Genomic DNA, 144,179 nt, shown 5'->3' with positions numbered 1-144,179 from the left:
CTTTATGGCAACACCTGACCTGTTACAAAAGCATGGTCCATTTGGATTCAGTGACTTTAATGCCTGTAAATCTTTCTATTGCTCATAGAGTTACTCTGCATGGGTTAAATCACCTTGGTTATAGAGATTTGATATGGACTGACCATGTGAAGCATCTTCAGCAGTTCAGTGCCAAGTGGATGATCCCCAAATCCCTTCTTGGTAAAAAATAATTGATGTGATTATTATTTTCCATCTAAGAGCTAGGAGAGCAAGCAATGGAACAACAAAAATATTTAAATAATGTTTCTAATTTAGTAAAACATTTTTCTCTTATAATTACACTGTATGCCAGTGTTCTTTTCCATGAAAATATTTCTGTATCTTTAAGTACAGGTCTGAGATAAAGAGTAAATATGAAAAAAGTGCTGAGCATGGACTCGAGGATCATCAAATGATTAGACCAGAAATGACCTAAATTGTCCATTTTGTTCTGGACATTTAGTAATATAGACAAATACTCAACTCTCAATTAATCTGAACAGAGAGAAATTCACAAATAACCCAAAGTCAAAGTTGAAATAAACTATGCACCATTTTCTACTGCTTCCCAGCTCCCTTCCACTGACTTAGAAGCAGAAGATCCCAAAGGTTTGGCTCACGTTTTCCTAAAGCCACCATCCCTGCTCTGGTCATCTGGGGAAAGGAGAAGGAACTCTAGTGAGTAACAATGGCAATAAGTAATAAATAATTATTGCCTAAATTCTGAGTCCTGCTTCATTATTCCCTTAAGTAGGAGTTCGATTACTCAATCCCATTGTAACTGAGAAGTACTTGTATCCTAATCTCTAAGGTCCTCCAGGAAGTAGAATTGCATATCTCCTCTTATCGATCAGCTCCAGAGGTAATTAGCCAAGGAAATCATTTAAAAAAATTAGTACATTGATTAATTTCCTTAGGAATTAAGAAAAATAATTTCCTAAGAAGTCATTTATCATTAAAATGGAGGGTATTAAGTAACTAGTACTTTTTACATCAGTGATACAACTCCTCCCAAAGCAAAAAGGGAAAGTTTAGAATTCTAGAAAGGTCTTATAGACCATGAAGTTCAAACTTTGACTTTGTCACTTACAGATAAGGAAATTCATTGCAATCAACATTAATTTTCTCATCTATTGAATGAAGGGATCCAAATGATTTGACCTCAATTACTAGGTTAGTTACTAGGGTGGAAAAAAACCAACAACTAAAATTCCTATCTAAGGCACTTTCTACTACCACATGCTACATTAGAACTAATCAGTCATTGTCTTCTAAAACCACTTTTCCCACCCCCGAAGTCAATGATATTCCACATTAGAATTCCAGGATACAGCTTTTAGAACATTGGGCTGGAGCTGAGAAGGAAAGTTGCTGGCATTGTGGCTATTCTTTTGTGGTTTACAGGCAATCCAAACAACAGTTGTGTGCTGTTATATTTCAGTTCTCAAAGACTGGTGGGATCCCATGTTATGGTATGCTTAAAATAAAAACAGAAAGACCTCCTTTCTGAGGCTGTGGGATGACATGCAGTTTTGTGCCACTTCATCAGAACTTGGGTCTTTTGACCAGAGCGTTTATTACAAAGTGCAGTAAAGCACAACACAACCACAAGAGAAACATTAGAGCTCTTTCTCCATTGTGAATTAGTCTGAGGAGATTTTCCTTCAGAAATCATGTGTCTGCTTCCGTGCTCACTATGCCCTGAGCTCTGTCTCACTGAATTAATTTCCCATAGGCTTCTGCAAAGAAAAACCCCACTGAGTTGGGAACCAGGGAAGCACACACTGTATAGCATTTTCTATTGAATGTCCACCCTGACCCTTCTCTGGAATGCAACTATATTATCAAGTTATCTTTAGGAGCAAGTGTTGTGTTGGCAGAGATGTACACAGATTTATTCCCAGTGAGTTTTAAGTGTGGGACAGGATATGCAAAGGAAGACCTATTTTGGTGACTGGGAAAAAACTGAGCAAGTCTAATATTTTGAAGCTAGAAAAATTGAAATAAAGGAATTGACTGTATGTGGAGTTAACTCATATACACACAGAAGGCTTCTGCTTTCCAATCCGTTCCTGTCCCAGTTTATTGGTTTCATGATGCCTTACCTCACATCTCTGTTCTTTTTCTGTGATCCTGAGAGAGTTAAGGATTAAAAAGGATTTCAATCTGCCTTCTTTATTTTTAACCTTTATTTTTCCCTTATTCTTAAAAAAAAAAAAAAAAGGAAAGAAAGAAAGAAATGTTTCACTTGGCTGGAACTTCTATTACATAGTTGCCTGAGGCCGGCTTGGAGCTAGAAAGTTGAAAAATAAATCAAAGCAAGCTGTGCTTTTGTGTTTCTAAATTATTAAACATTTACATTTAATTGGTCAAACAGTGTCTTTTTCCTAAATGTATATACCCTTGATTGAGCAGCAGAGTTTGATGTCAGTAATTTGAAGGATACCTCATTCTATCAGAAGGTATGTTTGGGGCCCAATCTGGCTAAACTTTGCTGATGGGATAGAAAACTTAAGTACAGGGGTGGACTTTTTAAAAAACTTATACCCCTAGAGTATATAAACAATGTAAACTAGCAAAGCAAAGAAAATGATGTGTTTATGATGCTAATTACTGAACTTCACCAGCTCAGTCCAAGATATATTAAAAAGTTGCTTAGACTGGCAATGAACCTAGTTCAATTGTTAATATTTAGCCTTATTTCCCCCCAAAAGATCAGAGTACCAACCCTGAAGGAAGAGGCCAGAAAATCTGAATAATGTTATAAAGTGAAACAAGAATAAAAGAATGCTCAAGGTAATTTCTACTCTTACTTTTTTTGGGTTGAAAAAAGTTTATGAAGCGTTCAGAGATGACAGATCTGTAACCAAAAGAGAAATGGACTATAGTGCACTCTAATTTCTATGTGAGTTGTAGGTGATAATACTTAAGGGTACAATGGAAAATGTTAATTATCTCCTCTGGAAGAAAAATCATTTAGATTTGCTACTTCCTTGTTGCCATTTTCCAAAAATTTTTTGTGAATATTCTACAATTTGCATACTTTGCAGATTGGGAAATATAGTGGTTATCCACAATAGTTAATGAGAACAACCCAAGATTTCCATTTTTTCCATAGTGTTTCAAAACCTCTAGGCTAAGTCATCCTCTCTTTGACGTATCTTTAAACATTACACCTAGTATCAGATTATTCCATCACATAGCATTTTGTTAAAATATACTGAAACAAGTATATAATATGATATTTCCTGTGGTACAATATTCCCACCTTGCAAATGTCCCCACTAGAGACCACTCATAATCACATTATGCCTGAGTGGTGATTGAGGGAATGTCTAATAGATTAACTTTCCCATTCTCCTGCATAGTCAGCTCTTCCCAGGCTCCCATTAATGGTTGCTTTTAACCGGATTTCTCTTGAATGATAAGATAAAAGGGCCAGGAATAAGAAAAGTTGTAAATAGATAACCACTGCGCTGCTTTATGTCCCAGTATTAATCTGGGGCATTGAAGAAGAAAGAGTTACATGGGATAGAAGTAATTCTTTGGGTCTTTATTTTTTGTCCTGAAGCCCCAAAACCAGTCTGCCCAATTTGTTCTGAAGAATATGTTCAGGCTTCAGAAATCACAGATTCCAATATCCCACACTCTTACCTCTACCTCCTGACCTTCTTCTTTTCAAAGGATCTTTACCCCTGCCCCCCACCGAGACCTCCCTCTCTTCAGTTCCTCATCTCACCTCACCCAAGTGTGAGTGTTCCCTCACTAGTAGCTTTCCAGCTTGGTCTGAACCTCATGATTGATCCTCTCTACCTTCTCACTAGCCCCTCAGTTTACCTACAATCTATCTTTCTGTTACCCATTCTACATACTCCCTGACCCTGGACAAAAGACAAGAAATAATCCACTTTTTCTCCTACTCTATTGAGGATACTGAGCTCTAAATTGAACAACACTAATAAAATCAGACTTCTGGGCTTTGACTTCACAAGCCACTTGTGCCTCCTGTCTGCCCTTCTATCAGCTAATGTAAGTTTCCCTTCAGTTTCATGCAATGGCTCTTCTCAATGTAAACCATGACTTTCCTTCTGCCATTAAATTCACAAGCTATCTTTTTGTCCTCACACATCTTCTCAAGGTCACCTTCTACTCAGAGTATGCTCAAAGCATTCAGTGATTTGAGTGCTTTTTAATTTTTTTCTCATTCTGAATTTTCCATCCTATCTACAAATTTATTTACTACCAGTCCATTTTTACCTTCTTTCCTCTGGTCTAACTCCTCCCTACTCATCCTTCCACATGTTTTTGTTGGGGTCCATAATAATGTTATCACCAAATTTAACAGTCTTACTAGATCCCTCTACTTTATATAACACTGATGATGTTATTCTTTTTAAAATGTTCTCCAAGATACACTACTTTATTTTCTCCAAGATATACTATTTGTTTTCTAAGACACACTATTTTCTTACTTCTACCCCCATTTCTATGAGTGAATCTCTTTCTTTAATGTATTCTTAATTTTGGATTCTTTTTTCAGATCCCTGCCAAAATCATAGACAAAAAGTATCTAAAATTGATGCATCTTTTGTATTTTAAACTATCATCAGTATAGTTTGACTTCCAAATCTGTATTTTGAACTCAACTTTCTCCCCTTCTTAAGATTTTCACTAGCTGGCTGGACCCAATTATTATTTTTTGAGACAACCTAAATCCAGTACTTCCTAAAAGTAATCTCTTTTCACTGCATTCTTTCCTCAAGCACTTCTACATAACCCAATATGCACTGGCTATACAAGCAGCCATCCTAAATCAAGCTTTAAGTCTGATGTATCTTTTAGCTCCCTCCTCCCTCACTGTTTATACCACACTCTTAACTTAGTCATGGATTACAACTCTCTTCTTCAGCCACAGTTTCATTGCCAGGCATCAGGCTGCCATCATAACCCACTCAGAGACGCAAGAGATGCCTACATACTCTCTCTGCTACATATTTTATCCCTTCGTTTTCATTCTCCACAAAGTTTCTAATCACTCTTCTTAGATGAAGACTGATTACATCATTTTCTTGTTTAACACCCTTCAGTGACTGCCTACAGAATAATGCCTAGGCATTGTAGAAGTTACTTCTTCATGATCTAACCCTTGCCTACCTCTGCAGCTATGAATGTCAGAAACCCTGACCTCAAACTTGCTGCTACTGTAGTGACATGGAATGGATGGTATTTTTCACATTCTTAAAACTGTTTCTGTCTTTGCTGCTTTCACTCACATGATATATTTTTCCTTTTTTTTTTTTTTTAAATGGAAACTTTGTAAGGAGTATATCCAGTAGAAACTGTATTGTGAAAGATTTCCATAAACAGTGGGAGTTAGAGGTAAATACCCTCTGATAATCTCTTCCTTTTTTGTCCTCTAGGATCCAATTACATACCCACCCTCTATTATTATTTTTCTATAAAATGAAGCTATTCAGCACAAGTTTGTCCATCATTCTTATGAGAATAATTTCCTATAGTGGATATATATATATATAGTGACACATAATTTTGGCATACACTGAATTTAATACTGATTGAGAAGTTATAATCTCAAGTCCAGATATTTCAGGACCTGTGGGAAGATGCTAAAAATCACAAGAAGCAAGGAGAGAAAAGAAACTGACAGACTCCCCAAGACAAATGTCCTTGCTATAGCTGAAGACAGCATATGTCACTAGTTCCTCCCTATCTCCTAATGCTGGCGCACTTTCTCATTACCATGTTGTGAATTTTAACAGTGTTGGATGGATCCTGAAATAAGGATATAATGCCAAAAAATGGCAATGAGAGAGTTTAGAGGTTGTTTGTAAAATCTTGGTCTAAAATGTATTCCTTTGAATCAGATTTGGGTGTTGTGAAGAGCTGTTGTCACTTTAGGCTCATTTGGGTAGGTATTGTCTTGTTAAAGGCAGGAAACAGCAAGCAGCAGCCTTTGTTTTTATTAAGCTTCTCCTATGTCTCATAGAAACCATAACTGCAGAAAGTCCAACATCTTTTGCCTAAAATTTTCCACCTCATTCCCTATATCATTGCCACTTGTGCCTGCCTTACACCTTCTCAGCCTCACCCTTGATTTCAGCCATGTTATGGCAAAGAACTCCGTGAACATTTTGTCTAATGAGATACACAGGACTGACACCTCAGGTGCCTATGTTCCCTGTTCAGGGCTTCTCACTGTATCAGCACAGGACATAAAAGACTGCTCTGGATGAATTTGCAGTCCACAAGCTCAGGAGTATTAGCAACCTGTTGAGGAACCCTCAACCAATGTGGGTCAGGAAGTGACAGATAACAAATGTTCTATGTTACTCCTCAGGAGAATAATCCTGAAAAGCATCTACACACTCCTTAGGGATCCAGCCCCAGCAACTCATGGACATGGTTTATGACATTTGAGCACATAACAGTAGTGCATGTGCCTGACAAAAAAAGAGTGACAGGGACTCCTACTAAGAATCAGGTTGGTGCCTTGTTGGCAAAACAGGAACAGTGGAAAAAATCACATAAAAGAAAACTATTAGCCACCCCATCTGTCAGTACGCTGCATCCCTTCCTTATAATCAAAGGAGGAAAACTGCAGTGAAACACGTTATGTCCACAGAAATGCAAATAAGATGAGCACACAACCAGTAATCACAATATATCTGTGGGAAAACTACTAAGTAATAGAGTTAATACAGAAAACCAAATTAAACTTTAGAAAATGTATAAAGGGAGCCAGCTTCCCCCCCAGAGAGGTTCAGGAAGATTTTGTATCCACCAAATACTCAAATAGAGATCTACACAATTTAAAAACTGATTAGTTTAAAAGAATATTCTAGAGATCAGATAAACAGAAAAATGAACAAAGACGAATTAGTGAGCTAAGAATCAAACTAAGGAATTCTCCCTAAATGAATTCCAAAGGAATAAACTGACAGAAAGCATAGAAGAAAGGATAAGACATAACAGACACATCTCTAGAAATTCCAGAGGCAGTTCCAGAGGAAGACGGCCCAGAGAACAAAGGGTGGTACATAATATAAATTTAAAAAAAAAAAAAAAAGAGGAAAATGTGTGAGAACTGAAAAGCTTAGTGTAAGACTGAATGTGACTGCTTCAGTGCCATGCAAAGTAGATTAAAAATAAATCAAATAGAATACTCCAACTTTCGTACACACAGAAGTAAAATATCAAAACATCAAGGAAAATCTCTAAATGTAGAAGAGAAGAAAATATAACATACTAGTTAAAAAATAATAAGTATTAATTTTCCTTGATGACAAAAGGATTGTGGCTACTGGAAGATTGTCCTTATATTTTAGAGAAGTATGCTGAATGATTAAAGGTGAAATCCCATGACGGCCAAACTGACTTTCAAATGGTTAAGCAAAAGAGCATACACACATGTAGAGAGGGGGATACCAAACAAATGTGGGTAAACCCTCATGTAGGTGACAAGTACATGGGTATTCCTTATACTATTCTTTTGACTTTCCTCTTTGTTTGAACAGTTTTTTAAACTATAAAGTTGGGGAAAAGTTCTCAGGATCTTGTTGACTGTCAATTAACCAAAAATTACCTCTAAACAACCAGGTGTCAGATTGAAATCAGACATCTCACTAGTAACACTCAATACAAGGGGATAATGGAATGGTATCTTCTAAGTTCTGAGAAAAATACCTTTTGACTTTCACAGTCAGCCAATCTATTATTCAAATATGAAGGCAAACTGTATTCCAATAATATTAAAGCTAATTAATGGAAGATGAAGTCAAATTAAGTATGAAATACATGGAGTCAGTAAACTATTCACCTAATCTCCCCCCTGCCCAATTCCCCAAAAATAACATTAAAGAGAAAAAAAAACTGCCAAATACAAAGAAAATATGGGAAGGGGGACAGAAACAGAGGGGAAATTTCCAATCAATTTCTAGAAAACAACATGTATAGATTTAATGAGACTGAGGAAGCTCCGATCACAAACCTGGATAGTGCATGCAGAGTGACAGTTTACTTTCTAGGACTGAGAGGGGGTTAGGACTAGGAGAATCAAAGTACAGATGAAAGTAGTAAGAAGGCAAAGGGCAAAACTGAATTTCTGTAGACACTACAAAATTTGCGTGCAGTAAACTTCTCCACCCTCCTTCCTGAGCTTTATATTGAGCTAAGCTCCTCCCATTTCCCCACCTTAGGCAAGAGATTGGCATTTTTTTTCTTTGCAGAACTTAGTAGTCCTTGGGATATACCTCTACCAGTGGTTTTTGTAGAACAAGAAAAACAGCCAATGAGTGAGAAGTCATCAAGCTAAACCACATGTGGCTTTCGATCGACTTATCAGAGTCTCACTATGAAATATTCATGGGAATGAAATTGTATGAGGCATTTGAGAAAGGGCTCCAATACAAAAGAAAGAGAGCACAATAGGGGGGGAAACAACCTTGGAGTTCTTTAAAGGTTTTCTTCAAAGCATTATTTTTAATTACTATCCTCAGAGCCATTAGAGCAGATAGTCTATAAAACAAGAGAATGCTATGGAAAATGAACAACTGGAAAACACAGCTCTTGGAACTATTTAAAGGACAATGCAAGGATTGAAAGATAAAAACTAGGGAAATCTCTCAAAAAGCATGACCAAAACTCAGTGATGAGTGGGAAAATGTGATAAAAAAAAATCAATTCAAGAGACCTAATATCTTATTAATAACAAGTTTATAAAAAGAGAAAAATGAAAGGGATAACAGTTTTTTAAAGATTTTATTTATTTATTTGTCAGAGAGAGAGCATGAGAAAAAAGACAAGCAGGGGGAGTGGCAGGCAGAGGGAGAAGCCAACTCCCTCCTGAGCAGCTAGCCCCATGTGGGACTTGATTCAGGATCCTGAAATCATGACCTGAGCGAAAGGTTCTACCTTTTAACCAACTGAGCCACCCAGGTGTCCTGAAAGGGATAAAATTTTAACACACTAATGCAACCAAATTTCCTGAGGAAATTTTCCCTAATCAAAATGGCCCACAAATTGTCTAGCATGACAGGTGGCCTTTTATTTACTTAATATTTTATATTCAATTAATATGTTAGTAGATATAAAGAAATTATTAAGTAAATTTGTTAGAACTTATGAAATAAATAAATTTGAATAACTGCTTAACAAATGTGTCTTCTAAAACTGAAAATTATATTATAGTTTTGAACATCGAAAAAATTCAGAAAATGAATCTTTCATAGTTAACCAACTAAAACCTCTAGGCCACATCCAATTTGCAGGAATTTCCATACAGCCCGGAGCTAAGAAGGGTTTTTACATTTTTAGATAGACACACAAAACAAAATAATGAAGAATATATGACAGAAACCATATGTGGCCCACAAAACCTAAAATGTTTGCTACCTTGGTTTGCTAACCACCTACACTAAGCATAATAACAAAAAGTTATATTCTGTCCCTCCATAATGCTAGTTCTCCTCCAGAACATGAAAGAGATTCTATAACACTCCATCACTAAGAAACTGAGAAATAGGGGTATCTTAGATTCATGGAATGTCTAAACAGTTTCTGCCAAGTGGTACCTTACATCACAGGGAGTCCTAGAACAAAGGGTTTCATGCTGGGTTTCTTAGTTACATGAGAAACCACCTAGGGCTGTCCAATGTCCAGGAGCAGTGTAGATGTCAGTGAGGGACTAGAGAGAATACACTTAACTAAAGACAATCACATTAAAAACACCAAAAATGACCAATCAATAGATCCTATTTGTATAGACTAGTTTGATTTGTACTAAAGTCATTGCTATATGGATAACTGTCATATTCTAGAATTTCTGATGCTTCTGAACTTTATTTTTATAATTTTCATAGATAGCTAAGAACAAAATTTTTACTTATACTGAGGCAACCTTCTCTTTTCACATATTTATGAATTTCTTGGCTTAATATACTTCAGGTCAAAGATTTTCGTGAGATCCAGTAAGAAAAAAGTCTTTTTTTTTTTTTATTTTTTTTTTAATAATTTTTTTTTAAATATTTTATTTATTTACTTGAGAGAGAGACAGTGAGAGAGAACATGAACGAGGAGAAGGTCAGAGAGAGAAGCAGACTCCCCATGGAGCTGGGAGTCCAATGCGGGACTCGATCCCGGGACTCCAGGACCATGACCTGAGCCGAAGGCAGTCGTCCAACCAACTGAGCCACCCAGGCGTCCCAAGAAAAAAGTCTTAATGCAAAAGGAAATGTGGCTTTGGGCTGAGATTATAATGACCTAATGCAATAGACCAGTTCCCCAGATGACCTCCAATAATGCCTGCCTCCTGGTAGTCCTACTCGGTTTAATGCCCTCTCCTGGAATGAAGGCTGGATCTCTGACTTGTGTCTAGTGAGTAGAATACTTTTATTGATTAGGTCTCAAAAATGAAGACTTCTGTCTTGCTAGCAGACTCTCTTGCTGGCTTTAACAACTTTGGCCAACAGCCAGCAGTGAACAAAGAGGCCTTTAGTACAATAGCCAGTGAGGAACTGAACTCCGTGGGCAACCACCAAAATAACCTCAAGTGGGCCTGCCCCACATGAATGTGGAGATAGCTGCAAAAAAGACCCTGGTTACAGCCTTGTGAAAATCCCTGAGCCAGAGGACCCAGATAATCTAGGCCCAGATTCCTCCTGATCAATAGAGCTTATAAGATAATCAGCACGTTCTGTTTTACATCTTTAAGATTTGGTGTGATTTGTTACACAGCAATAGATGACTAAAATACATTATCACAGGAAGAAAATGTTTTCCATGTTGTTCCAGAGTCAGTTTGTGTTTCTGCCAGCATCTCAAAACAGTGACTATTCCACAGAACTTAGGAGGAACTGTGCCTATACCAAGTCTTTAGTTAAGCTAAATTCTGCATCCAGACATTTCTTCCTTTTTGACTTACTCATTTTTCTTACTATAACCCACATATCTAAGATTAAAAAAAAATAAGAGTCAGCTTTATTCTCAGTAGAAATTCATTTGTCTTTTTGAGAAATGGTTTAGTACTTTGCCAGATCCCCTTACCAAATAACAGATCCTGTGATAACTAGAAATATTTATTTTAGAATACTTGGCTACTCTTTAAATAAATAAGTAGATAGTATTATCAAGTAATATTCATTCAAAACATTTTAATATTGAAAAATATTCAGTAATTTTTATTTTTCATCTGAAAGAGAGATAATATTATTTTATTCTTTTCTTCTGTTTTAAAAGATGAAAGCTCACAGTATGAGACTTTTCACATGTTTTTGCTTTTTAGATCATATTTATGTCTGTTTCATATCCTTTAAAATGATATCTTACCTTATTTAATGAGCTCAAAGTTGATTAAAATTTTTATTTAATGATATGATTCTGCAATTTACTGCAAAATAATGTGTGTGGTGGAGGGAGAAGAAGAATGGCTCGGGAGCTACATTAGAAAACACTAGCCATGAGTTGATGGTTGTTGAAACTGCTGGTGGATACATTCTACTATTCTTTCTACTTTTGTACACATGTGTAATTTTCCATATGTATGAGAAACTTCTATATAAATACTTCATCTCCCCCATGTACTATGTGAATTTTTTTTCTATAAAGCCACATGCTTCTTTCAAGTTTCTTGCTACACCACCCAGCAACAAGAACATGTTGAACATTTTCTATTTCTTTTTTTAAATTAAATTAATTTTATTCAATTTTTACTCAAGTATAATTAATAAACAGTATTCAAGTATAATTAATATGTTAACTTTAGGGGTACAATATAATCACTCAGCCCTTCCATGTATTACTCAGTACTCATCACGATAAATATATTCTTTTATTTATTTATTTATTTTCAGCATAACAGTATTCATTGTTTTTTCACCACACCCAGTGCTCCAGGCAATCCGTGCCCTCTATAGTACCCACCACCTGGTTTCCCCAACCTCCCACCCCCCGCTGCTTCAAACCCCTCAGATTGTTTTTCAGAGTCCATAGTCTCTCATGGTTCACCTCCCCTTCCAGTTTTCCCCAACTCCCTTCTCCTCTCCATCTCCCCATGTCCTCCATGTGATTTGTTATGCTCCACAAATAAGTGAAACCATATGATAATTGACTCTCTCTGCTTGACTTATTTCACTCAGCATAATCTCTTTTAGTCCCATCCATGTTGATACAAAAGTTGGGTATTCATCCTTTCTGATGGAGGCATAATACTCCATAGTGTATATGGACCACATCTTCCTTATCCATTTGTCCGTTGAAGGGCGTCTTGGTTCTTTCCACAGTTTGGCAACCGTGGCCATTGCTGCTAGGAACACTGGGGTACAGATGGCCCTTCTTTTCACTACATCTGTATCTTTGGGGTAAATACCCAGGAGTGCAATTGCAGGGTCATAGTGAAGTTCCATTTTTAATTTCTTAAGGAATCTCCACACTGTTCTCCAAAGTGGCTGCACCAACTTGCATTCTCACCCAACAGTGTAAGAGAGTTCCCCTTTCTCCACATCATCTCCAACACACGTTGTTTCCTGTCTTGCTAATTTTGGTCATTCTCACTGGTGTAAGATAGTATCTCAATGTGGTTTTAATTTGAATCTCCCTGATGGCTAGTGATGATGAACATTTTTTCATGTGTCTGATAGCCATTTGTATGTCTTCATTGGAGAAGTGTCTGTTCATATCTTCTGCCCATTTTTTGATATGATTATCTGTCTTGTGTGTGTTGAGTTTGAGGAGTTCTTTATAGATCCTGGATATCAACCTTTTGTCTGTACTGTTATTTGCAAATACCTTCTCCCATTCTGTGGGTTCCCTCTTTGTTTTGTTGACTGTTTCCTTTGCTGTGCAGAAGCTTTTGATTTTGATGAAGTCCCAAAAGTTTATTTTCACTTTTGTTGAACATTTTCTATTTCTTTTTTTTTTTAATTTTGTATTTTTTATAAACATATATTTTTATCCCCAGGGGTACAGGTTTATGAATCACCAGGTTTACACACTTCACAGGACTCACCAAAGCACATACCCTCCCCAATGTCCATAATCCCACCCCCTTCTCCCAACCTCCCTCCCCCCAGCAACCCTCAGTTTGTTTTGTGAGATTAAGAGTCACTTATGGTTTGTCTCCCTCCTAATTCCATCTTGTTTCATTGATTCTTCTTCTACCCACTTAAGCCCCCATGTTACATCACCACTTCCTCATATCAGGGAGATCATATGATAGTTGTCTTTCTCTGCTTTACTTATTTCACTAAGCATGATACGCTCTAGTTCCATCCATGTTGTCGCAAATGGCAAGATTTCATTTCTTTTGATGGCTGCATAGTATTCCATTGTGTATATATACCACATCTTCTTGATCCATTCATCTGTTGATGGACATCTAGGTTCTTTCCATAGTTTAGCCAAAATATAGACAAACTTTCCATAGTTTAGCCAAACTGTGGACATTTTCACTGAGATCCTGCTTAGGGTGGTATTAGAAAATTATAAAGCTGAATAGTTTGATTTAATATTGGTTAAAATTATAGTCAACACAAGAAACCACTAGTTTTCAAAATAGTTAAAAGAAAGCTCTGAAACAATGATAGGAGGATCTGTAAAATTCAAAGAGTGGGCAAGGTACTGAGAGAAGCTGGAAAATATTTAAGCCCCATTATTCTGTATTCTGACATAAAATTTTGACTTTGCTCTTCCAAGAAATTTTCCTATGGTTTGCTTCTGTATAACAAAAGACCAGAATACAATGATGTTTGTTTTTGTGGGACACTGTATTGTCATTGTTCATTTGCTATAGTTAAACTTACTCATTCCCCTTGTAGAATTCAACCCACTGCCTGTGATGTCACTGTTGTTGCTATAATCAACCCAACCACCAATACAAAAGCAGTGTAGATTCTCTAGAAGTTAAAATAAGCATTGGTAAACTTTTTTTCTTTATTGCAAATATTATGGCAGATTTGTTTTTAAAATACAACATAAGGTCTCCAACTTTCATCTCCATTTGGTTACTGAGTTAGCTGTCCTAATAAATTATCTGGGTTTGGATCTTGGTCTGCTTTATACTCTAGGGCCATGGGAAAACCTCTTTGCTTTTCCTGGTCTGCTTCTCAGTCAGTAAAATGTAAACCCAGGCCTTGATCTAAAGATAGTTATATGGTATATGGCATAAAAATCATAGCAAGTTCTCAAAAAAAGATCAATTTCTCCCTTCATATAAGATGCAAGTTAACTTTCCTTTTCTCTCTATAGAAACTTTTCTTTTAAACAAATAATAACTGTTTCATAAGGAATTACTTATGATTTTCATTTAGTTGAAAGATGCTGGTTAGACAATTCAGTATGATTATATTATTATTACAGAAGATGAGACAGACGGGAAACTTTATGGGTATGAATCTGATAAATCATTATCCTCAAACTTAGAAAGGATTTAAGGTATCAACTAGACACTCCTTACTTAAAAAATGTGTCTAGTCAGTGAAAGAGTTATTTCTAAATACATATTATATTATTTGTAAGTTGAGTGCTCTATTTTTTTTTCTTAGTGATATTTCCCTATATCTGCTCAACGTTTCCAGACTTTTCTGATCATGAGCTCTCCTCAATTAAAAACCAATGTTCAGATCCCCACCCCTGGAGAGGCTGATACATTGGAGCTAGGGCAGCAATCCTGTATATTTAACTGTTGTCCCAGTTGGTTCTTAGGCAAATATAGGACAGAGTGTATCAGTTGATCTTCTCATTTTGCTGATGGGGGGAAAATGTGTGTGTGCAAGCCAACCATTAAAATTACATTTTTCCAAGTTGTAGCATGCTTAAACTCAATCACTGATTCCTCAGAGTTAACAATGGGTTAGCAGCCTGCAGGGCTGAAAAGTTAATTACAATGAAGATTGAGAAGATGATTTGGCCTCACAGTCTTTTTGAGCCAGGGTTAGATTTCAGAGTTAATATGTATGTTTTCCAAGCAGTTCCCCTCCTCAGTGCTGTCTTGATGGTACACTGAGGATCTCTCTTCCTCCTTCCTACCCTCCTTTTCTCCTTCCATCTTTCCTTCCATCCATCTACCCAACCATCCACCAAACATCAATGTAGAAATAAAGACTCAAAGAAGCTGCCTTATCTGTTTGGGCTGCTATAACAAAATACCATAGACTGGGTGGCTTATAAACAAGAGAAATTTATTTTTCTGGAGGCCAGGAAGTCCAAGATCAAGTCTCCAGCAGATTTGATCCTGGTGAGGGTCTGCTTCCTGATAGGCAGCTGTCTTTTCACTGTAACCTCATATGATATAAGGGGCTAGGGAGTCTCTTTTGTAAGGGTACTACTCCCATCCATGAGGGCTCCACCCTCATGATGTAAATCCCTCCCAAAGTCTTTACCATCACATTGGGCATTAGGTTTCAATATGAATTTTGTGTGTGTGTGGGGGGGTAAATAAAATTCAGTCTGTACCAGAAGCCTTTGGCTTCAGTGTCATAGTAAGGTTGAGAGATATGCTTGCCAAGTTCAGATCAACATAGGAGGAAAAGAGAGGAAGACGGGAAAACAAAAAGGGATGGGGAAGGATTGGCATGCACAGAGAAACAGAATATATATTCTCTGTCAAGTAATTTTGTTCCTCCCCTCCATTCAGTATCACATTTATGCACTGATTATAGTCTGATTGCCCTTTATAATAATAATATTTGTGTGTAAATGCCATATTTGTGTTTTGCCAAAATGCTAGAAAGCCCTAAAGGACAGGGCATCCCCCATCACTATATCTGCCAAGTTACTTAGTAGTTGACCTGGCACATAAAAGATGGTCTCATGTTTTTGCAAACTTTAAAGGGCTACATACAGTGGTTCACATCATTAAATGTACAATAAATTGTTAATGATTATCTGTGCCTACCTGGCTTCCAGCTTCCACAATCCCCTCTCTCCTCCTGACCCCAATATTATGGTACTAGAATAAATTCTCACCTTGGCCACAATGCCTTCTCTCTTTTGTTAATAGACTGGTTTGCCAGTGATCTTTGATCTCACTTTTGTTCTGACCTAATTCTTAGGACTGGACTTCAGTCTTATATTTTGTTCTCAAGAACATTTCTATGTAACTTGACATTTATTGTAACTACTTCTCTAGTGCCTCTAGGACTGGGCTTAGTCTTTGTCACAGGTTGAGCTATGGTACCCTATAAAGATATGTTGAAGTCATAACCCCCAAACCTCAAATATGTTACCTGGAAATAGGATTGTTTCAGATATAAGTGGTTATGATGAGGTATTACTGAAGTAGGATGGGCCTCTAATCCAAAACTATTAGTGCCCTAAGGAAAGAAAGATGTCTGAAGACAGTTATATAAGGAGAGTGCCATGTGATGACAGAGGCCAGGACTGAAGTGACACAGTTGTGAGCCAAGGAGCATCAAGTATTGTGGCAGCCACCAGAAACTAAGAAAAGGCAAAGAAAGATATTCCCTAAAGCTGGCAGCCTGAGCAAAGTCCTACTGACAATTTGATTTCAGATTCTTAACCTCCAGAACTGTGACATAATGTATATTTCTGTTGTTTTAAGCCACTCAGCTTGTGGTACTTGGATGGGGAGCCCTAAGAAACTAATGCAGTCTTGTTGCTAGTTTCTTTGTAGACATTACAGACAAGTGCTGAGCATCAGCAGTCATTATGCCTACCCCATATATAAACATTAGAACACCTACAACTAAGGAAATCTGGGTGAGAAACTTATATTTTTAGGAATACTCATTAGATATCTGCTGGTCAAATGATCTTTTCTTCAATTTCCCGAATGATTCTGTTCTTCAAGTATGTCACAAATTCCATGGAGGGGTTGGTCTAATTGTAAGTCCTACAAAATATTAAAATAATGTTCTGATACATGAATAAAAAAATAAGAAAGAGAGAAGTTGCTTATTTGAAGATTGACTAAAGGATACCATTCTCACTATAAAAGCTGACCACAGGAGCACCTGGGTGGCTCAGTTGGTTAAGCATCCAACTCTTGATTTGATCCCAGGTGACAACCTTTGAGTGATGACATGGAGCCCTGTGTTGGGCTATGTGCTGAACATGAAGGCTGCTTAAGATTCTCTCTCTCTCTCTACCCCTGTTCACACTCTAAATAAATAAATAAATAATAAACAATTAAAATAAAAGCTGACCACATTCTAGAGTTGAAACACTACTCAGAAACTTTGAAAAGTGGAAGCTCAAGAAACACAGATGCATGTATATTAAACTTCAGGCAGATAGACTAGTAGAATATCAACTCCCATCAACAAATTTTCTTAGGTGAATTATAGGTAAATTGTGGATGTACTAGTAGTCATGTTTGAGAAAAGATATATGGGTAGGGAGAGTTAATTGAAAAAGGGAGGATGATGATATTGTGATAGGTGGATATTTGAAAGCCTGAGAAATGTTAAAAACTTGGAGGTTAAAACAAAATGGAATAGAGAACTAGAAAGTATCTAGCATATAATGATCAAGATTTATTGGAAAAGATGGTCAGTCAGAGCATATGTATGACCTCTCTCCTCTCCAATGGCATTTAAAAATACCCCAAAATGTGTGTGTGTGTGTGTGTGTGTGTGTGTGTGTGTGTGTGTGTGTGTTTAGCAGGGGAGAGAGAGCATAGCCAGCATTATTAGTATAAGAAGTTGATAAGGAATGCCAGCCCCAGATAACAGGCATTGGCTAACAGCTGCCCTTAATATAGAAGAATATATATCACAGGATATCAAGAATATATATCACACACAGTGCCAATCAGACCAGATTGGAATAAACAAATAAACAGAAATGCTCTTGGGTTCCAAAAACATACTATAGTTATGAAGGGCAAAGGGTGGAGGCAACATTTGAAAGACTGAGAGGGACTCAGACCAACTGCCTTGGATGGTGAAGGGAAAATTCAGGGACTATTTGGTAGTAAAGTCAGATGCAGTAGAGGCTTTCCTGAGTAGTAGGTAATGTGGGTAGCAGTCTGCAGAAGTGCCCTGAGTGTCTCTAGTTGACCCACTGCCAAGCACCTTGTTGAAGTCAGATGCCAGGAAACATTTTCTAAGCATTTACTAAGAACAGCAGGCCATGGACAATGCAGCAATTCCTTTGAGGTATGGTGTTCCCAGGTGACCAGGGTATATGGCTAATATATTGAAGAGCTTCTTGTTAAGTTAAGCATGGGACTGAGTAAATGTGTAGTAACACCATAAAATAGGCCATCACCAGTGGTAGAACATGGACTATCTTCCTCAAAGGACAAGGCTTCTCTACACTAGTAAAAAGGTCTGTGGACACTGGGCCTAGATTTGGCAAGGCAGCTTCACCAAACAGGAAATGGATGGTTTGAAAAGGGCAAGCACTAACAGATGCATCAATGCTCCAGGTCTCTTTCTTACTTGTCTAGGCAGTGCTGGAGAACTAAGAGAATGCCTAAGATAGCATCAAAATGAAAAATGAGAATCCAGAAAGAAACCACTCATATGAGAAAACCAGACCAGGATAGAAAACTCATTTAAGAATGAATAATGAAGGTGGCATCTCAATGTGGTTTTGATTTGAATTTCCCTGATGGCTAATGATGTTGAACATTTTTCATATGTCTGTTGTTTATCTTCTTTGTTTGTCTTTTGGAGAAATGTCTGTTCATGTCTTCTGCTCATTTTTTGACTTGATAATTTGTTTTTTGGGTGTTGAGTTTAAGAAGTTCTTTATAGATCTTGGATACCAGCCACTCATCTGTAGTGTCATTTGCAAATATATTCTCCCATTTTGTGGGCTGCATTTTAGTTTTATTGACTGTTTCCTTTGCTATGCAGAAGTTTTTATCTTGATGAAGTCCCAAAAGTTCATTTTTACATTTGTTTCCCTTGCCTTTGGAGATGTATCCTGAAAAAAACTGCTGTGGCTGATGTCGAAGAGGTTACTGCCTATGCTATCCTCTAGGATTTTGATGGATTTCTGTCTCCCATTGAAGTCTTCCAACAATTTAGAGTTTTTATTTAGAGTTTTATTTATACACAATTTATCTTTGTGTATGGTGTAAGAGAATGGTTGAGTTTCATTCTTCTGTATATAGCTATCCAATTTTCCTAGCACCATCTATTTCCATTGGATCTTTTTTCCTGCTTTATCAAAGATTAGTTGACCATAGAGTTGAACACCTTACACTGGTTAGAATGGCAGACACTGACAAGGCAGGAAATAACAAATGTTGGAGAGGATGTGGAAAAGAGAGCCCTCTTACACTGTTGGTGGTAATGAAAATTGGTACAGCCACTTTGGAAAACAGTATGGAGGTTCCTTAAAAAGTTAAAAATAAAGCTACCCTATGACTCAGCATTTGTATTTACCCCAAAGTGAAAAGAAGGGGCACATGTACCCCAATGTTCATAGCAGCAATGTCCACAACAGCCAAACTGTGGAAGGAGTGGAGATGCCTTTCAACAGATGAATGGATAAAGATGTGATCCATATACACAATGGAATATTACTCAGCCATAAGAAAGGATGAATACCCAATTTCTACATTGACATGGATGGAACTTCAGGAGATTATGCTAAGTGAAATAGGTCAAGTAGAGAAAGACAATTATCATATGGTTTCACTTATATGTGGAATATAAGGAATAGTATAGAGGACATTAGGGAAGGAAGGGAAAAATGAAGGATGGTAAATCAGAGAGGGAGATGAACCATGAGAGACTATGGGAAACAAACTGAGGGATTCAGAGGGGAGGAGAGTGGGGGAATGGGTTAGCTTGGTGTTGCATATTAAGGAGGGCACGTATTACACAAAGCATTATATGCAAACAATGAATCATGGAACACTACATCAAAAACTAATGTTGTACTATATTGTGACTAACATAACATCATAAGAAAAAGAAAAACAAAACAAAACAAAACAAAAGGAATAAGTAATGAGAAAAAGTAGCCTATGGAAAAGGTTTTGTGGCTTAAAGAATACCTAAGAAAGGACATATAAATGACTAAAGAAAACAAAATTTTAAGGAGTATTTAAACTCTTTCACAGGAATTACAAAGCTTTTTGTGACTTAGTACTGTATATTTCTCTTATCTTACCTTTTGCTATACTCAAACTCTTCTGGAATTCTATCCCCTGCCTTGTAATAAGCATCCCTCGTATTCCATACTGGGATAGTGTCAGAGAAGACCCAGTGGGGAGTTAGACCCTCATCAGTTGTGAATACAACTGAAATGAATGAAATTTGGAATGAAAAAGATAAAAGTCTTAGCAAAGAAACAGAAGATAAAAAGGAGTGGAGACTTTTTATAACTGAAAACCACAATAATGAATGGACTCAACAACTATCAATTTTCAATGACATATAGAGAAAAGAGACTGAAGAAAAAATAGATAATTACAATACTGTGGGACAAGATCTTACATTGCTGTAGTCATAATCCTGAAAGATGAGGAAAAATGTATGGAGCTGAAAAAATGAAGATATAATGACTGAAAGCTTCCTAAGTTAGGGAAAATACATTTTCCTTACAGATATAAGAGCTGAGGAGATCCCAAAGAGAATGAATCAAAAGAAGTCTATACCAAGATATGATATAGTCAAACTTATAAAAGCTAAAAACAAAGAAAAAGTCTTGAAAGCAGTGAGAGAGAAGTGATCCTTCACTCTTGGGGAAAAACAATTCCAATGATGGCATATTTCTCATCAAAAACCAAGGAGGCCAGGAGGAAAAGACACAACTTTTTTCAAGAGCTGACAGAAAATAACTCAATCTAAAATCCTATATCCACAGACAACATCCCCTTCAACAATGAAGAGAACATTAAAACATCATCATATTGGATTATAACCCTATCACAATTTAAGTAAATGCATTTTCACAATAAAAAAATTATCATATGAGGGAAAACTAGAATTTGTTGCCAGCAGAATTATCCTCAAAGAATGGCTAAAGAAAGCCATCAAAACAGAAAGGAAATGATAAAAGGATAAACTTTGGAACATGAGAAGGGGAAAAAGAATAAACAAAAATATTTGTAAATACAATAGACTTTCCTTATCCTTCTGATTTTTCTAAATGATTTTTGTTGGTGTAATTAAACTATAACACAATGTGGTTATAAATGCATATAGAGCAAAGATTTAATGTAATTATATGATAAATGGAGAGAGTAAAGGAATGTAAAGAGAAATAACTTTTATACTTCACTTAAAGTGATAAAATGGTGACACCAATGATTGTAATAAGTTCTGTACAAATATAAAGAAATGCCTGGATAAACCACTATAAAAGCTATAGAAAGAGATATACCCCAAAGTACTCTAAATAAATCAAAATGGAATCCTTAGGAATGTTCAAGTAACTCACAAGAAGTCAGGAAAAAGAAAACAGAAAAACAAATAAACAACAACAACAAAACCCCATAAGACAAGAAAAAAATTACAAACTTAAGCCTTAACATCAGCAATTGCATTAAATGTAAATAGTCTAAATATGTTAACCAAAAGGCAGAGATTGGCAGAGTGGACTGAAAAACACGTCCCAACTATATGCTTTCTACAAGGAACTCACTTCAGGTATTAGGATATAGGCAGGTTGAAAGTAAGATGATGAAAAAGATATAATATCCAAATCTAAATGGAGTAAAAGTAGAAGAAAAATTAAAAGTAGAAGAAAAACTGGCTGTATTAAGTAGACCTCAAAGCAAAGAAAATTAACAGAGATGGAGAGAAACGTTTACAATGATAAAGGATCAATCTGCCAAAGAGACACAGCATTCCTAAATGTGGATACACCAAAACCTGATAGAGCTGAAGTGAGAAATACATAAATCACAATAATTATCTGAGACTTCAACATCAGTCTCTCAATCATGATAGAGTCAGTAGGTAAAAAAAAAAAAAAAAAAATCAGCAAGGATAAAGAATAACTCATCAACACCATCAACTAACACTATCTAATCAACACTTATAGAATACTTGAATTCAAAAATATCATAATACATATTCTCTTCAAGTGCACAGGAATCATGGATCAAGATAGATCACAGACTATAAAATGAATCTCGACAAATGTGAAAGAACTAAAATGAAAAAGAGTGTGCTCTCTGACCATATTAGAATCAATAATAGGAAATCTTCAAAGCCTTGAAAACTAAAGAACCCTTCTAAAAAATTCATAGATAAAAGAGGGAGTCTCAAGGGAAACTAAAAAAAATCATTTAATTGAATGAAATGTAAATGCAGCATATCAAAAATTGGGGGACATAAATTAAGCAATGCTGAAAAGAAATTTTACAGCATTAAATACACACTAGAATAAAATAAAAAGTCTCAAATCAATAATCAAAGCTTCTACTTCAGGAAAATAGGAAAAGAAGAGAAAAATGAAGCCAAATCAAGCAGAAGGAAGGAAATAATAAAGATAAGAGCAGAAACCAATGGAATTGAAAACAGAAAAACAATAGAAAACACCAATGAAAGAAGAAATGGTTCTTTTAAAATGTCTCTAAAATTGGTAAACTTCAACAAGACTGATAAATAGGGAAATGATACAAATTATCCATATCAGAATATCTCTATACACTTTCAGGAGAATAAAAGGATAATAAAGAAATACTACAAACAGGGCTTGCACGGGTGGCTCCATGGATTAAAGTCTCTGCCTTTGGCTTGGGTCATAATACCAGGGTCCTGGGATCAAGCCCCACATCAGGCTCTCTGCTCAGTGGGGAGCCTGCTTCCTCCCCTCTCACTCTCTGCCTGCTTCTCTGCCAACTTGTGATTTCTGTCTGTCAAAAAAAAAAAAAAAAAAGAAAAGAAAAGAAAGAAAAAGAAAAAAGAAAGAAAGAAATACTACAAACAAACGCTATGCTCATAAACTGAACAATTTAAATATTATAGACCTATTCATTGGAAAAGCAAATTACCACAACTCAGCCAGAATGAAATAGTTTGAATAGTCCTATAACTATTAAAGAAATAGAGTGTATATCTTTTTTTTAAAGATTTTATCTACTTATTTGACAGACAGAGATCACAAGTAGGCAGAGAGGCAGGCAGAGAGAGAGGAGGAAGCAGTCTCCCCGCCAAGCAGAGAGCCCGATGGGGGGCTCAATCCCAGGAGCCTGGTATTATGACCCAAGCCAAAGACAGAGGCTTTAACCCCCTGAGCCACCCAGGCGCCCCTAGAATGTATTTCTTAAAGAAATATCTAGATCCAGATGATTTCTCTGGAGAATTATAAAACTACACTAAGTAAGATGCTGTGTTATTTGTATAAAAACTGACATATAGATCAATGGAGTAGAATAAGAGTTCCAAAAATAGACCCACATACATAGAGCCAATTGATTTTCAACAAAGATGTCAGAACAATTCAATGTGGAGAGGATAATTCTTTCAATAAATGGTGTTGGAATATTTGTATATCCACAAATAGAAGAGCCTCAATCTATAAAATTTCTAGAGAAAAACATAGTAGAAAATCTTACTGAACCAGGGTTAGGCAAAGATTTCTTCAATATGAATACAAAATACACAAACAATTAAAAAATAGGTAAATTAGACATTATTAACTAAGAAACTTTGTCTCTTCAAAAGGCAGTCTTAAGAAAAGTGAAAAGGCAAACCACAGACTTGAAGAAATTATTTGCAATATCTATATACTTTTTATATTATTATTTTTTAAAAATTAATTTTTATTTATTTTTAGCATAACAGTATTCATTACTTTTTCACCACAACCAGTGCTCCATGCAATCTGTGCCCTCTATAATACCCACCACCTGGTACCCCACCTCCCACCCCCCCACCACTTCAAACCCCTCAGATTGTTTTTTAGAGTCCATAGTCTTTCATGGTTCACCTCCCCTTCCAATTTCCCCCAACACCCTTCTCCTCTCTAATTCCCCATGTCCTCCATGTTATTTGTTATGCTCCACAAATAAGTGAAACCATATGATAATTGACTCTCTCTACTTGATTTATTTCACTCAGCATAATCTCTTCCAGTCCCATCCATGTTGTTACAAAAGTTGGGTATTCATTCTTTCTGATGGAGGCATAATACCCCATAGTGTATATGGACCATATCTTCCTTATCCATTCGTCCATTGAAGGGCATCTTGGTTCTTTCCACAGTTTGGCGACCATGGCCATTGATGCTAGGAACACTGGGGTACAGATGGCCCTTCTTTTCACTACATCTGTATCTTTGGGGTAAATACCCAGGAGTGCAATTGCAGGGTCATAGGGAAGCTCTACTTTTAATTTCTTGAGTAATCTCCACAATGTTCTCCAAAGTGGCTGCACTAACTTGCATTCCCACCAACAGTGGAAGAGGGTTCCCCTTTCTCCACATCCCTCCAACACATGTTGTTTCCTGTCATGTTAATTTTGGCCATTCTAACTGGTGTAAGGTGATATCTCAATGTGGTTTTAATTTGAATCTCCCTGATGGCTAGTGATGATGAACATTTTTTCATGTGTCTGATAGCCATTTGTATGTCTTCATTGGAGAAGTCTCTGTTCATATCTTCTGCCCATTTTTTGATATGATTGTCTGTTTTGGGTGTGTTGAGTTTGAAACAATTTGTGGAAACCAATGAGAATAAAACACTTCGTTCCAAAACCTAAGGTGATCCTAAGGGGGAAATACATAGCCATCCAAGCCTCCCTCAAAAAAATTGAAAAATCCAGAACACAGCAGCTGTCTCTACACCTTAAAGAACTGGAGAATCAACAACAAATCAAACCAACTCCACACATAAGAAGGGAAATCATCAAGATTAGAGCTGAGATCAATGAGGTAGAAACCAGAGATACAGTAGAACGTATCAATGAAACTAGAAGCTGGTTTTTTGAAAGAATCAATAAGATTGATAAACCATTGGCCACACTAATACAAAAGAAAAGAGAAAAAGCCCAAATTAATAAAATTATGAATGAAAAGGGAGAGATCACAACTAACACCAAGGAAGTAGAAACAATCATCAGAAGTTATTATCAACAGTTATATGCCAATAAGCTAAGCAACCTAGATGAAATGGATGCATTCCTGGAAAACTATAAGCTCCCAAAATTGAACCAGGAAGAAATTGACAACTTGAATAGACTGATATCTATAATCTATATCTATAATTCCCTGGGGAATTATACCAAACTTTCAAAGGAGAAATAACACCTATACTCCTGAAGCTGTTTCAAAAAATTGAAGCAGAAGGGAAACTTCCAGACTCTTTCTATGAAGCCAGCATTACCCTGATCCCCAAACCAGGCAAAGACCCTACCAAAAAGGAGAATTGCAGACCAATATCACTGATGAATATGGATATTAAGGTTATCAACAAGATCCTAGCAAACAGGATCCAATAGCACATTAAAAAGACTATCCACCATGACCAGGTGGGACTCATCCCTGGGCTACAAGGATGGTTCAACATTCGCAAATCAATCAATGTGATAGAACAAATTAATAAGAGAGAAGAACCACATGGTCCTCTCAATCGATGCAGAAAAAGCATTTGACAAAATCCAGCATCCGTTCCTGATTAAAACGCTTCAAAGTATAGGGATAGAGGGAACATTCCTGAACTTCATAAAATCTATCTATGAAAGACCCACAGCAAATATCCTCCTCAATGGGAAAAAGCTTGCAGCCTTCCCATTGAGATCAGGAACATGACAAGGATGCTCACTCTCACCACTCTTGTTCAACATAGTATTAGAAGTCCTAGCAACAGCAATCAGACAACAAAGAGAAATTAAAGGTATCCAAATGAAGAAGTCAAACTCTCTCTCTTTGCAGATGACATGATTCTTTAAATGGAAAACCCAAAAGACTCCACCCCAAAACTACTAGAACTCATACAGCAATTCAGCAACGTGGCAGGATACAAAGTCAATGTACAGAAATCAGTGGCTTTCTTATACACTAACAGTGCAAATACAGAAAGGGAAATTAGAGAATTGATTCCATCTACTATAGCACCAAGAACAGTAAGATACCTGGGAATAAACCTAACCAAAGAGGTAAAGGATCTGTACTTGAGGAACTACAGAGCACTCATGAAGAAATTGAAGACACAAAAAGATGGAAGACCATTGCATGCGCTTGGATCAGAAGAATAAACATTGTTAAAATGTCTATACTGCCTAGAGAAATTTATACTTTTAATGCCATCCCAATCAAAATTCCACCAGTATTCTTCAAAGAGCTGGAGCAAATAATCCTAAAATTTGTATGGAATCAGAAGAGACTCCGAATCGCTAAGGAAATGTTGAAAAACAAAAATAAAACTGGGGTCATCATGTTACCTGATTTCAAGCTTTACTACAAAGCTGTGATCACCAAGACAGCATGGTACTGGCATAAAAACAGACACATAGACCAGTGGAACAGAGTAGAGAGCCCAGATATGGACCCTCAACTCCATGGGCAAATAATCTTTGACAAAGCAGGAAAAAATATACAGTGGAAAAAAGACAGTCTCTTCAATAAATGGTGCTGGGAAAACTGGGCATCTCTATGTAGAGGAATGAAACTCGACTATTCTCTTACACCATACACAAAGATAAACTCAAAATGGATAAAAGACCTCAACGTCAGACAGGAATCCATCAGAACTCTAGAGGAGAACATAGGCAGTAATCTCTTCGATATCAGCCACAGCAACGTTTTTCAAGATATGTCTCCAAAGGCAAAGGAATCAGAAGCGAAAATGAACTTTTGGGACTTCATCAAGATCGAAAGCTTCTGCACAGCAAAGGAAGCAGTCAACAAAACAAAGAGGCAACCCATGGAATGGGAGAAGATATTTGCAAATGACAGTACAGACTAAAGGTTGATATCCAGGATCTATAAAGAACTCCTCTAACTCAACACTCACAAAATAGATAATCATATCAAAAAAAATGGACAGAAGATATGAACAGACACTTCTCCAATGAAGACATACAAATGGCTATCAGACACATGAAAAAATGTTCATCATCGCTAGCCATCAGGGAGATTCAAATAAAACCACATTGAGATACCACGTTACACTAGTGGGAATGGCCAAAATTAGCAAGACAGGAAACAACATGTGTTGGAGAGCATGTGGAGAAAGGGAAGCCCTCTTACACTATTGGTGAGAATGCAAGTTGGTGCAGCCACTTTGGAGAACAGTTTGGAGATTCTTCAAGAAATTAGAAATAGAACTTCCCTATGACCCTGCAATTGCACTCCTGGGTATTTACCCCAAAGATACATATATAGTGAAAAGAAGAGCCATCTGTACCCCAGTGTTCCTAGCAGCAATGGCCATGGTCGCCAAACTGTGGAAAGAACCAAGATGCCCTTCAATGGACGAATGGATAAGGAAGATATGGCCCATATACACTATGGAGTATTATGCCTCCATCAGAAAGGATGAATACCCAACTTTTGTAACAACATGGATGGGACTGGAAGAGATTATGCTGAGATAAATAAATCAAGCAGAGAGAGTCAATTATCATATGGTTTCACTTATTTGTGGAGCATAACAAATAACATGGAGGACATGGGGAGATGGAGAGGAGAAGAGAGTTGAGGGAAATTGGAAGGGGATGTGAACCATGAGAAATTATGGACTCTTGAAAAGTAACCTGAGGGGTTCGAAGCGGTGGGGGTGGGAGGTTGGGAGAACCAGGTGGTAGGTATTAAGGAGGGCACATATTGTATGGAGCCCTGGGTGTGGTGTAAAAACAATGAATACTGTTATGCTGAAAAGAAATAAAAAAATTTTTTTCAAAGCAAAAGACAAATGCAAAACAATTAAAAAAACCTTCTGTCTCCCCAAAGGAGAGGAAAACATTTGTTTGCATCTAAATTAAAATTCAACAAAAATGCCAGGTCACCATTGACTCGTTTATTTTTTTTCTTTTTGGCGAACACATAGCTTAAAGGTATGTAAGATGGTTTTTCTTAAAAATTCTTCAGTATATATGCTTCCTATGATATTTTTTAGCTATTATTTAAAAGTGAAACAAAATGTATGGTTCAGATAAATATTTAAACAATTAAATCTTTAAAAATGGCAAAAAAAAAAAAAAAAGCCTCCTATGGTTCGTCTCCCTCCCAATGCCTTCTAGTTTCATTTCTTCTTTTCCTATTCCCCAAATCCCCCACATTGCATCTCTACTTCCTCATATCAGAGAGATCATATGATAGTTGTCTCTCAATTATAAACCATCTCATTTTTAAAAATATATTCATTTAATTGTATCCATTTACCTATAAACTCCATTTAACTGCATCTCATAAACTTTAATATAGTACTTTCACAGGTGTTCTTTTATGATTATTGTATTATGATATCTCTTTACATTTTTATGTTTCAAATGCAGGGTGTTAAAGGAAATTTTCCTTTTAAACAATCTTAAATTTATTTTTAATTTTATTGTATTACAGTCAAAGGTCATAATTTATATGCTAATGATTCTTTGGCCAGATACCAGCAATGCTTTGCAGCTTTTCTAAATATTCCTTGTACACATTAAAGTAATATATTTTATGTAGTTTTGGGGAGTAATCTTTATATACACATTTATGTAAATATACCAAATCAAGCAGCTAATTCTGTTATTTAAGTGTACTGTATCCGTTCTAATTTTTGTTCACTATCTCTTATCATTTTATGATAGGTACATGTAAGCATTCTCCACTATAATTGTGGATGTATACTCTTTCCCTTTAGTTCCATTTTTGCCTTATATATTTTTACCATGATAAGATATATAACATAAAATTTACAATTTTCATGATTTCTAAGAGTACAATTCAGTGTCATTAGTTAAATTCACAGTATTATGTAACCATCTCTGCTATTTCCAAATCTTTTTCATTAGTCCAAACAGAAAGTCCATAACCATTAAACAACAACTCCCCTTTACTCCTCCCATGGCTCTGATCATGAGTAATCTACTCTCTGTCTCCATTGGTGTGTCTCTTTTGGATATCTACATGGAATCATATGTCCTTTTGCATCTGGTTATTTTACATAGCATAACACCTTAAAGGTCTATCCATCATAGCTTGTGTCAGAACTTTGTTCCTTTTTATTTTCAGTGGGTATTCAAAACCCACTGATTTTAAAGGTTTTGTCAAAACATTCTGATTAGTGATTTTGTTGTCTGTCTTTAGCTATTTTCTGTGTTTTAGAATTTAGTTTGCAGCTTCATTTGGAGTAGAAAGGTTTCTCTCTCAGTCTCAGTCTTTTTGTCTCAGGTGTATAGTTGACTTCAGTAGAATCATATGGCTTCCCAGTCTAGAACCAAATCTGTGTTATATAATGAGGGATTAATGCTCATGTTCTTCTGTGACATGGACATAAAGCAGATCAATATCTGAGACAGTGGGTGGTTGGGTTCCATTCTTGTTTATGAGGCTGTTAAGGTGTCTTCCTGTTTCCTTAGGCCATAGCTCCTTCTTTTTTTTTTTTTTCTTCTCAGTATGATTTTTTAAAGTTTTTTTTTATTTTTATTTTATTAACATATAATGTATTATTTGCCTCAAAGGTACAGGTCTGTGAATTATTAGTCTTACACAATTCACAGAACTCATCATAGCAATACCTTCTCCAATGTGCATCACCTAGCCACCCTGTCCCTAGCCTCACCACCCCCCAGGAACCCTCCATTTGCTTCCTGAGATTAAGAGTTTCTTATGGTTTGTCTCCTTCCCCTGTCCTATCTTGTTTCATTTTTCCCCCTCCCTTCCACCCCATGACCCCCCACCCTGCCTGCCTTTCAAATTCCTTATATTAGAGAGATCATATAATAATTGTCTTCCTCTGATTGACTTATTTTGCTTAGCATAATACCCTCTAGTTCCATCCACATCACTGAAAATGGCAAGATTTGGGGTTTTTTTTATGGCTGCATAATATATATATATATATATATATATATATATATATATACAAACAAACATACACACACATATATATATGTGATATATATACAAATGTATATATATCACATCTTCTTTATCCATTCATCTGTTGGTGGACATCCAGGTTCATTTTATAGTTTATTGTGGACATTGCTGCTATAAATAATCTGATGCATATGCCCTTTGGATCACTACATTTGTATCTTTAGGGTAAATACCCAGTAGTGCAATTGCTGGGTTGTAGGGTAGCTCTATTTTCAACTTTTTGAGGAACCTCCATACTGTTTTCCAGAGTGTAGACCATAGCTTCTGAGAGGAGAAGGGAGTTGGGAGAAATTGGAAGGGGAGGTGATCCATGAGAGGCTATGGACTCTGAAAAACAATCTGAGGTTTTGAAGGGGGGGGGGTGGGAGGTTGGGGGATCCAGGTGGTGGGTATTGGAGAGGGCACGGATTGCATGGAGCACTGGGTGTGGTGCAAAAAACAATGAATACTGTTACGCTGAAAAAAAAAAAAAAAGGAAAAGAAAAGAAAAGAAAAGAATTACCAAATTAAAAAAAAAAAAAAAAAAAAAAAAGCTGTAGCCAGATGGTGTGTTGGTCAGCCATGGTTTGATGGTTGTTTTGATTTGTTTTTTTTTTTTTCCCTTCTCATTGTGCTTTCATGACCAAGGAAAGTCTACTGCAGTCCCTGGCATTGAGTCATGAGTCTACCTCTCAAATTTCTTGTCTTGGATGGATCTGTTTCTGGTGTGTTACCTTACATAGCTGAAACTCCCAGACTCTGCTTCCACACCCAGAGCTCAGCAGGCCTGTAGATTCAACCCTGCTGACCACTTGCAATTTTTTTTTCAATTTCTGATCAAGAGAGATGTTTATCTTGTTTTCAATATCAACTGTGTCTTTTTATATTTTATCTTCCCCTGCCTCAAATCGATAAAGTTTCTATAATTCTTTTTCCCCTTTATTAATTTGGAAGCTGTAGGTTGTATTTCTATTCCTTAATGCCTTTCATTAAGCTTAAAATAATACAGAGAAATAAAACATTCTAACAATGAAGTGTATGAAAATATATTAATTTTGTTTAAAGAACAATTATAAAATGTCCACATCTTTACCTATACCAAGGCCAAAAAAAAATGTATCATCATCCCTAGAATCTATTTATGGTACCCTCCTGGATTATTCTCCTTCCCTTGTTTTTAGTGATAATCAATGTACAGGAATTTATATTAACTCCTTATTTCCTGACTCTTACTGCTTTCTTCCTATGTATGTTTTATCCTTTAGCAAAACTAAGTTTTGTCTATTTTTGAAGACAATGTAGGTGAACTGCTTATTTTCCTATTTGCTTCTTCTGCTCACTAGTTTTGTGTTGGGAGATTATTTTATTGAGGTCTAGTGTACACAGAATCTTCAACTTTTTAAAAAAAATTTACAACTTTTAAGTGCATATTTGATTACTTTGACAAATATAGTCATCATCATAATATGGAACATTTCTGTCACCTCCAAAGTTTCCTTATGCCCTTTCTCCATCCCCTAGCTCCTGGCAACTGCTGAATTGCTTTCTATTACTGTAATTTTCTCTTTTAGAATTTCTTGAAAATGGAATGATACTGTAAGTACTACTTTTTATTTGGTTTCTTTCATAGCATAATGCTTTTAACATGAATCCACATTGTTTCATGTATCCATAGTTTGTCCCTTTTTATTTATTATGCAGTGTTATATTATATAGATATATAAAGGCTTGTTTGGTTATTTGTGTTTCCCATTTGATGTTTATTAAAAATGCTATAAGCATCTGTGCAGGTTTCTGCAGGAACACAAATTTTTATTTTCTGAGGGCAAATACCTAGAGTGGGTTGCTGGGCTATATGGTCACTGTATGTATGACTTTATAAGAGATTTCCAAACTTTGAAAATGACTTCTCATCAGCAATCTGTGAAAGTTCAGTTGCTCAATGTACAAGAATTTATACTAATTGTGTATTTTCAACACTTGATAGTCAGGTATTTTTATTTGAGCCATGATAATATGAAATACTGATTTCTCATTGTGGTTTTATTTGCATTTTCACAGTGGCTAAAGACACTGAACTTTTTTTTAGGTGATCATTAGCAACCCCTAGACCTTATTTTCTAAAGTATCTTCTTAAATATTTTACTCAATTTTTAGTTGTGTTGGTTGATTTATTGCTGAGTTATAAGAGACCAGTAGATATTGTGGAAGGAAATTCTTTGTTGAATATAGGTATTGCAGAGTTCATTATAGATCCTGGATATCAACCTTTAGTCTGTACTGTCATTTGCAAATATCTTCTCCCATTCCATGGGTTGCCTCTTTGTTTTGTTGACTGCTTCCTTTGCTGTGCAGAAGCTTTTGATCTTGATGAAGTCCCAAAAGTTCATTTTCGCTTCTGATTCCTTTGCCTTTGGAGACATATCTTGAAAAACGTTGCTGTGGCTGATATCGAAGAGATTACTGCCTATGTTCTCCTCTAGAGTTCTGATGGATTCCTGTCTGACGTTGAGGTCTTTTATCCATTTTGAGTTTATCTTTGTGTATGGTGTAAGAGAATAGTCGAGTTTCATTCCTCTACATAGAGATGCCCAGTTTTCCCAGCACCATTTATTGAAGAGACTGTCTTTTTTCCACTGTATATTTTTTCCTGCTTTGTCAAAGATTATTTGCCCATGGAGTTGAGGGTCCATATCTGGGCTCTCTACTCTGTTCCACTGGTCTATGTGTCTGTTTTTATGCCAGTACCATGCTGTCTTGGTGATCACAGCTTTGTAGTAAAGCTTGAAATCAGGTAACATGATGACCCCAGTTTTATTTTTGTTTTTCAACATTTCCTTAGCGATTCGGAGTCTCTTCTGATTCCATACAAATTTTAGGATTATTTGCTCCAGCTCTTTGAAGAATACTGGTGGAATTTTGATTGGGATGGCATTAAAAGTATAAATTTCTCTAGGCAGTATAGACATTTTAACAATGTTTATTCTTCTGATCCAAGCGCATGCAATGGTCTTCCATCTTTTTGTGTCTTCAATTTCTTCATGAGTGCTCTGTAGTTCCTCAAGTACAGATCCTTTACCTCTTTGGTTAGGTTTATTCCCAGGTATCTTACTGTTCTTGGTGCTATAGTAGATGGAATCAATTCTCTAATTTCCCTTTCTGTATTTGCACTGTTAGTGTATAAGAAAGCCACTGATTTCTGTACATTGACTTTGTATCCTGCCACGTTGCTGAATTGCTGTATGAGTTCTAGTAGTTTTGGGGTGGAGTCTTTTGGGTTTTCCATTTAAAGAATCATGTCATCTGCAAAGAGAGAGAGTTTGACTTCTTCATTTGGATACCTTTAATTTCTCTTTGTTGTCTGATTGCTGTTGCTAGGACTTCTAATACTATGTTGAACAAGAGTGGTGAGAGTGAGCATCCTTGTCATGTTCCTGATCTCAATGGGAAGGCTGCAAGCTTTTTCCCATTGAGGAGGATATTTGCTGTGGGTCTTTCATAGATAGATTTTATGAAGTTCAGGAATGTTCCCTCTATCCCTATACTTTGAAGCGTTTTAATCAGGAACGGATGCTGGATTTTGTCAAATGCTTTTTCTGCATCGATTGAGAGGACCATGTGGTTCTTCTCTCTTATTAATTTGTTCTATCACATTGATTGATTTGCGAATGTTGAACCATCCTTGTAGCCCAGGGATGAGTCCCACCTGGTCATGGTGGATAGTCTTTTTAATGTGCTATTGGATCCTGTTTGCTAGGATCTTGTTGATAACCTTAATATCCATATTCATCAGTGATATTGGTCTGCAATTCTCCTTTTTGGTAGGGTCTTTGCCTGGTTTGGGGATCAGGGTAATGCTGGCTTCATAGAAAGAGTCTGGAAGTTTCCCTTCTGCTTCAATTTTTTGAAACAGCTTCAGGAGTATAGGTGTTATTTCTCCTTTGAAAGTTTGGTATAATTCCCCAGGGAATTATAGATATAGATTATAGATATCAGTCTATTCAAGTTGTCAATTTCTTCCTGGTTCAATTTTGGGAGCTTATAGTTTTCCAGGAATGCATCCATTTCATCTAGGTTGCTTAGCTTATTGGCATATAACTGTTGATAATAACTTCTGATGATTGTTTCTACTTCCTTGGTGTTAGTTGTGATCTCTCCCTTTTCATTCATAATTTTATTAATTTGGGCTTTTTCTCTTTTCTTTTGTATTAGTGTGGCCAATGGTTTATCAATCTTATTGATTCTTTCAAAAAACCAGCTTCTAGTTTCATTGATACGTTCTACTGTATCTCTGGTTTCTACCTCATTGATCTCAGCTCTAATCTTGATGATTTCCCTTCTTATGTGTGGAGTTGGTTTGATTTGTTGTTGATTCTCCAGTTCTTTAAGGTGTAGAGACAGCTGCTGTGTTCTGGATTTTTCAATTTTTTTGAGGGAGGCTTGGATGGCTATGTATTTCCCCCTTAGGATCACCTTTGCTGTATCCCATAGGTTTTGGACTGAAGTGTCTTCATTCTCATTAGTTTCCATGAATTGTTTCAGTTCTTTGATCTCCTGGTTGATCCAAGCATTCTTAAGCTAGGTGGTCTTTAGCTTCCAGGTGTTTGAGTTCCTTCCAAACTTTTCCTTGTGATTGAGCTCCAGTTTCAAAGCATTGTGATCTGAGAATGTGCAAGGAATAATCTCAGTCTTTTGGTATCTGTTTGAGTCCTGATTTGTGACCCAATATGTGGTCTATTCTGGAGAAGAGTCGATGTGCACTTGAGAAGAATGAGTATTCTGTTGTTTTAGGGTGAAACGTTCTGTATATATCTATGAGGTCCATCCAGTCCAATGTCTCATTCAATGCTCTTATTTCTTTATTGATTTTCTGCTTCGGTGATTTGTCTATTACTGAGAGAGGCATGTTAAGATCTCCTACTATTAGTGTATTCATATCAATATGACTCTTTATCTTGATTAATAGTTTTCTTATGTATGCCCCCAATATGGGGCATACGTATTTACAATTGTTAGATCATCTTGGTGGATAGTCCCTTTAAGGATTATGTAGTGTCCTTTGTATCTCTGACTACAGTCTTTAGTTTAAAATCTAATTTATCTGATATGAGAATTGCTACCTTGACCTTCTTTTGAGCCCACTGGCATTAAAGATGCTTCTCCTTCCCTTCACTTTCAGTCTGGGTGTATCTTTAGGTTCAAAATGGGTCTCTTGTAGACCACATATGGATTGGTCCTGTCGTTTTTTCCAATCTGCTACCCTGTACCGTTTTATGGGCGCATTTAGGCCATTCACATTGAGAGTGATTATTGATAGATACGTTTTTATTGACATCGTGTTACCTTTGAAGTCTTTCTTTCTGTAGATTGTCTCTATATTTCTGTTCAATGATATTTTTAGGAGTTTTCCTCTTTTATAGAACCCTCCTTAATATTTCCTGCAGTGTTGGCTTGGTCGTGGCATAGTCTTTTAAGCCTTGCCAGTCTTGGAAATTCTTTATCTCTCCATCCATTTTGAATGTCAGTCTTTCTGGAGAAAGTATTCTTGGCTGCATGTTCTTCTCATTTAGTGCCCTGAATATATCTTGCCAGCCCTTTCTGGCTTGCCAGGTCTCTCTGGACAGGTTTGATGTTATTCTGATGGGCTTTCCTCTGTACATAAGGAACTTCTTTGTCCTAGCTGCTTTCAAGAGGGTCTGCCTACAATTATAATTCTTCATTCTTACTATTAGGTGTCTTGAGGACTTTTGAGAATCTATAATCTTGGGGGGAAACCGTTCTGCCTCTAGTACATGAACGCTGGTTCCATTCACGTTATTGGGAAAATTTTCATGGACAGCTTGTTCCACTATATCTTCTAGACTTCTTTCTTTCTCCTCCCCTTCTGGGCTTCCAATTATTCTGAAGTTGGAATGTTTCATGGCATCATTTATTTTCCTGATTCTGTTTTCGTGGCTTCTAAGTTGTTTGTTCCAGGCTTCCTCTTGATCCTTTCTCTCTATGTGTTTGTCCTCCAGATCACTAGTTCTATCTTCTGTCTCAGTTACCCTAGCTTTGAGAGAATTTAGATTAGATTGGAACTCATTGAGAGCATTTTGAACATCATCCCTCATGGCTTTCAGTTCTGCCCTAACATTGTGAACATCATTCCTGGTGGCTTTCAGTTCTGCCCTAATCAATTCCATTTCATCATCCATGGCTTTCTCCAACCTAGCTATTGCCTGGATTATTTTTAGCCTGAATTCCCTTTCTGAAATATTGTCTATGTCAGTAACCATTAGCTCTGTTGCAGAAGACCCATCCTCTGTATTTTCTTCTGTTGGGGATTCCTATTCTTAGTTATTTTGGTGAGAGATGACTGAATGGATATAACTGGATGTATAGACTATGGTGCAGTCAAGGTGCACACTGGAACGCTTCTGAGCAATCAGGATTCCCCACCCAAATGAGAGAAAAAAGAAAAAAAAAAAGAAAAAGAGAGAGAGAGAGAGAGAGAGAGAGGAAAAAAAGGGAAGATGAAAGAGAAGGCTCAGCCCAAATGGGCCCCTAGGTAAGATTTATGAAGTATACTAACAGAAACAGACAAACAAAAAGACTGATAAAAGTATATGACAAGAGAAAAAAAAAAATATATATATATATGCAAAAAAAGGAAAGAAACTCATCAAAAAAACCCCAAGTATAAGATTTATATACTATAAGGACAAACACAAATACACAGAAACACTGGCAGAAAAAAAAGATGGGAGAGTGGTTAAAATTCTCAGTGTGGGTGAGGAAGGTTATTTTGATTCTTCCTGGATGTATCTTGATATCTTTTTAAAGGACTCAACTTTCCTTAGATAAAGGGAGATTAAAAATTCATTTACCTAGGGGCGCCTGGGTGGCTCAGTGGGTTAAAGCCTGTGCCTTCAGCTCAGGTCATGATCCTGGGGTCCTGGGATCGAGCCCCACATTGCCCTCTCTGCTCAGTGGGGAGCCTACTTCCTCCTATCTCTCTGCCTGCCTCTCTGCCTACTTGTGATCTCTGTCTGTCATATAAATACTTAAAAAATATTGGTTTACCTATAGGGGTAGCATTACCTTGAAGTTTAACTCTATATGAATATTAGAAAATAAAAATTAAAAAGAGTAAGCTAGACTAAATTAAACTAAAATTTAAAAAAATTAAAAAATAGAAAAGCAAAAGAAAAACATGGGTGTATGTATCAAAAAGTTTAGGTTAGAAGGTTATTATGGAATTTGATGTACTGGGCATCTCACTGTGATGGTAAATAGGTTAAGAAATTATGTATATAAAAAAAAAAAGAACCAGAATAGTGGGAAAGGGTTAAAAATAAAAGTTGTATCTATGAAGTAGTGGTGGTTGTTCTCTTGTCATCATTTTTTTTTCTTTCCTGGTTGGTTTTCTTGGGGAGGGGCGTGCCACATGGGTTTTCAGTCAATGATGTTCCCTGAGTTAAGTCCTCCCACCCCCCTCAAGGGAGAGGGCTCTGAGGAAACTGGTTTTTTCAGGCTTCTGTTCTCTGGAGCGTTTTATGTTCATTTGTTTTCTCTCGCCTTGACTGCTTTTGATGGTTTTTGGAGGTTTAGAGGAAAGCAAACTGCACCCCGACCTCCCTCTCAGAGAGAATCCTCAGTCTGCTCCCCTGTGAGTGTTGCCCCCCTCAGCTGCTGGCAGAGCAGGTTCCCAGTCACGGTCCCTGGGGATGCAGGATCTCCTGCTCATACCCAAAACCGTGGCAGCAGCGGCTGTCTGGGCAGCTGAAGACCGCCAGAGAGGTTCCAAGCAGTGATTGCACACTGAGATTTTCCCACTGGCCCAGGCTGGGAGTGTCTGGTCTTTCCAGGTCTAAGAGCACCGGGCTGGCACCTGCCCGTACCTCTCCCAGGGGAAGGTGTGGGGCATGCGCGTCTCAGGCTCTGATAGCATGGCGAGGCATTCTGCTGTCTGGCGAGGCTCCCAGCTGTTCTTGGGAGCCAGACCCCACGTGTTCTCTGGTACGCTGGCGGCTCAAGGACCAAGACATGATTTTTCCACCACACTCTCTCTGGCTCAGCGCCAGGGGAGGCTGTCCTGGGTCTAGGGACTTACCCCTGTCCCTAACTGCCCCAATTCCCACAGTTTTCCCCCACGATCCTTTGCTCTTTTTGAGTACTTTAAACCAAACCCCAAGTTAATACTGGTCCCCAGATGCAGGGCACTCTCATATTGGGGTACTACTTTCCAATCGGTCGCCTCTGGTGGCTCTCTCCCCCTTTTATCTTCTGATATCAGTCCAACGTTCCTGCTCCGCTTTACCTGCCCACTGGCATCTTCTGCCCCTGTAGAGATCCAGACGTGTATAATTCTGATTTCAGGCTGATTTCATGGTGATTGGAGTTCTTTGGTAGGTAATTAGCTCCATTTAGGGTACAGGTTGAAATGGCGCCTCCTCCTACTTCCCCACCATCTTGTCCCTTCTCATAAAAGACTCTTAATCTCACAAAACAAACTAAGGATTGCTGGGGGGAGGGGGTTGGGAGAGGGTTGTGGGGTTATGGACATTGTGGAAGGTATGTGCTATGGTGAGTCCTGTGAAGTGCGTAAACCTAGCGATTCACAGACCTGTACCCCTGGGGCTAATAATACAGTATATGTTTATAAAAAAATAAATAAAAATTATTTAAAAAACTAGAAAAGGAACAAGAATAATACAAAGAGGATAATAAACTTGAAAGAAAAATAAGTGAAAGTGAAAATTTTAAAAAAAGAATTCACATTGCCTTTGTTTGTTTCAGGTGTAGGATTTAGTGGTTCATCACTTACATACAACATCCAGTGCTCATCACACGTGCCCTCCTTAATACCCATCATCCATTTAACCTACCCACCCCACACCTCCCCTAAGCGACTCTTAATTTGTTTTCTATAGTTGAGAGTCTGTTTTATGGGGGCACCTGGGTGGCTCAGATGGTTAAGCATCTCCCTCTGGCTCAGGCCATGATCTCCAGATCCTAGAATTGAGCCCCACATCAGGCTCCCAGGTGAACGGGAGTCCACTTCTCCCTCTCCACCTATTTGTGCTCTTTTGTCTCTTTCTCAAATGAATAAATAAAATCTTAAAAAAAAGAGAGTCTGTTTTATGGTTTGCCTCTTTTCTCCCCCCATATGCGCCTGTTTCGTTTCTTAAATTCCAAATTTGAGTGAAATCATATGGCATTAATTTTCTCTACCTGACTTATTTGGTTTATCATAATACTCTTTAGCTCCACCTGTGTCATTGCAAATGGCAAGATTTCATTCTTCTTTATAGTTAAGTAATAGTCCAGTGGGGTGATGTGTGTGTGTGTGTGTGTGTGTGTGTGTACCACATCTTCTTTATCCATTCAGCAGTTGATGGACATTTGGGCTCTTTCTACAATTTGGCTATTGTTGATAATTCTACTATAAATATCAGAGTTTGTGTAACCTTTGAAGCAGTATTTTTGTGTCCTTCTGGTAAATACCTATCACTGCAATTGCTGGGTCATAAAGTAGTTCTATTTTTAGCTTTTTGAGGAACTTTCATAATGTTTTCCAGAGTGGCTGCACCAGTTTGCATTCCCACCAACAGAGTAGCAGGGTTCCCCTTTCTATCCTTGCCAACATCTGTTGTTTTCCCTGTTGTCAATTCTAGCTATTCTGATCAGTGTGAGGTTATATCTCACTGTACTTTTGATTTCTATTTCCCTGATGATGAGTGATGTTGAGTATCTTCCCATGTCATATTGGCTTTTAACAGTATGCTAGTTAAAACAATAATAATAGTAAATATGTGATGCAAGAATTGAGAAATAAGAGCCAAAACTCTTTCTATTTTAGATACTATTATTGGCTACATAGAAAATTCAAGAAAATTTACAGATAAACCCTTAGACTCAATAACAGCGGTTAGTGATTTTGCTGGATACAAAGAAAAAAATCTATTGGACATATATATGTCCAATTATATATTAGGGTTTTCTACTACTATTAGGGTTATAGAAAAAATATTTCATTTATAAGAGTGGCCAAAACTTATGGGTGCCCTGAAAGAAATCGAATGGTTTTTTACAAAGAAAACCACAAAGTGCTTTTGAAGGATGGAAAAGAAAATCTAAATTAAGAGGAAAAAGTAACAAACTCCAAAACCTGGAAACTTCTCTAGAAATTCTCATGGATGACATTAGGAGAAGTAGAAGGAAAGTGAATTGGGGGAAATTGGAGGGTGATACAAAGCATGAGAGACTGTGGACTCTGAGAAACAAACTGAGGATTTTGGAAGGGAGAGGGGTGGGGGGATGGGTGAGCCTGGTGGTGGATATTAAGGAGGGCACGGTTATTGCATGGAGCACAGGGTATGGTGCATAATTAATGAATCTTGGAACACTGGAAAAATAAGATTAAAATTTTTAAAAAAGGAAAAGAAAATGTTCCAACATAATAAAAGAAGAGATTCTCTTCATATAAATCTACAAATTAAATATAAGCATAAAGTCGCATCAGACTTTTCCATGGAAACTGACAAATAACCAAAGCTCTCAAAGACAAATTTGAAGAACAGGAAGAGAAACATGTTATAAATCAATAGTATTTGAGATTGTCTAGTATTAGCTCAGGGATAGATAAATGAAGCAAATAAAACAGAAGTGAGCAGTAGACTCAAAATAGCCCTTCTCTCACATATATATGGAAAACATGAATGACAAATATGTGCAAATGGATTGACCATTCAAAAAAGGGGAGGGTCCAGCTGATTATGAATACAGAAAGAAATTACACTACTAGCTAACATAATACAGAGAATAAATTCCAGTTGAAAAAATACCTAATTGCGAAAGGAAAACTAATGTTTTAGGAAAAAAAGATAACATATTTATGACAGTATTGATATTGATAATTTTTATTTACATTGCAAGACTTGTGATAAAAAATAAAAACTATAAGATAAAATGACAGTCTACTGACATCTTCTAGCTCTTATTGTAGTGAAGCTTTTGAACAGGTGGCCTTTGAAATTGCCAAGAAAGAAGAGCAGAGAGATGACAGAAGTGCACTGCTTTTAGCTGGTTTGGAAGTAACATGTACTTCCACTTCCACTCCATTAGTCATGATTAGTCCCAACTTCACTGCAAGGGATCATGGGAAATGTAGGGGTGCACTTGAACCTGGGTTGTAGGGGTGACTAATACCTGGCTCCTCTATAAGTTTTTGATCTATGGTCTCCATATTTTATTTAATCAAACACTTATTAATTTTCTATTGTTGCTGTACCAAATTACCAAAAGCTCAATGCCTCAGAACACCCCAAATTTATTACATTGCACTTCTGGAGGTCAGAAGACCGAAGGGGATTTCATTGTTCTAAAAACAAAGATATTGGCAGAGCCATATTACACTGGAGTCTCTATGGGAGAATCAATTTTACTTGCCTTTTTCACTTACAGACTGCCAATATTCCTTGAACCATGACCTTGACCACCAATCAGATAACTCTAATCTCTGCTTCTATCATCATATCTGCCACTCAGACTCTCATATATACCTCTTTCATTTATAAGGACCTTCATGATTAATTGGACATTCCCAAGTAATATAAGATAATCTACCCAATATGGTATCCTTAACTTAATCATATCTGCAAAGTCCCTTTTGCCAGGTAAGGTCCCATATTCACAAGTTGTGAGCATTATGATGTGGACATTTTTGTAGAGCCATTATTCTGCCTACCACACATGGTATGATCCCATTTTTGTAAAAAAAAATAAATAAATAAAAAACAAAACAAAAAAAACAAAAAAAAAACAAAAAACAAAGAAAACATGCACACACATAGACACATAACTGGAAATCTATTATGTGCCCATAAATGCAATTCTCTATGTGTAAGCAATATGTTAAATTTAAAGATATGAGGTTATATTCTAAAAGGCTTACTAAACAATATTCAGAATTTGAAATTGGGTAACTAAAACTGGTTAAAGTTGAGAGAAGATTTTGCAAAAAATACTTCTTTAGAACAGACTATACCTGTCTATAGAAGGGTGTAGATTATTTTAGCGGCTACTAACCTTTTCTAGAAGGAGTCCTGTAAGAGCACTCAGAGGGCATGTTATGAGTTCTCTGGGAGTTGTGTGGTTGGGTGTCACAGAAAACTTATCCCTGGCAAGGCCCTCAGAACTCTAATGGAGAGGAGCTGTGGCGATCACCTTGGGGTTGCAGAACTAAACATACATCACTGTGGTGCAAAGGATGCAAGAGTATTTCCTGTGGATCACAACACATAGGAGAGAGAGCAAACCTGGGACCTTTAAAAATCCTACTCATGAGGTTGACCTTGAGATGGGACCCTGAAAGAACATCAGAATGAAGTGCATACTAACAGAGACTTAGGAGTACAGAGATGCAAAGATAAGAATGCATTACTAGCCTTATAGGAACAGCAATTCTATATGTGTTAACAGGATGTTAAATTTGGAGATAAAATAGATGTATATTCCAAATTACTTACTAAATTATATACAGAATTTGAAATAGAGAAAGTAAAATTGTCAGTGAATGAAGAACATGTAAAGAACACCCATGCCCAGGAGTGACAAGAGTTTGATGGTGGAATAGGAAGCCCCAGTCCCCTGTTTCCCCATAGAGACACCAACTCAATGATGTATTTGCTAAATTGCCTTTGTGAGAACTGAAGAAACCAGTTAAGAGTTTGCAGGACTTGATGAGAGCAAAGTCAAGAAGAGTCACAAGGAATCTGGTAAGAAAATTTGTTGCATTGACCTGCCACATCTCTTCCCCTTCTGCAGCACAGAATAAGCATATTGGTAGAAAACTTCCAACTGATGGCTCTTCCCTAGGGAGAGTAAAGAAGAGTGGAACATCTATCAAATACATTGACCTTTCAGAGGGCTTTTCCAAGGACAGTTTTTGTCACTTAACTCAGTTCTGAAAGGAACCAATAAAGTTGGAATGACTTGGGGCCGCCTAGTGCAAAGGCTAGGATGGTGGCTTGTTGCAACACCAGAGAGACTACATTACCACACACAAAAGCAGGGAAAGCAAAATATTACAAGCACGTGAAAAAGAAACAAGTTCAAGTTTCTTTAACACAGAAATTACATGCACAATCCTAGAGAAGTCACATATGCCTACAACAGTTAAGATGGTCCAGAGTCTAGTCAGCCTGGTTGCTGAAGATCTTCCCCTGTACAAAGTCTGTCCATTAAGACTGGGAGAGGATGCTCTTTTTTCAAATGCCCTAATTTCAATAAAATCACAAGACATGCAAAGAAACATGAAATATGGCAAAATCAAAGTAATAAAACAAATCTCCAGAAACCAACATTAAAGAATTGGGGATCTAGAATTCTCCTGGGAAACCAGGTGGACCTAGACTCTTCTTTGTGGGGAGATTTTTGATTATTGCTTCAATTTCCTTCCTGGTTATGGGTCTGTTCAGCTTTTCTGTTTCTTCCTGATTCAGTTTTCACAGTTTATACATTTCTAGGAATGCCATTTCTTCCAGATCGCTTAATTTGTTGGTATATAGTTGCTCAAAATATGTTCATATTTATTTATTTATTACTATTTAAAAAATTATTAAGTTCAATTAGCCAACAAACAGTACATCATTAGTTTTTGATGTAGTGTTCAATGATTCATTAGTTGTGTATAACACCCAGTGCTCATCACATCATATGCCCTCTTTAGTACCCATCACCCAGTTACCCCATCTCCCTTCTGTAACCCTCAGTTTGTTTCCTGAAATACAGTTTCTCATGGTTTATCTCCCGCTCTGATTTCTTCCCATTCAGTTTTTCTCTCCCTCCCACTATGATCCTCTATTCTATTGCTTATATTCTACATATGAGTGAAATGATATAATTGTCTTTCTCTGCTTGATTTATTTCACTTACCATAATCCCTCCAGTTCCATCCATGTTGATGCAAATGGTAGGTATTCATCCTTTCTGATGGCTGAGTAATATTTCACTGTATAGATGAACCACATCTTCTTTAGCCATTCATCTGTTGAAGGGAATCTTGGTTCCTTCCACAGTTTGGCTATTGTGGACATTGCTGCAATGAACATTGGGGTGCATGTGCCCCTTCTTTTCACTGCATCTGTATCTTTCAGGTAAATATTTATGTTCTAATAGTTGTATTTCTTTGGTGTTGGTTGTGATCTCTCCTCTTTCATTCATGATTTTATTAATTTGAGTCTTTCCATTTTCTTTTTGATAAGTCTGGCCAGGGGGTTATAGATCTTCATTCTTTCAAAGAACCAGCTCCTGGTTTAGTTGATCTGTTCTACTGTTATTTGGGTTTCTATTTTATTGGTTTCTAGTCTAATCTTTATTAATTCTCTTCTCCTTCTGGGTTTAGGCTTTATTTGTTGTTCTTTCTCCAGCTCCTTTAGGTGGAAGATTGTATATTTGAGACCTTTCTTGGTTCCTGAGAAAGGCTTGTATTGTTATAAACTTTTCCTCTGAGGACTGCCTTTGCTACATCCCATAGATTTTGGACAGCTGTGTTTTCATCTTCATTTGTTTCCATGAATATTCTTTATAAATTATTCTTTAATTTTCTGGTTGACCCATTCATTCTTTAGTGGAATGTTCTTTAACCTCCATGTGTTTGTGTTCTTTCCACATTTACTTTTGTGATTGAGTTCAAGTTTCAAAGCACTGTGGTCTGAAAATATGCAGGGAATGATCCAAATCTTTTGGTACTGGTTGAGACTTGATTTGTGACCCAGGATGTGATCTCTTCTGGAGGATGTTCAATGTGTACTCAAGAAGAATGTATTCTGTTGCTTTAGGATGTAACACTCTGAATATATCTGTGAAGTCCATCTGGTCCAAGATGTCATTCAAAGTCCTTGTTTCCATTGATCTTCTGCTTAGATGATCAGTCAATTGCAGTGAAGGGGGTGTTAAAGTACCCTAACATTATTGTATTACTATTGATGTGTTTCTTTAATTTTGTTAGTAGTTAGTTTATGTAATTGACTGCCCTTAAGTTTGGAGCATAAATATTTACAATTGTTAAAACTTCTTGTTGGATAGACCCTTTTAAGTATGATATAGTGGCCCTTTTCATCTCTTATTACAAATATCTTCAGTTTAAAATCTAATTTGTGTGACATAAGATTGTTACCCCAGCTTTCTTTTGATGTCCATTAGCATGATAAATGGTCCTCCACCACCTCACTTTTTTTTAATTGTGTTATGTCAGTCACCACACAATACATCATTAGTTTTTGATGTAGTGTTCCAAGATTCATTGTTTACATATAACACCTACTGCTCCATGCAATATGTGCCTTTCTTCATACCCACCACTAGGCTCACACATCCCCCACTCCCACCCCTCTAAAACCCTCAGTTTGTTTCTTGGAACCTATAGTATCTCATGGTTCATCTCCCCCTTCGATTCCCCCCCCCTTCACTTTTCCTTTCCTTCTCCCAGTATCCTCCATGTTATTCTTTATGTTCCACAAGTAAGTGAAACTATATGATAATTGACTTTCTCTGCTTGACTTATTTCACTCAGCATAATCTCGAGTCCCATCCATGTTGCTGCGAAAGTTGGGTATTCATCCTTGCTGATGGCTGAGTAATATTCCACTGTATATATGAACCATATCTTCTTCATCCATTCATCTGTTGAAGGGCATCTTGGCTCTCTCCACAGATTGGTTATTGTGGATATTGCTGCTATGAACACAGGGGTACATATGGCTCTTCTTTTCACTACATCTGTATCTTTGGGGAAAATACCCAGTAGTGCAATTGCCAGGTCCTAGGGTAGCTCTATTATTAATTTTTTGAGGAATATCCACACTCACTCACTTACTTTCATTCTGGAGGTGTCTTTGGATATCAAATGAGTGTCTTGTAGACAGCACATCAATGGGTCTTTTTTTTTGTTTTTTTGCTTTTTTTAATCCAATCTGATACCCTGTATCTTTTTATTGGGGCTTTTAGCCCTTTTACATTCAGAGCAAGTATTGACAGATATGAATTTAGTGTCATTGTGTTAACTGTAAGGTCACTGTTTCTGTACATTGTCTCTGCTCCTTTCTGGTCTATGTTACTTGTGGGCTCTTTCTTCACTTAATGGATCCCCTTTAATATTTCTTGCAGGGCTGATTTAGTGATCACAAATTCTTTAACTTTTTGTTTGTCCTGGAAGCTTTTTTTCTCTCCTTCCATTTTGAATGACAACCCTGCTGGATAAAGTATTCTTGGCTGCATATTTTTTTGCTAATTTAGCACCCTGATTATATCATGCTAGTCCCTTCTGGCCTGCCAGGTCTCTCTGGATTGGTTTTCCTGCCAGTCTAATGTTTCTACCCTTGTAGGTTATAGACTTCTTGTCCCGAGGAGCTTTCAGGATTTTCTCTTTGTTTCTGAGACTTTTAAGTTTTCCTATTAGATGATGGGTTGTGGACCTATTTTTATTGATTTTGGGGGGGTTCTCTGTGCCTCCTGTATTTTGATGATTATTTCCTTCCCCAAATTGGGATAGTTCTCTGCTATAATTTTATAATTAATTGCTCCAATATACCATCTTCCCCCCTCTCTCTTTTTTCATCTTGTGGGATCTCAATTATTCTAATATTGTTTCATCTTATGGTGTCACTTATCTTTCACATTCTCCCCTAGTGATCCAGTAGTTGTTTATCTCTCTTTTTCTCAGCTTCTTTATTCTTCAGCATTTTGTCTTGTATATCACTAATTCTCTCTTCTGCCTCATTTATCCTAGCAGTAAGAGCCTCCATTTTTTATTGCACCTCATTAATAGCTTTTTTAATTTCAACTTTTGATTTCAACTTTGATTTTAGTTCTTTTATTTCTCCAGAAAGGGATTTTATTTCTGAAGAAAGGGATTCTCTAACATCTTCTATGCTTTTGTCAAGCCCAGCTAGCATTTTTATAATCATCATTCTGAAATCTAATTCTGACATCTTACTAATGTCCATATTGATTAGGTCCCCAGCCATGATACTACCTCTTGTTCCATTTTTGGGGGGGTTAACATTTCCACCTTGTCATTTTTTGCAGAGAAGAATAGATGAATGAATGAACAAAATCCTAAAAGGGTAACAACGACCCCAGAAAAATATATATTTCCAGAAAGTGGTCACTTTTCTGTTCATAGAATTGCTGCTACTCTTTGAGTTTGTAGGTGTTTAGAATGGTTTGATAACTATCTTGCTAAATTCCTGGGACCAGACAAAATTTAGGTCTCCTACTCCTCCACCATTTGGAGGAGTTGGGTTCTCTGTGCCTCCTGGATTTTGATACCTGTTTCTTTCCCTAAATTAGGGAAGTTCTCTGCTACAACTTGTTTCAGTACACCTTCTGTCCTTCTCTCTCTTTCTTCTTCTTCTGGGATCCCAATTAGTCAACATGGTTTAGCTTTATGATATCACTTATCTCTTGAATTCTCCCCTCAGGATCCAGTAGTTGTTTATCTCTTTTTCTTAGCTTCTTTGTTCTCCATCATTTTCTCTTCTATATCTCTAATTCTCTCTTCTGTCTCATTTATCTGAGCAGTTAGAGCCTCCATTTTTTTATTCCATCCCATTAATAGCCATTTTATCTTGACTTGGCTAGATTTTAGTTCTTTTATTTCTCCAGAAAGGGGTTCTCTAATATCTTCTATGCTTTTGAAGAATTAATACCTATTCTTCTGAGGCTGTTTTAAATAATAGAAATGGAAAATTTGAAAAGTATTTCTATGAAGCCAGCAATACCTTGATCCCAAACCAGACAAAGATGCCAACTAAAGGGAGAATTATAGACCAATATCTCTGATGAACAATGATGCCAAAATTTTCAGCAAGAAACTAGCCAATAGGATCAACAGTACACTGAAAGGATTAAGTTAAAAATAGAACTACCCTATGACCCAGAAACTGAACTACTAGGGATTTACTGTAAAGATACAAAAGTAGTGATTCAAATGGGGCCCCAATGTTTATAGCAGAAATGTATAATAGCTAAATTATGGAAATAATAGCTAAATTATGGAAATAGCTGAGATTTACATCAATGAATGAATGGATAAATAAGATGTGTTATACACAAATACACACAAACACACAGAATGGACTACTACTCCACTATTAAAAAATGAAATCTTGCTGTTTGTAACAGTATGGATGGAAATAGAGTGTATTTTGTTAAGCAAAATAAGTCAATCAGACAAAGGCAATCATCATATAATTTCAGTTATATGTGGAATTTAAGAAACAAAACAGAGTAGCCTAGGGGAAGGGAGGGAAAAATAAAAGAAGACAAAAATCAGAGAGGTAGACAAACCATAAGAGACTCTCAGCCATATGAAACAAACTGAGGGTTGCTGGAGGGGAGGGCTGTGGGGGGATGGGGTAACTGGATAATGGATATGAAGGAGGGCACATGATATAATGAGCACTGGATATTATATAAGACTGATGAGTCACTAAACTCTACTTCTGAAACTATTAATACAGTATATATCAATTAACTGAATAGAAGTTAAAAAGAAAAGAAAATTTAAAAAGAAAAAAAATAAAAGGGATCTATGAATTACCTGACAATGACAATGACATTAAAAATAACCATTTTAAAGCTGCTTGATGAGTTAAAAGAGAATACTTACGGAAAACTAAATGAAATCAGGAAAATAATGCATGAGTAAAATGAGAATATCAACAAAGAGATACAACCTATTAAGGAAGGGATCAAAGAGAAATTCTGAAGCTGAAGTATATAAAAACAACAAAAAATTCACTAGTAGGATTCAACAACAGTCTTGTTCAAGCAGAAGAAAGAAGCAATAAACACAAAGACAGGTCATTTGAAATTACAAGTGAGAATTTTAAAAGAAAAAAGAATGAAAAGATGAGGTAGGAGCCAAGGGACTTACAGGACAAGATCAAAAGCAGTAATATATGCATTATGGGAGTCACAAAAAAGACAGGGAAATGGACAAAAGGTCTATTTGAAGAAATAAATGGCAAAAATGTCCCAAATTTGAGAAGGGAAATGGATATACAAGGTCAAGAAATAAAAAGAACTCCAATCGGGATAAATACATAAAAGGTCATGCTGAGATGCATGATAATCAAATTGTCAAAAGTGCCAAAGAGAGAATCTTGAAAGCAGCAAGAGAAAAGTGACTCATTATATATAAGGGAGCTTCCATGAGATTATCAGTGGATTGCTCAATAGAAATCTTGCAAGGACAATATAGTAAACATGATGAAAGAAGAAAATGGCCAAACAAGAACACTGTAACTGGCAAAGCTGTCTTTCAAAAATGAAAGAGAAATTAAGACTTTTCTAGACAACAAAAGGCTGAAGAGGTTCACTGCTACAAGAACTGCCCTACAGGAAATGCCAAAGGTGTTTTTCAAATTGAAGCAAAAAGATACTGGACAGCAACATGAAAACATACAAAATTATAAAGCTCTCTGGTAAAGATAAATATATAGACAAACATAGAATCCTCAAGTACTGTAATGTCATCTCATAAATCACTTTTAATTCTGGCAGAGAATTTAAATGACAGAGGCATAAAAATAACTATAAACCTATATTAATGTATATACAGTATAAAAAGATGTAAATTTGTGATATAAAAAACATAAAGTTGGGTGAACAGAGATGTAAATGGATAGAGTTTTTGTATGCAATGTAAGGTAAATTATTATCAATGTAAGATGGATTGTAATGTGTTGGGAGGGATGGGTGAAATAGGTAAAGAGGATTAATGGTAGGATTAAGAGCACTTTATCTTGATGAGTCCTGAGTAATGTATAGAATTGTTGAATCGCTATATTGTACACCTGAGACCAATACAATACTGTATGTTAAGTATACTGAAATTAAAATTAAGAAAAATAGAAAAGTAAAATAAAATGGATTATTGTAACTTTAAGATGCTTTATGAAATCTCCATGGTAATCACAAATAAAGTACTATAGAAGATACATAAAAGGAAATGAGAAAGAATCAAAGTATGTAACAACAAAAAAATCAGTGAAACACAAAGGAAGGTAGTAAGAGAGGAAGAGGGACAAAATAGGTACAAGACATATGGGAAACCATTAACAAATGGTGATAGTAAGTCCTACCCTATTATTAATTACTTTAAATGTATATATCTTAAACCTCCCAATTAAAAGACATTGAGTTATTGAATGGGCTGAAAAAACACAAGATCCATCTATATGCTGTCTACAATACTCATTTTAAAATCTAAGGGCATACATAGGCTTAAAGCAAAAAGATGGGAAAATGCCTAATGTGCAAATAGTCAATAGGTGGGGTGGAAATAATTATAATATAAAACAGGTAAGTCAAAAACTGTCACAAGAGATTAAGGACAATTTATAATGATTAAAGGGGCAATTCATCAAAAAGATATAAGAATTATAAATATATGCACTTAACATCAGAGCTCCCATATATATAGGAAAAAAGTTGTCAGAATTGACAAGAGAAATAGACGTAATAGAATTATAGTAGGAAATTTCAGCAGCCCTCTTTTAATAATGGCTAGAACAACCAGATAGAAAATCAATATGGAAACAGTAATCTTGAACAACAGTGTAGACCAATTAGACCTAACAGGCATATACAAAACATTCCACCCAAGTACAGCAGAGTACACATTCTTCTTAAGTGCGCATGAAACATTCTTCACAGTAGACCAAATGTTGGGCCACAAAACAAGTTTTAACAAATCTAAGAAAACTTAAATCTTGCCAAAGATCTTTTCCAACCACAATGAAATGAAACTAGAAATCAATAACAAAAAGAAAAACTGCAGACTTAACAAATACATAAAACTTAACACACTCTTAAACAATCAATGGGTCAAAAATTAGTCACAATATCTTTAGACAAAAAAAAGAAAGAATACAGCATACCAAAATTTATGGGATGCAGTAAAAACAGTATTAAAAGGAAAGTTTATGATAGTAAATAATTACATTAAAAATGAAGAAATATCTCAAATCATTCAAATCAACAACCTGACCTTCTACCTTAAGGAACTAAAAAGGATCAAACTTAATCCAAGTTAGCAGCAGGAAGAAAATAATAAAGATCAGAGAAGAAATAAATGAAATAGAGAAGAGGAAAATAGAAAAAATCAACAAAACATACAGTTTTTTTTTAAAGAAATCAACAAAATTGGCAAACTCAGCTATACTGAGATAAAAAGAGGACCCACATAAATAAAATTTAAAAATAAAAGAAAGGTGCCTGGGTGGCTCAGTTGATTAAGCGTTCAACTCTGGGTTTTGGTTCAGGTTATGATCTCAGAGTCATGAGATGGAGCCCTAAGAAGGGGTCCCTTTTGGGTGTTGAGTCTGCTTAAGATTCTCTTCCTCCTTTCCCTCTACCTCTCCCTTCCCCACATGCTCTCTTTCTCTATAAAAAAAAATTTTAAATAAAAGTAAAAAAAAAAACCTAAATAAATAAAAGAGGAGATATTACACCTAATGCCACAGAAATATAAAAGATTTACAGAGACCACTATGAATAGTTAAACACCAACAAATTGGATAATCTAAAAGAAATGGATCAAATTACTAGAAAAATAGACCCTAACAAGACTGAATCATAAAGAAAAAAAATCTAAACAGACCTATAATCACTAAGGAGACTGAATCAGTAGTCAAAAATCTCCCCCAAAAGAAAACTTCAGAACCAGCTGGCTTCTTTGGAGAATTCTACCAGTATTTAAAGAGGAAAATATGAATACTCTTTAAACTCTTCCAAAAAATTAAGGAAGGAACACTTCCAAACTCAGTTTGGGAGGCCAGAATTACCCTGAAACAAAGCCAGAGAAAGACTACAAGAAAACTAGAAGCAAATATCTTTGATTAATATTGATATAAAAATCTTCAACAAAATACAAGCAAACTGAATTCAATAGGACATTAGAAGCACTCCACAACGACCAAGTGCGATTTATTCCTGAAATGTCAGGATGGTTCTACACATGAAAACCAATCAACTTAATATATGACATTAACAGAATAAAGGAAAAAAAATCTCCACATGATCATCACAATTGATGAAGAAAAATCATACAATAAAATTCAACACACTTTCATGATAAAAACAAACTCAACACACACAAAACAGACAATCATATCAAAAAATGGGCAGAAGATATGAACAGAGACTTCTCCATTGAAGACATACAAATGGCTATCAGACACATGAAAAAATGTTCATCATCACTAGCCATCAGGGAGATTCAAATTAAAACCACATTGCGATATCACCTTACACCAGTTAGAATGGCCAAAATTAACAAGGCAGGAAACAACATGTGTTGGAGGGGATGTGGAGAAAGGAGAACCCTCTTACACTGTTGGTGGGAATGCAAGCTGGTGCAGCCACTTTGGAGAACAGTGTGGAAATTCCTCAAGAAATTAAAAATAGAGCTTCCCTATGACCCTGCAATTGCACTCCTGGGTATTTGCCCCAAAGATACAGATGGAGTGAAAAGAAGGGCCATCTGTACCCCAATGTTTATAGCAGCAATGGCCATGGTTGCCAAACTGTGGAAAGAACCAAGATGCCCTTCAACGAACGAATGGATAAGGAAAATGTGGTCCATATACACTATGGAGTATTATGCCTCCATCAGAAAGGATGAATACCCAACTTTTGTAGCAACATGGACGGGACTGGAAGAGATTATGCTGAGTGAAATAAGTCAAGCAGAGAGAGTCAATTATCATATGGTTTCACTTATTTGTGGAGCATAACAAATAGCATGGAGGACATGGGGAGTTAGAGAGGAGAAGGGATTGGGAGATATTGGAAGGGGATGTGAACCATGAGAGACTATGGACTCTGAAAAACAATCTGAGGGGTTTGAAGTGGCAGGGGGTGTGGGAGGTTGGGGTACCAGGTGGTGGGTATTATAGAGGGCACGGACTGCATGGAGCACTGGGTGTGGTGAAAAAAATAATGAATACTGTTATGCTGAAAATAAATAAAAAAATTAATTAAAAAAGAAAAAAATTGTAAAAATAACCACTCATAAAATCAGGAATCAAGGGAAATTACCTCACATAATTAAGCCATATATGAAAAGCCCACAACTAACAGTATACTCAATGGAGAAAAACTGAAAGCTTCTCCTCTCAGATAGGGAACAAAAGAAGGATTCCCATTCTCATCTCTTCTATTCACCATATACTAGAAATTCTAACCAGAGGAATAAGTCAGGAAAAAAAAAAAGACATCTAAATAGGAAAGGAAAAAAATAAGATAATTTGTTTGCCAAGTGACATGATCTTATATGTAAAAAACTAAAGAATAAACACAGACACAAACACACACACACACACACACACACACAAATGCCGTTAGAATAAACAAATTCAACAAAATAGTAGGATATAAAAATAACACCCCAAAATCAGTTGCGTTTCTCTACATTAACAACAACCCAGGAAGGAAATTAAGAAAACAATCCCAACTATAATGACATTAGAAAGAACATAATAGTTAGAAATAAATTTAACCAAAATGGAAAAAGATTATACACTTAAAACTACAAAGCATTGCTAAAAGAATTAAAAGAAGATACAAATACCTGAAAAGACAACACATGTTTATGAATTGGAAGACTTCATTTTGTTTAAATCTCCGTATTACCCAAAGCAATCTACAGATTTAAATCATTCTCAAAGAAAACCCCAATAATAGCTTTGTAGAAATAGAAGAAAATTCCAAAATTCAGATGAACTCTCAAGGTAACCCAAATAAATCTTGAAAAAGAACAAAGTTGGAGGCCTCACATTTCTTGACCTCAAAACATATTACAAAGCTACAGTAATCAAGACAGAGTGGTACTATGTAAAGACAGACGTATTGACCAATAGAACAGAATAGATAGGTTGGAATAAACCCTCGTGCATTTGGTCGCATGACCTTGGATTAGGTTGCCAAGACCACATAGAATAGTTTTCAACAAATTATGCTGTGAAAACTAGGTATTCACATGTGTTCTATATGTTCTGTGATTTGTCCCAGATAACCAATCACCTGGATCTGCATGTACACAAGCAGGCTAAGAAATGTTGTTTGTGAGACTCATGTTATATGAATAACCTTGGGAGCCTGGTTATTTAAAATATTTATTATCTGGCCTCCAGGTCAGAACTGGCCCTTCTATTCTGGACTCCAAGAACTACAAATCTTGTCTCACATCCCCTCCTGCTCCAGGCTGGGCTGGCCCCCCAGAGTGGAATCCTGGAGGGGAGGCAGACACATACAGCTCAGCTACTTGAAAATATAAATACATGATAACATAGAAATACAGCTCATTCCAAACTGCACGTAGGCAAATTAATGTTTATCTTCAAACCCTGTCATTGCCCTAAAAATATGGCCCTTATGAGGATGGTCACTTGGAAGTCTCATTTGAGGTGAGGATGCTCCACCCAGGTCTCTCAATTGGGACTCCAGCCTGGCTGTTTCTATGAGGCTTCCGCAGCTAATGAGGTTGGATGTTGTAATTTGATGTAACTTTGCCTTATTCTCATTTATTGTCTACTATTACCTTCATCTATGTGTAGATTCTTTTTCTCTTCTGTTTCTACCAGGTTTCAATAATAATAATAAAGTTTTCTTTCCTTTTCAAAACCAAAACACAGCTGTTGTGAATCTTTTATTCAGAACATGCAAAAGAATGAAGTTGGAACTTTAGCTTATAGTATTCATGAAAATGACCTAAAAATGTACTAAAGACCTAGAGGTAAGACATAAATCTATAAAACTATAAAAAATATGGCAATGGATTTGGCAATAATTTCTTAAATATGACATTAAATACACAGGAAAAAAAAGCAAAAGTAGATAAATGGAACTACACTAAGTTTAATAACTTCTGTCCATTAAAGGAAGCAATCAACAGAGCAAAGAAAACCTACAAAATAGGAGAAAATATTTGCTAATCATATATATGGTAAGGGGTTAATATCTACAATATACAAAGAACTCCTATGACTCAACAACAATAACAACAAAACCCTGATTTTAAAAATGTGCAAAGCACCCAAACAGACATTCCTCCAAAAGAGGAATATACACAGAAAATATACAAATGGCCAACAATATGAAAAGATGTTGGCCATTACTAATTATTAGAGAAATGCAATGAGGTATCAATAAAAAACTCAGAGAATAACAGTGTTGGTGAGGATGAAGAGAAATTGGAACTGTTAGTGGGAATATGCAGTGTGAGTGGGAATATAAAGTTTCTCAAAAAGTCAAAAAAAAAAAAAAAAGTCAAAAATAGAATCATCATATGACCCAGCCATCCCACTTCTGGGTATCTATCCAAAAGAATGAGACAAGGATTGAAGACAATCTGCATACTCATATTCATTGTAGCATTATTCATAAAGGCCAAAAGGTGGAAGCAACTCAAATGCCCATTAAAGGATTAATGGATTAAGAAAAGAAGGGTTAAAAAAAAAAAAGAAAAAAGAAAAAAAGGGTTATATACATACAGTGAAGTATTATTCAACCTTAAAAAAGAAGGAAATCCCAATACACTCTATAACATAAATGAACCTTAAAGACAATATGCTAAGTGAATTCAGTCAAAGAAGACAAAGAAATATATAATACTTATAAGAAATACCCCAAGTAATCAAAATCATAAAAACAGAAAGTAAAATGGTATTTGTCAAGGGTTGGAGGAAAGGGGACATGGGGAGCTGTTGTTCAATGGTACAGTTTCCATTTTGCAAAATGAAAGAGCTCTAGAGAGCAACTGCACAACAATGTAAACATAGTTAACACTATGGAATGGTACACTTAAAAGTGGTTAAGATGGTAAAGTTCGTTTCTTTTTTAAACCACAATTAAAATACAAAACACCCAGGCCTAAATACCATGGAGCCTTCTTTTAAAATTCATTAAAAGTTAACACTTTCCTACCTGCCTACCTCCCACACTCATCCCTCTTTCTTCCCTATTTCCCATGCCTCTAGCTCCAACTAGAGTGGGGCAAATATCACTGCCAGTAAGAGGGAAAGAAGTACTAAAAAGAAGGGAGAAGAGGGGCACCCTCTCTCTATCAGCAGGTGATCTACTGCCCAGTCAAGGGAAGGAGGGATGGCTTGTGTTTGGGAGACTGAAGTGCTGATCAACATAGAGTGTTTAGCATTCTAATTTCTAAGATAAGATTATAATTTATAATGTAGAGTTAACTAGGAAGGAGCAGATGAGTTAATAGATATGCCCAGTTTTAACCTATTGACAGAGAAAGAAACTTTCCACTAAGCCTGTTTAAAGATAGAACAGGAAACAAAAATAAAGATATTTTCAATGTATATCCAATGTTTTTCATCTGTCCAGTATACCGGTTTCAAATGCTAATGTATATCATGCGAATATACAGAGAAGGGGGATGGGGGGATGGGTGAACCTGGTGGTGGGTATTAAGGAGGGCATGTATTGCATGGAGCACTGGGTGTGATGCATGAACAATGAATCTTGGAACACTGAAAAAATTAAATTAAATTAAAAAAATAATAAGAATCAAAAAATAAGAATTCTATAGACAAGTTGCAGCTGATTTTCAAATTATGGTATGTTATTGTCAACAAATCCAATAAAATCAATAAACTGTAAAAAAAAAGTTGGGAAGGCTGTACACTCAATGGATTAATAGACATCTTTAGGGGGCATTTGAAAGATTTTTAATCTTCACTCACTCTATATCTATAATATTTGGATTATTTGAAAGGAGCATGTATTCATATATACCTTATGCAAGTGATATGGGATTTTTAAAGTTAGAATTTGGAATTAACATATTATGCAGGTTTATTTCATACAGGTAATGAATCTGCCTCAATATTGTCCACTTTGTTATAACCAGACATTAGAGAACTTCATGGGAAAGACAAACTTTCTTTGAAATTATTGGTATCCAGCATTTAAAAATGAGGCCAGGTGTGAAGATTGTGTTTCTAACTTTTTTTCTTTTTCTGTAGCAAAAAGAGGAAGAAGGAAGTAAAAAATAAAGGACAGAAGGAAGGAAGGGAGCATGAGTTAAGTCTAACCTTTTCCTATAAATTCTTAAACAGGAAAGAACAAAACAAAACCCTTACTAACTCTATCAGTTTCTGCTAATAGTGAATTTCACTGAGTGAACATTAGCATTACAGTTCTGTCTGTATTATTACTTTTTTTTTTAAAGCCTCTTAATGAATAGCACAACTTTTTGGAGAAATTTTACATCAACACGGTGCTTTCAAGAATTACTAACAGTGCCTTTACGTCTTTTTTTTAACACAGAAAGGACATCAGCTTACTGACTCTTTTATAAAAAGACTAAGAGAACCTCTCGTAGGTCAAAAAAACAATCTGGAAAAGTTTCTTTGAACATAATTAATGATAAATGGTAAACATTGCTTTCCTGGATATTCTGCCATTATTTTGGCCTTTCCTCACATGTTACCACTAGAATCTTATAGGAGCTGCTTCCTGCCAACATAAGCATTGTGTGAAAACTTTAGAAACATCACTGGGAAGAATAAACCAATGACCTCTGTATGACTTCTTAACAACTTTGCAAGACAGAGGCCTAATTTGACATGTGGATTTGGTGGTTTGCCCAGCCTTGGCTAACATCAAGTCCACATGGAAGAGGGGTGTGCAGTGGCTTCATACCCCAGGGAACCAGCTCAGTCTCATGTGCCATGAGTCACAGTGGTAGAAGAGAACCTTCTTCCTGGCTGTCTTGACTCACTGTGGAGCAGAAGAGAATGCTCATCGGGGTTGTGGTCCCATTACGTGAGAGACCGCGGTGAGCTAAACAATTTCACCAAGATGCAACCAAATCCCTCAAATTAGGAGAGAACAGGATGAGAAAGACCAAACTCACTGATGGTTTGAGTTGGCAAGATTCTATCAAAGTCTAACATTAGCTCCGGGCTCATAAATCATGTTTTCCTGTCTTCTTGACTTCTAGTAATTAAATTGCTACAATTGAATTGTCTTTTGAACAAATTCTATAGGAATTTCCATTCTGTTTAAGAGTGAATCAACATTTTTTTTTAAAGATTTTATTTATTTATTGGACAGAGAGAGGGATCACAAGTAGACAGAGAGGCAGGCAGAGAGAGGAGGAAGCAGGCTCCCCGCTGAGCAGAGAGCCCGATGTGGGGCTCGATCCCAGCACCCTGGGATCATGACCTGAGCCGAAGGCAGAGGCTTAACCCACTGAGCCACCCAGGCGCCCCGTGAATCAACATTTAAATTCTATCCTGGATCAGACCTAATGCCCCAGCTTGCCCCCAAATCCATGTCTCTTTGGACAGTACACATACTGCCCTTCACAGCAGCCATGGATTATTGTGTTCTCCAGTATTGGGGTACTGTTTGTTAAATTAAAACCTCCAATGCTAGGTTTTTAACTTTTTTACTTATATGGTAGTATCATTTTATGGGAACTAAACTGTACTGTATTCTCATGATTTGTCAAATTCCTAAATTACTAGGAGGATTATCCCTTTAGATAAACTCCCCAGGCTGTTTTAGTTGCAAACTAAAAAATAATAAAGGGCATATAAGGAAAACATTAGATCAAAATGTGTTAATCCCTCTTTTCAGTGTATGACCAAAGATAGCTTCTCTCAGAATCTAAAATGATTTATCAGGTTAGATAATAAAGGGACCTATATTTTCATGTATCATTCAGTCAAGGCTACCCTCAAGGCTGCCCACATGTTGTTACATCCTTTTCTTTTCCTATAATGCTTGTCCTTCTTCATGTTCTGCTTACTTTCTTACTGCTTTATATTACATCCTTAAAATCCAAGTTACAATTAATCATATATATATGTGTATCTGTGTGTGTATAATAATATACACATATACACATGTATATATACATATATATGTGTGTCTGTATGTGTGTGTGTGTGTGTATTCATTTTAGAGTGAGGAAGAGAGACAGAAAGAGAGGTGGGGAGCAGAGGGAGAGAATCTTCAGGTAGACTTCCCACCGAGCAGGGAGCCTGATGCTGGACTCAGTTTCATGACCCAGAGATCATAACTTGAGCCAAAACCAGGAATCAGAGAGTCAGCTAACTGAGCCACCCAGAACTCCCCAAATTACAATTAATCTCTTTAATTAAATATTGGCATATGTGCCTCACTCTGCTAGGATTTCTATTCTGTATTCCCTTATTATTATTTTTGAAGCATAATTAACATATTATATAATATACATATTATATGTATTATATATACATATTATATGTATTATATATAATATACATATTACATATAATATATATTATATGTATTATATATAATATACATATTACATATAATATACATATTATATGTATTAGTTTCAGGTGTACAACATACTGGTTTGACAATTCTACACATTACTCAGGGCTTAGAGAATCACTGTACATGTTATTACAATATTATTGCTATATTCCCGATGCTGTACTTTTCATCAACATGACTTATTTTATAACTGGAAGTTTATAACTCTTAATCCCCTTTATCTACTCACCTCCCTTCTAGCAATCACCAGTTTGTTCTCTGAATTTAAGAGTCTGTTTGTTTCTTTGTTCATTTTTTTTTTTTAGATTCCACATACAAATAAAATCATATGGTATTTGTTTTTCTCTAACTTATTTTACTTAGCATAATACCTTCTAGGTCCATCCATGTTGCTACAAATGGCAAGATCTCATTCATTTTATGATATACAAGACATACAAATGGCCCATGAAAATGTGCTCAGTATCAGCAATCATGAGGAAAACGCAAATCAAAACCACAATGAGGTATCAGCTTACATCTGCCAAAATGGCTAGAATCAAAAAGCCAAGAAATAACAAGTGTTGTAAGGATAGGGATGCACTGTTGGTGGGAATGTGCACTGGTGCACCTTCTTGTAGAAAACAGTATGGAGATTACTCAAAAGATTAAAACTAGAAATACCCTGAGATCTGATAATTCCACTCCTGGATCCTTACCCAAAGAAACACTAATATGAAAGATATATTCTGTATTCCCTTAATTCTTGCTCACTCTGATTTAAATCTTTACCACATGATCATTTTTAAAATATGGCTTTCTCTGGTCACTCATGACTCTTTTCTTGGCACTTCTCTGATCTCTGAATTCACTGTGTCTAAGTTACCTTTTAGTCTCTTCTGCTTTCACCTACTCCTTAACTGATGATAGTCTCAGGATTCTGCCCTGGGTTGTCCTCCTTCTCAATCTGTGCTCTTCCTGAGTGATACCATCCTGAAGTGTCTCTCCTGAACTATGTAGGTTTATTTGTTTAAAGATTTATTTATTTGAGAGAGAAAAAGAGAGGAAGGAGGGGGGCAGAGGGAGAGGGAGAATCTTAAGCAGACTCCCTGCTGAGTGCAAAACACCACACAGGGCCAGAGCAAAAATCAAGAGTCAGACATTCAACTGACTGAGCCACCTAGGTGCCCCTGAGCTCTCTCAGTTTATAATCTAGATGCCTACTAGACATAAAATTCCAAAAGAGCCACAAATATTTCAAACAAAATGTTCAAAAGGGAGTTTATGACACAAACCCTATTCAATCCAACTTTATTTCTGAATTCCTGATGAAGTTAATGGTGAAATTCTCCAACTAATCCCCCCTTCTCTATTCTTATTTTCCCAAGTAAATAGTAAAATCTTGTCCATTCTATTTAACAGCTTACACATGTATTCATTGCTTTCTTTTCAATCCATATGAATGCATATTACTGATTTCTATTATAAACATAACTACTGCAAGCCTGCGGACTTTCATCATATCTCATAGAGACTAACTAGTGGCAGCATAGAGAACAGATTAAATGGAAGCACTGTATTGCACGAGCATTGTTAAATGCTTATTCATTGTATCATCATTCAGCAAATATTCCTAAGCACCTGATCTGGGACAGAAAACAGGTGTAGCTAGCCAAAAGGGAAGTCGGAGGAGGAGTGGCAGATAGGTTGGGCATATAGTGGTAGAATCTTCTGTATTAAGTTCTATTTTTACATTTACATTCTGCTGTAAATATGTTTCATGTAATTTAGGTGTAAATTAGATAATTCTTCCATATTTAAAATAGCTATAGGTCTTTCCACTACCTCAATCCATGGATGTTTGGGAAAGAGAAGAAAACTCTTATAAACATTTTTCTTTGGCGTGGGGAGAGGTCATTGAATCGCTACTTTCTAAACTGAAGTGAAATTCACATAACATAAAATTAACATTTTAAAGTAAACAATTCAGTGGTGTTTATTTATGCATTCCAAACATTGTGCAACCACCATCTCTCTAGAATTCTAAAACATTTTTGTTACTCCAAAGGAAAACCTCTTACCCCTCAAGTGCTTGCTCCCATTCTACTCCCCCTTCCCTGAGAAGCATAAATGTACATTCTCTCTATGGATTTACGTATTCTGGATATTTCATATAAATGGCATGATATAATACATGATATTTTTTGTCTTATTTTTTCACTTTGCATACTGTTTCCAAGGTTTATTCATATTGCAGCATGTTTCAGTACTTTAATTTTTTATGACTAAATAATATTCCACTGTACATATATACTAAATTTTGCTTACCCATTCGTTTACTGATGGGTGTTCTAACTGTTTCCACCCCTTGGTTATAGTGAATAGTGCTTCTGTGAATATGTGTATACATATATTTATTTGACTGTTTTTTTTTTTAATTTTGTGAATGCACCTGTAAGTAGAAATGGGGTTGTACCATACATAACTTTTTGAAGAATGCCAAACTGTTTTTCACAAAAATTGCATCATTTTACATCCCTAGCAACAATGGACATGGGTTCCAATTTTTCCACATCCTTGCTAATACTTTTATTTTCCCTTTTTGTTGGGGGGACTGTTTTCATTTTGTTTTGTTTGCCATTCTAGTGGATGTGAAGTGGTACTTCACTATGGTTTTGATTTTCATTTCCCTAATAATTAATGAAGGATATTGAGTATCTTTTCATGTCTCATTGGCCAACTGTATATCTATTTTGAGTAAATGTCTATCAAGTCCTTTGCCTATTTTTTATTTGATTATCTTTTGTGGCTGAGTCATGGGAGTTCTTTATAAAATCTGGGTATTAGACTCTTATCAGAAACATTATTTGCAAGTGTTTTCTACAATTCTGCAGGCTGTTTTTTCACTTTCTTGATATTGTTCTCTGATGCACAAAAGTTTTTAATTTTGATGAAGTTCATTTTATCTATTGTTGTTTTTCAAAATTTTGTTCTCAAAGCTAAAAATCCACTGTTAAGTCCAAGGACATAAAGATTTATCCTTATGTTTTCTTCTTAGAGTTTTATGGTTTTAGCTCCTATATTTAGGTTATTGGCTCTTTTTGAGATGATTTATATGTGTGTGTGTGTACATATATGTACACACATACACAAAATATATGTATCAGTGAGTTAGGGTCCATTTCTATTCTTTAGCATATATATGTCTAGTTGTCCCAGAATGATTTGTTGAAGAGACTATTCTTTACCCTGTTGAATGGTGTTTGCCTCTTTGCTGAAAATCCCTGTGCTACCGATGTTTATTTCTGAACTCTTAGTTCTGTTCTATTGATCTATATGTCTCTATTCCAGTATCATACTGTCTTGATTATTGTAGTCTTGATGTAAGTGTTAAAACCAAAAAATATGGGTTCCTCAAATTTATTCTTCTTTTTCAAGACTGATTTGTCTATTTGGGGCCTCTTGCAATTCTATGTAAATTGGAAGATCAGCCTTTCCCTTCCAAAAAAATGCTATTGATATTTTAGTAGAGATTGTATTCAATCTGTACATGATTTTGAGAAGTCTGCCATCTTAATAATACTGTTTTTAATCTATGAACATGAGATGTCATTGCACTTAATTAGTTCTTAAATTTCTTTCAGCAATGTCGTATAGTTTCCAGTATACAAGGCTTTCACCTCATTGGTTAAATTCATTCCTAGCTTTTTTTTGTGCTCATGCAAATGGAACTGTTTTCTTAATTCCATTTTCTTATTGTTAATGCTAGTGAATATAAACACCTGATCAGAAACATACCTGATTTTTTGAGTTGATGTTGTGCCTGCAACTTTGCTAAAATCATTTATTAGCTCTAGTTATTAGCTCTACTTCTCTTCCTTTCTAATTTGGATACCTTTTATTTTTGCTCTGTTCTTTTTCTACCCAAGGACCAGGGTCCCATACTGGGAACACAGGTTCCCATCTTTAGGACCACTATAGAACCTGGAGGAGCCTGGTCAAGGGCAAGTAAAAACACCCCAAAAATATTTTACCATTACAAAGTTCCCTTTTCCTTAATTCAGCAGGTACTTGTGTTATAAAATTTTGTCTGTTTTCCAGACTTCTGAGAGCGTTGATTCTGACTGTTTTTGCTTAATTTTTTAATGTTTCTGTAGATAAGTAGGTTATTGGAGCTGCCTACTCCACCATTTTCACCTTTGTCATTCCAAATATTTTTCTTTTGGTGCACATCACTATTCTAGGCCAAGGACACCAAAATAATATTATTCACACCTGTCAACATACTCGATCCATTTTGAGCTATAATTTACGATTTGGTATCAGACCAACTTCCTACCAAGAATAACCACAATGCTGGATTAAGTTTGAAAAGAAAACAGTTGCATCAGAGAGTAACCAAAACAGCCAGCAGAGACAGCATAGGTATCTCATCTTAGGTAGTGCAGTAGAAATTTTTGTCACCAGCAGACATACTTTAAAACTTAACAAAGAATGCAATAATTTCAAATGTAATCCCCCCAAAGCAAAAAGTAATAAAAGGCAAAGTAAAGGAAAATATATGGATAAATATAAACTCTTCTATGTGAAATAAAATAATATTTTGTTGGGTTTTTAAATTTAATAGAATTTAAAATACATGACAAGGGAACACCTGGGTGGCTCAATCAGTTAAGCGGCTGCCTTTGGCTCAGGTCATAATCCTAGGGTCCTGGGATTGAGTCCCACATCAGGCTCCTTACTCAGCAGGGAGCCTGCTTCTCCCTCTGCCTGCTGCTCTCACTGCTTGTACTTTCTCTGTCTGACAAATAAATAAATAAAATCTTTAAAAAATAAAATAGATGACAAAAATTGCCCCCAAATCAGGAGTTGGGTAAATGAAATTAATGTTCTAATGTCCTTGAATTTTCCAAAAATTAGAAAAAGTATTAATTGTAGTACATTCTAGTAAAATGAATATTTTATAATGATAAAGTAAGCCACAGAGTAATAAAAATATACACAATACATATATCTGACATAGGAATCATATCTAAAATGTAGAAAAACCTGAAAATGACACAGATAGTCTACTTTTTAAATAATTAACATAATGTATTATTTGTTTCAGGGATATAGGTCTGTGATTCATCAGTCTTACACAATACACAGCACTTACCACAGCACATTGCCCAATTTTAAATTGGGTAAAAGACTTGAACAAGTGACATATAGGCATATGAAAAAGTGCTAAACTCTTTTTGTCATCCAGGAAATGCAAATTAAATCTACAATGTGATACCCCTACATATGCATCAGAATGTATAACATCACAAAAAGACTTATGCAGTTTTCCATAGTGGCTGTACCATTTTACATCCCCATGGTGTACACAAATTCTAATTTCTCCATATCCCATCAACACCTTATTATCTTTTGTTAATATCTGTCCTAACTGGTGTGGAGTGTATATCTCATAGTGATTTTGATTTGCATTTCTCTGATTAGTGATGTTAAGCACATTTTCATATATCTCTATTGGCTATCTGTATGTCTCCTATTGAGAAATGTCTACTCAAGTCTTTTGCCTTTTTTTTTTTTTAATTGAAGAGTTGTAGGAGTCTTACGGGGAGGGGACTATATAAAGAGTTCCTGATATATTTTGCAGGGGGTAGGTTAACACCTTATAAGATACATGGTTTTCAAATATTTTCTTCCATTTTTAGGTTGCCTTTCCATTGTACTTTTCCCCCTTATTATGCAAAAGCTTTTGTTTAATGTAGTCCCACTTGTCTACTTTTGTTTTGTTTTATTTTTGCTGTCCAGTCCAAATAGCCATGAAATCAATGCCAAGCTAGCATCGTGCAATTTTTCCCTAGAAGCTTTACAGTTCTAGATCTTATATTTAAAGCTTCAATCCATTTTGAGCTGGTTTTTGTGTTTTTTGTGAGATAGGACTTTATTTTTTATACTTCTACATGAGGCTATCTAATTTTTCCAACCCCGTTTGTTGAAGATACTATGTTTTTCCCATTGTGTATTCTTGACACCACTGTTGAAGATTATTTGCCTATATATGTGTGGGTTTATTTCCAGGCTCTCTAGTATGCTCTATTAGTTTGCAAGTCTTTTTATGCCAGTATCATATTAACTTCAGCTGCTTTGTATTATATTTTGAAATCAGGAAGTGTGATGCCTTCAGCTTTGTTCTTTTTCAAGGATGGTTTGGCTATTCTGGGTCTTTTGCTGTTCTACATAAATTTTAGGATTATTTTTCTATTTCTGTATAAAATGCCACTGTAGTTTTGATGAGAATAGCACTGAATATGGAGATTGCTTTGGTAGTATCGTCATTTTATTTATTTTTAAAGATTTTATTTATTTATTTGACAGCAATCACAAGTAGGCAGAGAGGCAGGCAGAAGAGAGAGGGAGCTTGATCCCAGGACCCTAGGATCATGACCTGAGCCAAAGGCAGAGGCTTTAACCCACTGAGCCACCTAGGTGCCTAAGTATGGTCATTTTAATAATATTAAGCCTTCCAATCTATGAACACAAAGTGTCTTTTCACTTTTTTATGTTTTCTTAAAAAAAAAAAAGATTTTATTTATTCATTTGAGAGAGAAGGAGAGTGTGTGTGTGCATGGGTGAAAGAGCACAAGTGGTGGAATGGGAGAAGCAGGCTGCCCATCCAGCAGGGAGCCTGATGTGGGACTTGATCCCAGCAGCCTGAAATCATGACCTGAGCTGAAGGCAAATGCTTAACCGACTGAGCCACCCAGGTGCCCTGTGTCTTCTTTAATTGGTTTCTTTAGTGTGTTATCATTTTCAGTATACAAACCTTTCACCTCCTAAATATTTTATTGTTTTTGGTGCTAATGTAACTGAGAACATTTACCTAATTTCCTTTTTGGATAATTCATTGGTAGTGTATGGAAATGCAACTTATTTTTTTAAAAGATTTTATTTAGTTATTTGAGAGAGAGAGAAAGAGAGTGCAAACAGAGGAAGAGGGAGAAGCAGGCTCCCCGATGATCAGAGAGCCCAATGCAGGGCTCAATCCTAGGATCCCTGGATCATACCTGAGATGCAGGCAGATGTCTAACTGACTGAGCCACCCAGGTGCCCCAGCAAATGACTTTTACAAGGTGATTAAAAATTTTTTTTTAAAGATTTACTTATTTATTTGAGAGAGAGAGAGAGAGCATGAGCAGGAGGGGCAGAGGAAAGGGGGAGACAATCTCAAGCAGATTCTACATTGAGTGCGGAGCCCAACAGGGGTCTTAATCTCATAACGTGAGATCATGACCTGAGCTCAAACAAAGAGTATATGGTGATTATTATACCCTGCAACTTTCCTAGATCTATTTATTCACTCCAACAAATATGTGTGTGTGCATGCATGTGTGTGTAATCATTAGGGTTTTATATATATGATCATATGTGATCATATAATCTGCAAACACAGACAATTTATTTCTTTTCGAACTTGGATGCCTTTTATTTCTTTTTCATGTCTAATTGCTCTGGCTAGGTCTTCCAGTATTATGTTGAATAGAAGTGGTGGGAAAGGACACCTTCATCTTGCTCCTGATCTTAGAGGAAAGGTTTTTAGTTTTTCAGTATTAAGCTGGAGTTTAGCTGTGGGCTTGTCATATATGGCCTTCATTATGTTGAGGTGTATTCTTTCTATACCCGATTTGAAAGTTTCAACAACATGAAGGGATATTCAATTTTGTCAAATAGATTTTCTGCATCTATTGAGACAATCATATGATTTTTATCCTTCATTCTGTTAAAATGTCTTTTAACACATTCTGACATCCCAGGAATATGTTTTATTTGATCACAGTATATGATCCTTTTAATATGCCATTGAATTCTGTTTGCTAGAATTTTTTGTTACAAGCTTTTGCATCTAGACTTTTTTTTTTTTTTTTACAGATTTTTGCATCCACGTTCATTAGAGATATGGACCTACAGTTTTGTTTTCTGGTTTTGGTGTCAGTGTAATGCAGGCTTCATACCTTGGGTTTGAAAGTGCTGCTTCTCTTTAATTTTTTGGAAGAGTTTGAGAAGGAATAGTATTAATCCTTTATACATTTGACAGAATTCACCAGTGAAGCTATCTGGTTCTGGGCTTTTCTTTGTTGGGAGATTTGATTATTGATTCAATTTCCTTTACTTGTCTATTGGTCTGTTCATATTTTCTATTTCTTTTACCATACGACCCAATAATTCCATTCCTGGGTATATATCCAAATTGAAATCCGGATCTCAAAGAGATAGCTGTACTGCCATGTTTATTGCAGCATGATTCACAAGAATAATATTTAGAAATAGTCCAAATTACCATCAGCAGATGAATGAGTAAATACAATGTGGAAGATTCATACAATACAATGTTATTCAGCCTTAAAAAAAGAAGGATATCCTACCATTTGTGACATCATGCATAGATGAGAAAACATACATTTTTCAAGCATTTAACAAGAAGTGCATATTATCTACACCTCTCTATTTTTTTTTTTATCAAAATCCATTTCTCATTTTAAATGTCCTTTCATCTAAAAGCTAAAGTGCTTTGAAGCAAAAGCTAAAGTGCTAATTCATGCATTTCTGGGCTTACAAATTTAACTGGGTTAAGAAATGATTGCATTATCTAGTTCTAATTGCTTAAAAGTGACCTATCATGTGATAGGCCAGTTACACAACCAGAGACGTGTTCTTACTCTGATTTGTTTTACTCAGTTCAATCATCACTTTTTCTTTACAGCATCTGGCTTTCCTAGACAATTCCTAGGGATCTCTGGAATACAAAATCCAAGGCCAAAACCTGTTCCGGACATCCAGGCAAACAAGGATCCCTGGAGCCTGAATCAGGAGGGAGCAGAGAAATTTTCAGGCTTAGGTGGTAGGTCTGGGGGAAGTTTGAGGTGAGGGATAAGAGGGGCTGCAGATAGAAAGGAGTAGAAGGTGACCGACTGTCACCACAGCCCTCTTACCGGCTGTGGTCCCCTCAGGATGATTATCCTTAGGGCAGACACTGAAGACCAGCCCAGTTTGAGGCTTTCATGAAGTTCTGGGTGAGGAACAGGAGATATCATATCGCCATGGAGAACATTATGCCTGGAAATAAGTGAGCCACAGAAGAACAAATGCTGCATGATTCCACTTACATGAAAAATCTATATTAGGCCATAGTTAACAACAGGGTGTTACGCACTTAAAAACTTGTTAAAAAGGTAGATCTTATGTTATGTTCTCTTACCAACAAGAGCAACATCAAAAGCAAGGGGACACAATAAATATTTTAGTGGTGATGTATATGTTTATTATCTTGCTTGTGGTGATGGTATCATGTATATGCACACATCTAAACTCATTAAGATTTCTGTATAAAATGTATGCAACTTTTTGTGTATTCGATTTGCCTCAATAAAATTGAAAACAGAAAAAAAGAGGATAAGCACAAAACAAAAATGAGAATATCAAATGTTGGCAAAGATGTAGAGCAACTGGAATTTTCATTCACCACTAGTGAGCTGTAAATTGGTAAACCAAAATAAAACACTATTTGACAGGTTCTACTAATAGTGAATACAAGCATATCCTGTGGCACAGTAATACCATTCTTAGGGATATACCAAAATCAAATGTGCAACTATGTGCATCAACAGAGATCTACAAGAATATTTATAGTACTATCACTTGTGGCCACCCCAACTTCAAACAACTTCACCTCAAGCAATATTAGAATAAATGGAGAAACTTTGGAAGTGTATACAAAAATGAAAACAAACAACTACATTCTTTAATATGAATCAATATTATAGACATAGTACTGAGCTAAAAGAGCCACACAAGAGCACATACTACCTCTGTCCATATTCAATGGTTCAGGCAGGCAAAACTAATTTTGGTAGTAAAATTCAAATAGTAGCTATTTCTGTCCAGGCATGCAATGACTAGAACAAGTATAAGGAGAGATTCTATGTTCCTGGTAAATTTTCAAAATCTTGATCTAGGAGATGCTTACACAAGTTCATTCACTTTCCTACCAACACATACACTCATGATTACTGCACTTCTTTTGCACAAGTGTTATCCTTCAAAAATTTTTTCACACTGATCAGTTCAGAAATTTTTTTAAATTAAATTTGTTTCCATTTTAGCAAGTGCAGGGAGTTGCTCATATATTACAGGTAGGAATGCAAGTTGTAACAGCTACTTAAAGGAGCAAATGAAAGAATCTACTATGAAGATTTAAAATTTGCTATGAAGAATCTACTCTGAAAATTCTCTTTCCAGCACATTCACTTGCTTGTATTTCTACCCTGGAGAACAGTTGGATACAGGTACAAAAAGGAGTAGCATTTATGTATGTATGTATGTATGTATTTTCAGCATGCATTTATGTTCAATGTAGCAATGCTTCTGACAGAAAAACAAAAAAGAGATTAAGTACATATCCAACCGTAAGGAAATAATAAATTGTATCTATTGGTTCCGAGGACTGCCATGAAGTATCTTAAAAGAATGAGGTAGATCTATATAGAGATACGGAAAAATCTCAAGAATATAATGTTGATTGGGAAAAAAAAAAAAGCCTACACATATGTAAATGCATAGGAACTAGAAGTCATCATATAGGGACTGGGTTTGTAATTAGTGCCTGAATATGATTTTAGCCTATTTGTAACGTTTACATTTACTACTATGTGTAATTTAAAATTGATCATAGCACTTAGAACGTCTACTTTGAAAGGCTATCCATCCAGAAGGTAACAGTGGTTCCCTCCAAGAGGCGAACTGAATGCCTGAGAAACTGGAAGCGGAAAAATTTTCACTGTATGACCTTCTACACCTTTAAATATTTGAACTATATATCATCTATTGGTAAAAAGATCTTTTAAAACTTAAAGGTAATTTGAATTAAAACAATCGTTAAAAGGCGCCCCATCTCGCGGGAAAACAAATATAATTATATGTGACTATAATTATTATGCCACAGGAGAACAGTGAAAGGGTCTCCTAAATAAGTCTGGGGGCTTTGAGGAGAATTCAAATTGGAGGTGACGTTTCAACAGAGAAATATAAGGTCCTACTTTTTCATTCCCCACCGGAGAGCACAGTGGGAAGTGCCAGGGACCCTGAAATCCAGGCATGACTATTTTCCGCAAACTGGAACCTAAATCTCCACCAAGAGACTGCAGGAAAGCGAAAGAAGCAAAATCTCCCGCAGGGGAGAAGCGGCCCATTAACAAAACACCGCGGGACAACACTCAATCAAGTCCAACCAGCTCGAGGCTCTCAAAACGAAGTCCAGATTCACACCCTCCCCTCGGGCCAAGCCAGCCCGCCCCCTCCCGGCTTCTTGTGTCGCTTACTGGGCAGCAAATGATCGACAGACCCTTGCACCAATCGCTGGCTCTGTTACGGGGGGCACGCAGGCCGCCGCCCAGTCTTTGGTCCCTCCGGCGAGGTGAGCCTCTGTGCGTCGACGTCAGCGTGTTGACGTCACGGGCCCGGTACTCGAAGAGGGCAGGGGGTGGTTGACTGCCGGCGGTGGGCTGCGCGTCGGCTGCTAGGCTTGGTGCCGGGGCCCGCCCCGCCAAGCCCCGCCCCTCCGCCCGCTTGGCGCGGGCGCAACCACGGAACCGCTGTCCCCGGGCCAGCCTGGGGCGGCCGGCCCGAAACCACCCGATAAGGTAGGCTGGGTTTCTCGTCACCCTATTTGACAGATTGGAAAACTGAGTCACCCGGGATCAAATGACTTGCCCGGGGCTCATGGTAGACCCCTGAACGGAGGCCAGAGCCGGAGCGTCGGGTGTTTGCGGAGCGCTGCGCGGTCCTCGGGGAGGAGGAGGGGCTAGGCAGGCTGTGTTTATAAAGGATGCAAAAGTGAAGTTGCAGAATGCTGAGCCCCACCTCATTCCAGCGCTGAGGCTGGGATGCTGGTAGAGAGGTCTGCATTCCTTCCCCCTGCGGACCTCGAGGAGTCCTCGGTGGGGTCCCGCCCCGTGCTGGCGCCATGGGCCCTCCGGAGTTAACCACGAACGGTGACTAGGGTGATGCGTGGGTTATACAGACAAGGTCGATCGTTGGCCTCTTTTACTCATTAAGAAAATCTGTGTTCAAAACAAAACAGCATTGAAAAATCAAAGCCCAAGTTATGAGTGTTGTGGCCCTAGTTTCATTTCACTGCCTTGCCCACTCATAGTATCCGGCCATATTTTGAAATCAAAGTAGCATGCTTATTTTTGTTTAGGATTTTCTAGAAAGAGGGTTTTTCTGTTTGTTTGTTTTTGTCCCCTCCCCCTCTTTTGTTCAAATAGGGGTTAACATTGTGGAACTTTTCTTACCCTTCCATTAATGTGCCAGTTATTCACCATGTCATTTGTCTTCTATTTCACAGATGGAATCACTGAATTCATCACTTGACTCAGTAATAGTTTGGATAAGTTTAGCAAGGTAACCAAGTACCAGGTCTAATTTCTCAAATATCCAGGAATTAGTTCAGATTGTTTACCTCAGAATCTTTGTTGAGAAAGGTTCTGAAAGATAATTCAGATAATTCAGTGTACCACCTACCCATCTACTCTCTTTCTAAAAGCAGGATCTCAAAAAATAAAACTTTTACGACCTTTGCTTTATGCATAGATTCATTCCCATAAAGTGAAAATGTGTGGTGTACAGTATGTACATACATATATAATATTTTCATTAATTCATTCTCTTTAAATCTTGGTAAAGCAGTGAACTTTTAAGTCTGCATGATTGCATAAAACTGCATTAAAGAAGTGAAATTGAAGTCACTTTGGGAGACTTTTCCTTATGTTCACAGGATGGCAATTTCAATCATTTCAGTTTATTCTTTGAACAAGTTTATCAGATGAGTACCCCATCTATGCCATATTTTGGTTTGAAGTGTTGGAGATTGAAAAGTTTACTTAGTTTACTGCCCTCAAATACCTTCCATTTTGGTGTCTAATAAACATGTAAAGAAAAATGACTATTTTAAATAATGATAAATGATAGAAAAAATAGTTCAGGATAAGGGGATAGAGTGTGACTGGGATATGGGGGAGTAAGAGAGAATTTAGATATGGTGACAAGAGAAGGTTTCCTTGAGGAAGTGATAGTTTGATGAGACCTAAGTGTTTAGAATGAGTCAGCCATGGGAAGATCTGGTGGAAGTTTCCAGGCAGACACTGCAGTGCAAAGGAGCTAAAGGAAAAATGGGCTTAGAGTATACCAGGGGTAAAAGAGAAATAATGTGGAATGGATTGAACCTTGGAGAGAGTGAGGTGGGGGGAGATGACACTTGAGAGGTGGGCATTCAGGCAAAAGGCATAGGATTTGTGTGTTGCCAAACGCCTCTTTATTTAATGGTCCTCATAGACTCTAGCTAGCTCTCTGTTTTATTTTGGTTATGAAATCATTGCAGCAATTCATTATGTATATATTTTTTCACCAGTAGTCTTCTCTCTTAATGAAAATACGTCTCTTTCCCTTTAGCACAGTGTCTCATGCTGTTTTTTTCCCATTCATTATTATGTGCAGGACTCTCAGCCTCTGCTTGTCTTCAGCTCCCTGCTTTTATCCTTCCTTCCTAGGAGCCCTCCAATCTTTATGTGGGGTCACCCTTTGGAAAGGACTGGCAGTCACTCCCTGCTCTTGTCCAAGCTGAGTTTTAGGAAACTGCATGGTCAAGTGGATTACCATTTTTCATCAGAGATTTTAACTAACCAGAGAGTTAATGTCTGCCTTTATTTAGTGCCTACACTGTGCCAGGAGCATTACATACATTCTGTCCTTCCAACATATTGCAAAGGTAAATATTAATCCTTCTTGATCAGAAGGGAAGCTTGTACTTCAGCCATCTAGCTAGTACTGAGTGAGCGTAGATTCGAACATTCCAGCTAGCCTGACCCCAAAGCCTAATCCATGTTACTCTACCTCACTGCTTCTCTGAATACATAGCTACAGCTACAAATCTCTATTATTTGAAGTTATATATTTTTTGAAGTTATATTTTTTGAAACGGCATTTTAGAGATCATGATTTAGTCTTCTTATTTTATAAAGATTTTATTTACTTACTTGAGAGAGAGAGTGTGCTGGAGTAAGGGGCGGGGCAGAAAGAGAGGGAGAAGCAAGCTTCTTGCTGAGCAGAGAGCCTGATGCTGGGTTTGATCCCAGGACCCAGAGAATCATCACCCCAGCCTAAGGCAGATGCATAACTGACTGAGCCACCCAGGCGCCCCTGAGAATACAGTATTTTTGTTAGTAGATTATAAATTTTTGTTAGTAGGCAGTGGTTTCGAAATGATTTTTTTTTTAAGATTTTGTTTATTTATTCGGCAGAGAGAGAGAGTGAGTGAGGGTGCACACAAGCAGGGGGAGCAACAGGCAGAGGGAGAGGGAGAAGTAGGCTCGATCCCAGGACCCTGGAATTATGACCTGAGTGGAAGGCAGACACCGACTAAGCCACCCTGGTGCCCCTCAAAAATGACTATAAAATTTAAGGTTTAATTGCACACATCTTTTTTTTTTTTTTCCTTTTTAAAGATTTTTATTTATTTATTTGAGAGAGAGAGAGGGAGAAGCCAGATCCCTTCTGAGCAGGGAGCCCAATGTGTGGCTTTATCCTAGGACCCTGGGATCATGACCTGAGCTGAAGGTAGATGCTTAACTGACTGAGCCACCCAGGTGCCCCTAATTGCACACATCTTTGAAAGGGAGTTCAAAACTTGTTACTGAATTCCTAGCATTAACCTTGTGCTTACAGGTGTGGGAACATTGTGTAGAGCTGCTGGCTCATACTCTTGTAAGCAAGTGGAGTTTCTTCCTAGAGTTGAGGACGTCTTTGGGTCAGCTTTGGGATATAGCTTCTTTCTTGGTACTATATAATCAGTTTAAAAAATTAAGTAAAAATCGGTTCATGGATTTTATGGTTAAAAAATGAGTTGCTATGTTCTCCAATTTAAAAATACTCATTATTTATTTCCAAGCTTTGCTTCTTATGACTGGGATATGGTAGGTGAGTAATAGTAAACTAACAAATAGTTCAATTTACTTTCTGGTGATTTCTTGACTCTCCTGTAATGTAATAGGGATTGTCTTTCATTAGTTGAATTAGAATTATGTAAATGCATTTATCTTTCTTACACGTTGGAAAGTCTTAAATTTAGGCAAAAGAGAGCTTTTGCTCTTTAAGCTATTCACTGGGTATTTTGACTGAGTTTCTCTGTCCTTCAAGATTGTTCGTGCAACCAATGTCCATGTTTTGAAGATCTAGGCTGTGATGAATTGGTCTCAGACTCTAGCGCCATCCTTCCCCGAACCCAGTGCCCCAGACTGAACCGGCTGTTTCAGCTTCCGTGTCTTTGCTTGTGTTCTGCCTGGAATGCCTCATAGATGGACAAATCCAGCCAAAGTTCGGCCTGTCCTTCCATGTTTCATTTGTGCTGCTTATTTAATGGAATATTTCCTGTGTCTTTAACAGAAGCCTTCTCTTTCATAACACTTTTGGGAGTCTTTCTTTGTGATGTAGTTTACCAATCCTGGTATCTTTGATAATGCACTCTTTTATACATGGGTGTTCAAATTATATGTTTGCTTGAGCTTAGGAGACACTTAACTATTCTTGTTATACATGCAAAGTTTTTTGTAGCTTGTAGAGCCCTTTAGTTTTATTATACTTTTATCATCTCATCTTTGAGAGAAGCACTGTTCTGTTTTTCTTGGCTTTGATTCAACAGAACCTCTTTCCTGTTTCAGTTAAGGGTCTGACTTCTGCAGTTACCAAGGGATCCCTTGAGAGGAACTCAAATCTTTGGGTTATAAGTGGTCACAAGTAAAAATCATTGTTGCCTGTGTTTATGGTACTGGATAATATAATAGCAGTTCTAGCTTTTGAATATTAAAAATTAGAAAAGGCCCAGAGAGCCTAGCCAGGGATGCATGTGGTGCTGGGCTAAGAAGCCTGGTCCGTATCCCTGGCTGGAGACAGCGGAGGCTTGCACCAGATGTCATGAGTTCTACTGTCCTGCAGAGCTCGAGCCTGTCTGAGCTATTTTACTTGTTTTGCTTGTTCTCAATCTGGATCTTGAAGGTACCTGTTGTGATGACTCCCCATCACAGGACCCCTGCCAGCCTGCAGGATATTCCTGCGCAGGCACTGGAGTAGTACGGGGTTTGGTTGACTCTTTAGTTTAAAACCCTTCTCCTCTACTTCTCGTCTTGTCACAGTTTTCCAAAAACTATCTTGGGACCAGTGGGCATCCTCAGTGTATAAAACTTGGAGTGGAGAGGAATTTGGCCTAGTACCCTCTAAGTTGCAGTAGTCACTGGTTTCCACCACCCATGTGTTTTAGGACAGTGTGCTTTTCAAATCCTGTGCATTATTGCTCCCCTGGGTGTATTCTTGTTTGCTTTTTGTTTTAGGAAAATAGACTCTCATATTTTTGTTTTTGTTTTCTTTATATTAACCACTTGCTTGTTGAGTGAATATGTGGAACCAGGGAGTTTCAAGTACATTTTGCTATTTGTGTCGCACTTAAATTCATCAAGCAAGGAGCTCCTGAGCTATCAGAAATTTCTCCAGCTGAGCCAGGAGTACCAGCCAGTCCTCGCTTTGGGTATTATTGATAAGAGCTCACACTTAAAAGAGGGCTTCCTTTGGGCCAGCGCTGTTCTCATCGCTTTGTGTCTGGATTGCTCATCCTGTTGACATTTTGGGCTGGCTAGTTGTTGTTGTTGTTGTGGGAGCCATCCTACAGCATCCCTGGACTCTAACCAGATGCCAGGGACACCTCCCCCAGTTGTGACAACCAAAAACGTCTCACTGGCCCCAATACCTGCCCAACCACCGCTTTCTAGAAACTAATATATTCCTCGCAAAAGCTCTCTGAAGTACATTACATCATAATTGTCCTCATTTTACAGAAGGAGAAGCTGAGACACAGAGAGGTTAAAGTAGCTTGTCTCAGGTTACACAGATAGTAAGGAGGGGACTGACACTAGGCAGTGTTCTTTGTGAGCCCCATCCTCCCACAGCCAGCTGAGACTGGACCCCAACTATTGGGGATCCAAAGACCACGTAAACTAGGAGCCCAAACAAATGCCAAGAAGGACTAGGTGGGGCTGCATGTAAGTGAGGTGGCAGGATGTCAAACTGGGGAGCTGGGAAATATTGCCAGGATTGCCTATATTTGAAGAGAAACTAGAAATTTGGATCTATGAGGGGGAAAGTCTCATATTTTAGTATTTTAGTATTGGCAATTCGGTGTTTCTCTCTTGCCCTCTGTGTGTACAGGTGGTAAAATACACATTTTTATAGGACAGAGAGAAAGCATAAATTCTGGAATCCTGTAATGATTGTATCCTTGGAGAAGCAAACCACAACTACACCTCACTTTGTGGCAGCCAGAAACCCATTGAGTCTGGTTTAACGCTTTGAAGAGCATCTCTGCCTGCATTTCAGTAGCCAATGGACAGCTGTGGCCTTTGACGCATTTTCCTTGTCCTCAGTCTCTGACCCCCTTAGTCGAGCCTGTGTACCCTCATGCCCCGGCTCTAGGTATGAAAAGCGAGCCCTCACTCCCGTGCTGACCATCCATGGCCCTTGTCACCTGTCCTCTTTCCTGGCCCAGCCGCACCCTCTGAGGCATGCTCACATGGGGTCCCTCCCAGACCGTCCATGGCTCACTGGTCCTGGACATGCTCCTGCACCTCCGTTTTTAATTTACTCCAGTCTTCCCCTTATTCACAATATGCATTTCCTTTCCATTTCTTGCAAAGTCATATGTTTACTCTTGGGCCAGCTTTTTCATGAAGCCTTTTCTGGTCACCACAATCCAAAGTTCAGTCTTCTCTGTATTATAATTATCTTAGGCTTTGATTTCTAATTATTTCTATAACCATTTTACCTCCTTTATAAAACTGTTCTACTTGAGGATCAAGGGCTTGTCTTTCTCATTTTGGTTTTCCTCACAGCTTCTAGCATAGTATTTTACTTGTGGTAGATTTTAATATCTGTCTACTTGGGTCCCATTCCTTTAGTGGTTTCTTTCCCTTTTTCCATATATTTATATCAGTTCATGTAGTGTGTTGTTGGGATGACTTCAGTAAATAGCATTGAAAATACATTGGAATAAGAGATGACCAAATTAATTAATTTGGGACATTTTGATTCATTGTTTTGTCAGTTACAGTAATTAAAGAAAGTTAAATATTCTTGGTTCATTTAACGTATTATACTGAAATCCCAGACATGTGTATAAATTTGCCTAATTTTAGTTAACAAGCACCCAGACCCCAGACTTTTATATGATGATATTTGTGATTCATGAATTAAACAAACAAATCAAATGCATAACCCATAGCTAGGCATTTCCCTAGGTGTGAAGGATTATATGTCTACATGTCTTGTAGGAACTGTTGGTCTAGCACTGGGAAAAGGACATGTGAATAATGTGTGAAAGATTCGAGGTGCCATAAAAGATGCATGACATGTGTGTCATCCAGTGAGTTTATGGAAGGTTTCTTTGAGGAAGTGGTACTTAAGCTTCCTTAAATAGTGAACAGGCTTTTATTGCTGTTGTTTAAGTGCTCTGATGATAAGACTCTCCAGGAAAATGGAGCATTAGAGCAAAGGCATGGATGGTGAAATTTCCTCCTGCACAGGGAACTAAAAATAGGCCCCTATGACTAGAGCCCTGAGTATGAGAGAAAGGGGATAAAATGGTTCGTTCGAGTTTTCATTTTTTAAAAAAAACTAGCGTGATACCAGGATGGAAGATGTTTCAGAGGTGAGTGAGTCTGAATTATTGAGTAATGTGAATGAGTGATAATTGGGAAAACTGGAAAAGTCCAGTAAAAGATATTAGGGAATGACATGGTCACCAGTTCGGAAGATGAAGCTCATAGCAGAATCAAATTTAATGCTTATCTTCATAATAAAAGCTGTACACAAGAAATAATGGGTTATTATTTGTTAGTTTTTCCTTCCCTAAATATTTTTTGAAGTATTTACGGGTAGTATGTATGTTCTACACCAATATCTGTATTTTTAAGTCATTCTTACAGTTTTGTTTTTGACTTTGTAATTACTTATCTCTTGTTACATTATTTTAGAGCAAATAATGGAGCTGGTTTCAAACCTTTTTGAGAACCTTGAGAGCTTAAAGAGATCCTACTACTTTTTTTTTTTTTTTAGATTTTATCTATTTATTTGACAGAGATTATAAGTAGGCAGAGAGGCAGGCAGAGAGAGAAGGAAGCAGGCTCTCTGCGGAACGGAGAGCCTGATGTGGGGCTCAATCCCAGGACCCTGGGATCATGACCTAAGCCTAAGGCAGAGGCTTTAACCCACTGAGCCACCCAGGCGCCTGAGCTCTTACTACTTTTATGATATCCTCTACCTCTGTAACATTCTCTGAATCCGTTCTCATTATGAGGCTTTAATTCTGTTTCCTGAGTATATTAGCCTATAACTGCACTGAGTCTTATGTGGTCTTTGTTTTTGTGATTCTGTTTCCTGAAGCATAAGCTAAAGTCATCTGATGCTGATCTTCTGAAGATCAGTTTCCTATATGGCCACCTATGAAGTCTGATGAAAGAAGGAAAGGTTACAGTTTTTTTTTTTTCCCCTTCAAATCCAGATGTCAAGATTTTGCCATTGATTTTCCTAATCTGTCATGTGCACCAAGCAGACCTTCACCCACCATAAAGATTAGTAATTATGTTAGGAACTATGTGCCATTTTGTATACCAGAGTAGGAGGTGACATATGTAACTTCTGCCTGTTGGTAGATACTCCTGGGCAAAGATGTGAATGACCGTTCCTTCTCTTGGCTTGTCCTGGTTTGTGAATTAGGGAGTTGGCCTTGGATAATGCCAGGGGCAGTTGATACTCCGTCTTCCCTGGCATTGCTCTTGGTGTACTACTTCTCCCAGTGTTGGAGCCACCAAGGAGCAATGAGGAGAGGATGGCTTTGTCAGCTAGAGTGACATTTGCAGGAATGTTTATTTCTCCTCTTTTTTTTTTTTTTTTTTTAAGATTTTATTTATTTATTTGACAGACAGAGATCACAAGTAGTCAGAGAGGCCGGCAGAGAGAGAGAGAGAAAGGGAAGCAGGCTCCCTGTGGAGCAGAGAGCCCGATGCGGGGCTGGATCCCAGGACGCTGAGATCATGACCTGAGCAGAAGGCAGCGGCTTAACCCACTGAGCCACCCAGGCGCCCCAATTTCTCCTCTTTCACGGAAAGGGTCTTGTGCCTTTGAATGAAGAGAAACCCTGCTCCTCACTTCTGAATAACCACCTTAGCTTTGCTGTCTACTTGTCAGCTGGCCAGCTACAGCTGGCTACTCTACAGTTTTTCCCCTGTAGAGGAGATAAGTTTGGGGAGGGCTGTGGAGAATGTGTGATGAACATATTCTTAATTCTAGTCATTGAGATGAAGAGAGATGGTTACTAAAAGAAGTGTCCACTTGTAGCCACTTGGCTATGATTCGTGGGAGGTCATTGAGCTCACTGTCTTGGGACATTACTGATTTTCAGATAGAGATCAATAAGATCGCAGTTCTGTCCTGAGAACCGAAATCCTCTTTTTGAAAATTGCTTGCAGTGAGCACTGACGAAATGGCAGTACATGGCGCAGAGATGTCTTCATATGCATTGGAAAATATTTAGGTTGCATAACTGAGGGATTTGTTGGTTTACAGCTTCCTCTGGAGCTTCTGGGGTGTAAATGAAACTGGCCGCTGTGTGTGCAGGGCAGGGACAGTGAAGAAAGAGGCAGACCATTTCACATTTGCCATGGCAGTTGTAGGGATGAAGGAACTTACTTACAAGGCTTGTCTTGAGCAGTTGCAAGATGAGTAGTTTTCCTCACCCGGCCTCCAGAATCTTCAAAGTTTATGTCAAGGCCTCAAGTGAGTTCAGTCAGTCACACACACCCAGTCCAGATGGTCTCAGCACCACAGTTCTATTTCAAGCCTGTATCTTTGGAGCAGCTTCTGAGAGTGAGGAAGACGAGCAGAATATACATTCCAAGGACAGGAAAGGGGGTGGGGAGTCTCCCGGTGGCCAGGTCCAGCTCACAGGTTGGCTGGTGGTCACATCGTGATGATCTCCTCCAAAGGAAGTAATATGATGGTTGACTCCATCGTTGCTAAAGCTGGTAGCACATCCTGAAGAGGAAGTTTTAAATATTCATGAGAATGTGTGCACTAAGGAGGAACACGGTTGCTCTGAATTACCACCTACTGACGGTTGAGAGTACTAATGAATGCAAAATCGGGAAAAATAGTGCTAACTCCGTAATAACCATAATAACTGATTTCCTGTGATTTTTTAGGAAAGCTAAAAGTAGATTTTGTTCTGTGGGAAGAAGAAAAAGTTCTGGAAAATGGTGAGTAGTCAGCAACCAAGAAAATCAGCAGTCTTTTATACCTGTGGAAATGACTTTGTTTGACTCATGAAGGGAAATGGGGTTATGTATAGCTTCTGTGACCTAGAAGATTAAAATAAAGTTGTTTCTAGGTGAGCTGTGAAGGTAGTATATGAGTATAGAAGTTAGAGCTGAAGCTGTGAAAGGGAGAAAAGCTGTAAAAATCTATTTGAGCACCAAAAGAGATCTACTGGAAGAAGACTCAGAGTTTGGAAAGAAACAGTAGAAGTTGGAGGGAAGTAGCTGTAGAGACCACGTTGTTCCGGTTATTCTGGGCCACCTGATAGCTGTTTTTGAAAAAGATGAATATTCTTGTTTGCCAGAGCCCATCTTGAGAGAGATTTTTAAATTTGGATGGTGATGAGATGTGGCTGTAACCTGCCAGCCATCTGACTCAGCCAGGGCTGGTGGCGTAATTGTCTACCGAGTTGTCAACCCTTGCGGAGGTAGTGAGCGAACAACATGAACTACCCAACGTGACTGGCCATTCCATGGCATGCTGCCATTTTGCCAACCTGTGATCTGTGGAAGAACAAATCTACATTGTCAAGTGTCCTTCCTCTCCCCAGCTGGCTCATCTTCCCTTGGACCAGGCAACACCCAGGGGCATGGTTATTGTCGGGGTACTCACTTGACTAGCTTCCTTCCTTCTTCTCTTCATTTTCCTCCCTCTCTCCCTCCCTCCCTCCTTCCTTCCTTCCTTCCTTTCTTCCTCTTCGTCATTCCCTTCTATTATTTATCTAGCTGTCTCCTCAAGTAGATGGCAGTTCTGAAAGCAGGGGAACACTTAACATTGCTTTTTGAAACCTTTTAAATGTCCTTGGGGCTTTACATTTTGTAGGTGTTCAGTGCTTATTATTTAATAAAATGAGAATTTTAGTGGACTTAGAGTGGGCCCCATCTTAATTATTTTCTGTTCTACAGATAAAGGAGCCTTGTTTTATTTTCTCATCTTTTATGGAAAGAAGGGAGGACATTCAAATTTCTGTTTTATTGAATGCTTTTAACTTCCATCCCTAAGCTACGAACTCTAAAATTTCTCTCTCTAGTTCAGATCTCTTCCCTGAACTCCTGACTTCTTTCTGGCAATTTCCTTTAATAATAATAACTATCTACTTGGATATTAATAAGCATTTCAAACTTGATGTGTCCAAACTGAACTGATGTTCTTCCTCGAAGTTGCCTTTCCACGATCTTCTCCATTTCCGTAAATAGCAGCTCCATCCTTCAATTTCCCCAGGCTGTAAACCCAGCAGTTCTCTTTCTGTCCTTCCTTTATCCCTGACCCCACAGCCAACCCATCAACAAGTGCTTTCGACTCTGTTTTTAGAACCAGTCTGTTCTTACCACCTCCATGCTACCATGCTAGTCTAATAAGTCAGTGCTTTACCTCCTTCCGGAATCTGTTACCGTATCTGCTGATTGGTCTTCCTGCTTCTATGGCTCTCTCAGCTAGAGAGCCTCTGCTGAAAACCTTCAGTGTCTTCCTGTCTCATTAAAATCTTTACAGTGGCCTATAAGGTTTTCTGCCTCTTCTCAACTTCTCTCTTATCTCCTCCTGCTGCTCTTCAGTTTTTTTGTTGTTGTTGTTGTTTGTTTTTGTTTGTTTGTTTCTTATTTGCCTGACAGAGATCACAAGTAGGCAGAGAGATGGCAGAGAGAGAGAGGAGGAAGCAGGCTTCCTGCTGAGCAGAGAGCCCGATGCGGGGCTGGATCCCAGGACCCTGAGATCATGACCTGAGCCACCCAGACGCCCCTGCTCTCCAGTTCTGTTACTTAGCTACAGGCAAGCTGAAAGCTAATGACTGTCTGTACTCCAGGGTGGCCAAGTCCACCCACCTCAGGGCAGTGCCCTTACTCTTCCCTCTCCCTGCAATGCTCTTTGCTGGTCTTTGCTCCACCTCGTCGGTGAGGTCATCGTAAACACGCAGTTTAAATGTACAGTGCTTTTTTATTTACCTCCTGCCCCCTTTAGAAAGTCTGCCTTCCAGAGGGAGAGAGAGAATCCCAAGCCAGTTCCCCACTGAGTGGGCAGCTAGATGTGGGGATGGATCCTGCAACCCTGATATCATGACCCCAGCTGAAATCAAGTCAGACATCTAACCAGCTGAGCGCCCAGGCACCCCTGATGTAACTATTTTTATAAGCAGCTTCTGATTCAATAGCCTATTCACTTATTTCCACTGATAAACAATCATGTTATTTTCAGTTTTTATGTGACTCTAACCCAATAAACATGCTTGTGAATAAATACTAAAAAAAAAAAAAAAAAAAAAAAAAAAAAAGTCTGCCTTCTTCCCAGGTCATGATCTCAGGGTTCTGGGATCGAGCCTTGAGTCAGCCTCCCTGCTCAGCAGCCAGTCTGCTTCTCTCTCTCCCTCTGTGATCTCTCTCTCAAATAAATAAAGTCTTTAAAAAAATGAAAAAGAAAGTAAGCTCTGTGAGCATAGGAAATATTTTTTATTTTGTTCGTTGCCACATCCTATGTTCAGAGGAAGACCTGGTACAGCTTTTCGGTGGTCGATACATATTTGTAGAGTAAATGAAGTAGACATAGTATATTCCTGGCAAACTTTGAATTTTCAGAAATTATCAAGTGCAATTTTAAAATTTTGTAGTACACATCTAGATTCAGTTTCTCAGTATATGTTTGAGTTCGCCTCATAAATTTTGCAAACATCAATATACATTTATCCAGCCATCTTTAAATCTTAATATTTCTATATTTAGTGTCAAAAAAAGTTCACGAATATTTTTACTATTGCTATAGAAATAGATTGCTTAGAAATTAAGTTTCTATAAAAACAGGTTTGGGCTGGCGATTCACAGATCTGTACCCCTGGGGATAAAAATATATTATATGTTTATTTTTAAAAAATTAATTAATTAAAAAAAACAGGTTTGGGTTTGGGAGATAAATTAGTGTTGTTAGAAGACTTACTTAAAAATACTATAGCATATTTGTTTTTTGCTTTAATTTTTCGTGGTCATTGATATCAATTTCTAAATAAATCTTAGTCCTAAAGCATATTATTGAAAGGTTAAGTCCTATTTATGCACATATGGTTACTTTGATCTGCTGATATTAGCAGAAATTATTGAGTGATACAAGACTGCAAGAAATGACAGAGGTTTTTGACAGAAAGCTTTAAATGTGTGTGTTGGGGGAAGTGGGCAGGAGGAGGGCGGAAAATAGCAGCAAAGAGAGAGCAGATTTATCAGAATGGAATAAAAGCTTTCATTATATCCCAAGTGAGTAAACAACACTAGAAAAGACCTAGAAAATAAATATTTGGAATGAAACAGTGGAAAGCATATAGAGAGATATTACTATGGAGTCAGAAATTCTAAATTCTTTTTTTTTTTTCAAAGATTTTATTTATTTATTTGACAGAAAGAGATCACAAGTAGGCATAGAGGCAGGCAGAGAAAGAGAGAGGAGGAAGAAGGCTCCCTGCTGAGCAGAGAGCCTGACGCGGGACTCGATCCCAGGACCCTAAGATCATGACCTGAGCCAAAGGCAGCGGCTTAACCCACTGAGCCACCCAGGTGCCCAGAAATTCTAAATTCTTAAAGAGAACTAAGAGAAAGAACAGAAGGAAGTGGTATTGAAGTATAGCAATCAGTAGTCGTATAATAAATCAGCTGCATGAATTAAACAGCATCTGGTATGTCCAAGCCTCGGTGGATGGTGCCGTGTAAAAAATCTCTCCCCAAGTCTAGGAAGAGTTTGGGTACTAATATGTGGAACCAAATGAAGGACAGATTTGGCTTCTAAAAGCTTATAGAAAAGTGATTATCTTGTACACATGTTCATTAAAGACCTGGGCAAACTTTAGAGCCTAGACTGTTGCTCAGTATACTCTCCAATGTTCCACTTAGGCCTCAGGACAACAACCAGAAAGGCCATTAGTAGGGGTTTGACTTAACACTGGCGAACATTCAGACAGAATGCCTGCCATCTTCAGTCACAAGTACTTAGGAAGTCTTCAACCAGTTTTCATTTGTGTGGAGATAATTTGATAGTTACATAAAGGGCAAAATTATTTGCATGCCTCTTACAGAGGTTTTCCTTTTAGTCTGTCACTTAAACTGTCTTGTATAGAAGAATTATGCAAATATGTGCAAAATTCATGTGCATTCTGTTTTATAGAATGATAAGTTATTTCTGAAGATGATTCTGGTTCCTCTGTGCTCCGAAAAGTAGCTCACAGTGTGGCAGAGTTAATTTAATGATTTTTTTTTTGTAATGAAAATTTACATTTGCTCTCTGTAATAGCAGTATGCTACATGTTACATGTATGTATGTACGACTACATGTATACATTATACTTAAATTTGTATCATATGTAGGTTTACAGATACAGATGGATGGATGGATAGATACATAGAGGCAACTCTATTACAAAACATCTTTCTGTCCTCCTGTTTTCTGAACTATTCATAAATTAAGCCATGTACTTCATGACGCTTACTACTCAGTACTTCAGCATGCGTCTCCTAAGAATAGGGGCATTCTTCTACATAACCAGGAGACTGGACTGTAATCAATTCTCCAATTGTTTTCTGTAACTTTTTCTCTTCTCTTTTCTTTTTCTTTTATTTTTTTTTTCTTTCATATTCAAGATTCAATCTAGGCTTGTGTATTGCATTTGGTAGTTGTATCTCTTGATGTTTTTTTAAGTTCAAAGAGTATCCACACTTTTCCTTCTTTCTGTTCTTGTTTTGTTTTAACCACATTGACTTCTTTAAACAGTCTGCAATACCTATCTTGGAGAACATTCCAAAACTGTGTCTATCTAACTGTTTCTTTATGACTAAAATCAGGTTAAACATTTTTGCTAGGGTATGTCATGATAGATAAGTGGTGTTGTGTACTTCTTACTGCATCACATCAGGACATATATAATAATGTCAGCTTATTCCAATATTGATGATGCTGTTTGATTGGGTACAGATGGTGGCTGCTAGATCTCTTCACTGTAAAGGTGTATTACTCCCAGTGGACTTATTGGATAATCTGAGGGATAATACTTTTGAGACTGTGAAGATCCTTTTTCTCAACAACCTCTTAATAATTTTTAGCATTTGTTGAAGATTCTTACGTGGTTCAGTTACTCCAACTGTGGGTTACAAATTGTTGATTTTTCTAATTTCATTATCTCTTCTTCCTTTTTTATCTTTTTTTTCGGTAAAGGAGAACTTCTGCCCCATCTCTCTCTCTCTCTCTCTCTCTCTCTCTCTTTTACATACTAATGGACTTCTGGAACTTTTAGATTTTACTAACATTACTGCCATTACTTATTTTCATGTTCAGGTTGTCCCACATTGGCCAGTGGGAGCCCCTCAAGACAGCCTATACAATTATTTTAAATGATTTTGGTTTTTTTGTGTATCTTCTGTAGGAAATCTTTGCTTACAGAAATGTTTAAAAATATTCTCCTATACATTCGTATTTTTTGCACAGTGTGAGTCAGGGTTCAAAGTCCTTTTCTTTTCATTTGTTGTCTTTTTACCATTGGATTGCTCTGATATTTTTGTCCAAAGTCAAGTGATCATATAAGTGCAGGTCTATTTCTAGGCTCTCTTTTGTGTTCCGTTCATCTATTTGTTGACCTTTATGTTAGTGCCATACTGTTTTCATTACTGAAGCTTTATAGAAAATCTTTATGTTAGGCAATGTGAGTCTTCCAATTTTGTTCTTTTTTCTCTCAAAATTGCTTTGGATATTCTCATTTCTTCGCCTTTGTATATATGTATTTTAGAATTAGCTTGTCAATTTCTACCAAAAAAACTTGATGGGATTATTATTGGGATTGAGTTGTATGTATAGATTGATTTGGGGGAACTGAAATATTAATACTATGAGTTCTTCTACTCCATAAACATTATATATTTCTCCATTTATTTTCATCTCTATTTTCTAAGCAGAAATTTTCAGTGTTGAGAACTTGCATATATTTTGTTAAATTTATTTTAATGTTTTTGATGCAATTTTAAATAGTCTTTTTCGGTCTGTATTGTTTTCAAAGGTTTATTTATTTAATTTGGAGAGAAAGAGAAAGTGCATGCAGAGGGAGGGGCAGGAGACAAGCAGACTCCCTACTCAGCGGGGAGCCTGATGCAGGGCTCAGTCCTAGGACCCTCAGATCATGACCAGAATCTAAATCAAGAGTCAGACGCTTACCTGACTGAGCCACCCAGGCACCCCATGTTTGTCTGTCTTTAATTTCTTCCCACTTTCACTGTCCGGAATGAAGGGACTGGTAAGTAGGTGAATCCCAAAATTTTAAGCAAACTTTTGCTTTAAAAAAAAATGAAAAGCAAAAATAATCTTGTTGCAGCATAATAAAGGTCATTACAGACGTCTGCGTATGCTTTTCTCTGCTCTGGCAGCAGGGTGTGGAAGAGTGGGAGGAAGCCAAAGCTTCCCTGAGAAAGCAACCTTTGAATTAAGGCTTACAGGTTGAGTAAGCCATAGACATAAGGAGAGTAGCACTCCAGGTAGAGAGAAAAGTACAAGTAGAGCTTCCAGAGAATTTGATTCCTTTAGGGAAGTGCTTACAATTTCTTGCATGAAGTGGTTCTGAAGAGGGAGGCAGAAGTAGACCATGTGTTAGGTTAGGCAACATTAAAGAGTTTCAGGTGTGTCTACCTGAAGGTCCCAGGAAACTTTAATAAATAATCATATCTCAAATTTGCTTCTCTAAAAAATTTACAGGTGTTTGATGAGAATTCTTTTTTTATTAGATTATCAATAAATTTCTTTATCTTGTGTGCCTTGTCTTTTCTTTGCCCATTCTTCCGGTTGAATTTTAAGGTTTTCATTAGGTCTTTAATCACCTTTAAGTTTCACTTTCTAGGGGCGCCTGGGTGGCTCAGTGGGTTAAGCCGCTGCCTTCGGCTCAGGTCATGATCTCAGGGTCCTGGGATCGAGTCCCGCATCGGGCTCTCTGCTCGGCAGGGAGCCTGCTTCCTTCTCTATCTCTCTGCCTGCCTCTCAGTGTACTTGTAATTTCTCTCTGTCAAATAAATAAATAAAATCTTTAAAAAAAATAATACCAACTTATTTAAAAAAAAGAAAGTTTCACTTTCTAACGTAATATAGGGAAGCTTTTGATTTTTATGTATTCATATGTATCTCTTTGTAGATGTTCTTTTAAATTCCTCATCCTAAAAACATTTATTTACCTGCAGTTTCTTCTACTGCATAACACATTCAAATGGTTTCGTTTCATTAACTTTTAAAAAATTTATTATTTAAAAAAAAATTTATTTATTTATTTGACAGAAAGAGAGGTAGCTTTGATAGAGAGAGAGAGGTAGTGAGAGCAGGAACACAGGCAGGGATAGTGGGAGAGGGAGAAGCAGGCTTCTCGGTGAGCCCGATGTGGGGCTGAATCCCAGGACTCCTGGGATCATGACCAGAGCCAAGGCAGACACTTAATGACTGAGCCACCCAGGTGCCCCTTGTTTTGTTAACTTTTAAATGGAACCTTCAGTATATATCGATGTATAGATTTCTTTCTCCATGAGCCATAATGACTATTTAATAGTTTCTTTCTTTTGTAACTGAATTTAGATGGCATTTTTATCATCTGTAAATATTTTTTGCTGAAGAGCTTAAAAGTACAGGCCAGATGGCTTATAGGTAATACGTTTTCCTTGATCTTTAGTGTTTTTTTTTTAATTGAACTAATACTTGGTAGTTAATTTCCTTTCTCAGTTAAAATTTCTGACTTCTGATAAATCAGCATTGTGGCCTCTCTGTCCACTTGTGTGGCCCATGAAGATTGGCACACACTCCTCTTCTGTCTGTTGTTCCTTGTCTCCGCATGATTATACTTGCCACTTTTTTCCTTCAGTCTGCAGTTGTTTTTCTTATATCACTAGTTTGTTTCCCTATATCTCTTTCAAAACCTGGAGAATAAGAGACTTGAAAGGGCCTTGCTTTAAAGAAAGTGGAAGACAGCAGGTCAATATGGAGATGAGCCCCACAAAATTTGAAATCATCCCAGTTCCCCCAAATTGAAAACCAGTCAAAATTTACATAATTTCAAAGCTTTTTGGCCCACATGAATCATAAGTTGTGTTCATGCATGCTTTTGAAATGCAAAGAAACCGAAATATCTGCCTCCTTATTAGGTTTAGCTTTTATTTATATGAGTTTTGATTAATTTATGTGATGTTTCAGAAATACCTTCAAATATGGGAGTCTTACTCATGGGAGCTGTTGTGAGGTTAAATGACTCTATTGTAAATTAAGTACTCCGTAATATGCCCAACTCAGTTTGCACTAACAAAATTACTCATTTTGCTATTAGGTTAATATGTGGTATATATAGTGTTATATACATGGTCATAGGTGGGATTAGTTAATACTTGTGTTCTTTGTTCTTGTGTGTTTTTGGACAGTTAATGTCAGGATTATGCTAGTTTTATTTAGTACTATAATAGCTTTTTTTTTTTAATGTTCTAGAGTAGTTTGCAAGATTTTATCTTTTTTTTTTTTTCTCAAATTTTGAAATACCGAGCAAACTGTCTTGCTGTAGTTCCTTTGCTAGGTAATTCTTTGTTAACTTTTTTACTTTTCTTTTTAGGATGGTTCATTCTAATCAGGCCATCGTCTTCTTGATAAATCAAGAATACTAAAATATTTCCAGAGTATTACCTTTATGATGCTGAAATGTAATTATTGTTAAGTATCATTTGTAGCTTGAAAAATAGCCTCTCCTATAGTGGTACTTTTATTTCTTTCTTAATCTCTCTCTTCCCAATCTAGGTTTACCTCTTTGCCTATTTCTTGGGTTTAATTTATATATTTTAAATCTGTGGAAATGTTCATCCATGTACAAAAATAGAGCATTGAGTGTGATGAATCATATTGTACCCATTCCCCAGCTTGGAACATTTACCATTCTCCTTTAGGACTTATTTATTAATCGTACTTAACTGTTTTTTCTTTTTTGATATTTTTCCCTATAAGATACATGTAGTTTTTGTAGTCTTAAAATTTAAGTGCCTATTTTAAAAATTTTGTTGCTTACTTAAAAAGTAATTAAAGTACTTTAAGAAGTGAATTTGATGATAAGCACAGCTTTGACAGCTTTCCACTGCTTTTACTGCCATTTAAAAAAAATTATACAACCCAATTTATTTATTTATTTTTTTCAGAATAAGATGTTTTACTTTCATTGAATCTACTTCTCATCCTGAGAGGAGAAAATGGATATTTACATTGAACATCAGAGAGTTTGACATGTTCTTACTTAGTTCTTGCTTAGTTAGTTGGACATTTTCAGAATTAATTTTTTTTAAGATTTATTTATTTATTTGAGACAGAGAGAGAGAGAGAGAGAGAACAGACATGCACAGGCAGGGAGGTGGGAAGGGCAGAGGGAGAGAGAGAATCTCAAGCAGACTCCATGCCGAGTGTGGAGCCCGACCCGGGACTTGATCCTAGGACCCTGAGATAGGTCCTGACCCCAAATTAAGATTCAGATGCTTAACCAGCTGAGCCACACAGGTGCCCCTTCAGAATTCTTTTATAAACAACTCTCTAAACATTTTCCTAAGGTCTTGCTGTTGTTTTTTAAATATTAAAAATTTTAAATATATTTACTTCAGTATTTTAGAAAATAGTGTTCTGATTGTTATGTGTTGTTTTTTCCTATGTACAGTTCTTAATTAAAAGACTTATTGAATTATATTTTATTTAGCAATATAGTTTTATGCTAAATTTTATAAGCATAACATCATATCCTCAAAAAAGCATATTGTCTGTGATTGAGGGGTTAAAAAATAATTATCAGTCTTTAAAAAATTATGTATTCAAATAATCTGCATCCATATGTATGTCTTTAAAATACCAAATAGATTTTTTTAGAGAAGTAAACTGTCAACACTTCCATTTCATTTTCTTCACTCTTACATTGTCTTCATTTTTAAGATGGGCTTTTTTCCTCTGCATACATTATTGATACTGAGTGTTAAATCTTAAATCTGATTACAAATGTATTATACTTCTCAACTTTTAGAAATCCAAATATTAGCTATACTTGCTAAGTTGAGAGGATATATGTCAGAATCTGTGTACTTATTAAGAGCCTTTTGCTGAACTTTCCCTGCTTTTTAGTGGTTATAAATTAATAATCATACTTAAATACTTGTAGGTCAGATTTTTTAAAAAGCAAATGTACTGTATTACCATTACAGAGTCAAGTTCAGTTATTCTAGCTTTGTTTTGAGCCTGATAACTGTGGTCCTCTTAATAATTTACTTGCAGTAAATTATTGATAACTGCATTTAAGTTCGCAAATCAGTGCAATACATTACGTTAATAAAAGAAGAATAAAAACCATATGATCCTCTCAATAGGTACAGAAAAAGCATTTGACAAAATATATCGTCCTTTCTTGATAAAAACTCTCCACCATGTAGAGATAGAGGGAACATAGCTCAGCATCATGAAAGCCGTATATACGAAAGACCCACAGCGAATATCATCTTCAGTGGAGAAATCTGAGAGCTTTTCCCCTGGGGTCAGGATCAGGACAGGGATGTCCGCTCTCACCACTCTTGTTTATCATGTGAGTTGTGAAAGATATATTGGAAAAATACTGGAGTGAAAGTACAACTTTCTATAATTCTCTTTTGCTTTTGGAATGTCACCACTTGCCCATGATACATAAGATATGGTAATATTTAAGGTGACTATCTCTAAGGTGGTATCTGAATGGTATCTCTAGGAGTTCTCAAAGAGCAGTGCTTTTGTGGGTCATCAGGAGACATCCAGACACCCACTTTCCCAAAAGTTTCTTAGTGGCATCACACTGATTGTTAATGTTATAGTCCAACCCTCTTGTTGCCCGAGAAACCTGGTTTGTTACCATCTGTTGCCAGAGTCCCGTGGAGAGTGACTCTGCCTCATGTGGGTCAACTCACATCCCCAAATCTTTAGTGAACATTCAGTGTAGACTGAATGACTATCTCAAGCTGAACAATCTCTTGTTTCTCTATGTACACTGTGACATTTTTTTTTTAAAGATTTTATTTGAGAGAGAGACAGTGAGAGAGAGCATGAGAGGGGAAGTCAGAGGAAGGAGCAGACTCCCCTTGGAGCTGGGAGCCCAATGTGGGACTCGATCCCGAGACTCTGGGATCATGACCTGAGCCGAAGGCAGTTGCTTAACCAAATGAGCCACCCAGGGGCCCTACACTGTGACATTTTAATAAGAAACAGAGTAACATGGAGGACATTAGGAGAAGGAAAGGAAAAGTGAATTGGGGGAAATTGGAGGGGGAGATGAACCATGAGAGACTGTGGACTCTGAGAAACAAACTGAGGGTTTTGGAAGGCAGGGGGGCCTGGAGGATGGGTGAGCCTGGTGGTGGATATTAAGGAGGGCACATATTGTATGGATTAGAAAAGAAAAAAAAAAAACCCAGAATTTTAAAAAGATGATAGGAGGCATGCCAGGAATTATTAAATTGTTCAGTGACAAAAGGCACTGATGATACCCTTGTGCCGTCATATCAGTCATAGGAATAATCTGGCCTGCGGACTGGAGATATTTAAAATCCAACAGGCGAGGTACTCCCCCTTGAAGATGCCAGTCTAGACACAGCTTCCATTTGCTGTGATACTCCTCTTCCTGTGCTTTCTGAACTGACCCATCCCCTTTCTGATGGGCACATTTTCTCCTCTGCTCTTTAGAGCTGAATGCATGCCCTGTCAGCGTTCTCCTATCTTGTCTTGCAAACCATTTTGCTCCTTCAGGGACACCGTACATCTACTCTGATTCATTATGTGTGACCTTAGAGTTGAACTCTGAGAGCAGTCTTAACTCTAATGGTTTCACACGTCTCCGCTCTGCTCCCCCATTGTAGCCCTGATGATATGGGCAGATTTGTAAAAAGCCTTGCAGACCTTCATACATGCACGTACATTGTTTTCTTTTTCTTTTTTAAGTATTTCACTCAGTAGTCAAATTAATAGGGAACTGCTGGCAAAATTTGACTCTGACCAAGGAGTTAATTTTTATTTGTACCAAACAATAGGGTGATGTTATTTAAATGCTTTAAAGAGTTTTTATTTAATCCTTTGCAGTAACTGATTGTTGCCCACAGATTTCTGTATCCAGTAATCTGTATTTCTCTCTATCCAGTAATATCCTGTTGTTTCAGCTGCTAATTTGAATGTGATAGGTAGGTATTTTAAAACTCAATCCAGTATTCATCTGTTTGGTTTCTTAAATTCCACATATGAGCGAAATCATATGGTATTTGTCTTTCTCTGACTGACTGATTTTGCTCATCATAATGCCCAGTAGCTCCATTCTGCAAATGGCAAGATCTCATTCTTTTTGATGGCTGTAGAGAACAAACTGAGGGCTGCTAGTGGGCGTTGGGCTAGCTGGGTAATGGGCATTAAGGCGGGCACTTGTGATAAGCACCGCGTGATATAAGTGATGAATCACTGAATTCTACTCCTGAAACCAATATTACACTGTATGTTAACTAACTAAAATTTAAATAAAAGCCTGAAACAAAATAAAAGATAATAAAATTCAATCCAGTAGCCTAATTTTTAGAAACATTTTTCTAGACATTGTATTTAGTTTGTAGTATATATGGCATAAAGTAAGCCAAGACTTTTTTGAAATGTGAACACAGTGGTAATGGGCAATTGGCCAAAAAAAGGTTGGTTTGATCTTGGATTTGATCTTAGTACTTTGATGCTGGTTCTCCAGCTCAGGAAGCTGAAGTGTTGTCCAAAGGTGTCAACTGCTTAACCTTGTCCCCTGCTAGTCTTTCTGAAGCCACTTTCATCAGAGTTCTGCCTGGCTTTTACTTTACAGGGTAGAATCAACAACATGAAGTATAGGACAATGAATTTTACTTTTTTCTTTGTTTAGAACATCTTACCTACAAACAACATTGGAAGTTTTAAAAAAAACATAAGCAGCCTCATTGAAGCAAACATTAAGTAGAAATTTATATTTTAGGAAAGGTTAATAATTGATTGCATTTGACATGTAGGTTATCAAGCTCTTCTTAGGCATGGCAGAACTTTGCTCACCTCATACTGATATCCTTAAAATATGAAAGTGGTTTTATGTTTTCTGATACTTCAAATTAGCTGTGGCTTCCTTCCCACTTCCTCTCTTTCTGTGTATATTTAATTTCTAAAGCCTCTATGTTTCTTATACTGGCAAGGCATGTTTGTAAATGTCAGGTTATCCCCTCAGTATTCCTATTTCTAGTTCTAGCTGTTTCATCTTGGAGCCTTTAGGCTCTAGATGGGACTTCTACCACAGTAAACTAGATCTTATCCCATGTGGGCCTTGCAAGAGGCTAGCTAGCTCAGGCTGCTCCCTGCTCCCAAAGAAACCCAGTCCTAGGGTAGAGTGGGCATAGCTGAGGTAGCCCTGTCTTTCGGGATTCTCAAATTCGGTGCCTGCATCCCCAAGTCCATTTAAACACCTCCTGATGTACCTCCTGTTTCCGTCTAGTAATATGGGAGGAGGCTGAGTGATGGGGAAGAAAGAAGTAGAAGACCTCAGTTTTAATCCTAAACTAAATTTTAAATCCTTAAAATATGGGCACATCCCTATAATCCACAGAGGCCTCAGATTCTTCCTTCTTTTTTTTTTAATCTTTAAGCATACATTTGTTTTATAGACAAAAATAACTTTAATAACAAACATGAAGAAAGCTTTGAAACAATGTGATAAGAGATTCTCCAGGTGTTAATGCATTTTCTTACCTTTAAAACAAGAGAGTGGACTAGATTAGAGTGAAAAACTCAAATGCCTCCAGGCTAGGTGAAACTGAGGCCAAGTGGAAAGGGCATCTTACTGCCTCTAAGGAGGTCAGCAGCTTCTTGGCCTTATTGTCATGGTAAGGAAATGCAGGACTAGTGGTTCTGTGTTTAACTTTTCAAGAGAATCTAGAAATCTGGATTTTTACATGAAAATTCATTATTTAAAATGTCCGCAATTAGTTCAAAATCTTGAGCAACACTGTGCAAGACCAAGCAAAACATGTCTATAAGGCAACTCTGCTCCCTAGGCCTTTGGTTAAGATGATGGCTAAAGTCTGTCTGAAAGAAATGGTTTTAGTGTCTGTTATTCTGACACTCTCTTCAAGGAGAACATACAGTGTCCTGGCTGTTGCCAGAAGTAGTGCAGAGAAGGAGGCTGGGTAGTTCGGTTGAAAGATGTGGTTTGAGGCCACCTGTGGGTGCCCAGAGGCTCACTCTCCTCCTCTAGGAAGGTACAGGAAACTGTGGGACTCCTGTATGATGCTAGCAGTGGTAGCCAGTGCCCAGAGCAGCTCCTTTTTACCATCTGATAGTATCAATTCTGTGCTGAAGCCCATGGAGTTGAAGTTGTGCCTCAGCTTTGCACCCAGCCTGGGGATGGGTGCCGTGGCAGAATCCTGGAGATGTGAGCAATTCCTCTTGGAAACAGAAAGGATTCGAGTTCTTTTTGTTTTGTTTTGTTCTTTCCACTTGGGACGGATGTCATCATTTAAGAAACTACCAACATAGATGGGACAGAATTCTTCTCCAATTCTGGTAGTATGGAATTAAGGAAAGAGCAAAGAGCAGCATGTTGATGTTGTAAGCACTGCTGAAGTGGCCCCAGGGAGCCAAAATACGGTCTGTCCCTAACCTGTGGTGTCACTAGAACAACGGGTGGAGAAATTAGAATGAATCATAGGTTCTTGCCAGTCATACAATCAGAGCATGCATTGGAAAAATGAATATTCATCAATTAGCCTATTTTTGCTAATCCAACAACTAAATCTCACCTGGGTCTCCTTTGTGAAGCTAATGAAAGCAGTAATCCCTCTTTCTAGAAAAATGCCCATCATAAAGTCTGGTTTCTGTTGGGACAATTCACCTCTGCCATCTTCATGTGAAAGCATCAATAGACTGGAAGAATGGTTGTGGTGGCGTTCCTATAAAACCTGGTAATCAAAAGCAGGCAGCAGGTCATATTTGAACTTCAGGCTATAGTTTGTCAACCCTGGGTTTAGAACATTGATAGCTGTCCTAGATTGGAGTACTAATCAGCAAATATGCACTTACATTCTCCTGCTCTTTGAGGGGAGCATACATGGTAGCTCTGCTGCCCTTGGGCATGTCCTTGAGGTATACTTTGGCTAATAGACTATGAACAGATAGAATGTATACAGAAATTTTAAGTGTATTTACATGATCTAGCTTGTTTCCTGTGCTCTTGCGGTGAAAAGAACATGACCCACACAGTCCTGATCCAAGGAGGAAGACGAAGATCAGACCTAGATCCAACACACAGTTTGAAGCCAAGTTCTTCTGCCTCCAGAAGCAGTTTCCCAGCTGGGCCCCCACTAGAACAGCTGAACTTCAGGCAACCTGTAGACCCGTGTGCTTGAGAATAAAGGTAGATTGTGTTAAGCCACTGAATTTTGTGGAGGTGTCAATATAACGTGATTGTAGAAGTAGCTGGCTAATATTATAGTTATTCATCTAGAGAAGAAGACATGAATCTCATTTTCAATAACTGAAGCAACAAAAGGAGATTCTTATCTCCTCACACAAATCCCAGAAAAAGATAAGGAGATGTTTTTCTTTTTAAAGAATAATTCTCCACCCTACTCCTCCTCCCCCATACTTTCCCCATGGTTGGATTAAATCTTGAATTACAGATTTAGGTTCTGGTGCATACAGCTAATCAATGCTTAACACCATCTTTAGAGAGGCTTGTTTTCCCTAAGCCAACCCCAGAGAAGTTGTCGGTACCAATACCAATATACTTCCAAAATTATATCTGGAAGACTGTCTGAGCTCTTCCTTAGGGGGAAAAATAGTTGTAATCTTTTCAGAGAATGTTGAAAGCTGACTCTGTGCTAATCTTTGTGATAGATGGTAGAATTAACTTAGTTGACCAGTTGTATTGTTCCTCCTCTGTGGTAGTGCTCTATTGTGGTAGTCCACGGGGCACAGGAGTGTGCAAATCAAATTCAAGGCCTTCATGGAGCATAGTGACTAGCAGGAGAAACAGGCAAATAAATGGATAATTAGGGCACACTGTGGTAAGCAGTAGCAGAAGTGGCATATCCACAGTCCTAGGGGAACTTGGAGGAGATGTACTTGACCTTGCCTGGAGATTAGAATGTGGGGAGCATTTCACTGAACTCTTCCTGAAGGAATTCACAGTTGAATCTTTAGGGATTCAAACAGTGTTAGCATGAAGTCCTATGACCGTAGAGTAGAAAGGGGCTTTATATAGTATCCTTTTCTATACATTAAAAGGAAGCTCTCTCCCTTTTAGGATTTCCCTCTGTCCTAAATCTGATAGGAAGCTGCTCACAACAGTCTGTGCTTCGGGTAACTATTGTTGAAGGTATGCAAGTATCTGTAAATTCTAGCTAGTTAGCAATTGTGTGCATGCTCCTGAAAAATAGTGTAATGATTGTCATTTCTCAGGGCAGGTGTATATCATTGTATGATGTCAGGTTTTAGTTTGAAATAGCCTCAGATTTCTAGGGTTGGTATTTTGCTTCGTTACCATTTTTTATTCATGAGGAGAAGGTTCAGGGAAGGAGGACTGGATGAGATTGAGAAAATGATCTAATTACCTTAGAAGTGATTTTCTTCCTAAATACAGTCCTGAGTTTCAGTTGTGAATTTATTGGATTGTCTATACAGTTTAGTAGACCAAAAATTTAAATTAATTTTTAAATATACTTGCTAATAGAATATTAGATTGGCTTAAAAACTACTTAGATTGCTTTTTCTTATGTAGAATGCATGGCTACAGAAATATGTCTTTATTTATCCAGGTTGAAATTTAGAGATCAACTGCAGTATCTTTTTGAACTTTAAAATGTGTGTTTCACCACAGAAAAAACAGTTACATTCCTTTTTAGCTATTGTTCCAGAATTAACTCTTAGAAGCCTGGCAGATACTTTAGTGTTTTGAGAGCTTTGTTTTAAGGCAAACTGTACTGGGGAATATCCCACTGGTATTCCTTCCCCTAGAATGATAATGATCTCATTGAGAAATAAATTGTGTAGAAATGCTTCAATTTTTGGAAATTTGTATTTTATTTTATAAAGCACTGAATTGGACTCCTATTGAGCATTTCAGAATGTCCAAGGTGATGTTATCTACTGTCACCCAGATGTGTTGAGAAGGGAGGGAAGAGCCTTATAGAGTCCTGGGACATCTGTCCAGGACTATAACAATTTTACATTTTAATATAATCCTTCCTACTGTAAATACAATATGTGCAAAATAGGGAATCTGAAAATATGGAAAAGGTAAAAGTGCGGGGGGTTCTGATATCAGGCAAAGATAATCAGTACTAAGATTTGGTATGTTTCATAGATACATTCTTATAAAAATTTGGTTTTATTTTTACGAAGTTGTGAACATACTCTGTGTTTTGTTTAATATTCAGATTTTAGTCAAGTTACTATTAAAACAGACATTTTTCTAAGTACACATACTTTCTAAGTATTTATTTTAATGACTACTGTGGCTGTACTATGATTTATCTAATCCCTTGTTAGATATTTAGATTGTTTTCTAGTTGGAACTGTTATAGACGTATAATGATAAAGTGATAAAGTCTACTTCACATGTAGAGATATCATGTAGAGACATGTAGACAATATATGTGTATGTACATAGGCGTACAGCATTTTGAATATTCACAAATCAATACACTGCTGAAGCTACTACCTACATCAGTAGATTATCATTGAGTGGGCAGAGCCATGCTAGCACTACTCAGGCCAAGAAATGGAATTTGACCAAACTTGTGAGCTCTAGTTGCTATTCCCTCCCTCTTGCTCGAAGATAATCGCTAAGCCAACCTCTAATGACATAGATTTGAAAATCCTCTTCTTATCTGGCCATTGCTGGTCACTGGCAAAAGCAAGGAGAACTAGTGCATGGTTCCTGGATCTGGACAAGAGTGGCACATGAGGGATGCCTGCGTGGCTCAGTTGCTTAAGGAGCTGCCTTCAGCTCAGGTCATGATCCCAGGGTCCTGGGATCGAGTCCCTCATTGGGCTCCTTGCTCAGCGGGGAGCCTGTTTCTCTCTCTGCCTCTACCTGCCGCTCTGCCTGCCTGTGTTCTCCCTATTTCTCTCCCTCTCTGACAAACAAACAAATAAATAAATAAGATCTAAAAAAAAAAAAGAGTGGCACATGAACTTCTGCTTGCATTCCCTTGGCCAAAGAAAGGCACATGAGGTCAATAGAGCCTGTGGTATAGAAACTCCGATGGGGAGAGGTGCTATAGGAGGGAAGCAGGAATGTTTGGCAAACAGTAATGCCATCTACCATACTGTTTCATGACTTCCCATCATTCATGAAGAGACCAGACCACTTAGGTGACTAATCTTTTAGTTGTACTGTAGAAGCACATCTTGGTCTTGGTTGGAGAAGGTGGTTCCTGGATCTCTAGATAGAGCTGTAGCTTGTGTAATTAGCACAGAGGTATTTGGAGAATGCTGAACTTTAGAAGTGTGTATACTTCTTTTCCAAGAAGAGACCTGGAAACATGCTTATTCATTATGAGGTGATGAGGAAATGCTAAAGTCAGTTTATTAGATACTTTCTTTGGTGGAAAGCAGTTCCTCTTCAGGAAACACGTTTTTCCTGTCTTGTTTACACATTCTGGTTATGAACTCTCTGGGGAGCTTTCAGGAAATGGATTCCTGGTTCAGGAGTAATGACAAGAGTTGGAGAGGTTTTCTCTAGGGCCCAGCAAAGGAACTGGCCTTCAGGTTATCACTGAGACCTTTCTTGATGTGGTTAGCATTCTGTCTTCTGTCTTTAATTCTGTAAATTGCGTTCTTCTTTATTTCATTCAGAAATGAATGAAATAAAGCTCTTTTATAATATTGATAACATCAAGAATTGCTTCTCATTTCACTTTCTCTTCATGTCTTCATCAGAAAAATGTCTTCAGTTAAGACACTGTTTCTCAGAGAAACAGTTGTCTAGTAGGGGGGTGGCATGGTGGTCTTAGGTGAGCTCTGATTTAACACAAAACTCTCTTCTCTCTAGGGATGGTGAAGTTGGAGAAAGGCTTCTTTAACCCTCCTCCAGGATGAACCCCCTGCAAGAAGACATGGAGAACGCTCTCACAGGGAGTCAGAGCTCTCACGCTTCTTTGCGCGATGTTCATTCCATCAACCCCACACACCTCATGGCCAGGATCGAGTCTTATGAAGGAAGGGAAAAGAAAGGGATATCTGATGTCAGGAGGACTTTCTGTTTGTTTGTCACCTTTGACCTCTTATTTGTAACATTACTCTGGATAATAGAGTTAAATGTAAGTGGTTTTCCCCATGGCTCTACATAAGAATTGTTTCCAGACACAAACAATTTTATTTTTCCTAATCATTTCTTTCTTTAGTGAAAACTGTCTTTTTTCCAGAGGGAGTAATATTGCTCTTTTCCAGATGATTTTGACTTTTCTTGTTCTGTACTGTCATGTTTTAAAGCAGAGCCTGTTCATTTAAAACTCACTTTGGAATTTGAATTCACAGTATTTTGCTCTATATCAGGAGTTAACAAACTATAGCCTGGGGCCCAAATTCAGCTGGCCTGTTTTTATACAGTTTCATTGGAACACAGCCCTGCCCTTACTGTTTGCCTATTGTTTATGGCTGTCTTTTGTGCTAAGTGGTTGAGTTGAATATTGGGCCACAAAGGCAAAAGTATTTATTTCCTGGCCCTTTTCTTGCCTCTGGAATACGTTTTAGATGTTACATTTACTTTTCTAATCCCCATGTTTAAGATTTTCCATACATGTATTCTTTACTTTTTCACAAAGAGATAATTAATATGTTATTGAAAAAATGTTCTAGAACCATTCGGAGGTTTGTCCCCTTCTCATCAAGTCTTTGCGGTTATATTGCCAAATAAAATTATCTAGACCAGTAAGTACTGTCTAATGGCAATATAATGTAAGCCTCGTAGATGATTAAGTTCTCTAGTTGCTGTATTAATAAATGTAAAAATAAACAGATAAAATACATTTTAATAATATATTTTATTTAACCCAGTATGTCTGTTTGCCCCTAAAACCTTGGCTCTGTTTATATTCCTTACCAACAAATAGGTAACTCTTCCAGAATGCTTCTCTCACAAGGAAGAATTGTTTAAAATCAAACAAGCCAGTGATAGGACACATTAATTTAGAGTATCTCTTTTTATTATTTGTTCCACATGTATACATTAAAGACAATATTTAAATTAATGTATTTTTCAAAGGAGTAAGATGTTTTCCAAAATTGAAAACTAGTTTCGAATCTAATCCATCATTTAACAGGAAAGCACAGTAGCAGTTTTCAGGGAGCTCACGTAAAAGTTATTTAAATAACAGCACAAAATCAAAGTATTTATTGATTTACCACTAATATCACTCCCTGCTTTTAAGTGATGGAAATCATGGGGGTAGAACTGTGGTGGGGTTCATGGATCACACTCTCACTTCCCCCCTTTCTTACTGCTTCAACAAAATTGAAATGGAAGTGAAGTGGACTGCACGCTGTTCTTATGCATCAGAGGGGATCAGTGTTCATCTGTGTGCAACATGTTATACATGAAAAATCACCAGACCTAGCAATTAAGAAATAAAAATTAATTTCTGTTTAATTTTTTATTGAAATATAATGACCAGTGTTATCACAGTTTCAGGTATATAACATGAGTCAGCGTTCCTCTGCATTACTCAGGGCCTGTAATCAGTGTGGTCATCATCTGTCTCCAAGGAACCTTATTGCTGTCTTGCTGACTGTATTTCCTGTGCTGTACTTTTTATCTCTGTGATTTACATACTTTATAACTGGAAGTTTATATCTCTTAATCCCCTCTATCTGTTTCACTCATCACCCTACCCAACCGCTCCTCTGGCAACCATCAGTTTGTTCTCTGTATTTAAGAGTCTGCTTTTTGGTTGTCTCTTTTTACTTTTCGAAGATTTTATTTATTTATTTGAAAGAGAGAGACATAGAGAAAGAAGGAACACAAGCAGGGGGAGTGGGAGACAGAAAGCAGGCCTCCTGCGGAGCAGGGAGCCCAATATGGGGCTTGATCCCAGGAATCTGGGATCATGACCTGAGCCGCAAGCAGAGGCTTAATGACTAAGCCATCCAGGCACCCCGGTTTGTCTCTTTTTTGTTTGTTCATTTGTCTTATTTCATAAATTTCACATGTGAGTGAGATCACTTAGTATTTGTCTTTCTCTGAGTGACTTAATTTCACTTAGCATAAAATAACCTCTGGGTCCATCCACATTGTTGCAGATGGCAGGATCACATTCTTTTTTATGGCTAATACTGTATTTGTGCATGGACGCATGTATGTGTGTATATAACATATCCATTCATCTGCTGATGGACATATCCATATCTTGGCTATTGTACAATGCTGCAGTAAACACAGGTATACATATATCTTTTCAAATTGCCCCAGTTGTAAAATAAAAAGATCATACAAGAACATATGATCTTGGAGTGCCTGGGTGGGTCAGTGGGTTGAGACTCTACCTTCAGCTCAGGTCATGATCTCAGGGTCCTGGGATCAAGCCCCATGTTGGGCTCTCTGTTCAAGGAGGAGCCTCCTCCCCCTTCCCCGCCTGCCTCTCTGCTACTTGTGATTTCTTTCTCTGTCAGATAAATAAAATCTTAAAAAAAAAAGAATATGTGATCTTTAGGATAGCACATCTTGTCTTTTTTTAGCAAGCTTTTATTTTTTTATTTTTAAATTTTTTTTAAGCATTCCATTTCTAGTTCTGTTTTTTTTTAGTTGTCATTCCTGACCTGGGTTTTTCACTACATACCATCCCTTTACATTTGTGGTCTCTCTATAAATCTCTAATTACTCAAATCCATTGTTCTTTTTTCATATCTATCTATACATTTACTGAGTCCCAGGGCATAGGCTTCAGATTCAGGTATGGCAGGTTCCACAGAAAAATCATATGAGAGTTGAAGTTTAGCTGAGGAGATAGAATGCATATACTGCCTTGTGGCGTTGGTCTTGAAAAGAGAAAAGAAATAGCACAAACGGTGTTTAGGTCTTCAGAAGAGTAATGGAACCCAGCTGTACTATGCAATTATAACCGTAACTAAAATATTTTGTCTTCATATGTGACTTCCACATTAGCCAATTTTCCTCCTTGCTTCAAGGAAACAAGATGCCGAGGCCAAAAATGAAGACACGTCCTTGATTAATTTGGGTGTTTCTTTTGTATTTCTCACACTCCATATCCAGTTGAAAAGTAAGCCCTGTCAGATATGCCTGCTAAATGTATCCAAAATGTGACCTCTCCTCTCCATTTCTACAGTTGCCCCTTCAACCCAGCCGGTGTTATCGCTCCTCCAAGCTACTCTACCAGAGGCCCAACTGGTTGGCCTGCTTCCATGCTTGCCCTCCTAGTATCCGTTCTCCTCATAGAAGCCAGAAGAATGTTTCTTTATTTCTTCATTTTAAAGATTTTATTTATTTATTTAACAGAGGGAGACACACAGCAAGAGAGGGAACACAAGCAGGGGGGTGGGAGAGGGAGAAGTAGGCTTCCCAATGAGCAGGGATCCCTGTGTCGGTCTTGATCCCAGGACCCTGGGATCATGACCTGAGCCAAAGGCAGACACTTGATGAATGAGCCACCCTGGCGCCCTCTAGAGGGACTTCTAAAAGTAAAAACAAATCAGGTAGTTCTTTCTATTTATAACCCTTCACTGCCCTAGCAGGGCACTTTGAATAAAAATTGCCTAACTGGGCTTGTATAGCTCCAAGAAGCCTGTCCAGACTTCCTTCCCCACTCTCAGTTCCCAGCCTACTCAGATCATCCCAGACTTGCCTCCTGGTCTCACAATGGAACAAGATGCCTTCAGTCTTGGACCTTCATATGAGTTGTTCCTTCTTCACGAAATGGTTCATTTCCTTTATCTTGATGCAGAGTCTGACTCCTTATCATGCTGGTGTCTGTCAGTTTAAATATCACCACGGGGAAGGCTTCCATTTACCACCGGTCCCAGAGCAGTCGACCCTTACTCAGTCTGTCCCACTGTCCTGTTTTGTTCTCTGTAGAGCACTTATTTTCTTGTTTGTCATCTCTCCTTGCTAGAATGTAAGTTCCAGAAAGACAGAGATATGGTTTTGTTTACTAAAGATTAAGAATTTATTGTATTTAGGATCATACTTGACAATAAGTGTTCAGCAAATACTTGGTGAATCGATAAAGATCTTGTGGCAGTGGTTTACCAGTTGGATTACATTAGGGACAGATTGGCTCTGAAGCTATGAAAGAAATCCCATGTAAGGTAGTAGGAATAGAAAGGAAAAAACTGATTTGAGAGACATACTCATAAAAAAAAAGTATGCTGATAGACTTACAGATATGCTGATTTTATTATCCCTCATGTCCAGAAACGACTCTTAAGATTTCTAATGATGGACGGTAGAAGAATCGGCGAGCTCTGTCAGAACTGTGAGAAGAGGTTCCATATGAAACTAAAGATGAGTCTATGGGGTACATTTTGAGACAAGGATTTTGAAATAAGGAATTTAGAGTACAAGTTGGAGGTAGAGATGTAGATTTTAGATTTCTCTATTTAAAGGTAACAAAATCAGAGTCTTTTATTTTATTATTTTTTTAAAGACTTATTTATTTTAGAGAAGGAAAGAGTGGGAGAGCACGAGTGGGGGGAGGGGCAGAGTGAGAGGGAGAATCCCAAGCAGACTCCATGCTGGGGGTGGAGCCTGATGTGGGGAGCCGAAACCAAGAGTTGGTTGCTTAACTGACTGAGCCCCCAGGTGACCCCTGCCCCCAGTCAGCGTTTTTTAAAGTACAGATGTCATAGAAACCCTTTTTCTACTGGCTGTTTATTAAAGACTGTATCAGCAGGTTCATTGTGGTTCTCTCAGCTAGGAGGGTAGTCTCTGTGCCTTAGAGAACTCCTCTTTGCTATAAATCATTTGGAATAATCATTTTTTAAAAAGATTTTATTTATTTATTTGAGAGAGAGCATGAGAGGGGAGGTCAGCAGGAGAAGCAGACTCCCCATGGAGCTAGGATTCTGATGTGGGACCCAATCCTAGGACTCTGGGATCATGACCTGAGCTGAAGGCAGCTGCCCAACCAACTGAGCCACCCAGGTGCTCTGGAATAATCATTCTTTTAATATTTTAGTGCTAAGTTTTCTTAGTCTGGAGAGACACAGTGAGAAGACTACATTGGTTTTCTCTTTGCTCCCAAGTTTTCCATTCTATTTTCTTGTAAAGATCTGTGTTCAACCAGGTCAGTGGGCAATCTGCAGAAATTACGCAGAAATCTAAACCTCCTTAAGGGAGTTTTAAAGTACCCAATGGTGTTTATGGCGTACTTTCATTTGAATAACAAATGCAAATACTTTTAAAGTTTTCCTAGCCAAGAGGATCCTTTTTGTTGGAACTTTAACTCTAGTTTGACCAGTTAGCAAACCTTGCAAAGATGTTCTCTATTAATTTTCTCTGCCTTTATCCAGGTCTTGGGTCCACCGCCCTTCACTTTGTCCTTTTTCAGATCATGTTCATCAGTTTGCCAGGACAAACAATGTCTGTACTCCAGACTGGAAATGAGAATTTACGTCATGTTTCCTAATCCACGGACCCTAACAATTCTAGTGTCTGCTTGGGTACTGCCTTAGCTGTCAGACACACATTCCATTACTTGATTAAAAAAAAAAATGTTTTCTGTAAGTGTGTAATATGTAGAGTTCTGAACTTGCTCACTTAAAAGTCATCTTGATAGGAGAATTGGGAGAGGACAGAAAGTTTGTCATCTTAGGTCTGATTTTCATCATTTAACTGTAACTTCTACACATATGATTATAGGTCTAGTCTGTCCCTCATTTCATTATCTATCAAATTAAATATCTATATGAAAGTTGATGAGAGTGCAGGATTTTCAAATGCCAGGAACAAATAAAAAAGAAAAACCAGGGAGAACATCTATACTTCTATCTTATGTCATTGACCTTTGCTAAGATCAGAGGAGCTGTTGGCCTTCCAGAGCTGAAACAGTGGAGTGTGGTCAGAGAGGGCAGAACTGGATGAATGTGAATTGTCTTCCTTAAAATTATACATTGGTTTGATTGAAGACTTTATCTTAGAAGAGAAAAAGGATCATTTTTTTAACATTTTTAGTTTGCCAAAATAGGAATGACAAACAAGGCATTGTTTCTCATGATGCACATGCATTTGTCGAATGAATGAATGAAGAATTGAAGTGGGAAATGCTCTTCTGGCATTTTTCTGTCTGAGTTAGGAGTGTGTCAGTTTTCTCCTATTTCAACATTCCAGGGTTCTGAGAAGGTAGGCAGAAGAGTGCTTCCGATACCTTACTTGTATGTTTTCTTGTATTGTTTTCCCATATGAATCTCATTTTTACTTCTCACTCTGCTTCCCAGGTGAATGGAGGCATTGAGAACACATTAGAGAAGGAGGTGGTGCAGTATGACTACTACTCCTCTTATTTTGATATATTCGTAAGTATTTCCTGTTTTACTTTTCATTTCAGATAGGATTCATCTGTAACCCCCAGGCAAATTTCCTCTGAACAGATTGCACATTCTATGCCATTCTCTTTCCCTCACTGGAACACGGGCCTTCCTTTCCCCTCAGTTTCTGGCCCAGTCAGTGTACTTGCGCTCTCTTTATAAGGAATTGTCTGGTCACAGGAAAGAAGGGCATGATTAACGAGAGATAAGAAAAGGCAGCATAAGGAGCCATTCTGCTTTTCTTGACGGAGAGCCTTCATTCTTTTCATAGAAGCCAGCGACATACCCTAATCTCGAACAGGAAAATTCCCCATTTTACATAATAACATGAAGAAAATGCCATTCCTTTTCTGCCTTGAGATAGATTTATGAGTGATAATAATGATACTATGTTACATTTTTCTGTAATTGGAGTTCTTGAGGAAAATGAGCTGTTGGGAATCCTGGGCAACACCAGCCAGTTGTAGAATTGCAAAGATTCAATTCTCTGTCGATGAGGCCTTCATTTCATTCAAAGGAATGCTTACAGTCTTTCTAGGACATGCTGTGACTCTCACTGGGCTTGGTACACCTCCCTGGTATTTTCTTTATAGTTTATGGTGTAAGTAAATCAGATCCTAACATTGTGTTAGATGCAGTATGGGCAATATTCACAGTGAATTCTTCCAAATTCATTTTACCTACTTGTTTTATTACTTTTAGAATCGTTATGCATAATGGTTAGGAAGAGCAGGACACTTAAAGTCAGAAAAACCTGGGTTTGATTCACAACGCTATCACTGTTTGTATGTCTTTAATATATTGGGCCTAAACTTCAGTTTTTTGTATGTATGTATGTTTTTTTGTATGTAAAATGTTGTCATCCTAGTTCTTAAAAGTAAATGAAATAATGCATGGAAAACATTTGCCCAATGAGCAATGAGCTCAGAGAACCATCCTCAGTTACTACCATCATCATTATTTTTGGTTGAGAATTTTAATAATTGAGTAATTATATTTTTGGTGGTTTTCAAACTACACTAGAAAGGCTTTTTTATTGTTTTATTTCTGAAGGGACCTGCAGAATTGTGTATGGAGAAGGAGGTAGGCCTCCTAATAAGTAGAGGTTAGGGTTCCCTTTCATCAGCCTTGTGTAACCCAGGTAGTTTTGTTTTAATCTGTACAGTCTGTTTCCAGTAAGATTGTGTTGAACAGGTGTTTGGTTGCTGCAGAATATTTAGAGAACCGCTAATATAATTTAATCCCCTCATTTTTCCAGATGAGGAAATTGAAATTCTTTGGTGCCGTGTCTCGACCCACCCAGGTCATTGAAGTTGGGGGCAGAGCATGTTAGATCCCATTTCTTTCTCCTAAAACTATTGACATATAATAGCAAGATGGATTTCTCTTTTTTTCTCTTCTTTCTCTTGCTGAATTTATCTTAAAATAGCCTCAGCCAAGAAACCAGGCTAATCTACTAGCCAGATCTCTGAAGGTTGTCTGTCCTTTATGCTGGAGAAGTCAGTGGTAATGGCCAAATAGGTAGGGCCCATTAGTTTAGACTAGAAGGACTGGCATGCCTGGCCTGGGAAATGGACACAGCCTCCAGGAAACCTTGGGGCCTGGGAGACTTTGAGATAGAGGGCTGATGAAGACCCTTTTTGCCAAACCCAGAATGCAGGGATAGAGCTGGAATGAATAGAGAGGCTAAACAGTTTGCAGACTGTTGGAAAACACATTTTTTTTTTTAAAAGATTTTATTTATTTATTTGACAAGGAGAGATCACAAGTGGATGGGGAGGCAGGCAGAGAGAGAGAGATAGAGGGAAGCAGGCTCCCTGCTGAGCAGAGAGCCCGATGCCGGACTCGATCCCAGGACCCTAAGATCATGACCTGAGCCAAAGGCAGCGGCTTAACGCACTGAGCCACCCAGGCGCCCTGGAAAACACATTTTTAATGAAAACAGCAAATTAAAAACAAAACGTAACTTGTGACCTTCATTTACATAAAAGAATTGTAGTATAGTTCTCTGGTCAGTGGCCTCGAAAAGACTGTCCAGCCTCCAGCCTTCCGGCAGAATTGATTAGTGAGGAACTTTTGGCAGACCCCTGCCCTCAGGCACTGGTCAAGAGTCACCTGACTTCTCCCTGCTCACAGTAGGCATGCCTTCCAAAGGGAAAATGGGTAAAATCTTATTCTATGTGTATTTTTTTTTTAATTTTATTTATTTGACAGAGTGAAATCACAAATAGGCAGAGAGGCAGACAGAGAGAGAGAGAGGGGAGAAAACAGGCTCCCTGGGGAGCAGAGAGTCCAAGGCGGGACTCGATCCCAGGACCCTGGGATCATGACCTGAGCTGAAGGCAGAGGCTTTAACCCACTGAGCCACCCAGGCTCCCCTCTATGTGTATTTCTTAAATGATGAGAATTACGAAGACAGTTGTGATGTAGTGGCTCAATAGAGTCTGGCGGCTAGGGTTCAAGTCCTCTTCTTCCTCTCTAAGGAGTTGTGTGACCTTGTACACTATTTCTACCACCTTCTGTATATAATGGGATTAAGATAGTAGCTGATGCATGGGATTGTTAAGGAAGGGATTACATGGGATAATAATACACATAAAGGATTTCACAAAAGTCCCAGAGCCACCCTGAATAACCGGGTGGTAGTTACTTGGATAGAACTGTCCCAATAACCCCAAAACCTAGAGCTCTGCAGTGGACTTTACTAAGAACCTGGTATCTTCCAAAGGTGTTTATACCAGGAGTGGAAAAGTCAACTTTCAGAACATTTTCTCCAGTCTTAAAAGGATATCAGAAATATATGTGCACTCAAACAGAAAGGAAAAATAAAACATGTAATTATATATTCTTGTGTTGCTAATGGGACGTGAATTTGAATTCTCATTTGGGCAGTACTGCATAGATTCTCAAGCAGAGATCCAAATATGGGTCTACAGCCCAGTGCCCATCTCAAGTTAAATTAGAATAGTAAAGACGCTCTGTTGAGTTCTTCATAAAACTCAGTTATTTGATACTTGTATCTCTTTTTAAAAACTTACCTTGCCTTTTTTTTTTTTTTTTTAATGTAGCTCTTGGCAGTTTTTCGATTTAAAGTGTTAATACTTGCATATGCTGTATGCAGACTGCGCCACTGGTGGGCCATAGCGGTGAGTATGTCTGTGTGGCTGGTTCATCCCGTCCAATGCTGGTGGCCCAGGCCTGCTCACAGCAGGGACAGGCTGGGAGAAAATGCGCTTTTCCTCTGGGTTGAACTCTGCTAGCTTTTCCTGAGTCCCCTGCCTCCACCCTTCAGGAGGTTCGACGCGCTGGGGTGGTGGTGATTCCAGAGGTGATGAGTAACTAGCTTCGCCTTGGTGGACTCTGAGCCGGATGAGGAACGTAGAGCCCCAGCAGTGATTCTTGGCCAAGCACCAGCACACCCTCTGCCTCATTTTGCAAATGAGTGGTGAAATCAGCCCTGGTGCACAAAGATACTTAGAAAATTTCCCCTTTGGTTGAAACTGCTTGGTAATTTTTCATGACTTGTTCTCTGCTTATTTTGATAATTGGCTTTCTTGCTATTTTATCCCCTCCCTTCAATATTAAAGGGAAAAGCTCCATGTTCCTTTTAGTTGTTGCCTTCAGACTTCTTGAAGGCAGTGACATTTTAATTTTTTTTAAATACTTTATTTATTTTTTTGACAGAGAGAGAGAGAGAGACAGATCACAAGTAGGCAGAGAGGCAGGTGGAGGAGGAGAAGCGGGCGGTCTGCTCGGAGCAGGCTCCCTGGCGAGCAGTGAGCCCGATGTAGGGCTCGATCTCAGGACCCTGAGACCATGACCTGAGCCAAAAGCAGAGGCTCAATCCACTGAGCCACCCAGGTGCCCGGGCAGTGGCATTTTTAAAGATTTATTTACTTTAGAGACACAGAGAGAGAGAGGGAATGCAGGGAGGGGGGAGAGAGAGAGAGAGAGAGAACCTGAAGCAGATTCCCAGTTGAGTGCTGAGCTGGACACTGATCTTGATCTCTCCACCCTGAGATCAGGACCTGAACTGAAACCAAGGTTTGGACACTTAACTGACTGAGCCACCCAGAAGCCCCGAAGGCAGTGGTGTTTTTGCTCATCTCTGTTTCTTGGATCTGACACGGAGCTTGGCACCTGCTCTTCACTGTCAGTAAATATTAACTGGTTAAAAGAAGAATTATAAGCCATTCTGCCTCAATTATTTTTGCCATTTTCACAGATGTCTGAACACTCACCCTTTGGAGCACTCTGATAAGGCAGGTGTATGGGGAGGAATGCTGAACTCCCCCAGCTGGAGAGACCTGTTTAGGAGTGCCTGTAGACCTGCTCCTGGAGTGAGGCCTTGGGGTGTGTGTGGGGGCCCGCATGGCTTGCCCAGCTGGGGACAGACTCCCTTCTAAGAGGGACAGACTCCCTTCTAAGACACAGTCCACCAGGAGCTGCACTGGCCTGGGGCATCTCTCCCGAGCACCCACAGTATCATGGGACTGACATCGGACCATCAGCTGAGCCCCATGCTAATGTGTCTCAGCTGTAGGCTGACGGTGTTAGCCAGACTTGATTCCCTTTCCTGAATACATTTTTGCTGATAACCAACTGCTGTGATTTTCCGTTCCCAGTTTTCTACAGCCATCCCATTTAAGATGTTCTACTCCAGATCTCCTTAATGTACACTAGTGTTTGTCAGACTGTCAGTCTCAGTATTTGTTTCAGAGGACAGAGTGACTTTCAGTGAAAGTCTGAACTTTTTAGGAAGTATGTTCAATATCTATTTTCAATTTTTTTGAAGATTTTATTTATCAGAGAGGAAGAGAGAGAGAACACACAGCCGGAGGAGCAGCAGGCAGAGGGAGAGGGAGAAGCAGACTCCCCACTTAGCAGGGAGCCCGATGCGGCATTTGATCCCAGGACCCTGGGATATAACTGAGCCGAAGGCAGACACTTAACTGACTGAGCCACCCAGGCATCCCAAGTATCTTCAATATCTAAACCAAGTTATGAAGCGATGAATCATGATTAGCACATCCACTTGATTATTTTTGATTTTTCGTTTTAAAAACATTCACAGTGAGGGATCAGGCAACTGGAAGGAGGACTCACCTAGTACCTGAAAAGGTACTAAATGTCAGCCTATAAAGTTAATGAGTGTCGGAATGTAAAATGCCTCCTCTTCCAGAGAGCTTACTTTGACTGGGGTGTGTGTGTGTGCGCACGCTGTGAATTGCTAACAAATACTGACTCTGCAGCTGTCTTAATACGTACAGAGCTTCACATTCGATGTCCCCCCAACCCCATGCTGTGAGTCGGGCTACTGTCGGCATCACTCCAGACAGCATTCCTGTTACTAGGAGTCCTAGCTGGTGGATGGAGGGACAAGGCCCAGGTCCTGTGGGATGATCTCTGGGTCCCCAACCAGTAAGGGGAGTGCCGCCTCTACATTTCAGGGGTCCCTTCTGTGGGGAGACTGCCTTTGCCTGTTGCACCTTGTGGGGGACAAAACTTAGTTTGCCAACACACTAGCCTGCTGGACCCTGGGAGGAGGGAGAGCACCAGCAGCCAGGGAGGAATGGGGCACCACGGAGAAGCCCACGTAGGCCCAGTGCATGTTCAGGAGCTGGAGAGAGTGATGTGGGCAGGAGCCCAGCCTGGCAGAGCTTCTCCAGGCATTAGAAGCTTCTCACTCAGACAGGTGTCTTGGGAGCAGGTGCCTTCCCAATGTCAAATGTCTAATTCAAATGGTGCTGGATTATGTGTCTTTCAGTTGACAACAGCAGTGACCAGTGCCTTTTTACTCGCAAAAGTGATCCTCTCAAAGGTACAGCCTCCCACGTTTTCTTACAATTATCGTCTCTAATGGCGAAGCCTCGTTTTCCAGTGTGAGCTCCCGGTAACTGCATGTCCCTCTCCTCGTCACGTCTGTCCTTCCAGCTTTTCTCCCAAGGGGCTTTCGGCTACGTGCTGCCCATCATTTCATTTCTCCTTGCCTGGATTGAGACGTGGTTCCTGGATTTCAAAGTCTTACCTCAAGAGGCAGAAGAGGAAAACAGTAAGTGTTTCCCCAGGTTAGTCTCCTGAGAGTGGTTAGGGAGCAGGCCAGAAGGAAGATTCTGGTAGTCATGATTTGAACAGAGCTTAGCTTTTTGCCAAGACTTCTTTTTAATGTAATGATAGCAGCATTTTATTTTGGTTAACCTTGCCAAGAAGCTCCCAGAATTGTGCCATCATCCCCAGCAACTCAATCTCTTCTCTTCTAGGACTCCTGATAGTTCAGGATGCTTCAGAGAGGGCAGCACTTATACCTGGTGGTCTTTCAGATGGTCAGTTTTATTCTCCTCCTGAATCTGAAGCAGGTAAAATAATGTGATTATCGTTTGTGTTTTCATCCATCACTCAATAGCTCGACCCTCCCTCCTTTTCCTTTCCCTCACCTACTCTTAGAACCTGAGCAGACTTGAACACAGCAGGCGTTGAGACATGGCCTTGCTGTGGGACCTGTGGTGAGACCCAGAGTGTAAAATAAATGTAACCGAGGGCCACAGACCCTGTGATGTGTGATCTGCATCTCAGAAGACAGAGCAGGGGAAGGGTCTTGATGCTCTCCTACTCCCTGTCATCCCCTCACCTGACCATCCTCCGACACCCCCTGTGTGAGGCGGGAGCGCTGTCCTCCAGGTTGCCCGAGACAGAGACCAGAGCCTCCCTGGGGAGCTGCCCTTTCTCAGGCCCCCATCCCACTGGTCACCTGCCATTTCCATCCTCTGTGTTCCTGCCTCCTGTGTCTCCTGCTTTGTACCACGTCCTGTCTCCCCCACCTTCCATCTAGCTCTTCCTGCTGTGGTTCCTGCACCAGCTCCTGTCTCCCTGCCTCAGTCAGCCTCTCCCCGCCCCACCAGAGTGCCATGGGACATAGAACACTGCATTGTTACATGAGTTCCTCAATCCACTCTAGGAGCCTATTTCAGAGATGAGCAGATTGAGGCATAGGAAAGGGAGTAATTGTGGAAGGCCATATAAAGAGTGAGAAGGGGAGCTCAGATTTGAACCCCGTCTCAGTGCTGGAGTCCACGCTCACAGCTAATCCATGTGGGGGCTCTCAGTATTTATGGAAATGTAACATTGATCCCATCTTCTTCTGTTCAAAATCCTTCAGTGGCAAAAAGGATAAGGGAAGTGATGGGTCCTTGGCCTGGCAGAAGCACCATTTGACCTCACTCACAGTAGTCCAACCTCCCCGTAGCCTCTTGTGTTCTCTTCTGAACTTTGTTGAAGACCTTGTGTTCCTAAACAAACCTTCAGGCCATTCGGCAGCTTGCTTTCTCTCTCCTTCACACTGTTGCTCTGTAGTCCTACTCTCCACTGCCAGGAGAGAAGGCTTCTCCCACCCCACCCCCACCCCCTGGCTGTTGGGAGGTGTTCTCTGCATTTCCTTAGGAACTCTCCCCAACGTTGTCCTGTGTGCTGGCTGCACTGCCCTCTGCACTGACCTGACCTGTTTCCACTACTGGGATAGTAAACTGAGTTAGAGACTGTGTTATGTTATTCCCAGCATTGACCCTAAGTACCCTAAGTAAGTAATGAAACACACACACACAATAGTAAAGCAGATTCCAGGCAGAAAGACTTAAAGATCAGAGGCATGGCCATGGCCATGGGACAGTGAGTCAGGAGAACTCTTAAGTAACTTGGTATTATGGACTCTTGCAGATTAAACCATGAAAGCACAGAGTTAGATAAGATACAGATGCAAGCTAGCAGAAGATCTCTTTTTCAGCCAACAGTAACTGAAATAAGTGTTAAACTTCTGCTTACCTCATAAGAGAATTATTTCCTTGAGTTTTTTTTTGTCATAGGACTCCTTTTAAAAAAAGGAAGTTTACATTGTTGTTCATGCTTTCATATAGATTTTCTTTTTCTAAGAGTAATAAATGTTCTTAGTAGTAATGTATTTACTTAGTTAGAAGTTCAGAGGACCAGAATAGTAACAGGAGGAATACCACTTAGACATTCTTCCTCAAGCTTTCTAGTTCTGAATCTATGGTTGTCTTCCTGCCTCTGACTTTTACCCCCACCTAGTGGTGGTTGTTAGCATTACCATTTCGTTGGATCAAGGAGCTGATCAAACATTGTCGTGGTGTTGTGCTTTGTTCAAGACAAAATGCAGTTGAGTAGCAGGCAGAGAAGGAGTGTTCAAAATGACTGACTTTACTGTATTATATTTTCATTGTCTGACCATCAAGTTAGGAAGTTATTAAAATTGAAACTATTATTGGAATAAGGTTCTTACAACATAAGATTCGACTCTAAAGCACTGTGGGCTCTTTTGGCCAGTGGCTACAAATGAAACAGGACATCTGGGCTCCTGCTGCTCTGGGACGGATCCAGCGCTGATGGGCCCCTGGTGGAGGAGAGGGCGTCTGGGGGCTGCTGGCCTTCTCCTGACTTTCTTTCTCTAGCACCTAGTGAGGCAACGGCACAGAGTAGAGGATAGCTGTAGAAGGAATGGATGAGAAGAGAATTAAAATTAAAATGTTAGCACTTTTCCTTGTAAAGGGATGGGTTGAGTTTTATTATCATAGAGATTTGGAAAATTAGCACCTTTTGTTAGATGTACTTTGAAGGGTTATAACGTGATGTGTTTGCCAGTTTACGTATTGGTCTAACTGTGTCCTGCTTCCCTGTGTATTCAGTGGAAGGAACAAGGAACCACAATCCTCTGTCAGACAGTTGGGCTGAAGGTGTTATATGGGGTCAGACAGCTGAAGTGAACCGATTGTGATGCTGAGAAAAAGTTAGCCACCTCGTAAATCATCAAAAGACTTAATTTGAAGAACAGTTCAGTTGCATAATACAATCTGTGGTAAGCAAATCTAGAGAAAGACACTGTAATTATAATTTTACACTTTCTAATAGCAACCAGCCATACATGCTGGTTTGCCCTGGACAGTCTTGGCAGTGTCCTGTGGTTCCATGTAGTTATTATTAGAGCTTCTTTGATCTATTGGAAATGTTCTCGTTTAGATGATCAATTCTATAGTCACTTGATGTGTAATCAACAGATTTGAAACATAGTTTTACTACTTTTTATTTAAAAGTTTGAAGTGTATTAAAACATCGCCACTGAAGATACTGTCTAACCTTGATTTTAAAAAAAGAGACTATGAACTCTGAAAACAACCTGAGGGTTTGAAGGGGGAGGGGTTGGTGGGAGGTTGGGGGAACCAGGTGGTGGGTATTAGGGAGGACACGGATTGCATGGAGCACTGGGTGTGGTGCAAAAACAATGAATACTGTTAAGCTGAAAAGAAATAAAAAACTTACAAAAAGAGTAGCTTTAATGAGTTATAATTTGGAAAACAAAATTGATCCATTGTAAATATGCAACTGCATGATTTTTAGTAAACCTATACTTTTAAGCCAACATCACAGTATAATTTTAGAGCACTTTTATCATCCAAAAATATTTTTTAACTAACCCTCACTCCTACTTCCAGTCCCAGATAAACCACTGATCTACTTTCTGTCTTAAAAATATGCCCTTTTTGGACAGTTAATATCAATATCATAGAATATGTAATTTTTGCATGTGGCTTTTTCTACTTAATATAATGTTCTTGACAGCCATTCATGGTGTGGCATGTATAAGTAGTTCATTCCTTTATGTGACTTGATACTATTACATTTTAGGGACATACAGTCTTTTCTTTATCAGTAGTTAAACATTGGAATTGTTGGCTATGTTTGCTATCATGACTAATCCTGCTACAAACTTTTATGTGCATGTCTTTCTGGGGACATTTGCTTTTATTTTTCTTAGATTCCTAGGAGAGGACTCACTGGGTATTAGGGCGAGTTTCTTTTCCTTTTTTTTTTTTTTAATTTTTATTTATTTTTAAAATTTCTTTTCAGTGTTCCAGAATTCATTGTTTATGCACCATACCCCATGCTCCATGCAATACATGCCCTCCCCACAATACCCACCACCAGGCTCACCCAACTTCCAAACCTCCTCCTCTCCAGAACTCTCAGTCAGTTCCTCAGAGTCCATAGTCTCTCATGGGTCATCTCCCCCTCCAATTTCCTCCAGCTTCCTTCTCCTCTCCATCTTCTCATGTTCTCCCTGATATTCCTTATGCTCCACAAATAAGTGAAACCATATGATAATTGACTCTCTCTGCTTGACTTATTTCACTCAGCATAATCTCCTCCAGTCCCGTCCATGTTGCTACAAAAGTTGAGTATTCATCCTTTCTGATGGAGGCATAATACTGCATAGTGTATATGGACCACATCTTCCTTATCCATTCGTCCCTTGAAGGGCATCTTGGTTCTTTCCACAGTTTGGCGACCGTGGCCATTGCTGCTATAAACATTGGGGTACAGATGGCCCTTCTTTTCACGACATCTGTATCTTTGGGGTAAATACCCAGTAATGCAATTGCAGGGTTATAGGGAAGCTCTATTTTTAATTTTTTAAGGAATCTTCACCCTGTTTTCCAAAGAGGCTGCACCAACTTGCATTCCCACCAACAGTGTGAGAGGGTTCCCCTTTCTCCAAATCCTCTCCAACACTTGTTGTTTACTGTCTTGTTAATTTTGGCCATTCTAACTGGTGTAAGGTGGTATCTCAATGTCGTTTTGATTTGAATCTTAGGGTGAGTTTCTGTTGAACTTTTCAAGTGATTGGTAAAGTGTTCTCCAAAGTGCTGTACCATGTTACGTTCCCTTTAGCAGTGTGTAAGGGTTTGTTTTTCCATGTACTCTTCCATACCTGGCAGGGGCTTTTTGATTATGGTTATTCTAGCAGGTCTGAAGTGCTCTTTCCTTGTGGTTTTCATTTGCCCCTAAGGACTGATGGATGACCTTGAGAACCTTTTTATGAGCTTATTAATTAGTCATATGTCTTCTTTGGAGAAATGTCTATTTTACCACCTTTATTTTTTTTTAAGTTATGTTGTATGTCTTATTGAATTGTGGAAGTTCCTTAGAAATTCTAGATAAAATAGATAAAAGTCCTTTTTCAGATAAAAGTCCTTTAAATGATGTGCAAATATTTCTTTTGCCGGCTGTAGACTTTTCATCTTCTTCATGGAACCTTTTGAAGTACGTGTTTTGATTTTGATGATATCCAGTTTATCAGAATATATTCTTTTATGGATAATGTGTTTGTAGCCATATCTAAGAACTCCTTGCCTTAGTCTTGTATCCTTCCTATGTTTTCTTAGAGAATATTTTATGGTGTTAGCTCTTCCATTAAGTTTAAGGTCTATTGTGAATTAATTTTCATCTATGGAAAAGGTAGGGAATTAAGTTTATTCTTCTGCCTTTCGAATATCTGGCTGTGGTAGTACACTTTGTCCAACAGACTTTCCCTTCCTGCACCAAATTAATGCAGCACATCTGTCAAAAACCATTTAACAATAAGTGTAAGGGTTTATTTCTGGACTCTCAGTTCTCTTTCACTGACCTGTATGCTCTCTTTGCACCAGTACCACACTGGCCTTACTCTGTAACTTAATCTTTCTGTAGCTTTGAAATCAGGTGCTGCAAGCCTGTGCTTGAAAGGCCCACCCTGCTGTCCCCAGGACCTCATGTGTCAGTGACAAAGCTTTCCACACCCTCTGTGTGTGCAGCATCATCAGTCTCATCATCCAAATCAAATTTTGGGTGCGCCCCCCCCAATTGCTTCTGTAGGGTGACCACGTCAGTTCTCCAACTTTGTTCTTTTTCAGCATTATTTTGTCTATTCTAGGTCTTTTGGGTTTGCATGTCAATTTTGGGTTGAGCTTGTTAATTTTTGTGAGTAAAGCCTACTACATTGGATTTATAGATGAATTTGGGAAGAATTGGTGTCACAATATTGAATCTTCTAATCCATTAGCATGGATCCTCTCTGGATTTATTTAGATATCCTTTAATTTTTCTCTGCATTGTTTTGTAATTTTCAGCATATAAGTTTTGCTTTTCTTTTGTTAAGGTAATTCCTAAGTGTTTTATCCTTTTTAGTTCTATAGTAAATGGCATTGTTTCCTTAATTTTATTTTCAGTTTTCCATGCTAGTATATAAAAATCTGATATTTTGTATATGGAATGTGTACCTTGTGACAATGCTAAGCTTGTTCCTGAGTTCTAATTTTGGTTTTGTGTACATATAGATTCCATGGCGTTTTCTACATACAAGATCATGTCATCTGTGGTAAAAGACTTTTTTACTTTTAATTTTCTTCTGTTAAATATATTTTATTTTTTTTCTAGCCACACTGTCTAGAATTGTAGTATCGTGTTAAATAGAAATATCAAGAGCAGACACCCTGTCTTGTTCCTGGTCTGGGGGGGGACATGGTCAGTCTTTCAGCCTTAAGTATGATGTCAGCTGTGGGTTTCACAGATGCCCTTGATCAGGTTAAAAAAGGTTGCTTTTATTCTTAGTGTGAGAGTTTTCCTCCTGAATAAACATTAAATGTTTTGCCTTTATATGCATCTGTTGAACGATAGTATGGTTTTTATCCTATATTCAGTTGATATGATGACGCACATTAAGTACTATCTGTATATCACATCAACTGTTTATATATAAAGGATAAATCTGACTTGGTCATGTTGTATAATCCAGTAGTAGTTTTCTGGATTTGATTTGCTAATATTTTCCTGAGAATGTTTGTACCTATGTGTAGATATAAAACATATGCTCACGATATTTTACCTTTTGGTCTGTAATTCTCTTGTTTTGTCCTTACCTTTAATATGCGGACCTCATAGAATACATTAGAAAGTCTTTCCAAACATACTATTTTCTGAATGAATTCTTCTTATGAGTGATTAATATTATTTCTCCTTTAAATGTTTGATAGATTCATCAGTGAAACCATCTGGAGCAAGAGTTACCTTTGTGAGAAGACTTCTAATTACTCATTCAGTTTCTTTACCTTTTATATATAGATGTATTCAGATTTTTTTTTTTTTAAATTTTTTTATTTTTTATAAACATATATTTTTATCCCCAGGGGTACAGGTCTGTGAATCACCAGGTTTACACACTTCACAGCACTCACCAAATCACGTGCCCTCCCCAATGTCCATAATCCCACCCCCTTCTCCCAAACCCCCTCCCCCCGGCAACCCTCAGTTTGTTTTGTGAGATTAAGAGTCACTTATGGTTTGTCTCCCTCCCAATCCCATCTTGTTTCATTTATTCTTCTTCTACCCATTAAGCCTCCATGTTGCATCACCACTTCCTCATATCAGGGAGATCATATGATAGTTGTCTTTCTCTGCTTGACTTATTTCGCTAAGCATGATACGCTCTAGTTCCATCCATGTTGTTGCAAATGGCAAGATTTCATTTCTTTTGATGGCTGCATAGTATTCCATTGTGTATATATACCACATCTTCTTGATCCATTCATCTGTTGATGGACATCTAGGTTCTTTCCATAGTTTGGCTATTGTGGACATTGCTGCTATAAACATTCGGGTGCATGTGCCCCTTTGGATCACTACATTTGTATCTTTAGGGTAAATACCCAATAGTGCAATTGCTGGGTCATAGGGCAGTTCTATTTTCAACATTTTGAGGAACCTCCATGCTGTTTTCCAGAGTGGCTGCACCAGCTTGCATTCCCACCAACAGTGTAGGAGGGTTCCCCTTTCTCCGCATCCTCGCCAGCATCTGTCATTTCCTGACTTGTTGATTTTAGCCATTCTGACTGGTGTGAGGTGATATCTCATTGTGGTTTTGATTTGTATTTCCCTGATGCCGAGTGATATGGAGCACTTTTTCATGTGTCTGTTCGCCATCTGGATGTCTTCTTTGCAGAAATGTCTGTTCATGTCCTCTGCCCATTTCTTGATTGGATTATTTGTTCTTTGGGTGTTGAGTTTCCTAACTTCTTTATAGATTCTGGACACTAGTCCTTTATCTGATATGTCGTTTGCAAATATCTTCTCCCATTCTGTCAGTTGTCTTTTGATTTTGTTAACTGTTTCCTTTGCTGTGCAAAAGCTTTTGATCTTGATGAAATCCCAGTAGTTCATTTTTTCCCTTGCTTCCCTTGCCTTTTGCGTTGTTCCTAGGAAGATGTTGCTGCGGCAGAGGTCGAAGAGGTTGCTGCCCGTGTTCTCCTCAAGGATTTTGATGGATTCCTTTCGTACATTGAGGTCCTTCATCCATTTTGAGTCTATTTTTGTGTGTGGTGTAAGGAAATGGTCCAATTTCATTTTTCTGCATGTGGCTGTCCAATTTTCCCAGCACCATTTATTGAAAAGGCTGTCTTTTTTCCATTGGACATTCTTTCCTGCTTTGTCGAAGATTAGTTGACCATAGATTTGAGGGTCTATTTCTGGGCTCTCTATTCTGTTCCATTGATCTATGTGTCTATTTTTGTGCCAGTACCATGCTGTCTTGATGATGACAGCTTTGTAATAGAGCTTGAAGTCCGGAATTGTGATGCCACCAACGTTGGCTTTCTTTTTCAATATCCCTTTGGCTATTCGAGGTCTTTTCTGGTTCCATATAAATTTTAGCATTATTTGTTCCATTTCTTTGAAAAAGATGGATGTTACTTTGATAGGAATTGCATTAAATGTGTAGATTGCTTTAGGTAGCATAGACATTTTCACCATATTTATTCTTCCAATCCAGGAGCATGGAACATTTTTCCATTTCTTTGTGTCTTCCTCAATTTCTTTCATGAGTACTTTATAGTTTTCTGAGTATAGATTCTGTGTCTCTTTGGTTAGGTTTATTCCTAGGTATCTTATGGTTTTGGATGCAATTGTAAATGGGATTGACTCCTTAATATCTCTTTCTTCTGTCTTGCTGTTGGTGTAGAGAAATGCAACTGATTTCTGTGCATTGATTTTATATCCTGACACTTTACTGAATTCCTGTATAAGTTCTAGCAGTTTTGGAGTGGAGTCTTTTGGGTTTTCCACATATAGTATCATATCATCTGCGAAGAGTGATAATTTGACTTCTTCTTTGCCGATTTGGATGCCTTTAATTTCCTTTTGTTGTCTGATTGCTGAGGCTAGGACCTCTAGTACGATGTTGAATAGCAGTGGTGATAATGGACATCCCTGCCGTGTTCCTGACCTTAGCGGAAAAGCTTTCAGTTTTTCTCCATTGAGAATGATATTTGCGGTGGGTTTTTCATAGATGGCTTTGATGATATTGAGGTATGTGCCCTCTATCCCTACACTTTGAAGAGTTTTGATCAGGAAGGGATGTTGTACTTTGTCAAATGCTTTTTCAGCATCTATTGAGAGTATCATATGGTTCTTGTTCTTTCTTTTATTGATGTGTTGTATCACATTGACTGATTTGCGGATGTTGAACCAACCTTGCAGCCCTGGAATAAATCCCACTTGGTCGTGGTGAATAATCTTTTTAATGTACTGTTGAATCCTATTGGCTAGTATTTTGTTGAGTATTTTCACATCTGTGTTCATCAAGGATATCGGTCTATAGCTCTCTTTTTTGGTGGGATCCTTGTCTGGTTTTGGGATCAAGATGATGCTGGCTTCATAAAATGAGTTTGGAAGTTTTCCTTCCATTTCTATTTTTTGGAACAGTTTCAGGAGAATAGGAATTAGTTCTTCTTTAAATGTTTGGTAGAATTCCCCCGGGAAGCCGTCTGGCCCTGGGCTTTTGTTTGTTTGGAGATTTTTAATGACTGTTTCAATCTCCTTACTGGTTATGGGTCTGTTCAGGCTTTCTATTTCTTCCTGGTTCAGTCGTGGTAGTTTATATGTTTCTAGGAATGCATCCATTTCTTCCAGATTGTCAAATTTATTGCCATAGAGTTGCTCATAGTATGTTCTTATAATAGTTTGTATTTCTTTGGTGTTAGTTGTGATCTCTCCTCTTTCATTCATGATTTTATTTATTTGGGTCCTTTCTCTTTTCTTTTTGATAAGTCGGGCCAGGGGTTTATCAATTTTATTAATTCTTTCAAAGAACCAGCTCCTAGTTTCGTTGATTTGTTCTATTGTTTTTTTGGTTTCTATTTCATTGATTTCTGCTCTGATCTTTATGATTTCTCTTCTCCTGCTGGGCTTAGGGTTTCTTTCTTGTTCTTTCTCCAGCTCCTTTAGGTGTAGGGTTAGGTTGTGTACCTGAGACCTTTCTTGTTTCTTGAGAAAGGCTTGTACCGCTATATATTTTCCTCTCAGGACTGCCTTTGTTGTGTCCCACAGATTTTGAACCGTTGTATTTTCATTATCATTTGTTTCCATGATTTTTTTCAATTCTTCTTTAATTTCCCGGTTGACCCATTCATTCTTTAGAAGGATACTGTTTAGTCTCCATGTATTTGGGTTCTTTCCAAACTTCTTTTTGTGGTTGAGTTCTAGCTTTAGAGCATTGTGGTCTGAAAATATGCAGGGAATGATCCCAATCTTTTGATACCGGTTGAGTCCTGATTTAGGACCGAGGATGTGATCTATTCTGGAGAATGTTCCATGTGCACTAGAGAAGAATGTGTATTCTGTTGCTTTGGGATGAAATGCTCTGAATATATCTGTGATGTCCATCTGGTCCAGTGTGTCGTTTAAGGCCTTTATTTCCTTGCTGATCTTTTGCTTGGATGACCTGTCCATTTCAGTGAGGGGAGTGTTAAAGTCCCCTACTATTATTGTATTATTGTTGATGTGTTTCTTTGATTTTGTTATTAATTGGTTTATATAGTTGGCTGCTCCCACATTGGGGGCGTAGATATTTAAAATTGTTAAATCTTCTTGTTGGACAGACCCTTTGAGTATGATATAGTGTCCTTCCTCATCTCTTATTATAGTCTTTGGCTAAAAATCTAATTGATCTGATATAAGGATTGCCACTCCTGCTTTCTTCTGATGTCCATTAGCATGGTAAATTCTTTTCCACCCCCTCACTTTAAATCTGGAGGTGTCTTCGGGCTTAAAATGTGTTTCTTGGAGGCAACATATAGATGGGTTTTGTTTTTTTATCCATTCTGATACCCTGTGTCTTTTGACAGGGGCATTTAGCCCATTCACATTCAGGGTAACTATTGAGAGATATGAATTTAGTGCCACTGTATTGCCTGTAAGGTGACTGTTACTGTATAGGTCTCTGTTCCTTTCTGATCTACCACTTGTAGGCTCTCTCTTTGCTTAGAGGACCCCTTTCAATATTTCCTGTAGAGCTGGTTTGGTATTTGCAAATTCTTTCAGTTGTTGTTTGTCCTGGAAGCTTTTAATCTCTCCTTCTATTTTCAATGATAGCCTAGCTGGATATAGTATTCTTGGCTGCATGTTTTTCTCGTTTAGTGCTCTGAAAATATCATGCCAGCTCTTTCTGGCCTGCCAGGTCTCTGTGGATAAGTCAGCTGCCAATCTAATATTTTTACCATTGTATGTTACAGACTTCTTTTCCCGGGCTGCTTTCAGGATTTTCTCTTTGTCATTGAGACTTGTAAATTTTACTATTAGGTGACGGGGTGTGGACCTATTCTTATTGATTTTGAGGGGCGTTCTCTGAACCTCCTGAATTTTGATGCTCGTTCCCTTTGCCATATTGGGGAAATTCTCCCCAATAATTCTCTCCAGTATACCTTCTGCTCCCCTCTCATTTTCTTCTTCTTCTGGAATCCCAATTATTCTAATGTTGTTTCGTCTTATGGTGTCATTTATCTCTCGAATTCTCCCCTCGTGGTCCAGTAGCTGTTTGTCCCTCTTTTGCTCAGCTTCTTTATTCTCTGTCATTTGGTCTTCTATATCACTAATTCTTTCTTCTGCCTCATTTATCCTAGCAGTGAGAGCCTCCATTTTTGATTGCACCTCATTAATAGCTTTTTTGATTTCACCTTGGTTAGATTTTAGTTCTTTTATTTCTCCAGAAAGGGCTTTTATATCTCTCGAGAGGGTTTCTCTAATATCTTCCATGCCTTTTTCGAGCCCAGCTAGAACCTTGAGAATTGTCATTCTGAACTCTAGATCTGACATATTACCGATGTCTGTATTGATTAGGTCCCTAGCCTTCGGTACTGCCTCTTGTTCTTTTTTTTGTGTTGAATTTTTATGTCTTGTCATTTTGTCCAGATAAGTGTAAATGAAGGGGCAAGTAAAATACTAAAAGGGTGGCAACAATCCCAGGAAAATATGCTTTAACCAAATTAGAAGAGATCCAAAATCGTGAGTGGGGAGAAAGGGGATAAAAAGAGGTTCAAAAAGGAAGAAAGAAAAAAAAAAAACAAAAAGAAAAGAAAAAAAAAGAAAAGAAAAGAATTTTTAAAAAAAGAAAACACCTAAAAAAAATGTAAAAAAGAAAAAATATATATATTAGATAAACTAGTAAAAAATCGTTAAAAAAGAAAAAGGTAACAGTTAAAAAAAAATTTTTACCCGAAGACGAGAAAAAAAAAAAAATGAAAAAGAAAAAATTAAATTAACTGCAAGACTAAAAAAAATCACAGGAAAAAAGCCATGAGTTCCTGTTTGGCTTTCTCCTCCTCTGGAATTCTGCTGCTCTCCTTGGTATTGAGACCGCACTCCTTGGTAGGTGAACTTGGTCTCGGCTGGATTTCTTGTTGATCTTCTGGGGGAGGGGCCTGGTGTAGTGATTCTCAAGTGTCTTTGCCCCAGGCGGAATTACACCGCCCTTACCCGGGGCCGGGGTGAGTAATCCGCTCGGGTTTGCTTTCAGGAGCTTTTGTTACCTGAGCGCTTTCCGTAGAGTTCCGGAGGACGGGAATACAAATGGCGGCCTCCTGGTCTCCGGCCCGGAGGAGCCGAGAGCCCAGGGCCCCACTCCTCAGTGCGCCCTCAGAGAACAGCGCCCAGTTACTCCCGTCTGCCTGACCTCCGGCCGCGCTCCGAGCTCACCGAGCCTGCGACCGGTTCAAGGTAACACGGAGCTGCGAGCTTACTGTCGGCTCTGTCTCTGTAGCTGGCTTTCCCGTTCCAATACCCGCAAGCTCTGCGACACTCAGACACCCCCGATCCTTCTGTGACCCTGCGGGACCTGAGGCCACGCTGACCCCGCGTGGGCTTCGCCCCGGTTTAGCCTCTGGGGCGATGTCCCTCAGCGGAACAGACTTTTAAAAGTCCTGATTTTGTGCACGGTTGCTCCGCTGCTTGCCGGGAGCCAGCCCCTCCCCCCGGGGTCTATTTTCCCGTCGCTTTGGATTCACTTCTCCGCCGGTCCTACCTTTCAGAAAGTGGTTGTTTTTCTGTTTCCAGAATTGCTGTTCTTCTTCTCTTCGATCTGCCGATGGATTTTCAGGTGTTTGCAATCTTTAGATAAGCTATCTAGCTGATCTCCGGCTAGCTGAAGCAGTCTCAGCTTGCTACTTCTCCGCCATCTTGACTCCTCCTCCGATGTATTCAGATTTTTTATTTCTTCCGAAGTCTTTGATAATTTGTGAATTTATAGGAATTCACAATTTTTTCTAAATTACTTAGTGGACATAAATTATCCCTAATATTTTAATTCCTAATTATTTAATTATTCCTAATTAATCATTACTAATATTTAATATTTAATTAATAATTAATATTCCTAATATTTTAATTTCTGCAGAATTGGTAGTGATGTTCTTGTTTCCTAGTTTTGGTAATTTGTCTTCTCTCCTTCCCTCTTTGTAACTCTAGCTTAACTCTAGCTTAAATACTGATATTTTCAAGTATTTTCAAAACACCATCTGGTTTACATTGGTATTTCTCTCTTGTTTTTCTGCATTCTACCTCAGTTATTTCCGTTCCAGTTTTTATTTCCCTTATTGTGTTTGGGAGGGTTTAGCTTGCTCTTCTTTTCCATGTTGGAGTTTACATTTTTCTTCTTTTCTAATGTAGGTATTTAAAGCTATTAATTTTCTTTTAGACATTTAGCAACCTCTTAGGAGATTTGATGTATTATGTGTTTATTTTCATGTACTCTTGGCTTTCAGAAGGTTGCCTATTAGGTGAATATATTTGTATATATATTAATTGGTATTCCTTTCCTTTATTAGACTTATAGATTAATATTTCTCAACAATATTGGACGTGTTAGCCATAAGGAAGTTTGGGCCATTGTTTCTTCAAATATTTTTCCTGTTCTTTTTTTCTTCTGCTCTATCTGGGAGTCCCATTCCATTAATGCTATCTCATTGGCCTCTGAGCTCTGTTCATTTTTTCTTCAGTCTTTTCCTCTGTTACTCAGCTTGGATAACATACAGTGCTATCTTCAGGTTCACAGATTATTTCTTCTGCCAATTTGAATATTTTCTTAAACTCCTCTAGAGAATACTTAAATTATTATATTTTTCTATTCTACATTTTACTTCTAAAGAATCTTTTCTTTTTTATAATTTATTGCATCCTGTAGAATATCTGTGTGTTCATTTATTATTGTCATACTTTACTTCTTTAAACATGGCTTTCCATATTTTCTTGAACATATTTATAATAGCCGCTTTGAAGTCTTTGTCTGCTAAATAAAAAACCTGGACACACCCAGAGACAGTTTCTATTGAATTATCAGGGTTTCTGCCACCCAATTATTGATTATTTGCCTTTCTTTTTATTTTTTTTTAATTGAAAAATATTTTGTGGAAAAAACATTCTAGCAACTCTAGAGTCTGACTTCTTTCCCCAAAAGGTTGCTTTTATTGTTCTTCTTTTGCTTAAAAAATTGCTTAGGCTAAATCTGTGAAATTGTGTCTCTCAGTGGCTCTACTCTGTTATTTTTAAGCCTGGCTCCCCAGGGACCACCTTTGTGTCTACGTGGTTTAGTCATAGCCAGTGACTGGGTGGAGGTTGTGCTCAGGCACCTTGATAAGAATTCCAGCCTCTGTTACGTGAAATAAATCAGTTAGAGAAAGACAAATACCATATGGTTTCACTCATTTGTAGAACATAAGAAAGAAAAAAAGACAAAAAAACAGACTTTTAAATATAGAAAACAAACTTTCTACCAGAGTGGGAGGTAGGTAGGCAGATAGGTGAAATAGGTGAACAGGATTAAGAGTATATTTATTGGGATAAACACTGAGTAATGTTTGGGATTGGTGAATCACTATATTGTACGTCTGAAACAAATATAGCAGTATACATTAGTCATACTGGAAATTTAAATAAAGACCTCCATCCTCTGATAGATAGTTATGTGTTTATATTGAGTAGCATATTCAGATTTTAGGGAATTTCAAGTTTTCCTCTACTTGTACTATTTGCCGAGTCTTTTCACATCTCCTCTGCAATATATCCAAAGCCTCAGGGTCAAGCAGGAAGTGTGTGGCTGGTGTGGGCTCTTTTGAATCTCCCTAAGCATGCACACAGTTTCAGCCGAGCACATGCTTGCTGCAGTCATGACCCCAACCGCAGACCAACAGAGCCCCTGGCCTTCCTGCTTGCACACCACACAGCTTGTCAGCTCACCTTTGTGTGCTTCCCCATCCCAAATTAACCCAGCTCCTTATACTGTGTAATTGTACTGCTAGTCCTCATGGGCCATCCTGTCATAGAAAAATTTTCATGCCCGTGGAGCTGGGTATTGGGAGGTGGTGAGGAATGGGCTCAGCTCCAGGCAAGAGCACTACTGTTGTTTCTGATCTGCAGTTTTTCAAGCAAAATCACTTCTGATTGTTGTGTATTTTGGACATTGCCCAACTGCTGAAATGGTTAATTTTGTTCATCTAGTCCAGTTTTATAGTTGCTTTTCAAGGAGATTTGTTAACTTCACTTGACCATAACAAGATGGCCTTGCTAGCATTTATTTTTAAATTATGTAAAACATATATATTCCTATGTTTTAATTAAAAGTTTGGTTTTATTTAGGACTCCCAAATAATTACAAGACATGTCAGCTCTTGTGGCTCAAGTGCCATTTGTCTGACAGGTGGACAGTTAAGTCCAGAAGCAGGAAGACATGGTATGACGATCTGCCTTAGACTCATTTCAAAGTGAGAAGGCATTTAGTCTGCCTCAGGGTGACTATGACTTACAGCAATTTAATAGGATGAAAAGTGAAGCCTTCCAACCCCTATACCTTCATGTGTGTATGTTACCACAAGCTTAACCTGAGCCGTGTGCCATTTATGAGGTTAAGACATGGGGTACAATCTTAAGATTCTCTGCTATAACTGTTCTCTTGGACCAAATTAGTTCTTGGCTCTAGTGAGGCAAACATTCTCAGAACAGAAATGTGCTGTTGGAGGTGTGGTATCTGACCAGAGGAAAGCAACAGTGAGGCAGGCTGTTCCTTTGTGAGTCGGCTCTATCCCTCACCCGCTACCTTGTCTTTCCACAGATCTCTTTTTGTGTTCCTTCCCTGACTGTGAGAGTATCACATGCTTTTATAAAAATGTGCACAGAACAGCAATCACAGAACCTGTCCTTCACTCTGTGCCACAGCAGTGTAGACAGCAGTTTGTCTCCTGCTGGTTTTGTGTTTGTAATTCCACATAATTTATTATTATGGGTATAAAGGATATAAATAAAGGTATTTATTTAGACCCTTTTTAAAAAAATACATAATTTAAAAATTACAAAGTTGGTTTGTTGTACACGTTTTGGATTATCCGGAAATGATTCTGTCCTCTGGTTATTTTCTTGTAGGCTTTCTGATTGGCACATATGTACTTGGGTTTTTATTTTTGTAATTACGATCCTATTGGATATAGTTCTTTTCATTATATATTTGCTTGTACTTTATAAAATGTGCATTTTCCATGCTGTAATGAACTACATAAATGCAAGTGGATATGAAATATTTTGTGGAAATAAAATAATTTTTAAACTTTCTTCTAGCCTCAGGCATCTAGATTTTTTCCCCCTCATTTTTGTCAAAATCTACTTAATGAAAAACAAATATCATTTCATTAGACATACTTCCTAAACAAATGATTCCAGAGTGAAATGGTGGGCTTGAATGTATGAACGATATAAGATTCACCATTTTTTTCTCTCCTTCCCTTTTCCCTACCTTTTAGGATCTGAAGAAGAAGCTGAAGAAAAACAGGACAGTGAAAAACCACTTTTGGAGCTATGAGTATTACTTTTGTTAAAGTAAGTGTTTGAAAGTAAAAGTGTAACAAAAAACTGGATCATTTCTTTGGGTACTGTCAAGGTCAAATTCAATAATATGAGTACAAATATATAGTCAGATTTATCCTAGTCACATGGATTTATAATTATATTTTATTCATGTAAAATTTAACATTCTTTTGCATAGATGTGAATTTGTAAAGTATGAAAAATACCTCAGAGTTCAAGTTTTGTTTTTTTTTTTTCTGAGGTAAAATTGGCATGTAACATGTAAATTTCAGGTGTATAACATTTGAATTTGGTATTTGTATATGGTACAAATCACTACAGTGTGATTGCCATCGTAAGTCTAGTTACCATCTCCATTTCTATAGAATAAGGATGAGTTCATTATTGTTTACTTAGCCAGCATGTCTCCATGTCAGATGCTGTTCAGTTACAGGCCCTAATAGCTGAGTGAGGGTAGCAGTGGTATGGGATGTGGGGACCGAGTGTCTGTCTACATCTGAGCCCCTGGGCCTGGAATGGTGAGTGACCACCCCAGGCAGCACAGCAGGCAAGGGGCAGAGCTGGGACTCACCTGGTACCCAATCTGGTACCAGAGTCCGCCGGGGCCCTGCATCCCAATGTCCCCCACATGTTGTGGAGCTTCTGAGATGAAAGCATGTGGTCCAATCAGAGTAGGAGGTGATGGGCCTCAAGGTGGGGCCTGTTGTTCAGATCATCAAAGGGAATCACTTCCACCTCAAAAATGCCAGCAAATAAACACAAAGTGAACTGTAGTAGCAGCAGCGCTGCCTAATTATGTGAGGACAGAAGAGAGCAGTGGCTGGCTTGGAGCTGGCGAGCAGCAGGGACAGGTGGGGACCGGCTGCAGAGCAGCCTGGGCCAGTGGGTGGACCCTGTTTCTCTACCCCCGGCACCCCCATATGCTCGAGACATGCTTTCTGCATCTGTGGTTGAGACGCAGCTGAGATGGGGCCCTGTGAATAGTAAAGCTTTAATATGCCTTATGATAAATTCTTGTGTGGCCACACCCAAGTCTTTTTGTGTCTGTAACAGCTTGTCTTCAGCACACAGACTTTCTCATAAAAACATAAGGCAAAGCGTAGCGCTTTACTTTGTAACACTGCAGCTCAAATATTTTTACGTTCTTCTCTTTTATTCCAAGTGTGAAAATTCATCACTGAAAGTCACTGGAGGAAAAAAAAAAAAGGACCAGAGCTGGGGTCTTGCTATTGAAAGTTGAAGGTGACATCCACTGCTGACTTTAATGAACAGTTAATAAAGAATTTATTTATTGTAATACCTCATAGACATTGTACCAGATCACATACATTTAGGACCTGCTTGTGGCTGGTAAGATAATGTGATGATCCATCCCGTGTTCAGTGAGACTGAGTCTGATCTGTTCATGAATAGTGGGAGCAAAGTCTTGTGCTATATTCCTGATCAAAAGACTTCTGAATATATTGGAATAACACTTTTTTTAGTAAGCAAAATATCTTTTTATTTGATCCGCAGTTTGAAATTTTTTGTTTCATGTCTCAGATTTCTTTTGTATTTCTTTTTTAACATCCAACATTTCCCTTGTGTTTTTTTAACTCACGCTGATGCGCTCTTTGTACAATTTTAAAAAGTAATAAATACCAACATATCAAAATGGTTCATTTTATTTTTCTTGTTTTTCATTATGTATTTGGCTTGCAGTATTGGAATTACCAGAGGGGGCCAGGACGGAATGTGAGTACATATATAGGGTAACCAGACATTTTTGTATTATTTTCATTATGCAATAGCATCTTTCTTATCAAAATAGTGTGAGACTCTTATTTTGAATCCACAGTCTGAAATCATTGCCATCATTCTCCTTGTGTGACTAATTTGAATTAAAATAAACTAAATTATATTGTGAAATCTTTCTTTCCAGCATGAATATTTCCCTTAATGCTTCATGCGGAGACACTGTGTCTCTTAGTTTTCTTTCCTTATTCATTGTGTTCTTCAAGAAAAACTCAGTTGTGAGTACTGACTGGGGCTGGTTTGGCTAGAAAGTGATCTTTGTGCAGGTCAGATCAGGTCTGGTTCCCCCCCCCACCCCCACACACTTACCTGATGTGCATATCTTCTGTGGAGCCTGGCTCAGCCTGACTCTACTGAACACACTGAGATGACTCAGCCTGTGACTTCCAGTGACATAGTTGAACTCAGGGCCTCTGTATGTCTGTGTTCTTGTGAGGAAAGACGCACCTGCTGTTGTGTTGACTACAGTCTACCTGTGCTGGTAGCTTCATGGCAAGGATCTCGTTTCACCCTGCCTACACTGACAAAATGAGACTGAAAATGGAAGCCTCAGTAAATCACCTGCCATGGAAAAGCGCAGACCCTGGAGGAATGTCGGGAATCAGTGCTACTACAAGGAGTGTGCCTGCTGTCTCCTTCAGAACAGTGTCATTGGAGTGGACTGAGGGAGCAGCATCTCGACAGTCCTAGTCATACGATCCCAACTCACATAGCAGCTACTTGGAATGAACTCAGTATAAAATAGGGGACCCTCACCCACAGCCTGAGAGTATGTTTGACAGCAGGAGCATGCCTGTGTGATGGATATGTTTTTTTCTATTAGCTGTGGCCTTTAGGAAGTGAGCTAGTTGGTTGTGGTTTAACTGTCCTTATTTGATCTTACAAGACCCAAAGCCAATGCTTGCAGAGCCCCAACCAGCAGGGACCGGTTTAACTTCAAGCATTTTCCACGAATCAACCACATTTGATAGAGCACGTAGATAAAAACAAGCCTGAGAAAATAGAACACCATCGCCACAGCAGAGCTCTCCTGCCACTCACCAGCTTTCCAGCACCACCACCCTCCTGCTCTCTGCACCTCCTAGTCCACGGCAGCTCAGGGCCAGTTGGGGAAGGGAGTTGGAAGCCACAGGAGACACTGCCTAGGAGCCCAGCAGTGACATCAGCCCACAGAGCTGTAGGTCATTTGTTAGTTTCCCCTCTGTATCTCTCTGCTTTCCACATGTGGAAACAGGTTCAGATCTCTAAGTAGAGGCCAGGCATTTGCCCTAAATAAGTCTGATCACATTCTTGAGAATCAATGAATAGAACAAAATTAAATTTCCACTTTCTTGTATCTTGTGGGTCTTAACGTTGTTTCCACATGGGAACCTCTACTTGGTTTCCAACAGAATCTGTTTCACAGAAAATAAAGCTGATTTTAAGTAAAAACAAAACAAAAAACCCCCAAAAAACAACAAAAAAAACTTTCCAATTTTATTTTAAGATTTTAAAGATGTTAGGATTTTAAAGATTTATTTTAAGATTTTATTTATTTATTTATTTGACAGAGAGAAGGGTTACAAGTAGGCAGACAGAGACGGGGGAAGCAGGCTCTCCACCAAGCAGAGAGCTCGATGCGGGGCTCGATCCCAGGACCCTGAGATCACGACCCGAGCCGAAGGCAGAGGCTCAACCCACTGAGCCACCCAGGAGCCCCTCCTTTCGAATTTTAAATGAGGTCTTGTTTTATTCTAATATATAAAAACTTCTACTTTAAAAGGATTCATTAGAAAAGAAGAAAAACATCCACTTATTTGTTCCTCTACTGACCATACATTGAACATTTTGTTTTATACTTATGTTTGAAGAGATACACACACATATAAATCAGTGTCATACTTGTTAGTATTATTACTCAATAGAAATTGTGGTCAAGGGACTGAATGAAAATTGCACACACAAATATAAAAAACTCAAAAAATGAAAAGGTGATTATCCTCATCAGAGACAAATTCAAAACATGATAGAATACTGTTTTTCATGTGTCAGATTAGCAAAATCCTGATGTTCGGCAGCAGTGTCCTGACATTCACCTACATTGTGGTAGAAATGCATGATGGTGCTATCTCTATTGGGTAAGCTGACAGTACCTAGTAAAATGACCAGTCCACATGTCCATAGTGACATAAAGCATATATTGACATAAGGCAATATTATAATTTCAGCATATTTTATAACAGTAAAAGACTGGAAATAATCCATTGGTCTATCACAAGGAACTGACTTTATAATGTCTCTTAGAAAGTTTTAGAGTCACCTGTAAAATACTTTGGAGCTAAGTGTCCCTGTATACTGACATATAAAGAGCTCAAGGATACATAAATGAGAAGTGCAGAATATTGTATGTTGTATACTCCCTTTGTGTTAGAAGGAAGAAAATTAGTTCATGTGGATTTGTTTTTTATATGTACATTCATATTGCATAAATAAAAAATTGGAGCGTTGCACAAGAAACTAAAGTGTGACCTGTAAGTGCCAGGGAGGTTGATACAGTGGTTGAAGGAAGATTTCCCGTTTCATTTTTAGAGTGTTTTGATTTTGGAACCATGTGAAGTTGTACTCTTAAGAATTTTAGAAGCGGGGGTGTCTGGGTGGCTCAGTGGGTTAAAGCTTCTGCCTTGGGCTCAGGTCATGATCCCAGTGTCCTGGGATCTAGCCCCACATCAGGCTCTCTGCTCAGTGGGGAGCCTGCTTCCTCCTCTCTCTCTGCCTATCTGCCTACTTATGATCTCTATCTGTCAAATAAATAAATAAAATCTTAAAAAAAAAAGAATTTTAGAAAGGTCCTGGCATGCATAGTTCTTCAGCAACACTTTCTGATTAATTTTACATTTCTTTGACAACCTATATTTTTTTGTAGATGCATACTACTCCATCATATAATACCATTTAATTATTTTTTAGTTTCTTACTGGCATTTGAGTGAATTTGGGACCTTTGTGAATGGTACTATGGTATCACACATAAATCTTAGTGCATACCTTTTGTATGTGTGGGGCTGGGTGGGTGTGTTAACTATTATTTCTAAAGGAGAGCTGCCAACAGTAGATGCTAATGCTGCTGAGGACTCCCATGTATCCCCAAAATTAACTCTTCTCATCCACACAACCCCAGGAGACAGGACACATTTGACAACTCTATTTGACAGATGAGAAAATAATGGCACAGAGAGTTCAAATAGCTGTAGACCAAAAATTTCAATCCAAGCACTTGGGGTTCAGAGTCCAAGCACTTAACCCCTCCCCCACCCTACCTTTCCAGTGTTAGTGCTGCTGTCATGGGATTCTTGTGAGATCAGGAACATGGTGACGGTGACATACTGGGACAGGTCTGAGCACACCTGCCAGTCATGCGACAGGTTATACTGTCACCACTGGAGCGTCTTTAACCAAATGAGTGAATCTGCTGACCTTTGAAGGAGAAATACCAGGGCACCTTCACTGGCTGTGGCTCTCTTACAGCTGGTGCCCCCAAAAAAGGCATCATAAGGACTACCTCAGAGAAAAAATTAGAAATGTGGAATTGACCATTATTACAATCACTGCTGAATTGGAAGGCTCAGTTGTCATCCTGTCCCTCACCTTGGACTCTCAGATTGCACCAAGTGAAAGTACACAGAGGCCAAAGTAGACATTTAATTGTTTTTATTGTAAAACAGTACAAAATTCAGGTAGCAAAGATTGCAGCTTATGTGTAGAATAAAAGGCTTCTTTTATTCTTTTATTCTTTGGATGTGCAGAATAAAAGGCTTCCTGGCAATTATCTGATTAAAGAGCCCCAGGGGACAGAAGCTGCATGCTGGCTGTACTCAGGCACGGGGACTGGGTGGCTGAGGAGCTGGTGGACATTAAGGAGAGAGGCGTGCTGATGCCCCTCTAGATGCCCCCTGGCCCCGCCCTGGAGTCATGGCAGAATTTGTTCTTGCTGCAGACTGAAAATTGCTGTTTGCCCAGTGATTTGTAAACCCATTCTGCAGAAATGACACAATTGAAAATGCATGCATGAACTGAAATAAAGCTAACCAAGAAAGAAAGATTTTTAACGACAACAGCCAATGGAGAAAAGTGGATCCTTGGTGCCACCATGTGCTAGGAACTCTTCCCATTGCCACCGAGTGCTGGTCTCCCAAACAGATAGATGGTGGTGATGGTGGAGGAGATCAGGCTCTTGAAGTAGAGGAGGAGGTAGGTGTAGCAGGCAGAGGTGGTCTTGAGCTGTAGCTGCAGGGTGGCTAAAAGAGGTCATTTATTAGTTTCACATTATTTTGAAAGACCAGGTCTTATTAATGGGGGGGTCACATATTTCTGAATATCTAGGTTGAAGGACACCCCCACCACAAAACAACCAGAGAGTGAATATCTATCCACCATTGCCACCAAGACAACTCAGAATCCAACTTGTACATCAAGTCAAACAACAACCTCTGGGAAATTCACTTAGAACATTCTCAAGTATTAAAAAGTAAGATTAGGTCTTAGATGGATGAGTCAACCTGAAAAAAGCACTGGTGGTAGGCAGCTTTTATAATTTCTTTACTCCTACCATGTCTGTAAGTAATAATATTAACACATATGCTTTAACCACTAACTAAATGGCAGATATTTAATTTTAGAGGTTTGTGTGCAAAGCTCTAATCTTATTTAAGTTCTCAATATCTATGAGATTATTTTCATTTCCATTTCACAAATAAATTGAGAACAGAGAACTAATTTGCCTGATGTCAAACAGTAAGTACCAAAAGCCAGATTTTATCCCAGCAACATAATATTCAAGAACACATATACCTACTCTGTAATTCTGAACCTCCACATTCAATAAACAGCCCTGACAACAAAGAGTTAAGCATAAATATAAAGATATGAATTGTTGATTTATTTTTATTTATTTATTTTTAAGATTTTATTTATTTATTTGACAGATAAACCACAAGCAGACAGGGAGCCAGCCAGAGAGAGAGAGGGGAAAGTAGACTCCCCACTGAGCAGAGAGCCTGATGCAGGGCTCGATCCCAGGACCCTGGGATCATGACCTGAGCAGAAAGGAGAGGCTTTAACCCACTGAGCCACCCAGGCACCCCTGAACTGCTGATTTAGAATCATCTCAACCATTACATATTGTGCATCAATGAGATTCCTATCAAGGGTACAATCAATGGAAATTTGATTGTGTTCATAGTAGGTTCATGGTTGATTGTGTTCATGGAGGGTAGATCAGTAGGGCTAGAGTCAATGGTCCTAGTCACATTCTTTGTACATATGCAGGGAGAAAGGGCTAGAAACCAGTACTTAAAATGTATCAGCTAAATGTAATACCCTATGCTAGACATTCCACATATGTGACATCATATCTTCAGTAACTGAGTGAAGTGATACTCATGTTATTCCTCGTTGGCTCAGAAATGTTAACTACTGTACCCATATTCATGCAACTAATATTTAAAAGCCAGTTGTTAATGTCTAGTCTGTGGCACTTGAAGCCCCGCACTCACTGACCCTCCCCCCATGTGTACACCTGTCTCAGGGCCTTAGCTTTGGGATTTCTTGCTCTATGATTACATCATAGAAGAAGAATAAAAAACTGAGTAAATGTTTGTATTGTTGATTCAGAAGTTCTGGGTTGATGCCCCAGATCTCGCTGTGTGGCACGATTCAAGGGACTTAATTAATTTCAGTTCCTTGCCCTCATGTGTAAAACAGGAATAAAATCCTTCACAGTGAGTGTTAGGAGAATTAAACAAAATGCACTCTTGGTGCAGCATAACACCTTCTGTATGAGAACCTCTTGGTGTTCATGTTATTACTCACCATCAAGAACTAAGATTTAAAAAAGCACTAGAAGCAACTTAATACCAGGTTTCCTTAATCAGTAGAAACAAAGGTCCCAGAAATGAAGTCCATTGTTGAAAGAATTCAGATCACATCATTGTACCCCTAACTTATAGTCCTCTCACACCCAAATAGCATTTGCTGTGTGAAGATGACTTCACATAACACTCAGTCTCTTTTGCAAGATCCAGCTATTCTGAGGTTTCTACCTGAAGCCAGGGGAGTTCAAAAGTTAAGTTGATCAGGAAGAAAAAAATGCTACAGCATAACATAAAGGTAAACATAGACAAAAACTTACCATCCTCAGGGCACCTGGGTGGCTCAGTGGGTTAAAGCCTCTGCCTTCGGCTCAGGTCATGATCCCAGGGTCCTGGGATCGAGCCCTGCATCGGGCTCTCTGCTCAGCAGGGAGCCTGCTTCCTCCTCTCTCTCTCTTCCTGCCTCTCTGCCTACTTGTGATCTCTCTCTGTCAAATAAATAAATAAAATCTTAAAAAAAAAAAGTTCAAGGATAATAAATGCAAATTATCATAAAACATCGTGGCTAAAATGAGGGTATTCAGGAAAGACAAAGGAGTGAATTTGACCTCCTAAAGTTGCAGAAAATTTGGTATCGGCCCTTTCTTGCACTTTATTTTATTACTTTTAAAATTATTATTTAAATTCCAGTTGGTTAACATATAGTGTAATATTAGTTTCAGGTGTACAACATAGTGATACACTTCCATACATCACCAGTGCTCATCACAACTAATGTCCTTTTTACTAATGTCCTTTTTACTAAAATCTCCCACCCAAGAAAGAATACTTCTTTCTCAATCAAGCTTGGTTGAAAGCTTGGACCAGATAGTTTTACCTCTTCAAAATCACTTTTTCAATTTGGGCTTCCATGTTCTATATATTTTTAGTTTTCATCAAAAACAAAAAGAACAAACAAGAAATAGCATTAGAAATTTGCTGAGGAAAAACATTAACAAGATGGCCTCACTAGCTTTTTTGCTATGAGAAGACCTTGGGAGACATTCCTTTCATAATTTAATTCCCAAGTAAAATACATCATAAAGAACACATCATAAGAACTTCTCCTTTTGTTATAATCATCACCATGGGATGTTACTATAGTATATTTTCACATTGATCAGTATAAAAATCAATACCTAAAGGACTTCAGCCCAGTGGTTACATTAAACTTATGCTTAGCTCATTTGCCTCCTCTCTGTTTCTTAGTTGTAGAAATAAAAAGAATTCAGACTGTTTTCAGTCTCACTTCAGTTATTTTAGGGAAGAATATACATAAATACAATAAATATATGAATAAATATATACATGTTATGTCTTCAAAAACAAGCATTTTCAGACATTATTGTGCTGCTTCTTCACCATATGCCAGGAAAAAGGGAAGATAATTGTTCCACCCCAATTTGATTGTTAGAAAAACTAAAGATCCAAGAAGATAAAGAATCACCTCAGCAATTCAGAGTGGTATACTGCAATGGTCTTTGCACATCTTGTTAGTGTTTGTCCCCTGCTGCTTCCCAAGGGCTTGTGAACCACAGCGAAAAGTACAAACTGGTACCTTCTTATGGACCCTCTGGGTCTTGGTCTGTGATGTTAATGCCAGCACTTCACTGAGTCTAGTGGGTTACTGGATCACCGCAGGGCCAGGGCGCATTCAGCCGTCTGCCCACACTGTCTAAATATATCCAGTATCTGCACCAATGAGGTTCATTTGGGACACCATGCCTGAATCACAAGTGACCCAGATTGATTAGGAAAAGCATGTTTTCTCTACTGTAGTGATCCTCCTTGGGACAGTAGTTCATCCTGCATCCCTCCCCGGCCTGGGACACACCAGGACTGCAAGAATGCTGCTGAGCAGCTTTACCAAAGGTAAGAAATATGTTCATTGGGTTGAATGAAGAATATATGTACACATTAGCCTCATTCAATCTTCAATTACCAAATTTCACCTTATGGCGTATATAAAATTCAAATCTAAAAAACCCAAGACCATACTAAAACTTCAGCTCCCAAATTATTCTGTTTTTTGTTTGTTTGTTTATTTGTTTGTTTTGTTTGTTTTTTGTTGAGTTGGGATCTGGTTCTATCAAATGAATAGCATCTTGTCACCAACTCATCGTTGATGGGTTATACCTTGAGTAGACCAGGTTGAAGTGAGAGGGACTTTGACTTCTGAGTAGAACATTATTGAAAGGTGTATAATTGTTTTTATTTCCTGACTAAGTATGATCGTCAAAAGTGGACTCTCTTTTTAAACATATATGGTGCGCTAATTTGCTATATACTTTCATGTGTATTGTTTCATTTAATCTCTACAATGACCCTAAAAAAATCGTTGTGCCCTTCATATTTTGGATGATAAACTGAAGCAAGAAAGAATAAGTGAATTTTTCTTTTCCTTTTTCTTTTTTAATATTTCAAAGCCCATATTATTTCAATTCACTGGGGAAATAGCAGGACATTTATACTGCCTTTAAAGGTAACAACATTCAGAGATAGTTCTGAATGTTTCTTTGTTTCTTTTCATTAATATTTAACAGAAAAGGTGTGGTATTTCCTTTGGAAAAAAATAGGTAATGGGAGGTTATATCTCCATATATGCACATACCTCTTTTCATTGAACGAAAAACAATCTCTTCATCAATCCCTCTTTTATTACTCTCGTGTGTGATGATACATTTTTGTTCTTTAGCCAATGACTCTCTAGCCACAGTCAGCCAGCTGAATTTCATGTATGTGTCCTTAGTCTTCATGGTGTCTCCCTGCTGGGATTTCAGAATTCTTTTGCCATCCTTTTCTTTCCAATGTATCTTGATAACTTTGGGGAAAAAATTCTCAAGAAGACAAATATATGTACCAGACATGTGGAATTTTATTCAGCAAGTGAAGGGGAAAAAATTATGGGCTTGGGGAATTTGTCTGCATCAAGGCTTTTGTCTGTAGGGGAAAATAGAATAGCAATTAAAAACATTAAAGACAATTAAAGACAATAGCAACTAAAGACATTAGAAAACACATTAGAGAAATACAAACATCGTGTGGTTTGGAACTCCTAGTACAGAGTGAAGTGAGGGGGGGATTTGCTCTAGAATTAGTGCTTATCATGGTCTTTCATCCACAGTGGGTTATGAGATATTGATTGTTCTTATTTTCAGTGGGAAAACAGATTCAATAAATCATATAACTTGCCCAAAGTCACAGCTAGTAAGCCTTAGAGTCTGGATTAAAATGTGAGATTTTTGAAACAGTACACGCTCACTTTCTGAATGGGTTCTACTAACATGTATTTGGCCATCTATCAAGTTGACATTTAACTCTTCAAATATGGATCCCATGCCCACTCTGAAGTAGTGGAGGTCTCCTTCTTAATTCCTGATTTTATAAAATATCTCAATCTCACATCTGAATGACTCCAGGGTTTTAAGTAAGACAATGTTTAAAACTGTACTTCCCAATTATTTATAATGCCTTGAATTTAGAAGCAAAGGGGCAGTATTTCAAAACTGCTATTGGAAAGCTTATTTTCAGGAATGCTTTTATATTAACTTTATCAAGTAACACACTTTTCAGAATTTTGTTTTGTTTTGGAAAATGTTCATTGAAAACACATTTTACATTGGAATTTCATTTGTACTTTAGGTATAACTAAGAAGACACCCTAAAAAGAAGACACACTGTGAAGAATTTGGACTCTCAGCATCTCCCCTCAAAGTTGAATCTGCTCTAGAACACTGCTAAACATTTTTAGAATGCCATAATATTCTGTAATTCCACCTGCTGAATAAAATAGATATATAACTAGTAGTATAAAAGTTATGATTCCAGACTTTTTTGAAATAATGTCAAAATATTTAACAAAACATCATAGTTTTAAAGGATGTGTCACTTGAATGTTGGTATGTTACTTGATTATACATTTACTATTAAATTAATGATTGAAATTACAAATGTTAGAAACATTTTAAAATTGATTTCCAAATGAAATTCAAGTATTTTTCTGACATTCTCTTTGAGCTAGTTTGAAGTTAGTTTAATAATTCAATTTCTTAAGGAGAGAGGAGTTGGATTTCTCATTTAAGAAGAGAAGGAAAAAGTTCTTTTGGGAGAGATTCTTAATATTGTTTTTTTTTTTTTTTCCAAAAAAATTCATGAGAATTTCTACCTTTGTAGCAAAACTCCTGATTCTAGCATTCGATTGCTAGAATACACATTGATTATGCAGTCAGTTGGGAAAAAAAAAAAGACCAGAACCTTGTTTTTCAGTTTAGGAATTCATATGTACCTATCATCACAACCACTAAGAAAAGCAAAATGTATACTTTCTCTCATTTTTTTCAATGTTTTACTGCCTTTGTGAAAATTCTTGAAAACTTTTATTTGTGCAGACCCAGTATGCTAGAAACTTCCCTGTGAGATGTTCTTCCTCATTCAGGCAAAATTTCATCTCTAAGGCTAGCGAAGAATGAACAAATTTAGTAGATTGAATTTAGGGGGAAAAAACTTAGCTTATACATTTTTTAATATGTTTACACAGTTAAGTATTTTGATACTTTATATTAGTCATCCTCTGACAATGAAAGTTTAGCAATTTTTTGTTCTTTTCCATTGGTTATTTTTGAAATCAAATAATCAAATAAATGATCAAATAAATGTATAAGCCTCTTTACAAAGTTTCAACACAGAAATATCAAATTGCCCTAAGATCTTAGAAACCCTCAGTTGTTGCAGCTAGTTAGCTCCTTGCTAATATCCTCCATGCTAGGTCAAGCAGCAATTACCCCCAAGGACTGGGATGGAATTTCCTGCCTCCCCAAGGATCCTGCTGCTATTTGTGACCAAACTGGGACCAAAGCCTAGAATTCTTTTTTATTAATTTTTTAATTTTTAATTTTATGTTTTATTTATCTTATAATTTGTTTGTTTGTTTGTTTTTCATTTCTTCTCAGCACTATAGTATTTCTTGCACCACACCCAGTGCATTCTGAGCCATCACCAGCACCCAGTATGTGGCCCCTGCATTGCCAGCCTCCCCTCCCTACCTTATACTGAAGAATGTAAAGAAATTTACCTGTAACCCTAACTTTGTGCCAGGACCAAACACTTTGATTCTGCTCCAGCCATACTAATCTCACCTGAAAAACTTTTACAGCAATCTTTCTGTGCCTCTTTTAAAATTGTGCCCACAGTTTTTTTCAGTATTTACATAAATTTATAAAAATGGACCTTGTTAACATTAAACAAAGATAAAGCTCAAGCAAAATCACATTAGATATGAATGCAGTTGAGAATGGAAGAACTGACCCCTCCCTGCCTGGACAGCTTGGGTCTGTCTGTTCTAGCTCACTCACATGAGTTGGGGAGTATGATTTCACTTTTCCTCACCATTTTCTTGACCCTTAGCTATCTCTTCCTTTAAAGGGTTTTCTTGTGCAATATAACTTCTTTTACTAGACATAACTTACAGCTAGTATTTATTTTGTTTTAAAAGAGGATCAAAAAGTATTTAATAAATGAATGTTCAATGTTTTTACAGATTTTTTTTTCTTTCTACATATTGAGGGGTGAGTGTTTTGTTTGATTGTAAAGTAAGCTCTTTCCAGAATGCAATCCCCACTAATTAGAGACGAGATGAGTTGTTACAGAGTCCTGTAACATATTTATTCCTGAAAGACTGCCTCTCTGAACTCGAAATTACCCCCTAATAAATTCCAGGGTATTGGTTTTCAATTCAGAATAATTGATGTTCTATTGTCATTTACCATAAGAGTTTTTTTTTTTTTTCCACTGCTGTTAAAAATGAGATCAAAAGTGATCACATACATTTTGCAGGTTATTAAAGAAAGGAACACTATTCATTAAGAAAGGAACACTATTGACACCAGAGGTACTTAATCAAAGCATTTCTCATTTAAGTGACCAATTAGAAGAAAACCATTTTGGATCCCAGTGGCCGGGAATATAGCCTTGCATCATGCTCCCTGCTCATTGGAGAACCTGCTTCTTTTCTCTCTCTCTGTCTGCAGCTCCCCCTGCTTGTGTGCTCATTCTTTCTCTATTTGTCAAATAAATAAATAAAATCTTTAAAAAAGAAGAAAAGCATTTTGAACCAATAAGTCACACCAATGGTTTGTAGGCACAGTCTTAAAAATAATTTTAATTTCAAGCCTGAATCTATTTTTGGGTGTGTATGTATATTCTAAAAGTAGAATTTTAATCTGCTCATACACAGGGAAGTAAATAAACCATTTGCAAAGTAGTTTTATTTCCATATATAGTAACCAGTAGCTGCAAAATTGCTGCCCAGATGCTGAGGTGATCTTACATTGTTTTTTCTAAAAAACATCTCTCAGTTTACCATTTACAGGGTCAAAACAGAACAAAGTTACTTACCTGGGGGAGTTACTATGAGCTTAGTCCCTTGTGCAAACATCTTGATCCAGCCTGAGTTATCACATCGGTTAGAGGTTCTATAAAAAACACCAGCCTTCTCCGGAGCTTCATGGCAGGATCAGCAGGTAGAAACCTTGTACTGGAAATTTGATTTTCTGCATTCCCCTGAAAGTCTTTGAATATAAGCTTCATGGCATCTGATATCTTATAAGTTTTCCTCAAATTAACTGACAACAATATCTGTTTTGCAAGGAGGCAGTAATCACAGAAACAACAGAAAACAAATAAAAAGAGCAAAAGAAAAAAAAAAAAAACAGAGAGAGAGAGGGAGTAACTGGTCAACCAACCACTTATCTAAATTACCAGGAAAAGTATTCAATCAGTTAAGAGGTTTTGATTTCCAGGTATTCAATTGTGCGAAACTGCTTAGAGAAGCATCAAAGGAGAAGCCCCTCTGTTCTCACACACACAAAAAACTGCTCCATTAGCAGTTTGGGATTGTATTTCTAAAGGAGGAAACTCTTTAGTAATCCAAAATGTAATTATATCAACAGATATCTATTTGAGAATTGTTAACAATGTTCTTCATTTTGTGACCAGCTACTTTTATGACTTGGCAATTTTTTTTTTTTTTTACCACATAATGCAAAATGAGAAATAGAATTTGTGTAATGACATACTATTCCTGGAATGAAGGAATAAATTTGTAGAACTCTATCTTCCATTAAATAATAGATTCCTATTTAAACCAAAATTTTTGAAAACAAAACCCAGTTCTCTGATATGTTGAAGGAAAAAGCCTCTTGGAAGCTAT

General features: G+C 38.0%; 1 protein-coding gene and 1 pseudogene across 4 annotated transcripts; one reads left to right on the top strand and one right to left on the bottom strand.

Moving 5' to 3' along the window:
- Positions 1-70,792: 70,792 nt before the first annotated feature.
- Positions 70,793-130,948, top strand: STARD3NL (STARD3 N-terminal like). 4 transcript variants are annotated; one of them, XM_059170757.1, is made up of 11 exons: positions 70,793-70,991; positions 80,649-80,702; positions 99,815-100,082; positions 106,210-106,287; positions 109,368-109,445; positions 112,067-112,120; positions 112,234-112,351; positions 112,560-112,655; positions 118,458-119,191; positions 129,231-129,306; positions 130,457-130,948. In XM_059170757.1, exons 3-9 carry the CDS (start codon positions 99,858-99,860, stop codon positions 118,568-118,570), a joined length of 762 nt encoding a protein of 253 aa, XP_059026740.1. In that variant the 5' UTR covers positions 70,793-70,991; positions 80,649-80,702; positions 99,815-99,857; the 3' UTR covers positions 118,571-119,191; positions 129,231-129,306; positions 130,457-130,948. The 4 variants fall into 4 exon arrangements, with proteins under 4 accessions (XP_059026740.1, XP_059026739.1, XP_059026742.1 ...); XM_059170759.1 differs by lacking the exon at positions 80,649-80,702 and having other exon boundaries at positions 70,794-70,991; positions 118,458-118,498; positions 119,154-119,191; XM_059170756.1 differs by lacking the exon at positions 80,649-80,702.
- Positions 130,949-134,757: 3,809 nt separating this feature from the next.
- On the bottom strand, positions 134,758-143,477 carry LOC131830167 (T-cell receptor gamma chain C region C10.5-like; annotated as a pseudogene).
- Positions 143,478-144,179: the final 702 nt, after the last annotated feature.

Source organism: Mustela lutreola, chromosome 4 (assembly GCF_030435805.1).
Source record: "Mustela lutreola isolate mMusLut2 chromosome 4, mMusLut2.pri, whole genome shotgun sequence".
NCBI lineage: Eukaryota > Metazoa > Chordata > Mammalia > Carnivora > Mustelidae > Mustela > Mustela lutreola.
The sequence above is the reverse complement of the archived record's forward strand: the minus strand, read 5'-3'. Positions and strand labels throughout refer to the sequence as shown.

Bases quoted from the DNA above. Each gene is read 5' to 3' on its own strand.
- STARD3NL (XM_059170756.1), top strand. From the start codon at position 99,858: ATGAACCCCCTGCAAGAAGACATGGAGAACGCTCTCACAGGGAGTCAG. The intron at 106,288-109,367 runs GTAAGTATTTCC...TTTTTAATGTAG, and splicing joins CCTCTTATTTTGATATATTC to CTCTTGGCAGTTTTTCGATT. The intron at 112,656-118,457 runs GTAAAATAATGT...GTGTACATATAG, and splicing joins TCCTCCTGAATCTGAAGCAG to ATTCCATGGCGTTTTCTACA.